Here is a 130,957-nt window from a genome sequence, read left to right as displayed (position 1 = left end):
TTTGTATATTGTGATTTTTTATGAATTCAGCTTTTAACCTTGAAGTTTGCTCATAGCTTTGCGAGTGATCTCTTTAAATCTAATTTGTAAAGACCATTAAAATCTAAATTTTTTCATGAATATATATTTGTAGTGTATTTTATTTTTTCAATAAATAAAATATTTTACCTCTTCTTAAAAAGCAAGAATATAGCATCAATTGTCAACGAGGGTTGGCTCAGTTGGTAAGGTCCCTTGCCTTGTGTGCCTCCCCTCCTTTGGCCCCCCTCCTAAAGGTTCGAGTTTGTTGTTGCAGCCCTCCTTGGTGCACGGTTTGTAAATTTCTACGTAAATTAATGTCAGTGACGGCTGGCAGATAGGTGTCATATGTAAACCCTTCCGATGGCGAGGTTGTGAATATGCCTTACGCTAGTGGTGAGAGTCACCAAACCCTCTAAACTTTCATTTATAAAAATAAAAATATAACATCAATTTTGAATTGGATTTTTTTTTTTTTTTTTTTGCACTTGTAATTTATGAAAAATTGCAAAGAAAAGAAATTGAGTGCAACTTACAATTATAAATGACATTGTAAAAGAAGCCATACTTTTTTACTTTTTAGTTAGAACTCGTTTGGAAATGTTTTTAAAATTACTAAAATTGTTTTTAGAGCAAATGGTGAAGCACTTGAAGTCGCTTTTATAAGAAATACAATTTATGTGTTTCTTCTAGTAAGCACTTTAAGTGTTTTTTCATGATTTACTTGCATTTAAACTAAAGATTGGTTCCAAAAATATTTACACTAAAAACGTTTTCTATCATTTTAAAAGTACTTTCAAACAAGCTCTTAATCTCGTTAGAATCAATCCATTGGTGATTTACTAATTTATATCCCACTTGTATATGTTGGCACAATGTTTTTTGCAATGATGAAATTTTCATCATAACTATATTCAAGGGGTTGAATTTAAGGTCATCATATTCGCGTCTATGATCCCATTTTTGAAGCCCTTTTATCGAGGGTATTTGGTTTTCAGTGCCTTTCAAGTTCTATGTATCTTGGTTAAGGCTCATTTGGCCTATTTTTATTGTACGAGCTGCTGGTTATTGGAAGGGATAATCTTCTATAATGTCTTGTTTACCTAACATAATTTGTTTTCAAGAGAGGAACAATCATAGACTGAAAAATTCTTATCAACTTGTTGCAGTGATTTTCAACTTAATTAAGTTCACTATTAGACTTCGGTTCATTAAAAATCATTCATTCTATCGCTAACGACTCTATTTCATGAGAGTAGAAAGCCCCCATTGGTAGTTAGTATGCTTGTTTCTTGCCCTCTTCTTGGGCTTGTTTTTGCCCTTTTTTTGTTGCGTTTATGTAATTGTGACAACATGTGCAACACCCTTAATTTATATGAATAAATTGTACAATGATATTTTTTAAATGTCAATAACAACATATGAAATGAAACTTTGTATTCGAATTAAAATTTCACACGCAAGATCCCAAAGATACCACCCATAACTTAATACCCTATGGTCGAGATCTTAAGCCCGGAAATCATGCACAAATGACTCAAATGTCAAACCTAGGACGTTGACCAAGTGTCAAAAATTTGACAATCCTACTCTCTTCTTTTTATTGCTAAAAACACTTTTAACATTATAGTTTATTGAATATTTACTTATTCTTTTACAGTTAATTATTCTTACATCACAGCAGAGATAGTTTTGAAAAAAAACACAATAATCCTAAATTTGTTGTGAATAATGTGGATGGCCCACATGAATAATTTGTTACTATTTATACACAGTATTTTCACTATTCATTTGTGAAAAATTTATAAAGTGAATAGTGTTCTATTTGCTTATAAAATGGATGAGAAATGAAGAAGAGGTTCACGAAAGAGATTGTGAAAGAAGAAAAAGGAAGAGAGAAAAGAGAAGAAGAGGAAGAGAGAAAAGAGAGGAAGAGGAGAGGAGATAATAGAGAGAGTTACTTTTGTACTCCTATTATTCTAATTTACAATGGAAGCACTACCGCTGTCACATCCTGGCTCGGGACGGATCACTTCCCGGGCCCTCTAGAGTTCCCAAAAACAAAACCGTGAGGGAATGGTAAGCCCAAAGCAGACAATATCGTGCTACGGTGGTGGAGCGGGCCCGGGAAGTGATCCGCCCCGGGCCGGGATGTGACAACCGCTGCCCCGAAGACATACTCCAGTCACACTGACTGTAGAGAAACCTCGTAAATTTTGTGTCTTATTTTATTTATTCTACTGCACACACTGTTGATTTTATAACAAAATTAATCCTTAATTATGTAATTTATCGTGACGTTTAACCAAACAGTATAATGAAATTTTAAATTTCGTTGTTGTTAGAAAATGGAATGAAATTGAACATTGATTATTTGACTAGTTTTCATTATCAATCAAACAATGGAATCGATTACTTTCCCATTCTCATTCAAATTTTTATTCCAACGACTAAACACACCACCTTTTATAGAATATGCCAGCTCATTGATGCATATATGGAGGTGCAACTATTCTCCTATATACCAAAAAAAGAAAAAGAAAAAAGCATCACTTTAAGTGTATATGTACGGGGCATAAAGTATCCCTCTACACGAGCATATAAACAACACGGATTATGATCTATAACATATGTTTAAGGAATTGAACAATGTTGCAGATCAACTAATCAAATAGAGCTATAAGTTGACCTTGGTTTGCATATTTTTGAGCTCCTTCCTCAATGACTTATGCAACATCTAACAAATGATCTTGTAAGTGCCCTTATGGGCTGCTCTATTGTTGTTAATGATATGACTTAGTTTGGTTTGGGGTGTCTTAGTTTGGTTTGGGGTGTCTTCACCTCCTCTGTTCACCAAAAATAATAATAAACACAAATTGGATGACGTATAACACATGTGGTTGTTGAGCTGGACCAATGTGCACTCTGATACCATAAAGAAGTTGAGATTCTACCATAAAACCAATTAGTAATATTGAAAGTGTTTCACCACCCATGTGAGACTTTGTCATTCACATTCTCCCAACGATTACATGCAACTCGCTTAAGCGTCTTGTATTGCGTGATTTTTCTACATAAATAACAACTTACCGGCTTTACAACAATATTTTTGTCTCTCTTGACATGGTCAAAGTCTTGAAAAAAATGCTATTAAGTTTCTCTCCTGTATCTTGCTGTCTTCATTGTCAAAGTGATTTGCACAAGACAAGCACACAACAAAATCCACATCCAATGAAACAAAAAGTGACTCAAATAATCCCTCACTGCCCACCACTTGATTAGACAGTCCACGAAAGAAGAGTCTAACTCTTCCGGCTGCGACGGTGATGGCAATGCCAAAATGTGGAATCTCAGAAAGACTTCACTTTACACAAATAACAAATGACACTTCAGAGTTCCGTATGTCAAATTCCCAACAAAAGTCATCTTGTTATTTCTTCGACAACCTAAGTGTTAAAGTTAATACCACGTTAAGAACTTGTTTAATTCTTTTTATATACTTATGCTGATCTAGATTGATCAATTTAAAAGCCATCATTGGAAGATCATCCTTTGAAGTTGGAAGGACGAACTTGTTATTTAACTGACCACATAAAAAGGAAATACAAAGGGGTCAAATTGATTAATGAATTCGATGAATTTTAAAAAGGATAGTGATATTCATACACCTATTTTTACCGTCCGTACATGCTTTTTAATTTTTTGTCATTGATCTTTTTCAATTCATTCGATTTCCACTGTTGAAAATTAAAAAGAGTGTGAGAAGTAATAAAGAGTGTGTGGATAACACTGCATATTTTTTTTGAACAAATGATATTATCTATACTGAGAGGTTGTGGGAGTCTGTTAAGCTTCACAAGGAGCTAGCAATAATGTGGTTCAAATTCGCATTTGGTGACAACTGCACCTAAAACATCTCACTTACAAATGTAGAAAATAACACTAAACCATAATACTAAATGACTACTATTTTTCATTTTTTATTCATATTTGCCGTCGGGCTAATAACACTTCGGTGTATTTCTCGTGCATGTCACACGATACAACCGATTATTAAATGTTGTGCAATGGACCAATTGGAGTAGATGAGCTATTTATACAAGAAAACTTTAATTTATTTCCTTCGTATTTTATTCTTCCCAAAGGTGGAAATTAAGGGAATGGAAAAATACTCTATATTTTAGCACAAATTAAAGAAAGAAACCACAACAACATTAAAATAAAATAAAAAAAATCCTTATCTAACTAAGTGTGATAGGTTATATGAATTCTAAAATATCAGCCGCTTGATATTGCGTCATGTCTTTTATTAGCTTCAAATATTTCATGTCTTATCTTAGAGTCTCTTTTTAAGTCTTCCTAAATTCTCCTCTACTCATTTTTCTCTGAAAGTTTGTCTTATGATCAAAACATAGGTTGATTTCAATTCACATATTTAAACCTTTTAACTAATTTTCTCCCGTATTATCTTGAATTATGACTATTCCTGCTTTAGCTCAAATATTTTAAGAAACCACTGAATTAAAATAGAAAGAAGGTGGATGAAGATTGAAGGTCAACAAATTCTTGCAAATGGGTCATTGTTGTGTACAATTGTCATGAATCTTTTTTAATTATTTAATTTTAATTAATTTATTATTAGCATTAATATTATTATCTGTTTTAATTTATTTAAAATTTATATGGCTGTGACTCTGTTGACAAAGCGTGCACCTACTTATGGTCCTCCGCTGTGCTCCATTTTTAGAATTGTATCTCTGCGTCAAAAGAATCTCCGGATCCGATTTCGCGAACTGGGTGTTTCCCGGAGCACCGAATAAATTGGAATAACAAATGGGTTCGTGTTGTTCGACGCAGACAAGCTTGGGGCAGAGGATTGACACGTTGGAGGAGCAGAGCAAAGTGGATTATGCAGACGACGCTTCTCCGAAGGCCAGAGGCGGCTCGAAACGGTGGAAGAGGAAGAAGCCGGGAGGTGAGCAAGTGGATTGCAGAGACTTGGGCGATCAGATTGATATTCCGGGCAGATTGATCGGCAATGGAAGCAGCAAAGTCGCCTGCTTGTATACCCAGCAGGGAAAGAAAGGGACCAATCAGGACGCCATGCTTGTCTGGGAGGTTGGTTTGCTCTTCACTTTCTCTCTCTAACTTTTACTGCTCTTTTGCTGCTTTACCATCAGCTGTGACCACATGTTTGACTGTGATCTGACCCCAATGTCAAAACCCATTTCTGCAAATTCACTGTATTTTTGCTGTTGGGTTTGGAAGATTGAGTAGAAAAATGGATGTTGTTGCTTCAATTGCACGGTTGCTAGGTCGCTTTTTTGTTGATGTCTATTTTATTCAGGAATTACTTGAATTGTGAGTTACATTAGTCTAATTTTTAACTTTGTTCACACAGCAAAGATTTTGCTAATCCAGTTGAGTTCATATACATTAGTATGGTTTTGGGGAATGTCGGCACGAACATGTAGGTGTGCCGTACTTAGTTGCCCGTTTTACGTTCTTTTTAGCTGGTTTTGGGGAAGGACCCTTCTTCAAGGTTTTATACCTGTGTGAGGCTAAGGAGACATTTTTATCGATGTAAAGATAAAGAACATACCTAATCTATATAGTTTTAATTACTTATAAGCAAGCCTTGTAATTTTTTCATTTACAACATAATGGTTCGTCAGCGTAAGGTTGATTTCCCTACGTCATTGAATTAGTAAGTCAAATTACCAAGATTTTTAGAAGGTTGTTAGTTTATATGAAATCGATTCCTTGCAATTTGTGCTGATTTCTTTATTATGTTCGTGCTATAGAATTTGGCCACAAGAAGTGATACAACATTTTGTGGGGTGTTTGACGGGCATGGTCCATTTGGTCATATGGTCGCCAAGAAAGTTCGAGATTCTCTTCCTCTTATACTATGCACTCAGTGGAAAGCTAATTCAAGTGGTGACCTGAGCAATCTCAATGAGGCTGAGAATGCGAATGGGAGCTCTAATTTTGAGGAACCTGTATCACCAAGCATTGATGATGAATGGTGCGAGTCGTTGGAGGTTAAGGAAAATGAAAAACTACCTGACATGTATCTACCACTAAAACAGTCATTCTTAAAAGCTTTCAAGTTAATGGATAAGGAACTAAAGTTGCATCCAACAATCGATTGCTTCTGCAGTGGGACGACTGCTGTTACATTGGTTAAGCAGGTGATTGCTCATGAAACATCCTCTAATGCTTTTCTGTCACACACATACCAATCAATATTTCTAGACGTGTGTGTTTGTATGTGTCATTGTGTGTGCTTGCATGCATGCATACACGAATATTTGATAGTAAAAGATTTTGAAGTGTTAAAAATAGTGTGAATCAATGGAGAACGTAATTCTTGTATGCTTATTCTGTGTTGATGATAATTAAAGACCCTCACGCCATCCCCTGCCAAAAAATGGGGAAAATGTGCAGAAAGCTAAGCTTTAAGAAGCTTATGTGCTGATGCTTTTTGTCATCAAGGGTAACGTCAAGAACTTCAGAAAGGCATTTAAAACTTGGTCTGTGAGTGTTGAAAAACCTAATTTGTTGATGTATGGTTTTTCAGGGTCAGAATCTTGTGATTGGAAATGTTGGGGATTCAAGGGCTGTGCTAGCAACGAGAGACAATGACAACGCTCTGATTGCTGTACAATTGACGGTAGACTTAAAGCCAGATCTTCCGGGTAACTCTCTCTCACAATTCTTTGTACAAAAACTGATAACTAACTGCAAAAAATAAAAAGTACATTATCCATTGATGAAAATTTATTTCGTCTGTACTTAGCGGAATCTGCGAGGATCCATCAATGCAAGGGAAGGGTATTTGCTTTGCAGGATGAGCCAGAGGTTGCTCGTGTATGGTTGCCGAATAATGATTCTCCTGGTTTGGCAATGGCTAGAGCCTTTGGAGATTTCTGTCTAAAGGATTTTGGTTTAATTTCCGTCCCTGATGTTTGCTATCGCCATCTTACTGAAAGAGATGAGTTCATAATTCTTGCCACCGATGGGGTATCTTTCTTCTTTCCTTTTTGTACTTTTGGTTTCTTGTGGCCTAAAAGTGCTCAATAAATTGCACATCATACAGGTCTGGGACGTCCTTTCAAACAAGGAGGCTGTTGAAATTGTAGCTTCTGCCCCCGGTCATACAACAGCAGCCAGGGCTCTGGTAGACTGTGCCGTTAGAGCCTGGAGGCTCAAATACCCTACTTCCAAGAACGATGATTGTGCTGTTGTGTGCCTTTTTCTAGATGACTTGTCTGCAGCTGATGAGGCTGCGACAGAGAATGATATGATGAAGATTAATGAAGAGACGAAGGTTAATGAAGAGCTGAAGATTAATGGCGAGACGAAGAGTGACCACGAGACGAGGATTAACGGAGAGGCAGTGGAAAGGATGGCAATCACAGATGTGAATATTGATGATTCAAAAACCGGTAGTTCTCATGCTGTTGTTCTTGAGCATTCGGGTACTGTACGAAGCTCCGAAGAGATTGTGCCCATATCTGATTCAACGGAACAAAAGCTTCCAACGAAGTTCGAGGGCCAGTCTAAAAGAAGTTTAGCAGAACGCATTTCAACAAAAGAGGACGAGGACTGGTCGGCCTTGGAAGGTGTTACCCGGGTCAATAGTCTGTTAAGCCTTCCCAGACTCTTATCTGGTGACAATTGGAGAAAAAAGTGGCTATGAATCATCTAAGGCCCCTCCTTCCATTTCATTCTCAGCACAAAGTGACGTTCCAATCCAATAATACATTGTCATGTGGAGAAACACTTGTTGGCAATGCATTATTGGATAAGAGATGCCACGTGGTTGTGAATCCCGTTCCACGTATCCAATCTATGTAAATTGAATTTTCCAGCTTCGAACACAATTCAATCCTTCTGCAAGTAATATAACTAAAATTCAAAGGGCTTGGATCAATTTGTAGGCAACCAAATATCCATCAGGGAACTTTTAGTCATCAATATGTATTGAACAAGAGCAAAATGACGGTGTTGGTTCCAAGTAACCTATTCACAATGAATTATTCATTTGTTTGATACATATATAGATAACTAAACCAATGAGTGAATTTTTGTAGATATAATTTTTTAGTGATTATTACGAAAATAAACGGTTTTAATTATGAAATTTATGCGGTGGATGTCAAAAAGGTTGGGTAGCCTTACGGGCCTTACAAATTCAACACCTGACGTCTCTAACATTTTTTGGGGTATACCAATTTGACGGAGTGGAGACTTTGCCAGAATGGTTGGATACCCGTACATCCCTTACACAGCTGAGGATTTGGTTTTGCAATAATCTGATGAATTCACCTAGCCCAAGCTATGCAACACCTCACCGAACTACACAAATGCTCAGGACTGGGATTCTCTGCCGATCCCTTCCATCTGGACCATTCAATTCTGAAGCTGGACAAAGACAGAGAGATGGAGAAGATAAAGGGAGAAGAGAGTCGGAGAGAGTGAAGAGAGGAAGAAGATGAACAGTGAAAAAGAAGTAGTAGATTAATTCTCGACCGTTAGATTTCGGTTGAACGGTCATGATGGAAGTGATGGGATGCAACTTTCAGGGGAATGGCTACACGGTTCTCCGAGATTATTTCTCTTCTAATTGATCAACACAATGTACTGTTTGACTTCAACTTACTATGTATGTTGTGTGTTTCCTGGTGGCATATTTATTTCTTTTGGGATGTTAGTGACATCTAACTTATAATGTTTTAAAAGCTGAAGTCGTTGGTGAGGCGTTTTAAGGATAGTTTGATCAGGCAAAAGCCTCAAGGAATGTTGTGACATCTATATTTTTTTTAACATGACATGACATCTGATTTACTATATATTAATATGGGACTTTGGACTCTATGAAATTCACCAAATGAGAAGGAAATGTTCTTGTTCTAACAATTTCATTACAAGAATTGATCACCGGAGCATAGTAGAATTTTCACAATTTAAAAAAGTTTTCTAGCATGCACTAGGCACCAGGATCTTTGACGATTCGATCTTTAGGTGTTGGATCTTCGGCTGCACATCCAACTCTACATTCATCAAGAACATGCTAAACCGAGCATAATAGAACTTTCGAACCAATTGATTGTACGTTTTCTTGGGTGATTTCAATAATGCACTTGGAGAGTATTGATTCTACTGAAGCACCCACCCTCCATACTTGCTGGGGGAAGAGGTGGTATTTTTAGCTGAAAGATTATTTGGTAAGGGAGGTTAAGTACTAGTTTGGTAATGAAGTTTTTTTTTTATAAAAAATGGATATAAAAAAAAGTTAAGCTAAAAAGGGTATTTGGTAAACACTTAAAAACAGCTTATTTTCACAATTTTGGGTGAAAAAAAGCTGAAAATGTGAAGCAGCAAAAATGAGCTTATTTTCACAGCACATCAGAAGCTGTTTTTCTTTTTTTCTTTTTCAATGCACAACAATACCAAACCAGTCCTAAATGTAAATTGTTGTTGCTATAACTCAAGTTATGGTTTGTTTCGGTTAGAGTCACGGTTGATGCACTTCATTACTGGGACCTGACTTCTCTGCCCTCCTAGTTCCCATACACTCCCATCCGCTTCTATTTGTGTGATCACGGTTAAGTCACGTCAACATTTTATATCACTATTACTTTTTGTTTTATTATCTCTATAAAAAATTCAATATAAAATATTGACGTGGTTTAACCGTGACTGCACAAAATAAGAGAGGATGAGAATGTATGAGAATTGAGAGGGCAGAGAAGCCGGGTCCTCGTTACTGACTACCCTTTTTTGTACTGGGGTAGTAAAGGCCTCTCAAAATTTTGTTTTGGTCAAATGTAAAGGCCTCTCGAATGAAGCAAAGGTGCTAGAATGGGTTTGGCCCAATGATGGGTTTTATTCCGTGGTGCATCCGCTTTAGGCTGAAGAACTCAATTTGCAATTTTGGGTCATACCCTGATGCAGTTGGCGTGGAGTAATTTAAATTTGAGAAATATATATAAATAAGATCGATTACGAACTTTCAATTGGGAACAGAACAAGATAAACAATTAAAAAGACAATAAATCGTATAGAAATTAGGGTTAATTTAATGTCCCATTGACGTCTTAGTGTACCTTACGTTCCATTTTCTGTTAAAGTTTGCAAACGGTTTCTTTGTGTATATTTCCGTATAAACTTAGACTAAAAACACATTTATATATAGCTTGGAAAAAACCCTTTGTGATTCGAAGGAAATAACAACAACAATAATTAACTTTATATGTGACACAAGCAATTTTTTGTTTTAAGCTAATAGACACTGCAAAATAAAGATTTCAAATTCATATGCAAAGAATAACACATTCATTCTAACAAATGTGGCTACGTTTACGTATGCAAATAACAATGATTAGTCATCAAGAAAAACCACAGGCAATGAGAGAGAGAGAGAGAGAGAGAGAGAGAGAGAGAGAGAGAGAGAGAGAGAGAGAGAGAGAGAGGTCTCTGTATACAGTTGATGATCCATATGTTGGTTTCTGTTATGTTTGCATATTTAAACCTTGATGCTCTTTTGTTTTTCACTGTTGCCACCTTCCTTTTATCCTTTGCTCATTACTGTTTCTAACAGTGCTCAAAAGTGTTAAGACGGAAGATTCCTCTGCAGGTAGGAGCATGATTTTGTGCTATATACTCAGTAATCATGGAAATGCATGCACTTGTAACAAAGCATACCCCCTGAAGCTTAAAGTTAGAAAACAAAAAATAAACTTGTATTAATTATAATTATCAGTCTCATTCTTTATAATCACTCACCTTTTAATTTGATATTAAAGATTGAGAATAAAAGGTAAGTGATCAAGCGTTTCTTGATCATTTGGTAATCAAGAAAACAAATCTGTATAATGCACTTTAATTAATAAACAAATTCTTGTGAAATCCAATAGAAAATGTGGATAAAAAGAGTTCTGTATTTGTGCTTTCTATATATATCTGGGAATGAAAGTTGGAGAGAAAAAAGGTTGCAAATTATGAAATATTTTCTCGTCTTGTGCGAGCAGGCAAAGGACCTTCAGGGACCTCTTAACTCATTTTTTTCACACTGATTTCTACATAGAGCTTAATAGTGCATACAGGGTTAGGAGCAAGTGTTTCTATATTTCCCCTGCATATTTAATACTATTGTTTGCTAGTTATTTGTTTCTAACCTAGATGTCTTTTCACCTCAGCTGGCATATCATGCATGCTGCAAAGTGAATAATGGTAAACTGGTGAAGCCATGAACGAAATATAATTTTTTGAGTTTTTATCACAAACGATCTCTGAAAGTGACCTACCACATCAAGATGGTCTCTAAAGTTGAAAATCGTTCAATGTCATCCTTGAATATGATGAGAGTTGCACAGTTGTCCGAATTTCATAAAAAAAAAAACTGTTAATGTGATAAAATGGAAAATTGTGAGGCCCCCAATTTCAATATTAGGATGCCATGTGAATTTCATTCTTAGGGTCTGTGAGAAATGTGGATTTCAATATTGGACTAAGTACTTCTCATATTTCAAATTAGTTTTATGGTGGAACCCCAACTTTCTTCATCGAATCAGAGCAGCTTGTCCCGAGTGTGAAACTCAACGGTCACATGTACTCCACGTCACCCAATTTGTATTGTTTACGTGCTAGGCTTGAAAATTTGCCACATGTGAGGGGACGTGTTGAGAGTATCAATCCCACATTGGGGAAAGGAGTGACATTGCATGCGCTTATAAGTAATTGAACTACTTTCCATAATACCTATTGGTTTTATGGTGGAACCTCAACTTTCTTCAAAGGAGAAGATGGTGGTGATGATGATGACTTGAATGAAAAAAAAAAAAATTTCCTATCCAATTAATATAAGGGTTATTAACTTTGCTTCTCTAATCCACATGGCATCATAATATTGGGGTGGTGTTCACAATGTGCCGTGTCAATGTACTAACAAATTTTTTAACAAAATTTAGATGAAATGACGACATTGATTTGCAAAACCCATCTTCAAGGACGACATCATTAATCAATTTTCAACTTGAAAGACCATCTTAATAAGGTGTGTCAATTTTAGAGACCATCTTTAGGGACGACATTAGATGTTTCTTTACAAGTGATAATGGGGAGTGAGAAATCAGAGGTATGATCTGAGGTGTGCATTTTTATCTAACCAACAAACCTCTTGATACAATCAGATGTTGAACAGTAATGTTAATTGTACGCGCATGTTCGGATGCAAAGTAATTGTGTAATTGTTTGATGTGTAGTTGGGACAACTATCTCTAAATCCATAAAATGGGTTTTAATAAACAAAAGGGCCTCTACGTAAGAAAATAAGCTAAGGTATACCGCTAGATTACTTTTACTTTCGTAGCTTATCATTCTTTCTAATTTTCTTTTATTTAGTTTGTTAACATGATTGAGCACTACTGCTATTGCATGCGCCGATTCTGATGATCCATCCAATCTAATGACAACTATCTTATTATGTTTAGCAGGGAGCTGCTTAATAATCTAAAAGAAAAACCAAAAACACAGGATAAACAGCCATATATACCCACACCTACGTGCTAGGGTTTGTAGTAGGACCACACAAGACACATTGAGACAGAAGAATTGTAGGGATTGCTTGTGTAGATCATTGATCATTTCTGATTCTGTTCCTCCCTGTACCTTTTGATACTGCTGACAGAAAATATATAGGTGCATACATGGGCTTCCATCTCCAGCAAGTAATTTGAGCATTGATTGCATCACCTGTAGGGATGGATTCGACAGAACTTTTTCGCTGTGTGGGGGTTTTCTCCTTTTGGCTTGGACAAACTTTGTGTTTTCCTTTTATCTGTTTCTTCAATTATTTTGGACGGTAAATTTTGAATGTTTCATTCAAATATTTCACTGTTTTCCGTTATAATGCTGATTCTTGCATAAACTTGCACCTGTTTTAGATTCACAATCTGTGTGTATGTGGGGTGTTTCTCCTTCTGGCATCTACAATCTTTGTGCTTTCCTTTTATCTTAAGCATGCATATAAAATAGTTCAAAGCAGACATCCCTACTCCAATGAGTAGTTGAGTCAGTGGGTGAGACTTTTAATTTTCTCTCTCAATGCCTGGTTAAATTTCATATAGCCGCTCGTTGGGGAGAAAGAGATAAGGAGCAGATTTATCACAGCTCGTGGTGTTTGGGGCTAGAAAGTTACGGTGATGCTGAATTCGTTTAATGAAAATCTCGCTTGTTAGGGCTGAAGTAGTCCTAGGGGCAACATTCATGTTGGCTACGGATATTAGCCTATCTGCATCTACATTTCTTCAATCGAAAAAGATGCATAAACTTACTAGTGCTGTTTAGTAAAATATTAAAATTTGAGAAATGTTATCTAGCTGGTTGTTTAGTAACGTAAGATGTTTATAGATGTTATCAAGGCTTTGACTATGAACACATTGATCAATTCCGATTCTCACCAAAATGTTAATATGATTTTAGTTTCATTTCTGACTTTATAAACATTCGTACGTGTACATAAATCCAAAAGAACATTGCCAAGTGCCAACTATACTTTGAGCCTTAAAATGCTTTAACCCTAACATTAAAACGAGGATGCCATTTCATTTTGTTGACTTTATCATGATCTTTTATCCACATATATACATATATACATATATATATATATATATATCATATGTGTGTGTGTGTGTGTGTGTGTGTGTGTGTGTAGTGTGTGTATATATATATATTTGCTATTTACCAAGTGAATAACATTGAAAAGTGAAAAGACAGCCACACCCGCATCCATCCACATGGGGAATGCATGATGATGCCAAAGACCCAGCGAATCCAACAAAGAGAGACAAACAAGGAAAACCCAGGTGTCAGCGTTGAGCGAAGATCAGGGTTTGGCCAACGCTGGTGACATGTGCAGCAAGAGCAAGCATGTAAAAGCAATAATATTATTCCACATTTAAGGCTTTGCGTGTAATCGTTGTTGTTGTTGAAAATTGAATACAGAAAGGAGATCGAAGCAGAAAAAAAAAAAAAAAGTAACAAATATACTGCTCCACCTCCATCCATTTATTTTGCCCTAAAATTCCTTTTCCCACCCCTCAGGTTCCTACCGATCTCATTTTTAAGAACTTACATGAAATAGATATGTTTCGTACTAATTATACAGTGTCATGTGTAAATTTTTTTTCAATAACATTGTATAATTAATTAACAAGAAACGTCACAATAATTGTATACTTGTGCCATGCAAGGTTCTCTCCTCCTCCCTCCTACTTCCTAATTCATTCATTACTGCTGGTTGATGCTTCTCTTATCTTCTTGTTTTTCTTTTGTTTCCTCTGCTGATTGAATTTCTAGCTCTTTCATATCACAATTGGCCTGCAGAACCGGTACACATTTATTATGCATTTGCACTATTGATTTCACATACAAGTGCAATTTTTATTTACTTGTAGCAGCAGGATCAACAGTCTTTCTCTTGTACTTGTGTACTTTTTTAGTTCTGTTTCAATTATTAAGTGGCATCCTGTAGTAACTTTGAAAGAAATATGTCCAGAAAACACCTTATTCTTTAATCTCCTGTGAAACACCTTGTTCTTTAATCTCCTGCATGAATTATTAGTAGTACCACCACAGGAATTATTCATATGGCTCATTTTAGAATAATGAGTAGTTAGTTGAACACCAATCAACGATTGTTTAACTTCTAATTTTACAACAACCGTAAAATATAGAATCTCTTGAGTACATAGATGGCCTAATTAGGTAATTAAATCTTGTACTTAGTAGATATTACCGTGTCCATCACACAATCACGTTATGCTTAATCTTCTTTTTATTATGACACGTGTACATGCTTATAAAAACTATAATTTAAGTTCGTATAACAACAATATCAAAGTACTAGGTAGTGTGAAAGACAAACCCTAATGTTCCAATTCTTAAGCCACAACACTTATAGAGTTCGATTTTTCAGTAAATGGAGGGTTAGAAGTAAGAGGTAAAGATATTTTCCAAGTCTTTCGTACAAACACACTGACATTTCTTGTGGCGGTGCGTGGGGCTCAACTAGCTACGTTACCTCTCATGAGTTTTGTAAAGAAAAAAGCATGGGGTAGCATTTTCTACTTTGACAGCACGGTGAAGCCTTCAACTGTTTTTCCAAAGAAATTAACACTTTGGGAAATATGCATAGATCTAATGTGGAAAACACACTTGATTGAAACCACTAAAAGTAAGAGGAATAGAAGGAGAGATCGGGAGAAGAGGCTTTGTTTTATGTGTCCCCTTGAATCCTGGTGAAGCCTTCTCCTGTTTCTGCTGCTATTGAAATTTTTATTATTTTTTCTCAAGATGCCAATCGTGCAATTGATCATGTATATATATAGCAGGGGTCCACCAAGTATTACCAGGTGAAAATGCACAAATAGAAATCCATTAAAAACACTTTGCTTATCCATATATGTAAAGAGGTATTAGGAGGTATCCTATATCAATGGGTTAGTCTATACTAATAACAATTAATATTATTATGTATTTTAACTGTAAGTATTATTATGTAACCTTGGGCAGTTAACTTCGACAATATATGTAACGTTACATTGCTTGTAAGTCAACCATTGAATGTTTACGTTATGTGTACACTATTAAAAATGAATATAGGGAGTTTAAAAATGAATGACGATGACGTCCTCCACCTTTAAAAATGCATAAACCGTATATAGATTTTTTAAATAAAAAGAATTCTTTAAATATGAGTTTCTTATTGCGTATATAATTCACAAACGGATGCATGACAACTAGCTGCTAGGAGGATAATTCGTCAAGATTCAAGACCTGAAAGAAAGCCATGCTCCTACTGACAGTCCTACTAGAAAGATATTATCTACCAAACCCTAGAAAGATTCTTCCCTGCACGGAAACTGATTAATTCATTATTGTTAATGAACAGTGAATACGGTTAATTACCAAACTTTATATAACGAGGTTTCAAATTTCCATATTTGCAATCCAATTATTTTCAGGGAGGAAGCAACTTTTATTTTCAGCTCCCCAAATCCCAAGCTTTGTGGAGTTTTCCAAACAAAGCAAATTGTGGTATGTGACTACAAAGCTAGGGTTTGAGTAGATGATAGGGGTTGAGATTAGAAACTCCATGTTCAATTTGTGTGTGCATCTTTATTAGGAAATTATTGCTAAGGAATCTATTTGTTCTTGGCCTTTTGGCTAAGATCAAGTGTAGTATATGTTCTTATTAGTTTAATATTTGATACGAGAGTCAATAGTTTACACAATATTAAATTAATTTCTTTAAGGAAAGAGTTTGTTACAGTAGCTTGTTGTTGGGGCTCTTGTGCGTTGCCTTTGCGTTGCACTACTGCATTGGCCTGGCGCACCCTCAAAAAAAAAAAAAGGAAAAAAAATAATCTTATTCCATGAATATTAACTGTGAATTAATTAACTAGATATGACCGACCCCTTTCAACATAATGATTTCAAAGAAATAAATTAGCGCCTCACTACTAATTACATTAACAATTATTTTTAATTTTTGTCTTACCACCTACTACTAATACATCAAGTACAAGATCTAATAACAAAAAGTCTCAATTTTATTAAGCGTTTAATCATTCTTTACCATGCGACAACAAAATAAAAAAAAAATATTTAATTATTTTGTCAATTTCTTACATGGAATTCTTTGTGCATTCTTCAACATAAACAATAGCTAGCTAGTTTAGCAGCTATACTTTGGAGCATGGGTGTTTATTTAATAATCCAACCGACTAAACTGACTTCCCAAGTCAACGATTGATTCCCCTTGACCCAGAATCAATTTGGACAATGTACGGTTTGAGAAACAGTATTTTCCTCCATTTCACATGCCCTTTAGGTATCGTTTGGTATGCAGACGGGACGGGACGGAACGGAATGGGACGGGACAGGACGGAACGGAACGGAGCGGGAACAAAGATGCCCTCGGATGGAAACAAGGAGGAAGAAGAATGAGACGGAGAGGTTATAATTTTGTGTTCCACGGATGTGGAACGAGTCGTTCCAGGGGGATGAGGTGGAACAAAAATTCACCCAAAACTCGTCCCGTGGAACAGCTCGTTCCACCCGTTTTAGGCGCACCAAACGTGGGACGGAACGCCTTGTCCCACTCTGTTCCGTCCCGTCCCACGTACCAAACGGTACCTTATGTATTAATACAGTACATATGTTCAAACATTTGAATCTTTGATTAATTATAGATAAACATAGTGTTACATTTTTTTTTAAAGGGATCAGCCGATGGCTTTGTCATGGTAGTCCACCATTCTAGAGGCCGAAAAAACTCATACAGATATTTTAGCCTCCTCCTAACTACTATCGTGTGAGTCACTAGCGCCAAATTGTTAATCTATTGGTGAATTTAATCAAATGAATTTTATTTTATGATTAAGCACCTTAACCCCCCTTACCTCTTAGTATCATTCCAAATTGATCTCAACCTTTTTAAATATTCCAAACAAGTGCCCAACCTATTGAAAATGTCACATCCATTAAGCTCATATTAATTTTTTGTTAAATTAACTAGGGCTTACTTTGTCTCCAACATCAATAGAAGGTCATGGAAGCATAGCTTTCACCAAGTAACGATCACCATCACCGCTTCAAGCCATCACCTCCAAACACAACGCAAGACCGCAAACTCCGCCTTACAATTCAAGCTGTCAACATTGAGAAAAATATCGTGGAAGTTATTGAAATGGTATGGATTGCCATGATGTGACCACCACCTTTGTTGCCTACAAAGACGAATTGGACGCTTTACTAGCCGAAAATTGGTGAATGAGGAAATCACATGAGCAAGAATAATCTCCTTGAAACCATATCTGAATTCTTAACCTTCTTCTTTGTTAGGAGATTTTGCAATCTTCATTTTTGTTTCCCCTTTTATTTGTGAAGTTGTTTACTTATTTTTATTTTTTCATCTTCATGTCTTTTTTTAAGTTATTTTTTTAGTGTCCAAGTAAGCAAATAAGTAGGACCCATTGTTGCCACATGTACATTTGATGAAAAAAAATTAACTGAGACTTAACGGATGTGACATTTTCAATAGTTAAGCACTTGTTTACAATATTTAAAAAAGTTAAGACCAATTTAGAATAACACTAAAATTGGACATACTGCCAAATATCTAGTAAAAAGAATCAAGCATCCTGTAATAATACTTTTAACTTTCTAAGTATATTGTGGATGTCCCACCATTGTTGGATGGTGTACTCAATGTGATCAACAATATTAATGTCATAGAGAGAGACATCTTGTAAATTGTTGTTGCAGAGAGAAACAGATTACTAACACACACACACACACACACACACACATATATTGTTGGACATATTACTCTATGTAGGCTGCAATATGGAGGTGTACAATTAAAATATCATAATAACTCACTGCAGGTATCTAATATATATTAGACTCAGCCGGAATTGATTTGTTAGGAACAAGAACATTGGGCTTGTTAGTAATATGCAAGTACTATATATATATCATACAGTTTTTATTAAACAATAAAAAAAGAAGAAGTTAAGAACAGAAAAATAAGTTTATGCAATAATTGTACGTAAGAGAGGGTAATGTAGTGTACAGTGACACTGTTACTGACTAATGCAAGCATTTCAGTTTCTGCTAGATAATCCTCCTCATGGAAGGCTGCTCCCAACAGCATAACACATGATGAGATCACATCTTATTAAAAACCCTTCCTAGATCAGTAGATCTGGTCATGATATATATCTCTTTCTCTTGCTTCTTACTTTTCATATTCATTTTTCATATCGATTGTGGAGCGAACTTGGACGAGTGGTTAACATCGTAATTGATCATGATAATCTCTCTTTTAACAATGATCAGAAATTGAAATGTTATATCTCTTGAAACCCTTGTGAGCTAGGCTCCAGGTTTCCAGAGGTTGTAATTAATTTCTTACATATCTGTTTAATAAATAAATTAAAAAAAAAATATATATATATATATATATATATATTAATTTGTGTGTCGGAGAGGAGAGGGAGAGGAGGGGGGAGAGACCAGTTTCCCCAAATATACCTGGTATCACAGTTTGCTGCTGCTACTTATTGCCACTGCTATATATGACTGCGCCAGCAGATCACAAGTTATTGAAGAAAGCAGCAGCTAGCTACCTAAGCTCAAAGCTCATCTGGTCAATCAGAATATATAATTGGTGATCATTTGTGTTGAAGATCTCATCACCAACGAGTGAATGCTCATGGGCTCATTCAATTCTTGCCATATCCAACAACAACAACAAGAAGATCATCTAAACCCAAACAACAACAACATCTCAGATCTACAACTATATCACCACCACCTCCACCACCATCACATTTCTGATCAGCCTACGTTGATTATGTCAACGTCACCAAGCATTTCACCAACCCACCTCCGCCACTTACTCATTACCTGCGCCGAGCTCATTTCCCACCTCGATTTCCCTTCAGCCCACCGCCTCATTTCTCTCTTATCCTCAAACTCCTCCCCCTTCGGAGACTCCACTGAAAGACTAACCCACCATTTTGTAAAAGCCCTCTGTTTCCGCCTCAATATAAACCCTAATTACTCTCCCACTACTATTGGCCCACTGACAGCTCTCACAAATGCGGCCAGTGCGTCCGCATCCTCCTCCTCCAACTACTTGTTTTTGCCAGTGTTACAGGAGGAGGAGGACAACAACGAGGAGGCACTCCACTCGTGTTACCTAACCCTAAACCAGATAACCCCATTCATCCGGTTTAGCCACTTGACGGCCAATCAAGCCATCCTCGAAGCCATAGACGCATCTCATCTCTCAATCCACATCCTCGACTTCGACATCATGCACGGCGTCCAGTGGCCCCCACTTATGCAGGCCCTTGTCGAGCGGTCCTACAACTCCCCACTCCACCCGCCCCCCACGCTTCGAATCACCGCCACCGGCCGCGACCTCACTCTCCTCCTCAGGACCGGCGAGCGTCTCTTGAGATTCGCTCAGTCACTCGGCCTCGCCTTCCAATTCCACCCCCTCGTCCTAAACAACACATCCCGGCCGTCGGACTTAATCTCCCCCTCAACCCTCGGCCTCCACCAAAACGAAGTCCTAGCCGTCAACTGCGTCCTCTACCTGCACACCCTAGTCACGGACGACTCATGTGACCTCTTCCTCTTCCTCCAGAAGATCAAGTCATTAAACCCAAAAGTTTTCACCATCGCCAATAAAGAAGCCAACCACAACAGCCATCTCTTCTTCAACCGGTTCGTGGAGGCTCTAGACCACTACGGCGCCGTCTTCGATTCCCTCGAGGCGACGCTGCCGCCCAACAGCCGGGAAAGGCTGGTGGTTGAGGAGTGGTTCGGGAGGGAGATTAAGGACGTTGTGGGAATCGAAGGAGAGAAGAGGAAGCAGCGGCATGAGAGTTACGAGACATTTTGGGAGGTGGTGCTGCGGAGGGCGGGTTTCGAGAATGTACCGTTGAGTCCATTTGCGCTTTCGCAGGCGAAGCTTCTGCTGCGGCTTCATTATCCTTCTGAGGGTTACCAGCTGAGGATTTTCAATGACTCTTTTTTCTTAGGTTGGCAGAATCGTCCCCTTTTCTCTGTTTCTTCTTGGCACTAATTACAAGTATATATATGTATCTAATTGACTCTTCAGCTCTATTGATAGCTAGGTTTGAGCTTTCATGTCTTGTTTCATCTCGTCTTATATATATATATATAGAGAAATATATGTATAAAAAGCTGCATTTAAGAAGCAAGAGCTGCCATTAAAGTGTTTTCAAGAACTCACTCAATTTCACTACTCATAGAGAAGAGTACTATTTCTTTCTCTGTTTTTCTTCTGCCATGTATCTCTCTAAACATTCCTAAGAATCCTACTAGTTACTCAGCTGATCAGTCTTAAGCATACATGCAATAAGTAGGGTGGATCTCTGTGGACGTTGCAAGTGAAATGAAGACACAGCTAGAGGGAGCTCCTGATCAACTAGCTTTTCCAATATCACAGTTTGTTCTTTCGTTAGAGACTGAAATTGATCTTGAATTATTGTGTTATATGAATCTCATAAATATTGGTTTTGTTTAATTTATTATTTGTTTTTGTGATTTTATCCCCTTATTAATTAAGATCCTATTTTTCTTATGTCTAATTATTTAATTAACTGTAATTCTGTAACCAATTCCTCTTCGACCATTAATTTGGAAGCAAACAAAGGCTTAACTGGAGCCTGTCTAATTCTTACCTTTTATTGACTTTTGTAATATGTTAATTAGTTTCAATATCTGAACTGCTTTAAGCATCATTTTCTTCTAGAGGGTTGCTTGTCTCCTTGTATATATACCTATATAGCTAATTTGTATATGCTACTTAGTTAGATGCTTTCTTATTACTGCTAATTAATTAATAGAAAAATGCTATGGAGATTACCTTTTCCTACTATATTTATGTATTATATTATTATGTGGCAAGGCCGTGCCAAAGCATAGATGTCACATAAATTAATCAATATATGTCGATGGATATTGGTTGCATACATCACTTATTACATTAGTGTGGTATAAAAATGTGATCTTTCTAACATTATTCTAATTAATTATGTGCTTCACTTTTGGATGAAATGACAAATACTTTGATTTAATTACTGATTAGTTATCTATCATGCACTTCCACCTGGACGAGAGATTTTTCAATGTGATCGTCACACGAGGTGGTACACCACGCGTCTCTATATAAATGGTGGGTTATGTGTGTTAAAAGGTTAATAACTTAAAAATTAAAATTTTTCACCACTTACATAAAAACACATGGTGTATCATCCGTGTTTCCGTCACAACTAAAAATTTCTCCACCTAGACCGGAAAATCTTCTCTCTTTTGTTAACAATAAATTATAAAATAAAAAAAGAGGGGCCTTGTTTGATTAACGTAGTAAAAATATTGCAAATAACCACTTCTTGTTCCCCAAAATTCCTTTGCTTCCCTTCCTCCAATGAATGTTGTTATGCTTTCACGAGATTGATTAAAGGGGGATGGAGGTGCATGAGCATATACATAGCACTAAGTGGCCGTACCGTATATACCTGTGGATGTCTTTTGATTTTCCACTATTTTTTACCCAAATTTATGCGGTCTGTCCCCTCAACAACACCATCAAAGTTCTCAAAACAGACCATTTCATGCTCTTCTTTGCCTCCTTCATCGCCATACATCCCAAAACCCACCTGCCTAGCTAGGGATCTCTCCTGTCCTCTCTTCGCTATTAAGGAGTAAGGACCACTTAATTAATCTCTCTAAAAAAAAAAAAAAAGGACACACACACACATACATCCCGAAATCCACCTGCCTAGCTTGGGATCTCTCCTCTCCTCTCTTCGCTATTAAGGACCACTTAATTAATCTCTCTCAAAAAAAAAAAAAAAAAAAAAGAGGACATATATATTAAGAATTTATGTAAATAATGGAAATGTTATAGACCTCCACTTAATTAAAAACTTGTATTTAATATTGTAACTCTGGTTACTAATATATAAGCTCTATATAGCTAGCGATGCTTTTTCCTTTTTTAAGAGGAAGAACGGATGACAAATTACAGTTATTCATTCTTTTCGGATCCAAAACAGATTAGTTGAGATTTGTATTATTTATGTGGTCACGATTAAGTAGATTCCTAATTTACAAACTATCGAGAACCTTCTATTTTTCTTTAAAAAGATGTTCGCACTTTTTCATTGAGTCATTTGTCTTGATTTGCTAGCTATGCTAATCATATTACGTAGAAGCGTTTTATGTCTAGTTTGGTTGGTTGCTTTCTGACATGAGTGATAAGATGGTTACAAGGCCTGGCGATAACGCAAAGAGCTGCTTACCTTAGGTTGGGCTTGCGTGTTGGGGCTTATATATATGACTGAGCGATGAGGGATCAGGTTCAGGTTCAGGTTCAGGGCTAGCTAGGGTTAGTGGCAACATGGCATTGACAGACATCCATCCATCTTTTCTTTAATTTCCATCTGATTCAGACGTAACCTGGTGTGTGTTTGTGCAAAACAAAACCTAACCCTTTTTTTAGCTATTGCTAGCTTTTGACACATTTGGAGTTGGCGCCCGACCCTCTTACATGTCTCTCAATTAAGCATCTCCACGCCATATCTATCCTGATGCAAATCAATAATAATGACGATGGCATGAAGATGAAGATATGGAATTTTCTTTCTCTAGAATATCAGATACTTTGAAATTATTACCTATTAGTTCTTCTATAACAATTACAAAAATTAAGATCTAACAGTTAAAAAGTATTTCGTACTTTACATTATCATAAATTTTTTGTGATAATATTATTTATTTTGGACCATCAAAATATTAATTATTTAAAAAAGGAATATGTTCTTTTTTTTTTCTTGGATTTTGTTGTAAATGCAATTTTTCGTTCAAAATGCCTTCGTGCTTATAACTGGAGGGGAAAATGATTTTCTCAAACGTCTTTTGTTTAGTTTCATGCAAACTCATGTTTATTTGTGTTTTTTTTTTCTTTTGATTTATTCAGTACAAAAAACATAAATAAAAAAAATGTACATATAGAAAAAAAAAAGTACAAAAATCATGACGTTCTTCACCTGTTTCCATAAGAATGGTATTGATTCCCTAATAACTAATCAAATAAATGAAAAGTTATTTTATGTTTTTCGTGAATAATTAGAATATTTAATTTTTATAGCTACTTATCTAATGATTACTTTTGTGTCGAAAGGAAATGCAAGGTTTGCTGACAGTAGTATTTCTACATGGAAAATTATTTTAATGCACCCTAAACTTACAATTCATGTAAATGCTAAATATTCCTACACAGTTAATTGTATTACTTTATGTTGACGTGTAATGCACATGATCAATTTTTAGAGGCATACACGTGAACATAATGCTACAATCACAAAAAAATTAATAAAGAGATGACATTTTAGTGTATTGGCATAATACCCCAGCTGTAATGGTGTGTAACGGTAATTGCATATTCCCAATTTTTATATACAAGTCTATGGTTAGTGAGTATCTTCTCTATAGAATACCCGCACTAAACGCTTTGCACAAATCGAAATTAAGCGTCCAATATTTGCCTCAAAATTGTATACCACTTATCCTATGCAAATGTTTTATTAGCAATTCTATGCATGTGTCTGTTAAGTGATTCGGAGAGAGAAAACTGATAGCGGAAGGAAAGGATAATTTCAACTTATTCCATGGATCGATTTGTTAAGAATTTGTTTTCAATTTCCGAGGAATGTTGACCTACTTCTTACATTATTAACTTGATGTAAAATAGTCAAATCGTCCCCAACTTCAGCATCCACTGATTATATAGTTGCTCTTGGGTATGGGGTGACACTTCCCACAGCATATTTCTGAGATTGTTTACCTGATTCTTATCCGCACAGCATGCACACCTTTTTTTTCCTTTTTTTTTTTAATGAAATAGATCTTGTTTTACAGAAATAATAAACACACTATCTTTAACCTTTATAATACGTTTTTGTTTAATTTTTTTCGTTTTTATTTAATTTAATAACTAAAATAAAATAAAAAGCTTTCGAGAAATTATAAATGGTATGTGAAAATCATCTTTCTTTTTTTATTCTTCTTTTGTATTGGGAAGGGTCGTACTGTTATGTGCATTGAAGAGATACACCATACAAATTTTAATTTTATATTATTTTCTCAAAAGACATATGGTACAATACAAGTTGTTGATCAGATATATCTCTGTGTGTGTGTGATGAATCAATTAAACGTTTTTTTTTTTTTTTTTGGGGTGGGGGGGGGGGGGGGATTGGTGGTGGAATGATGGTACTGAAAGTATATAAAAGGTATGACTACTGAAAGAGACGAGGATCAGCGAGAGGAACGTACGAAATTCTCCAGAAACCAGAATCGTGTTACATATATACCTAGTTTGCTTTAGGGTTTGTAGTACATACGTACAGAAACCGATTAATATTACTCATGTTGAGAATGAATGAGAGGAGGGACCTTGCATGGGCTTATAAATGAGTTGAGCTATTCCTTATATTGTCAATTGGTTTTATGGTGAAACCTCACCTTTCTTTATGGTATCATAGCAGGTTGTTTCACGCGTTAAGCCAAACGGTCACACGCTCTCTATGTCACCCCGTTGTGTTGTTCATGTGTTAGGCTTGAAAATTCACCACATATGAAGGGGCGTGTTGAGAATGAATCACACATTGATCAGATGAAGGACCTTGCATGAGCTTATAAGTAAGTTGGACTACTCCAAATATTACCAATTGGTTTTATAGTAAAACTTCAACTTTCTTCAACTACAAGTAAAGCTATCAAAATTATATATATAGTTTCTTTCAGGGTCGTATGCACACAAAGTAGCGGATTTAGGATTCGAACTTTGGAGAGTTCCAATGTCAAATACAAGGCTTTAGATAAAATCAAAGTGCGAAGCGCACAAAAATATTCAGTTTATTCATAGATGTATTTCGTTGAACATTTAGTGAACTTGTTGTCTTCAGGCAAACCAAGTTGCGCACAGCTATCGACATATGTCGAAACAATCTAATGATAAATCTAGAGAGAATTTGTAGAGTTCTGTAGATGCAACCTATCGAGATATGCCTAGCATACGTTACATCAAACACCTTGTTGTCACAAAAGGAACTTGTACCAAATATTCGGAGAATCCTCGAAAAGTTTTGACATGTATCTTTATTGAACTTTGGGTGGTCCTAGGACCACCTTGGTCTTTAAATCCATCTGCCCCTCATAGTATGTATAGAGGGTATAGATGGACTACAAATAAAAATTAATGGTGGCATGGGGATGGAGATTGTTAGTGCATATCGATTGTAATTGCCATTTTCCTAGCCTAAACCTTGGTGTGTAAATTGAGTTTTGGAAGGTCAAGCTCAACCGATGTTTGTTGTCTTATGGTAACTAAGTTACAATTTCAAGTTTAGAACGTAAGTGAGACTTATGAAGAAGTTGAGATTTCACCATAAAACTAATTGTCAATATATTGGGAATAACTCAACTTACTTATAAACCCATGTAAAGTCACTTCTCCCATCAAAGTGAGATTTATTCTTAACAAATTAGAGACCTACGTTCATTCTTAGGTGGTTTAAAAGCATAAAATGTTTTTTTTGTGTATGAAGGATTGAAGTGTCATTTTAATCCTATGGTGTCCGAAAACTAATTAGGTCTTATTTGAATTAAACTGATTAAGTTATTTTATATAATTATAAAGCTATCCTTTTATGACCTGAATTTTAGTTGTGGGATAATGGCTGGTCTTTATTTGTTTTATTTAAGGCTGTGGAATAAAGTCATTTGACTCGAAGTTTTGATGCTAGGGTTCACACATGAAATGTTATATATAGGCTAGCTTGTTGCCGTGAAAGAGGTACACAGAATAGAGAACTCAAATGAATTAGAGAAAAAAAATACTTTGTGCTCCTCGATATTTTTTTGTTTTGTAGTAAAAAAGAGAATAGATTCTCCATTTTATACCGCATTTAAACAGTTCTTCAATGAGTTCATATATATGCTATAACGTTTCTAAAAGATTTGTTCCACGTTTGAGATCTTTGTAGGGTTTCATCACAATTTCATATCTTGAGATTGTGCGTGGAAGATTCTGTGTAGAAGAGTCAAAAAGCGAGATTGTCATCAAGGCGAAAGACGACATAGCGAGGGTGTCCTTGCATGCTAGGCTAAGGTTGCGTCATGGTACTTGCGTAAGTCTATTAGGTGAATCTTGTAAAGTTAATTCTTCTCACAGTGGATTTGTTTCACTCACTGTGTGCCCGATGATGTTTCTCCATGTGTTGGAAGTTTTGCCTCGTTGAATCATTATGTTTTGTGATATAATTTTCTGCACTTTATTTACTGCATAACAGAATTACCATCGGCTTTCAATCCTCCTATCTGATTGCATTCGCTCATAGCACTTCTTGGTCACAACTTATTTTCTGTTCCGCCGCATACCTTATCAACGTGATTAATAAATCTATGAAAATTAAATTAAGCCTATTCACTCTCCCCTTAGAATTTGTGTTACAACCTATTGCGTTTGAAGAGGTAGACCGTAGGTGGGGTTAATTAGATAGGGGATATGCCAAAGGGTATAGGGATGGATTTTGTGCTTGGCCGTGCACAACAAGTTAAAGCAAGGGAAGAGAGCAGACACCCTCTGCGTTGAGTTATCAGTGCATGTGTGCGTGGTTGGTATCTACTTCTTTCTTTATTGAGCCATTATGTTTAATATGGCATAGAATTTTTCTCTCATCCAGTCAACTACATTTTTATACTCATACATGATTGATAGATTGTAGAGGTTTGGCTTAAAAATTATGATACGTTGTCGAAAATCTTGATTTTAGTGTAGTTAACTGCATTAGAGAAAGACGGAACTTGTTTGAGATTGTTTTTGAAATAACAAATAGAAACACTTCTTAAGTACGTTTGATAGAAAAACTTAACTGCAATTTTTTTTCTTCATAAAAGCGTTTTTTTGAAGAAAACCTGCTAGTGCTTTTGCAGAAAGTACTTAAAATTTTAAAATATTTCAACATATATTTATAATAATAACGGATCTAACATTAATGTCTTAAGCACATGTTTTTTCTACGAAAGCAGTCTCAAATAAATTTGTGAATTGCTGGTGCAGTGGTGCTGCCATGCACTTCTCTCCTCTCTTATTCATACTCGGATCCTCTTGCATTATCCAACACAAATGATTGATTTAGAGTGAGATATAGACCACTTTGGCATTGGGTTGGCTTTGGTTTCACCGCACACACAAAGGAGGAACAATGTATTGTGAATATCAAATAACAATTAGGACATGGACATGGACATGGCATGGCCAGTAAATTTTACAGAGAAATAATAATGGGACTTTTTGAAAAATGACTCTCGATAAACTTTTTGTCACTTCATGTATTTAGTATAATATTTTAAAGCGTTGGCATGAAATTTGATGTTAAACTGTGATATAATAGAGAATTCATAAAAAAATCTTACTTTTGAAGGAGTCGCTCGGCTTCAATTTTAAATTCCAGTCTATAGGCTTGTGTAGCCTTATAGGGGGAAGTCATGAAACATTGAATTATGTGTTATCTTATGACACTAGTAGAAAAACATGTTTGCGCGACGGAATCTTGCGCGACGGAGAAAATTTTGTCGCGCAAAGTCCGTTTGCGCGACGTATAACACAAAACGTCGCGCAAACAGACTTTGCGCGACGGCACTTTGCGCGACGACGAACGCGTTGCTCAAAACGCCTTTGCGCGACATAGGTGAACATACGTCGCGCAAAGCAGTTTTGCGCGACGCCGTCATTCGTCGCCAAACTTTTGGCGCCAAACGAAAAAGGATTTACCGCTTCTTTCGTTGACTTTGCGCGACGCAGGTGGGCATACGTCGCGCAAAGATGTTTTGCGCGACGCAGGTGGTCATACGTCGCGCAAAACATCTTTGCGCGACGTATGCCCACCTGCGTCGCGCAAAGTCAACGACTTTTTTTATTTAATTTGATTAGTTTGGGAGGCAGAAACTGCAAACCCAGTTGCAGCAGCTACCTCCGTCTTCCATCTCTCTCTTCAAAATCGTCTACCAGATCAGGTTTGAATTGATATTAATTCTTTATGTTTTTTCGATTGCAATCCTTCCCTTGTTCTTAAACATGATGTAAACTGAATTAATAATATGTAGATCCTTCATGTGATTCATTTACGAAATTGAAATTGTAAAATCAAGGGAGATAACTATCTTGTTGATTTTCTTTTTCTCTATACACCAGGTAGTTCCAACAATACTTTAACTAGTAAATGTGCTTTGAAAAATATTGTGTTACTAACGTTGTTTCTACTAGTGCTCTTAGCATATGAGTATTTCTAGGATCCTTTCCATGCTGTTAATACCAAAAATTAAGGAAATTATCTACCAGAAAGTAGTCATAGTATATGAGATAGACATTCTTTGATGCATATAAAAACTATGAACTTAATACAAATATTGTGTTCTTATATTAAATAAAAATGCTGAAAAAATGAATTTAAGGAGGAAACATGTAACATTATATATTATCAATCGTGTGTGGCTTAGAAGCTTCTTTAGCTTACATACAGAAAGTTGAGCTAAAACATTATCACCTAACTAACATTGTTGTTGATTTTTGCTATATATGTTGCTATTTGCAAGTGTTAGTGTTGTGGTGGGAAAAGATATGAGAGTTGATTGGACAAAACCAACGAATTTAAATTTGAGTCCTGTGTCAAGTCAATGCAATGTATCTGATCTGATGATTTTAGCTTCATTAGGTACATGTTTATCATATTCTGTTTATAGCTTCATTAGGTACATGTTTATAGTTTTATCATATTCTGTTTCACTTTCATAGAACCAAAGATCAAGATGATGTTTATAGTTTAAATTATGGGAAGAAAATTTAAATTTTGTGCACTGGAGAAGCACGCTACTTTTTCAGACGATACTTTGACAGATAGCTTGGTTTTGACGAGTGTCCCTTTGGTTTTGGAATTGCTTGCCATCCGTTTTCTTTTTCTTTTTCAGACGATACCTTGACTGCATAAGCAGCAACAACTTCACTGGTATTTTTCCTTGATGGTTTTTACCTTATTAAGTGTTCTGTGTCTGTGGTATAGAAATCTCACTGTTTTCGATCAGGATTTTGCTTACTTTCTTGCTTTTTATCTTCATAATTTCAGAAAAAAGACTAATTATTTGGAAAAATTAGAGGCGACCTCATACAACATTTTGATTCCTTTAATGATTTATTTGGAAAATTTTAAGAACTAAAATGTATAAACTTTTGGTTCAGGGCTGAAAAGTTTCTAACAATGTTCTAAAATCCAACTAAGACCAGCCATGTGATACCCTGGCTTTTCCTATATAAATGGAGTATCCACCTACATGCACAGGGTGACCTAATTTATTAAGTTTTGGTCAGTTATATAAAGTCAATAACATTTATAAGGAAATATGGCTAATAACGTAGCCATATCATAATAAGCCTCATGGTCAAAATTTTCTCCAATGTTTTGTAATGATATATATATATATATATATATATATATATATATATATATATATATATCTAGTTGTTCTGTATTTATGTAGTTGTGACAAGATTGGGACACACACATATATATATATATATATATATATATATATATATATATATATCTACCTGGTCAGGAGATTACTGAGCAGTTTCATGTAAGTATATGTAATTATTATTATTCTTATATGTATGAATCATTCAAATATTATTTATATTTTGTTATTAAACATTATATGTTTTTTCTTTATTATTATAGGCTACTATGGTGGAAAAGAGCACTTCTGTTCTCCAAGAAGCAACATCGCAGCTTCTCCCGGAGACCCCGATCGAGGACATCACGATACCTGAGGATGTAGGTTTTCAGATCATGACTGATGTCCTGGATCAGAACTTAGGTCGTCATCGTGGCAAGGTTGTTCGGTGTATGGGGAAAGCACAGATTCGTGAAACGGGTGCCTCTTCTTCCAGATCAAACGCAGAGGTAGATGCATTGAAGGAGGAAGTGACAACCCTAAAGGCCCAGGGCGAGCAGATGAAGGAGCAGCTGAGGGCCTAGGGCGAGGAGATGAGGTCATATGGCGGGGCGTGGAGAGACCTTGTACAAGCCATACAGATGTCCGGCCTTCAAATCTCACTACCAGCACTTCATCTTGGTCCACCTTCGACCTCAGAGCCACCTCGCCCTGCTGATACCTAATAGCTTGATGTATTAAACCTAGTTCACTTTTAGTTTTTTCTTTTTTGTTCGGATCTTTTATGTACATTTTCATATATTTTATAATTAAATACTTTTGCTTGGTTAATTAATTATTCTTTCGAATTTAATTACAATATTTATCAAGAATTAAAAAAAAAAAAAAAAAAAAGTTTGACCAAAACTACTCCCCACTTTGCACGACGCATGGCTTCGTCGCGCAAACCCACTTTGCGCGACGTACGCATGAGTCATGCAAAGTGGGTTTGCGTGACGCACAAAGTGGGTAGTGCAAAGTGGGTTTGCGCGACGTACTTCGTTAGGCACGCAAAGTGGGTTTGCGCGACGACCAACGAAGTGCGTCGTGCAAAGTGAGTTTGCGCGACGCACACCGTTAGTCACGCAAAGTTGGTTTGCGTGACGCACTCCGTTGGTCGCGCAAACCCACTTTGCGCGACGCACTCCGTGGCCGTCGCGCAAACCCACTTTGCGCGACGCACGCCCCGTGGGCCGTCGCGCAAACCCTAGCGTCTCAGACTTTGCGCGACGATTAATGCGCGACGAAGGTTGCGTCGCTCAAACCCTTAGGCAACGATTGTTTACTTTGCGCGACGAAAATACCTACGTCGCGCAAAGTGTTTTTTTTACTAGTGTGATTACAAGATACAAAAGTTAAAAGGAAGCTTTAATGAAAAGTTTCTGGTACTGTTCTATTTAACGAAAAATTATATTTTTACACTAAAAAGTCAATTATAGTACTATTTAATTTACTCTTTATTTATCCTTATTGTTAAAACTTAAAGTTTCTAAATATTTTTTATTAATTTTCCTAGGTTAAAATGGCATTTTGGGATTTACAAATTTGCTACAATCATTAGCTTCCCCCACATTATTTTGTTGCTGCTGCAGGAATCTTTTGGAATTTGTGGACAAGAAAATGCCATTTGGGTCCTTGATGGCTCAGTCACCTTTTAAGAATTCACATTGCCGATTTTAGCAAGCAAAGAAGGATGGAGATTTTCTATCCTCCTAATTTCTCTAATCTTCAATGTCTTCCTATTTGAACAGTTACGGTTAAACCACATCAATATTTTATATTGATTTTTTTATAGAGATAATAAGACAAAAAGCAATGTGTGAGAATAAGGGATGGAAGAAGATGAGAATAGGAGGGTAGAGAATCATCCTCCAGCAAAGATTGTTAAGCAGATGAATGTGCCCGTAGAATTCAAGAAAAATTTAACAGATGAATTTGTATAACTCCACTATTATATAACTTTGGGGTATGCAAATTTGAGATAAATTTATAAAAATAGAACAAGAAAATACATGATTTAGAACAAGGATATCCAATGTAAAATAGGACTGATCGCAATTGAAAATAAGATGAGAGACAATTGGTCAAGATGTTTGGCCATGTAACCGAAGACCTACAGATGCTCTGACTAGAACCATGGTTGGTCGGACGAAGCATTGTTGTCGGGGGTGTGGTATTTATAAGCCACTATCAACCATGATAGAATTCACACCAAAGTCGTAAGTTTTAATAGTAACCTTGTCTTTAGAAAAAGCGTTTCTCTGCCACGCTGCGGCGAGGGAAAAAATTCAAGTGCATTGGGTGCCGAAATGCATCGAACTCAGGGAGATATTATTAACACGGCCCTAAACACTTGAACTTAGGACGTTACTATTCACATGCCCCTAAACCCTAAACCTCATGGGCCTCCACTGCATCTTCTTCGCCTTGGGCCTTCTCGAGGGCATGAGTTCTCGGGATGAGTTTGGGCTTCGACATGAGTTTGGGGCATGTCTCCCTATGCCAAACCATTAATTTTGTTTATGTTATGATTTATTTCATGGGAATTGTTATTGGCACTCCAAAAATCTCATTTTGTACTCCAAACTTTCTATAATTAAAAAGAAAAATACACTTGTGAGGAGTGTAGAATGAGATTTGTGGAGTGCTAATAACAGTTCCCTACTTTATTAAATTTTCGTTTTTCTCATACCACAATAGCAAACTATCATCTTCATATTCTACAAGATGTATTCCCAGTGAAAATTTTCTTATAATCCATTCCTAAAAATTCGAAAACAACGATATAAACCTAAATCTAAAATCTAAAGGTATTTGAATCTAAATAAGTAACGTAGAAAGAGAAAAAATTCAAAGGAAAAAAAAATAGAAAAGGATAGGATCTAGACTTTGCTACCGATCCTTTAATAAGGCAGTCGTTAGCGCTCTAGCAACTAAAGTAAAGTCGCTAGCTTCGTACCGATCCCTCATTTTCAATTTTTTTTTGTAAATTTTTTTTATTTTTTTTTTTGTTTCCCTTACCATACCAACAAACTATCATATTCATGTTCTTTAAAATATATTTATCCATGTAAAATCTATTATAATTCATATTTAAACACTTGAAATCAATGATTTAAAACTTGAATTTAAAGATATTATTCTGTTTTCAAACTTTAAATCTCAATAAAAAATAGTTCCGGGACCTAATAAATGGTAGGATCAAGTCCAAATGTCTTGCAATATTTTCATAAAGCTAAAAATTTCAATTTTTTTTCAAAAAAACTATGAGTTATAACCAACAATATAAATCCATTCCTAAATTTTATTTTTCTTATAATCCACGCCTAAAAATTCGAAAACAACGATATAAATCTAAATCTAAAGGTATTTGAATCTAAATAAGTAATGTAGAAAGAGAAAAAATTCAATGGAAAAAAAAAATAGAAAAGGATACGATTTAGACTTTGCTACCGATCCTTTAACAAGGCAGTCATTAGCGATCTAGCAACTGAACTTGATTCAAGTCGCTAGCTTCATACCGATCCCTCCTTTTCAATTTTTTTTTTTTTTGTTTCCCTTACCATACCAACAAACTATCATATTCATGTTCTTTAAAATATATTTATCTGTGTAAAATCTATTATAATTCATACTTAAACACTAGAAATCAATGATTTAAAACTTAAATTTAAAGATATTTTTCTGTTTTCAAACTTTAAATCTCAATAAAAAATAGTTCCGGGACCTAATAAATGGTAGGATCAAGTCCAAAAGTCTTGCAATAGTTTCCTGAAATCCGACGCAAAATATTTCATAAAGCTAAAAATTTCAATTTTTTTCAAAAAAAACTGTGAGTTATAACCAACAATATAAATCCATTCCTAAATTTTTTTTTTCTTATAATCCATTCCTAAAAATTCGAAAACAACGATATAAATCTAAATCTAAAATCTAAAGGTATTTGAATCTAAATAAGTAACGTAGAAAGAGAAAAAATTCAATGAAAAAAAAAAGAAAAAAGAAAAGGATACGATCTAGACTTTTCTACCGATCCTTTATTAAGGCAGTCGTTAGCGCTTTAGCAACTGAAATGGATTATAGTCGCTAGCTACATACCGATCCCTCCTTTTCGTTTTTTTTTTTTTTTTCATTTTTTTTTGTTAATTTTTTTTTTTTGTTTCCCTTACCATAACAACAAACTATCATATTCGTGTTCTTTAAAATATATTTATCCATGTAAAATCTATTATAATTCATATTTAAACACTTGAAATCAATGATTTAAAACTTAAATTTAAAGATATTTTTCTGTTTTCAAACTTTAAATCTCCATAAAAAATAGTTTCGAGACCTAATAAATGGTAGGATCAAGTCCAAAGGTCTTGCAATATTTTTTTGAAATCCGACGCAAAATATTTCATAAAGCTAAAAATTTCAATTTTTTTTTTCAAAAAAAATTGTGAGTTATAACAAACAATATAAATCCATTCCTAATTTTTTTTTTCTTGTAATCCATTCCTAAAAAATCAAAAACAACGATATAAATCTAAATCTAAAATCTAAAGGTATTTGAATCTAGATAAGTAACGTAGAAAGAGAAAAAATTCAATGAAAAAAAAAAATAGAAAAGGATACGATCTAGACTTTGCTACCGATTCTTTAATAAGGCGGTCGTTGGCACTTTAGCAACTGAACTGGAGTAAAGTCGATAGCTTCATACCGATCCCTCCTTTTCAATTTTTTTTCTTGTTCATTTTTTTTTGTTTCCCTTCTCATACCAACAAACTATCATATTCATATTCTTTAAAATATATTTATCTGTGTAAAATTTATTATAATTCATATTTAAACACTTGAAATCAACGATTTAAAACTTAAATTTAAAGATATTTTTCTGTTTTCAAACTTTAAATCTCAATAAAAAATAGTTCCGGGACTTAATAAATGGTAGGATCAAGTCCAAAGGTCTTGTAATATTTTTCTGAAATCCAACGCAAAATATTTCATAATGCTAAAAGTTTCAATTTTTTTTTTCAAAAAAAACTGTGAGTTACAACCAACAATTTTTTTGATTGATTTTGAGAACTTTTACAACATTTGTTATAAACTAAAGTTAGAGTCATCATACACGCACCGCATGTTTCTTAAAATTAATTCAAGACATTCCTAAGATTTCAAACACCTACAAATCTTTTTTTTTGTGTGGTTGGGGGGGGGGGGGGGGGGAGGGGGGCACTATTACTTTTCATTATTTTTTCTATTTTCAACTTTAAAAATCAATGGAAAATAGTTTCTAGACCTAATAAAGGATACAATCACATACAAAGGTCTTGCAATATTTCCGTTAATTCTCGCGCAAAATATTTCCTAAAACTAAAAATTTCAATTTTTTCACAAAAACTGAGTTATAACCCACGTTTTTCCTAACATACCCCGACCCAGAATGTCCACCTGGACTACGAATCAAGCTGTGCTGGTCAACACCAGGAGGGTGATAAAGCCATAATGTATAGTGATGTGGAAAATGTGAGTAAATTTAAACCTAAAAGTGCCTAAGTATAAGAATGCGCTAGTGAGCAGGAATAAACCCATATCACACGTGCTGTTAGAGCATAAGTAAATTACAATGGAGTGGATTGAGAATTATACCATCGAAGCTAGTCTCCAATATCAGATTTGCCAAGAATCCTTGTCCATATGAAAACTCAGCTACTAAAACCTGGAGGGGCGAAAAACAAGGGTGACTGGGTCTAAAAATAAAGTTTTATAAAAACCTTTTAACTTTATAACCTCTCGCCGTAAAACAAGTATAGTTTCCAAAATATACACACTAGGTCTACTATGAAAATACTTACCATAGCCTGAAATATCTCAAGAATTCAATACGGCACAATATCTCGTAAATAAGCACATGACGTTCATAATCACATAATCTCGCATAAACCACATATCATATTGAGTGCTTATCGGCACATGCTAACACACGAGTTCATGCAGAGGTATTCTGACATGAACATGAATGGATGTAACAATGATATACGCTCTAGTACTACAATCACGTGAAGACTGGCGCTGTGCGCAGCAGATACGAGTTCTAATTGCCTATAGCAATCTAGGACATGACTGACACCTACAATGGATCCAAAGTGAGTGTACGGTGCGATGTGCACATACACGTGAAAGACTGGCCCTGGCCCGGGTAAGTACCAAGGTGGATTTAGTGATTTGAAGGGGGTGGGCCCATTTTTTTAAATTTAATTTTTGCCAAATTTTCTTTTTGAATGATTTATTTTATATATAATTTCTGAATGGCACAAGTGGACTGCCACGTCAGCGAATATATGGGCCCTTCATTTGCTAAATCATCACTTAACGACCAATTTGACAGAATCACTAACGGATGTATGACATTGCAATGAATTCATAAGTTGAGGTATGATATTGCAATGTTTAAAACATGAGGTATGAAAATATGGTGTGACCTATAATTGAGGTAGTTTTGTGTAATTTACCCAAAAATGAAAGCTATTGTAAGACTAAGACTCAAAACAAAAGGACATGAGCACCTAACAAGACAGAGAAAGAGACGCTATGGAAAAATATGAAATATTTAAAAGTTAACAGAAGACTTTGACCAAAACCGAGCTCAATAAAAAATTTTAAAATTTATACAGCCGACCTCACTTAGTAGAATAAGGCATTATAATATTTTATATAAAAGAGAAACTTGAAAAAGAAAAGATTCGAACACAGGACCTTCGTCTTCAAGGAATAACAGCTCTTAAAGAGGCGAAATTAGCAGGGTACTCTCAACTTTATACTGAAATATCTTAAAGATTTGACAAATCAAGAGCTCAAACAGTATGGCCAAAACAACTACAGCAGATATACATAAGAAACGTTACACATTGACGATTTATTTTCGAAGTGCTGAAACTTATTTCATTTCGATGAGTTCTTATTGGCCCCACTCGCTCTTCCGAGTTACGCCTCTGTCGGATAATGTTTACCAAAACCAGCAAACTTTGCCAAGGAGCACCAGAGGATGAACCATAAACGTGAATGTTCTCTACAATCACTGCATCAGCAGGAGCACCAGAGGCTGCATATTTTGGTTTTTCATCCGGCAACCTGAAATAAATTTATGTTCTATAATGGAAACTCTTTCTGGAGGACATCTAGATTCCGAGAATCGCAAGCTTCTAACATGTCATTCCTAGAAGCACAGCTGCAACAAAGACAAGAATACTTACGTAATTAGTAGGCATATCGAAGAGACAGGCGACAGATTTTTCCAACTTTGATATTAACTTACCTCAAAGAAATTCTTAAATATTGCCAACCGTTATCTGCCTTTGGATTCATGGTCAGTGCTCGGACATAGTAACGTATGGAATCCTCATACATACCCTAGTTGCAAAACAAAAGGGGAAAATAAGTAACGGGTCAGGCACTGTTGTGAATCGCAAATTTAAGACACTGGGAGACAATATCCTAAGAGTTCGAAATTCATGCCCACATGAATAATTAAAATCACAGACTGATAACGTGCTCTCTCAGCACCAAAGTTTCACACCAAAACATCATTCAAACTCAAAACAAGGCAGAAAAAAGTAAAATTCATTCCCCGTCTAAAATTTCAAAGCGATACTAAGCATGAATCAGTGGAGGGATAAACCTGGTTGGCATAACTGATGCCCATATTTGCCCATGCACGAACATAGTTAGGCTTCAAATCTAGTGCCTGTACACCCAGATAAAGAACCAAAAACAAAAGTTAGTCCAAAGTCGATAAGATAAAATATTCACGAAAGTCGATTAAACACAGAAATACAAATATGCACACTATAGTAATAAAATTGTATGATTTATCACGTAGTCTATATAATTGAAAGGCACCGAAGCCCATTGAAAGGAACAAAAGGAACATAAGTAATAATTATAAATAAAAAACATTGAATTGTTTACTTTATAAATAAGGAAAGATGTAAACAAAACTATTGTTACATTCTATCCTCAAGCAATGACAATAAGTGCTGCGGAAAAATTGTAAACTCGTCTTTGAACAATGTTGGAAAGCAGCTAGTTCAAGAAGCATATGAGTAACAATTTGCTTAACACTCACTAACAAAAGCTTATATTAGTATTATAAATGGCAGACAGTTTCGTATTGCCACAGTGACTAAGGTGACTATTTTGTCCTACATTCAGTCTTTCAAATGCAAGGATTCATCTGCCCTTTTCCATATAAGGTAGTTTAGGAAGACGAAACCCTGTAAGGGTTGATAACACAAATTACCTGTTGATAAGCCAGTATCGCATCAGCACTCTGAACACTGTTTGCTTGTGTTGCTCCAAGCTTGTTCCAAAGTGAGTAATCTTGCGGCTTTAGTTTCAAAGCTGTCCGGAATGACTCAATAGCTTTGTCAAATTCTCTTGACAAGTTGTAAAGCACACCAAGTACTATGTGCACATCAGCATCATCAGGTGACATCTGAGCAGCTTCATTGAATAATCTCGCTACCTGCACATTAAAGTTTTATTCATACCCTATATAGGCTTAGGGGTAACAGTAAGCAACTCAAACCTGAATCTAATATGCACTAACAACCAATTTCGGGAAAAGAAAATATCCTCTGCTGAATATATCTGGAATATTAGGACCCACAAAACTATAAAGATTCTAAAAGTGAACACTTACATCAGCATAGTACAAGGAATCAGACAGCTCTGGTTTGGCAAGCACCCCATACTTTTGGTGATGGCGCAACCATCCGTATAAATATTTCAAAGCAGCTGCCTGCTCCAGTTCTGCAATTTGAAGAGTCATATCAGTTCTTCAGTACTTTAAAGAAGTATTTTCTTGGGTTCCTAGAGTTTTGATTCTAAAGAAAAAGACCACATTTTTTGGCAAACAGAAAAAACCATATACATATATATATATATATATATATATATATATATATATGTATGTATATACAGATTTATGTATTTGAGGGGTGTCACTGACTCGATACATTGACCAATTCCTTAAAGAATGTTCAACCAATGATTACTCAAATGAGGTTCTGCTATTTTCTTATACATGCAGAAAGAACGACTGACCATTTGTATGACTCACTCCGAGAGCAAGAAGCACTTCGAGATTTGTCGGATCAGCCTCCTGTGCACGCATCATACCTGCTATAGCCTGCAAAGATTACAATTGAGGACATTAATTGTCATTCCATAAAAATAAACACACACTGAAACACATGTATGAGTCAGACACAGGGTTGAAATAAGGTGATTCTTTGACTTAAAGCATATAGTACGACTATACGGAGACCACCAATGCTATAGGGTTATAAACTTACATGGAATATACCACAAGTATACAATTTCTAAACACTAGATAGTAAATATCAAGATAGTAGGATTACCTGTTGATCATCATCATTTTCTGCATGCGCTATTCCAAGTAGCCTCCAACCTTCAGCATTGTCAGGGTTCTTGAGAACTTCAGCTTCTAATGCAAGCACTGCTTCACTCAGAAGACCCTTGTGGAACATTTCCTGGCCTACTTTTAGTGGGTTTGGGTGACCAACATATGGATTCATATCGGAAAATACGTAAACTCCCCTTGCAGCATCACTATGCTGTTTAGTAGCTACTTGCTCATTAACATACCTGTTTGTTGTGTAAGGAAGGTAAGTTGCTTTAAGGAACTAAATAATGAATACCATAAAAGGTGAGTAATAACACACCCCTTTGATGAATGAGGACTTGGAGCAACATTTATTACTCAAAATATCTCAAACAGACAGACATATAAGTTGACAAACCCATTAAGTATCCATACAAATCTTTTTTCTGTTTTTGATCTAAAATGATAGGATACAAAGTTGGTAACAATACAAGAAGAAACAAGAGAGCGGGGAATCTCACAAAGCCCATGCTCATGAACTGCAAAATCCACTCTTCATTACTCAAGTTTACCTCTTTTGCAATAAAGAAAGTTGAGTGACGCTTAAAAGGGACCAATATTTGAACATTTCATCACTTGAATTTCCAGTACTAAAGTCATTAGATACATTCGTTTCAGCAATAGGTGTCAATGTGCACACCAAAACCAACAACAGAAATGCATGATTCACTTAATTGAAATAACTGCAAACTTAAGGGACACGCTTAGTACCTAGGATTCGATTGAATAACTCATTAGATTCAAGGTATGGAAGGAAGAAATGGAGGCCAACTTCCACCTTTTGTCCAACTTGTCCCTTTCAATACCCCACAAAATGGTAGATATCAACACTGTATAACTAATTCAAATAATTATTTCACCTTGGAAAAAATTTAGAAATTCGCCTTCATTTCTTACTTCAACTAACATACCTGAATCTAGTATGTTATCTAATTTAATCCAATACTAGGCACCAAACGTGACCAAGGTTACTGTTGTGTACTTTACAAATATATGCCACAAATTCATTAGCTCTTTACAAATATATGCCACAAATTCATTAGCTATTGGATTATATATCATACCAACTTCTACAAAGTAGAATGTAAAGCTCATAAAGTAGAAAAACATTTTATTTTTTTTTAAAAAAGAACGATTTGACTTACTCATCGTATGCATTAACCCAGGTATCAGCTGAACTGTCCCCCAAGAGTCCTTCACCAACCTGATTTCCAAATTCCTCTGCCCAGTCATCAACATGCAACTTAGAAAACTGATTGACCCACTGATCATCAACTGACCCATGCTGCTCTTGTTCAGAAGTAAACTCATTTGCCCATTGATTGGGTCCATGAGATAGCTGGAAAACCATCATAATTAGACAGCCAAAATTGGAACTGGAGTGAACTCATTGCATAACAAATCAAGGTATTAAAAATAAAAGCTTATATATGAGTTTGCTACCTTATAGAAGGATCGTGTAAATCAGTATTATACTCCAATTGTGACACTAACTTACCAACAAAAAAGTTTATAAATGGTTTCATTTTCCTTCAAGTATGAATGTCTGGCCTTGTCGCATTACAATCAAATATTTTATTTTATTATTTTGTAAATATCCTTGGTTTTTTCCGCTTCAAAACAAGCTCAATCGCTCCAAGATATAGAAGCATATTCTTAATTCGTAGTATTGTGTATGTTAAACTTTGTTTATGTGCAAAAATTTAATTGCATTTGAAATACAATCATCTATTCAGTTACATTAGTTTTTGTATGTATAAGCTTTTTCATGTGAAATGATTTTCGGACACCCCTGTTTATTTTTGTAATTGATTCTCCTATGATTTATTCAATCCAAAGGCCCAAAATAAACAGGGTTGTGCAGGGGAGAAAAGGGTCTGAGAAAACCACTTCCCCTATTCTTTTATGTGTCATCCCGCACCATAAGTCATGCCACCCTTCTTCATATCATTCATAAGCCAGAACCATGAACACCTCACCTCAACACCCCAAAATAAGTAATTTGGTAGAATCACTTGTACAAATAGGAAAAATTATCTCAAAATGTGTTGGTATATTTCAGATACTGAAAGGGAATATAAAAGTAGGGAAACAATATTTTGCATTCAGACCAGATTCCTACCTCGCCACGTGCATATTCGTCAGCCCAACTAGGACCCGCATTATACTGCTGTTGATATTCTGATGCCCAGTCCCCAGACGATGTGGCCGGCTTGACTTGATTATCATCAATAATGAGTTCACCACGACTCATTTTTGACACAAACTGGAGAAACCTTGACTTCTACATGCCCCAAAAGTAAATATATGAATTATGATAGTAATAATTCCAAAATGCAATGTAAATAAATCATTAGTAATACCCTTCATATTTGGGAAAAATCACATGTAATTGGGGCCATCATAACGTTCTGACTAAATGTCATGATAGTTAACTGCCCCCAAGCTATTTAATGCCAAAACATCCAGGGATTAATTCATGTAAGCGTTTGCTTACAAAAACTGAAAGTTGACACAAGCTAACAAGGACATCTAAAAAGTGAATACAGTTAACAGAATTTGGAGCATTTCATGAGAATTTTTATGGGACTTTGCATGATGAATCATCCTCGGGAATTCTATGTGTTTTAAACTTAGAAGCACTAAAAGTAAAAAAATTGTGTAAAATTGACATATTACAAACATTAGTCATCATTTACAATGATCTTAAATTCTGTGACTATTGCAGTTCAATGGGTTCAGCAAAAAACGATAAGCCAATTACAAGGCTTGCAAAAGCTTGGAAAGAGTATGCTTGATTCCAAAACTAATTTGCTGATGTGGTATTCAGAAATAAAAAAAAGTTTAAAAATTCAGTCTTGGAAACTACAGAAGCACATGATTGAAGAACGTTTATAAACCTGAAACTTTGGGTCTTCATTCTGTGCCAGCGTATTTGCAAGCATACGAGTCTGCTCCATTGCAGCTAAGCTTGCCATATTTCCACCTCTCATATGATCTGCAGACATCAACTGGGACTGTTCCTGTAACCACGCGAAACAGAAAATTATGCATCAATATAGCTCTCATATAAATTTAAATTGATTATAGTTTTGAAATCCAAATCATGTTACAACGGGGTATCAAGCAGCATATAAACATAGTCTTACTCTTTCAGTTCAAGGTCAACCCACATACAATAGTGTGATGCACCCAAATTAAGGTGATAAGTCTAGCGTATTTAAGAGCCCAGAACTCGGACATTCTTCTACTTTTCTTTTCTTTTCTATTCCCCTTAGGTTAAATTTTTTTTGCTGCTTCTTTATATTACAAGCATACTCCACCATGTATCACGTGTTCGAAACCTCAAAAACATCTTTAGGGCTCTTTTATCTTCATCTCGAACAAGGCCCCTGGTTCCAGCCCAAACATTTTCCAACCCAAGAATACTGTAAATCACCCTAAAAAACCCTCAGATACATTGACACCTAAAACCCTCAAACCCCAGAATATTGTAACTTACCCTAAAAAACCTAACATATCGCCACCACCAATTTTAACTCAAGCACACATTTTCCAACCTCCTTGATTAGTAAATCGATTATAGCAAGAATTAGTTCCTAGTGTCGTTCTCCATCACATTATGAAGGTCAATGATTGATCAATAGAAAGTATAGAAACAATGAATATGATTGAAATACAAGTTACAATACTCCTTTACCTGCTCAAATTCAGAAGCCCAACCATTGGCACCATGTTGTCGCTCAAATGAGTGAGCCCATGAATTAGGATCACCATGGTCTACCCTATGTTGGCTAAATTCAGTGACCCACCCTTGCGCAGCGTGAGCACCAGGTTTTGTTATAGCTTGGGATTCATTCCAATAATCGTCTAGTTCCCGAAACCTTGAAGGCAGAGGTCCTTTACTATTGACATCACTGTCAATATCTAAAGAAGATAAAAGTGCATTTACCTGGAAAAATAAAAATAACAAAATTAACATAAACTGTTGGGACTATGAATCTCTTTGGAGAGAAGTGGAGCAACTCAAGATACAAAATTCTGAAACAAACCCCGAAGACAAGCAAAAAATGATTATGAGGCCGAAAAAATGTACAATTGAATGCTCATAAAACAAACCAAGCTGACATCTTCTACTAGAAAAAAAGATACATTTCAAATATAACATAGTAAATTTCACATATAACATAGGTAAGAGAAATTTCAAACCTGCCCATTAATAAACTCTTCACTTTTATCAGCAAAGAAGTGCCGTGCCATGATGCTGGTGCGATCACGTATACATTGTTTGTCACCAGCAGACAATCCTAACACTGGAAGTGGAGCAGGACGAAACGGCATTCCACCACGACTACTTTCAACAAATGAGTGCAAAAAGCTTGACAACACCCTTTGTGGTGGCCCTGCAACACATATTTAGAAGGGAAAGAAAATAAGATAAATCTCAAAATAAACTTTTTAATCCTTTATGCTGAAGATAGACACTACCCCTGGTTGTTTGATGATCAGAAGCAACAACCAGACGTTTAGGCTAAGCATAAAGTACTACTACTACCACAAAACGGGAAGATGATAAGCAACACACAACTCATCCAATAAGAGAAGTAACACAAAAAAGCTTCTCCTTTTTCTGGATGAACTATAAAATCTCAATAAAAATGCATATTGATCACTTTGAGGGCTCACTTGAGCCAACAAACTGTTTCGTATATTAACTGGCAACTGAAAAAATAAACTAAATACTCGGCCACAAGCATCTCTACTAATCTCCGAATGTTGATAAACAGAGAAACCATTATCCATTCTTGATCAAGCAATCTTGCCATTTATGTCGTTCGCTCATTACTTACTTATAAAAGCGAATAACATGTACGAAGTGAAAGTCCTAGCAAGTTGTGACTGAAGTGCAACAACCATGAGGTAAATACTACAAAGACAAGCACTTTGAGAAATTTACCATCCAAAGTCGGTTGAAGCTGAGGAGAAGCTCCCATATCATAAATGCGGTCGTGTTGAGGCATATGCATAGGCCCGGGCTGAGAACTCTGTATCTCGTCCCACGCATTGTCAAGCAGTCTGTTGCCATCAACGGAGTTGAAGTTCCGAAGAAAGTCCGAGCTCTGACACAAAACGAATGCTAAGTAAGTAAAGTCCAACGCTAAAACTAAAGCAGTGGAAAAAGATTGGAGCTTTGGAAGTAAAACCTGAGTGCCGGGCTGCATAAACGGCTGATCAAACTCGGAGCCGGGGAGCTGTTGCAGGTGTCCATGGCCGTCGGGATAAAACTGCGGCTCAGAAGCAGTCGGCGTCGACGAAGGTATCTCCTTCAACCTCTCCTGCTCAAAAAAGAAATCGAATTTCAACAAAACGACGCCGAATTGCTGATCGAAACGAACGAAATACAGAGAGATAGAAAGGAGGAAGAGAAGACGAACCTGCTGCTTGGAGGAGGAGCCGATGAGGGCGTTGGCGAGGGCGCCGAAAGGATTGGAGGAAGAAGATTGGCCTGGAACCGCACAAGCTGCTCCGCCGGTAACGAGGTCGCGCATCGCCATGGCGGCCGATGTATCTTCAATCCACACCAGAACTACAATACAACCGCCACCACCGTATAATATATCTCTCTGTATATCTTTTTTCTGCGAATTATTTACATATGATTTAAGAAAAATATGAAGAAATTATAAGTGGGGTTGTTGGGATTTGGATTGGGGGGATAACAGGAGAGAGAGAGAGAGAGAGAGAGAGAGAGAGAGATTTGATAGCTGTTTGAGTTCCTCCTCTTCTTCTTCTTCCCCTGATGGGCTAAAATTGTCTTGGTCTGTCAAACTTATCAGATGAATTTATTTTATTTATTTATTTTGGTTCGTCTTCCTCGTTGGATCGTGTGACGCTGCTGACGTGAGTAGAATTTAGGTGGGTGGTAAACGGTTAAAAGTTAAAAGTTAACAAGAAAACTAGTCTGGTTTCTTTTAACACGTGTCTCTTTTTTTTTTTTTTTTTTTTTTTTTTTTTTTGCTTTTTTTCTTTTTAGGACGAAGGGAGACGGGGAAAACAAAATCGGAAGATAGGATATAAAGATGGATATTCTTCACTGATTAAGCCATAATACTTATTATTATTATTTTAATTTTGGACTAAAACTTTCTCATTACAAAGTTTTAAAAGTTCTAATTTTGTCATCAAAACTATAGTTGGTGTGTTAATCAATTACTCGTTAGCCTTTAAAATGATGAAAGTGTTTTGGTGAAATTGTTTATGTATTTAAAGTGATTTTTCAGGATTTATTTAGATTTTTACTAATGATTGGTTTTAAAAATTATTTTCATAGAAAGTGATTTTAGTCATTTTAAAAACATATCCAAACGAATCCAAACAACAAAATTGTATGAGAGTTGGAGAAATTTTTCCTTGTGATCGGAATACAAGTCGGTACAATACATGAGTAGAAAACAATTTTGTGGAAAAAAATGCAAAAAATTGTACAAAAAAAGAAGTTGAAAATTTGAACTTCTAGGGGACAAATGTTTAATCAAATTCTTAAAATGAATAAATATTAATTTAAGAAATTAAAAAACAAGGTGCTTATATAAAAACGGCTTTTAAAATTATTTAAAAATAGTTTAATCAAAAGCGCTTTTAAACCACTAAAAGTTTTTGACTAATTTTAATAATAAAAAAAAATTTATGGATTAAAAAAATCATTTGCATTTTTAGTAAGGGAGTTTTAACTAAAAGTCCGCGGTACTCTTTATTTTAATGAAAAACAATATTATTACGTTAAAAAGTTAATCCTGATACTCTTCACTTTACCCTTTATTTTGTTTAAAATTCAAAGTTTTCAAACCTTTTTTTATTAGTTTTTTTATTTTATTAAACCTTGACGGAAGTGTTGAACATAAGCGCTTGGGTTAGTTGGGCTTATATTTATGGGCTTGCACAGATGCCGTAACATCGTTTCAAAGGCCACTAGATTTAGGCCCAACCCCTGCAACGAGCAGAGCGAGTCACTCGGAAATTAAAATACAATAAAATCACAATTAAAAAAAAAAAAAAGCAAAGAAGAGGGGAAAGAAGAGCAAAAACAAAACCCAAACCCAAACCGGAGCTCCGAGGAGCCAAAAACCAAAACCACCAAATCGCGAAATCGGAAAAAATGGCGGAATCCTCCAGCAGCGGGCTGACGTTCAAGCTCCATCCACTGGTGATCGTCAACATCTCCGATCACTACTCTAGGGTTAAGTCCCAGATGCACCCGCCGATCACCAATACTCCAACACCACCGCCCAACAACGGCGCCGAAGGAGCAGTAGAAGCAGCAGCAGCCTCCTCTTCTTCCTCCTCCTCCACCGCCTCCGCCTCGTCTCCGCGCGTCTTCGGCTGCGTTATCGGGGTTCAGAGAGGCCGCACGGTCGAGATCTTCAACAGCTTCGAGCTCCTCTACGATCCCGAGACTCACTCCCTCGACCGTGCCTTCCTCGAGAAGAAGCAAGAGCTCTGTGCGTTCTCGTTTCTCATGGCTTTTAGTTTTTTCTTAATTTTTTTTGTGTGGATTTAGGGTTTTAATCAGTGGTAGTATTTTGCTTTTGCAGATAAGAAGGTATTTCCACACTTTTACATACTAGGGTGGTACTCAACTGGAACAGATGCTCAGGAATCTGACATGAACATCCACAAAGCTGTAATTTTTTTTCCGCCCTTTTCTTATTTTACCCGCAATTTGTAATTTATATTATTCGAACCCGTAGATACTGCATTATGTGATAATGTACTGTTAGGGACCAAATCATGTCAACTATGAACCCGTTAATGATTCTTGAATTTGAAAATCTATGACCGAATTAAACTTGTATAGTTGTAACAGTTGTATTCTAGTTTTTCGGCGATATGGTTATGGTGCATTTGCTTTTCCCATGATAAGAATGTGTATTTCTATTGCCACAGTTGATGGATATCAATGAAAGCCCTGTTTATGTTCTTCTCAACCCCTTGATCAATGCTGCTCAAAAGGATCTCCCAATCACTATTTACGAAAGCGGTACGTGTGTATGTAAGATTTTGTGGGCAATTCCAGTTAATTGTAAACTTATGCTTTCCTATTCTGTGAATTTCTATGCTATCTGGTGCCTCCATGGCTGAAGCATGTATTTTTATCATGGCATATGCATGTAGTTATTTCTCTTTCTTGTATATACTATATACCATGATTGTTAAAGCTTATTTTGGTTTGAACTGGTTGGTTGGAGTTTGCTTGAGATACTGTGTTGGATTTCGGCCATTTTTCGTGTTTCTTTGGAAGCAATCCTTGACAAACTAAAAGGGCTCTAGTGCCGGTTCCAGTTCTTTCTTTGCTCTCTCATACATAAGTCTGTCTAATAAACTTATCTGTTATTCAGGGTTGGTCATTTTGAAATGAGCCGCATGCGGTTATTTAAGCTTCTTAACATGATGAGAATATCCATTTGACTAGTTTTCCGGAAAAAAAAAAAACCCACATTGATGGTGTTGTACCACAACATTATCTATTGCTTGCTGCCATTTTCTCATTTTTAATTAAGATTGGTAGTGTTTTTTTTTTTTTTGTTGCCTTCTGTTGTACAATTACTAGTTCTTGCAACACTTATTAGTCATATGAAATCGTGGTCCTAAGTGAAATCCATCATGCAATGATTTTTTATCGTATCAATATTTGTAAATGATGGGGCTTGCTTTTTATGTTTCTATTCGCCTAGATTCCTATCTTATGGAAAACTTGTGGGATTTAGACAGTTTCTTGGTTCCTATTAGAATCATTTAATGTAGTTATCATGTTATCTGTTTAACTATTTGTGGTCTTATGAATGTTAATATTACAACTGTAGAGATGCATGTCATTGACGGGATTCCACAGCTAATCTTCGTCAGTTCAAGCTATACTATTGAGGTTAGGCTTATTAATCATATCTACTATAAAAGCGTTTGTTATTATCAACTAGAGTTGACTGAATCATTTTTTTGTCTGTGCGCTTCATAGACTGTGGAAGCTGAGCGCATTTCAGTTGACCATGTTGCCCATCTTAAACCATCTGATGGAGGTTCAGCAGCAACTCAATGTGAGTCCTCAGTTGATCACGTTGCTTATCTCACAATGATTTTCCCCCCCAAAAGATAAGTGGATGTTTGCATCTATTTCTGATACAACTAATACAACCTGGGTTGTGTGCAGTGGCTGCTCATCTTACCGGAATTCACAGTGCCATCAAGATGCTAAATAGCAGAATTAGAGTGCTTCATCACTATCTTGTTGCTATGCAGAAAGGTATGCATATACTTTTCGTATAACTATAATTGCAAGTCTTTGCTTTTGTGTTGGCGATTTTGTATACATAATGCCGGGAGCCATGTTTTAGAAGGGTCCAGAAGTCAAACTAATTGCTCTTGTTTCTCTACCTGCAGGTGATATACCTTGTGAAAATTCACTTTTAAGACAAGTATCAAGTCTTCTGAGAAGGTTGCCTGCCATAGAATCAGGGAAATTTCAAGATGATTTTTTGATGGTGAGTGTTACTTGTTTGAATTGTGAATTCACTGGTAGAAGCATGCACTTAATTGTAATATTAGAGAAATAAGCATTAGTTAAAAATGTGAAGATGGCATAATAATTTTGGATGGTATTGGGCAAATGGTAAAAGATTTGGTCGTACTTCTACCTAGTTTGATGTGTTTCATCAGAATAAACTATTCGTAAGAGCTGTATTCAGTAGAGCTCCTTGTTTAAGCTTTATGGTTCAAAAAAGCTCTTTATTTATGATTCATAGTTCCAATAATCAATTTTATCTTCTTGTTTGTTTGAATTAAAAGATTGTCTAATCCATACCTGTGAATAAGGCCTCTTTGTCGAGATTTTTCCTCTCTCTCACGATTTACACAATGTATGATTGTGGATACTGGCTCCTGATTAAGCTGACATATTTATCCCGTGAATCACTCTTGTTGCTGACTCTTTTTTTATTTTTGGTAGGAATACAATGACACTTTGTTGATTACATATTTGGCTGTGCTGACCAACTGCTCAAGGTATGAGATGTTGCATTTCTAGCACTAATATGTTTTCCCTTGCATGTGATTCTTACGAACTGAATGAAACTTTTCAATGTCGATTATTTTATTACAATTGAAGTCATGTAAAAAAGTTGTTGCACCAAAAGGAAATATAAACATAGAATGTAACCATAAACTTTTTCTATGCCAATGACTTTGAAACGCGAGAGTACCTATCTAGCAATTGCTAGTACTTTCTGCCCTGAATGATTGTAGGGTTTGGCAATGGGTGCCGGTTTACAAGCTTTTGTCAACAAATGCTGACAGGAGGTGTCCTGAATTATATAAGATAAGTCTTTGATGTGCGGTCGCAAATATTGTTCTTACTCCTAGACTAAACTTGTTTATAATGCGGGTGTTGTCATAAGGTTGAATATATAATTACGTTCATAATTAGGATCTTAGTCGATACTAATGCAATTACCAAGTTTGCATTCCTACAGTAGCACTGTACCCTTCAGTACCTGAATATGGCATTGTAATTTCTTTTCAATGATCGTTTACTACAATATTTTGAGAAGTTCGCTCTTTTTTTTTTCCTCAGTACAACGAATGAGCTAGTCGACAAGTTCAACACTGCATATGATAGGCACAGTCGAAGAGGTGGACGGACTGCATATTTCTGAAAGCTGCTTTGCCATAATATATAGCAGTCTTTAGTTTCTTTGAGAGCTTTTTGGGTGCTGCTGGATTTGTTTGACTGCATAATGCATAGCACATGGAAGTGTAGAAATTGAAATATTACTCGGAACTTGATAATTCGGAAAGAAAATAAATTTCAGTCTCTCTATCTGTAGGGCGCCCTTTATTATTTTGTTTTAGGTTGTCGTTTTTAAAAAGTTATATATATATATATATATATATATATATATATATATATATATATATATATATATATATATATATATATATATATGTGTGTGTGTGTGTGTGTGTGTGTGTGTGTGTGTGTGTGTGTGTATAAAGGCTGTTTGATAACTATTTTCTTTCAACCAAAAAAAAAAAAAGAATGTCCTTCACTCCTCTGCATTCTTCTTTTCTTTCACACACCTTTACGTTATTTCACCTTATAAATGCTATAAGAAGAATGGTTTATTCTTTTTATTATCATCCAAATAAGGGAATACTAGCAATTGCTAGATAGGTACCCTCGATTGTCAGACTTTGCCTTTCTTAATGTTCGTGAGTGGGCGTGTAAGAATGTGAGTACACAGTCCCACCTCAGGACCCTAGTGTGCAATATTGCATATATTGTTGAGTCGTTCAGGAATTATTGGCCCTGTTGAGATTCTGTACCTGCTTCTAAATTACCCAAACGGGACCAAAATGTTTGTTGAAGACATGTATGAGTGCGATCGGAACTATCACTTGTTATACGACCGCATTACGGATCTTTACGTGGAGAATGTCTGATATTGAAGAGTTGTAAGTTAAAATGACCCCCCACAATGTTGCATGTTTGATTATGTCAGGTACCCTCGTGCCATTAGTGCCACATAAATATTTGAACGGTCACGATTAAACCACGTCAACATCTTAGATCTTTTCGTGGAGCATGTCTCATATTGAAGAGTTGTAAGTTAAAATGACACCCCACAATGTTGCATTTTCGATTATGTCAGGTACCCTCATGCCATCAATGCCACATGAATATATGAACGGTCACGATTAAGTCATGTCAACATCTTGGATAGAATTCTTTAGAGAGAGAGAGAGAGAGAGAGAGAGAGAGTGGAAAGTGTGAGAGGAATTAGTCACATAGAAGCAACATCTTCGACACAATTCCAAAATTGTTTAGTGAATTAAGAAACCTTGTATGGACTTCTAAGGAGTTGAACGACTTCCTTTATTGTCAATTAGTTTCCTTCGCCACATGCCTTGGATAACATTACTAAACTATCATTAATTTCAAACATGGGTTTTATTAACTGATTGTTGCAAGCCAAGAATGTAATTTGTACCTCTTCTGTTGAGCACGCTCTCTATTTTCAACTCGTGATAGCAGCTAGTGCAGATTAGGCCGCCATCTTTATCTCGTCAATGGCTTTGTTGCTCGGTACTTCGACAGAGAAATAACTTTCGATAAAAGGGGAGTTTCATAGAGGATATCTATTTCCCTCAATGGAATTGCCATCCATCATAACATCCCATTTCACAGCATTCCAGACATATCTTCAGCCATGGCTTTTGGTTACAAATATCACTCAGAGCTCCGTATCCTTTGCTAGACAGATAAGTATTCCCAATACCAAGCCAGTGTAGTCCGGCGAAGGAAGGCCTCTGCAGCAACACCAATGAATCAATAGACAAACCACTGCAACTTGTAAGGTCCAGCCTCCGAAGTGGTTTGCATTCGTCCCGGAACCTTTTCCTTGTAGCCAAAACTTCCAGGGAAGAATCAGTCACAGAGAGGCAATATCTTAAACACAACTCTGTAATCTCTGTACCGACCATGGCAATTGTAAGAACGGCTTTATCTGATATCTTCGGGACATATCCTAAATCCAGGGACGACAAAGTTTTACCAATTGTGCCTCCACCATCGAATAAAAGAGAAACTCCTTCGTCGGTCACCCTCGTACAGTATCTGAGACACAAATGAGTAATGGGTGGAGTCCCCTGGCCAAGAACAGACAAGCCGTAATCAGTGATATCAGCTCCTGTGAGATTCAGCGTGGTTAAGCTACGCAGACATGAGATGGAACTGAGGCAGGAATCTGCTATGCTCTTACAGCCACGGAGGTCAAGCACCTCCAAGGCGCTGGAACAGGTCAGCTGCTTCACAGCTTCACTGGTTATAAAACTACACGACAGCAATTTTACCTCAACAAGGGAACATGGGAACTCATTAACATTAAGAAAGGCCAAGTCTGACAATTGGAAGGCATTTCGAGCTTCAAATTTCTTCAAGTTCAGACATGATTGTAAGATCGATGTATAGCCTGCGTCACTGACTTTGGAGAACCCACAGAGTCTCACTGACTGTAGACGTTTGCAGCCCTCAGAAAGAAGAAACATGCCCACATCAGTTACTCTTTTGAACGAAATTTGGAAGTTTTGTCTCCTTCGTACAAGAGACAATCCAATCAAATGATGACAAGATGCCACATATTGAAGCCCGGTGTTTGTCAAGTCGAGGTTCGGAAGTGGTTCCATATGTGGTCTGTCTTCAAGATCTAGCTCTACCAAATGGGAAAGACTGCGGGCAATGGCAATGATTAGCTGATCAGATATAACATCTAAGACGAGGGACAAGCGCTGCAATGTCAATCCAGATGACAATGGAGAGATGGGAAAGCTGATATGAGCTCTTTGCACATTATTCCTGCCAGCACCAACTCTACTTTGATCAATTAGACGAATCGCGTCATGCTCAAGCACCGACTGCAACTTCATGCTTTTAAGAGTACTAGGTAGGACGAAATCAATGGACTGAAAAGCAGTTGAATCGAAATCTCTCCCTCGAATCTTAAGAGATAAAGACTCCAAGCACAAGCATCCATTAAGCATGCAGTCCAGGTAAAACTTAAGTTCTTTATCCGAGTCTACCAATTCTAGCATAAGCACCCTAACCACACAAACAAAAACTTCCCATTACAAAAAAAACATCAAGATGCGGTCTTTCATGATTATAACACGTGAATTAGTAACACCATGTAGTACGGTGACAAAAATAAAAAATTCGGGTACCTCAGATTAGGGCAGGCCTGTCCAATGGAAGCAAAGACTTGATAGGACAGCATAGAGCAGCTCAACAAATTCAGTTCTTGGATACGTGGCCCCAGAACATTTCTGATTGCCGAATTTTCGAGGCGGAGGCAGTTAACGGTGAGGCTGATGAGGCCTGTGCAGCCACCAACAATGCCACTCAAAGTCTGTGCATCCGGATAAAATGCCTGCAAATACAAAAATAATTTCAAATTTTCCATCTTTTCAACAAATTTCAGTTCCAAAAACAAAACCCAGATAATAATTTCAACCAAAATTCAGAAAGTGAGAGAATTGTACGGAGAGATCGAGAGAGGAGACAAAGGGAAGGGCCTGAGAGACTGAGAAGTTCATGGCTTTGCTGACGCAAGCAAGCGAGGAAAGAGATTCGATGTTCAGCTTGAGAAGAATCTCCTTTATTAATAGGCATCTGTGCAGTCTCTCCAAACCCATCTTCCTTTCTTCTTCTTCTTCGAGTCTCTTCTTCTTCTTCTGCTCCTTCTTCTCCGATCTCCTGTTGCTCGGTCGTTTCGAATTTTTTGTGAACGAAGGACGAGTTTTGGGAAATGCGTTCTCACGGTTGGGCTTTTCCGTGGCGCGACTGGCTTCTCAAAATTTGAGGAAACTCATCTTTAGAAGAGTCACGCCGTATTTACAGAATTTTATGTTTATAACATATATCATTACGTCTTTATAAAAAATTGAATTAAAATTAAGATTGTTTAGTTATCGAATTATATAAAAATAAATTGATGGATTTGGTAAATGCATTACAAGGTGTTTATTTATGTGTTACGATATATTGATTAAATGGTCTTAAATTTAATTATTTTTTTTTGTAGAGATGATTTTTACAGAATGATTTGTAATATAAGCAATATGAGCCTAAATTTCAAGTTCTGTGAATAGATGACAAAGTATTCTAAGGTGGAACTCCTCCTTAACCTCAAGAATTTCAATTAGAATTTTTGTCGTTAACCTTCAAACTGATCAATGCAGTACTTAAACTTTGGTATTCCAACTCAAGTTTTAGGTTGACGGTTTTATACTTTGTTGAGTTAGATATATAGATGTGGCTAACTTATTATGTAGTTTAACCTTAATTGCTAACCCTTAATATTGTTATTAAAAAAATTAATGGCAAATATTAGGCGTAAGTTCTTCCGGTTCGAGTTTGTGGATATGCCTTTGCGCTGATGGTAAGAATAACCAATCTCCCTCTAAATTTTTCATTACAAAAAATAAAAATAAAAAAATAAAAATTAATGGCAAGGGTAACTTGAACTTTGATAGAGTAACTAGTAGTGAAACAACAAATTCCAAGTAGAACTGAATTTGGGAACTCAATCCTCTCATTGGTAGGACAAGCTTAAAATGTGAAGCAACAATGCTGATTCAAACAGACAATTCAGATGTCGAAATAAGGACGCCATCGTTATCTGCATACAACCATTCGCCTTCACGAATCAAGGTTCCAGCAATGTTGATCGGAACATGCTTTTCTCCGACACCTTTTTTGTTCGATTTCATCGGATGAGATGCCAAAGCCCTCACCCCAATATCACACTCATTGATCTCATCTACATCTCTAATGCAGCCATTCACCACAATACCTGCCCATCCCATGTTTTGGGCCAACTGTCCCAAGTTCCCTCCAACCAAAGCACATCTCATGCTTCCTCCTCCGTCAATGACCAAAACTCTTCCCTCGCCTTTGGTTTCGAGAAGCTGTCTGACCAAGACATTGTCCTCGAACACCTTGAGTGTCGTAATGGGGCCTGAGAATGCTCGGGATTGTCCGTATACCTGGAAAATTGGTGGCAGCACACGCAAACCTCCGCTTCCCACAAGAGTTGTATTCGTATCACAAATTTCAGCAGTTGCTAAGGTGGCCATATTTCGCCTGCATATCATCAAAAAGTGGTAATGCACATAAAAACTACCTAAGAATAAGCTCAAGCAAAACAACTAACAATAACTTCTCGTCGCAGTTACAGATTCCTAGAATGCTACTACACTCGAGAAAATAGAGGGAAAGAACCGGAGTTTTAGATAAATATACGAGCAGCATTGTGCATATTACTGGTTTACTAGCTCGTAAATTCATCGACTGACCACCATAATTCCATTCCATATAACCATATAAGTGAGAAAACATATTACGACACACTTTGTTAGGACAATTTATCCCACAATCTGAAAAATAGTGTATCTTGGAGTGGTTTACGAGCTCCTGGACACCCTTCCTTTACAAGCCGGATTTTAGGGGCAAGTTCTACTCATGACCTGTTAACAATTGGTATCAGAGCCTGATTTCAGCGCGCAGCTAAGCCGCCTCAAACAAAAGGAAAGGACTACCACCGGGCCAGAGACAGAGAACTTTCTTTGTGCACAAATGTGTGCGCAATGTCACCAAAGAACACTCAGGTTTTAAGACATTCAGCAATTCTCAACCCATACATGCAAATTTGGATTCACGAGAGATACAGTGACCATCACAAACATCGGTGCCTAAAATTATTTCTTTTCCAAAGTATGGATCAATGATAGCACAGCACAAATTAAACTAATCGAAGGCGAAAACCCCGATCTTCATATGGAAATCTAGAGAAAGCTAATGAGGCCAAGCTTAAATCTTCCTACATGTTCCAAAAGTTGAAAGAGCAGCAGGAGATTAAACAGTCTTAATTAGCAAAAGGAAAGAGCAGCAAACAGGGATGAATAATTTCATCAAGTTAATAGCTAGAGGCATAAATTCACAAAATTTTAATAAAACATGAGGGTTTCATATAAAATATAACAGAGAAGCCACTAACATCTCTAATCCATAAGAACTCATCTAATTATACAACGAATTAATCAGTAGCAACTGAGAAGATGCTAAATGGTAGTTTTCCCCACTCCCAAGTTTCTCGTCTGCACTCCTCTCCTTCTCTTTGTCCATTGATTCTAGGGAGGAGTGTCGTAAAGAACCATTGATTCTAGGGAGGAGTGTCGTAAAGAAAATAAGAGTATGAAAATCACTTTTTAAATATAGATATAAACACAAACTTATTTATCAATACCTAATGCCACTTAAACTTATCTAAATTCAAGATGCAACGATAACGGTATTTCAAATCAATCACTTTTCGTAACATCTCATTTTCACACGCTCTCAACATGAAAATATTATCTTCACCAAACTCCGAACACAGACAAATTTACACAAGGAAAGCAGAAAACAGGATATTGAAGCTTACCCAGAAGAGAGAATGAGATGACAGTGTTTATTCCTCCTCTTTTTCTATGTTTGCTTACAACTCACAAGGTCAAGTCTTTCATTATCCTTTTATAAAAGTAATTATAAAAATAAAAATAGTTAAAAGAGAGTAAAAAATAGCTGCCATCAGCCCTGAAGAGGCTCATTGGTCGTTGCCAATTTGGCAGCAGATTATCCTGTTGAGTTCTGTGCCCCAGAAATTTCTTGGAAGTTGCAATACCCGCCAAAGTTAGTCAATTGGCCTTTCCCTTCCTCGATGAATTCTTGGGCTGGTCCAAGTCAGAAGGGTTGGGCTGATAATTTCCTGACGTTTCATGGGTCATGTTGTGGACTAATGCTAACTCGAACCGGATAATGTGGTTCTAATTGCTACACATAATTAGGTACATAGGCCGACCCAGCACTGTAAATGGATCGAGCCGAGTCGACTGACAATACAAGACCCGGTTTAGGTCGGTCTATCAGGCCATCCCTGATTTTCAGAGGATAATCGTTTGGTTTTTCAACGATGATTATGGGTCAGTCCAGCCCAATGCAGAAGTGAATCGTGATGTGATACGAAGAAACCAACACTCAGTCTAAACGAGGCTCGAACGGAAAGGGATCCGACAAATCCTCTTTATCAACTAATTCGGACTTCTGAAATTTGATCAAACGGTTAAAAATAAAGGTCAACTTTAAAAGTTATAATAACTTTAACCGTTGGATTAAATTTTCAAGGGCCCGAATTGTTTAATGGGAAGGATTTGGTGGAAGGAATCAGGAGGGAATCCCTTTCCGGCTCAAACTTAGGTATGGCCAAAAGCAATTGGCCTCTTCACTAGTTTGTTTGGCAGTGTGATGGACAAAAATTCTAATTCAGCCTCAACCGGTTTTGTAAAGTCTTATTTTGAGACACGATATGTTAGACTGTCGTCCGATTTAATAAGTAAGGTTCGTTTACTAAAAGATCACCAAATAGTAGCCAAATAGCACTCCAATTTATTGAAATAGTTGAATCCATACCAAACAACCAAATAGCCGTGTCACTCAAAATTATGATACCATGAAAGAAACAGAGATCAAATACAAAAGAGTGGAGGTTGAAAAACCAAACAGAAACTTTCAGTTTTTGATTTTGTGAACGTTTACATAGGTGAGTGATCATAGCACAACTCTTTCTGTTATCATTCAAATACCACGTAATGTCATTGTTAAACACAATACACAATAGTACAATACCACCTAATGGTCAAATGCAATAAACCGTTTTTTTTTGTTTTTTTGGAAAGATGCAATAAACCATTTTTTAACACCAACTTACTGCTGAATTTGGCTGCTAACGTTTGCAAGATTTACACATTCCCTCCAACTTCATTGATCTAAATTGAAAATGTCAGTTCCTGCCCCACATTTGCTTCTTACAGGCAGAGCAGCTGCAATTTTTACAGGGCAACATCTGCAGCAGCTTTTGTTGCCAAGAATATAGGAGCAGCTGCACCCTCTGTAGGCTTGTAGTAGATAAATACATATTGGTCTTTTTATTCTTTTTGTGGCATTACAAAAAAAAACGCAGGGGATTACCACCATATCCTTTGTTTTAAGAGAAATAATAACAAATAAGGCATATTTGAAATTGCTTTTGTAGGACGTACTTCTATTTAAAAGCGCTTTTACTAAATGACGCTTATAAATATGTTAAAAAATTTATTAAATTTTTTTAGTACTTCTTAGAATTGTGTTCTCAAGAAGCACATAGCAGACGCCTCTGCACAAACCATTCTTCAATATGTAAGTGTTTTTAAGTTTTTCCACAACCTAATATATAAGAATCAATTTTAAGGCGCATATATTTCTCTTTCTCGATTATTCAAATGTTCATAAAAAAAAATGAAAAAGCAGTTACATATCAATATCATGAAAGGTGGTGCTATCAACACACGTTATATTAATTTCCGTTATTTGATTTTCTTTAATTCATTCGATAACCGAAAAATAAAAAGAATGTGTGAAAGATGAAAAATGGTGCGTGAATATCACCACCAATCATGAATTTATATGATATGACAATACAGCCACACGAGCTTGGTTTATATGTAAGTTATAATGAATTCAAAATCACGAAAACGATCTGTAGTATAATCATGGCTAGCTATTGCTTTCACTTATAATTTGGTCGGCTCAAAATGTCAAAGCAAAAAGGTTATTAGGGGAAGAAAAGAAAATTTGAACAACATATGGGCTGGTAGGTCGGTCAGAAGAAGAAAATAAAGATTTAAGAAATAAACGTGGTACCCACGATTTGTAACTTTTGAAGAAAATTACCTTGCCAACCCATGATTATATTTCATGATTACAGGTAAGAAATATGGATCCCTTCAATCTTCCATAATCCATATCACTTAAAAGCATTTAGCTAGATATGAGCTATTTGATTTGATCTAGTCAATGAGTCCACAATGGTGAAAACAAGTTACTCAAATCGAATACCTTTAACATGGCTCAAAGGTTCCATATTTGATCCGAGGCTTATTTTGGTTGGGTTTATTTTTCAAAAAAGAGACTAGTTGGTGGTCTTATCATGGTAGTTCATTCTTTTGAAGGCTGACAAGACTTACAGAGACATTTCGACATTTTTTTAACCACCATCGGGTGATTCACCAACGTCAAGAATCGAACTCAAAACATGCTTATTTTAGTTGGTTAGAAACATATAATATGTTATTCTTAAAAGAATTGATAAGGATAGTGAATTTGAAAGATTTTAATAGTGTCGAGCATGTTCATGCTTGGATGAGTGAAAACTATTAAATAAAGTAAATTTTAGGGAGATGTTAGCAATCTTTCACTCGTACATTTTTATTTAATTTATTCATTTTTTTCACTATTTAAATATTACTGTGGAGAAAATAATCAACCAAATTAATTAGAAACCTTTTAACCGTTTAATTAATGTTTTTGAAATTTTTGTATTTTAACTGAGAAATATAGTTCGTTTATTTATTAAATGATGTATAAACGATTTATTTTTTATTTATTTTTATAGAAATGATTTTTAAAAGGTGAGCTAAATAGAAAGTAAACAATGCAGATATAATTGTGCAACATTTGCATGATGAAAAGCTAATAAGTTAAACGAGAAAATCCAAATAAGAAAGGTGTTGAAATTGCTGGTAAGTGGATTTGTGTTTATGTACTCAGCGATCCAACCGCCTTGCTTCCGGTTATACTTATTCTGTAATTGATCTCCGTATAATTCACAGCTTCGGCGCTTGTAATAAAGTTCGTCGCAGCCCAAAAACTGTAGAGGTTCTTTGGCATTCACCTCCTTTCGGTTGTATTAAAATTATACTGATGAATACTGATGGTGCCCTTAAGGGTTCCTCAGGTACGGTGTGCTGGTTATGGAGGGGTCTTTAGGGATTTTCAAGGTACAATGCTGGGTGCTTTTTGTGCTAATCTTGATATTCCCAGCTCTGTGGCACCAGAGGTTATGGCTGTTATCAAAGCCATAGAGCTAGCGTGGCTTCATGATCGGAAACATGTATGTATTGAGGTTGATTCCATGATGATTTTGAATTTTTTTTTGCTCGCCTAATCTGGTGCCCTGACGGTTTAAGGTGGAGTGGAGAAAAATTGTTTGTTTTGTTTGTCTCAAATGCAGTTTCGAATCTCTCATATCTTTCCTGAAGGTAACCAAGTTGCAGACGCTTTGGCTATTAGGGCTGGGTTCGGTTCTAATCGGTTCGGTTTTTTCTCAAAACCGAAACCGAACCGAAATTTCGGTTTGGTTCGGTTCGGTTCAAATTTTTTTCGGTTTTTTTCGGTTCGGTTTTTTTTCGGTTCGGTTTTTCTCGGTTCGGTTTCGGTTTTTTTTTTTTTTTTTTTTTTTCTCCCTCCAAAATTATTAAAAAAAAAAAAGGAAATATGAAAGTTCACATTCATATTAATAGGCCAGGCGGAATGAAAAATAAGGAGGAGGAGGGTTAGGGTTACAGTTAAGGGTTTTGTTAAAAAGATTAAAAAATTAAAAAAAATCTCAAAAATCCTGGAGGCATGAGGGTTCGAACCCATGCCTCTATGCTTGTAAAGTTTCACTGAAACCAACTTGGCAACAGGTTCTGTTTTGTTATGATTGTATGACTAAACTATTTATAAATATTCAAAAAAATTATATATATATATATCGGTTCGGTTCGGTTTCCGAGCCTCAAAAACCGAAACCGAACCGGTCAGATTCGGTTCGGTTCGGTTTGACAATTTCGGTTCGGTTTTTTTTTCGGTTCGGTTTTTTTCGGTCTCGGTCCGGTTCGCTTTTCGGTTTTTTTCGGTTTTCGGTTTTTTGAACCCACCCCTATTGGCTATCAATGATGTTTCTGTTTCGGATTTGGTCTGGTGCGATTTTCCTCCACTTTTTATTATGAACTTTTGCAATCGGGATTTTTTTGAGCTTGCCTAATTATCGTTAAAAGAAGAACGTAAACCCTACAAGGATTACATTCATCAATTAACGACTATTAACATAAACCCTACCAAGATAGTATCCATCAATTAACGAATATTAATGTAAGCCCTACAAAGATAACATCCATCAACGACTATCAACATACACGATCGCGACAATGCTCTAGATTTCAAATTACTTTTTAGAGAAATCAAAGTCGTGATTTTAATTAGGGATTTTGCGTGTGTACCACTTGACCTTGTAAGCATGTGCGATAATTCTTCATGAATTTTCAATTTTTACATTTTACCATTGGACTCTCTTAACTATTGAAATCTACCACCTACGTTACTTTCAATCAATTTTTCTTTTAAAATATGTCGCGTGCCCCTCATGTGTGGAGGGATATTTTTGACATTCAACGTTTACCATAATTTGGCGTTTGCCCAATAAATCTGAACTCATTATCGTCCATTCCTCTTCACTTAATGTCAAGGTCGATGTCAGCAATCAATTTTCACTTCAATTCTTCAACAACCCTTGCCAAAACCAAAATCAAAACCAAAACCAAAACCAAAACCAAAATCAACTTCTCTCTTTCTCTTCATGACCTATCTCCACTGCTACTACAAAAAAAAAGCCTTTTGCCTTTGTACAAATTGATTCTAGTGAGCGCTAGAAAGTGAATTGACAAAAATATTCCTCCACGTAAGGGGCACATGACATGTTTTAACGGTAAAATGGATGAAAGTAACATAGCTAGCAGATTCTATCAATTAAAAGAGTCAAGTGGTAAAAATTAAAAGTGCAAGCGGTATTGGCGCACATACTTACAAGTTCATGCGGTACTTATGCACAATCCCTTTTAATTATTTATATTTAATTCCTACTATTGTTATTATTTGCTCACTTGACTCACATCCAAAAAGTTTAAAACGCTTGATCTCCTCATCATAAAAGTGATCGACCTCGGTCCAACATTAGAAAAAGTATGAGCATGCAAAGCTTTTTTCCTTAGTATTAGAGACAAAAATCTCATAATATCAACATCTTTCGTAATCTTTTAAAAAGAAAAGCGAGAAAACTATTCGTGTCATCGAACTTTTTCCCTTCTCTTGTGAACAATATCACCCAATTAAGTAATGATATTATTGGGGAAGGGTGTATTTCACGAACTAAAGCGTTTTTGTTAACATTTCTTTCGTATTTCCTTTTAGGTTCTCATTAATTTGTCACATGTAGTTAATAGTACTTATCGTAAATAAATAGGTTTAATCATTTTTGTTGAGTAAAACAATGATTTTGTAGCTTGAGCAATATGCATGAGGTCTTATGTTCGATTCTCAAGTCTTAATATCGCTTGTATAGAAAAAGAAAGAGAATAGGATAACATCAATAGGACTTCTGTGCTGGTGTGGAAGAAGCAATCGAGACGTCTATTTACAAGCCAACCAATATTTCAACTAACCCTAGCTAGGGTCTCAAAGACACGTTCTAGAATTTAGAATTCCCCATGGAAAACGCAATGTACCAATTCACAACTAAAGTCAAATATTTCGGAGGGTTCTACCAGTTACCGACCGGTCTCCCCTTCTTCCTTAGACGTCCCTACATGGGGCAGACCACAGTCCCTGGCCACCGGAAGAGTCAGCACAATTTGTTGCTTTGGCTTTTGGCGCACTCCAAGCTCTTTATTCATTTGATAATTAATCTTAATCACATGTATATACCTAATCAGATTGTTTATTACATCCTTTGCGTAGGTGAGATTAAGTCATATATATTACTGGCTACATACATCTCTTGTATACGTAAATCTCCCTTATGAAAGGATTTCTAAATGTATAGGAGACGTGGTTCACAAGATGATGGTAAATAGAGTTCATATAGTTAAATCGTTTTCCTCTAAAGAGATATATAAAACAAGAAGAGAAATATTTTTTTTCCTTATGCTAAAAAATGATTTGGTTCTTATAGTTGGAGCGGAGTTTTAATTTATTTTTGTGATTTTAGGTATGTAATTTATTATGTGGCAATTCAAGAAGCTCGTTTGGAAGTGTTTTGCATGAAAATATTTTTGGAACTAATTCTCAATAAAAATGCAAGTAAATTCTGAAGAAAAAAGAACACTTAATTAGCACATAATTGGTACTTCTTGCAGAAAACATTTCAAGTGCTTTTAGAATATAAAAACATTTTTTCCAAAAAACGCTTTTAGTCATTTTAAAAGTACTTCCAAACGAGCCCTTAATTTTGTTAAAAAAATTACTATATGAGCGAAAAATGCGAGAGTAAATTGGACGAAGGTTCTTTAAGTCACTAAATTGTATTTTTTTATCGAATTTGTTTTAGTAAGGACATTCTTTTTGACCTCACATGTGCCCCCTATTGTGCTAATTCTATTAAAAGAATCGACAAATTAAATCGTTGTTCTTGATTTTCAATGTCTAATAATCTATAGGACTTAAGTGAAAAGTGAAACTATTGAAACCAAAGTGGACTTCGTCACATTACAGATCGATAATATAAAAAATATAATTTGGCCTTTTCTTTCATTGGAAAATATAATTTATTTCAGATCATAAAAAACAGTTATGATTAAAAGAATATGATTATGATGGATTTGTTACATTTTCTCATCTCCACTACATTTTAACTGATTTTTCACATTTTCTGATCTCCTCTACATTTGAAACATGTGAGCGGCTGACCTTGTATTGGCACATAATGAAGATAAGAGTAATGCCAGGTAGACAAACTTTTTAATTAGTACATTTGTAAATCATGTTATGTGATACAAATAGAAAATAAGTACATTAATCAACACTTAAGTAATAATTCAATCGACAATCACGTCATATAGTTTATACAATATAGTTTAAATAGATGATTTCCCTAGCATGGCTATCAAGATTTGATATCCACTACATTTGGTTGATTTGCTTTTACTAAATATGAATAAAAGAATATGAGAATACATGAGACAATTTATGTAAACATTTTTATTTTTATTCGTTCCTCTAAACTGTTGGTCTAAGTTTTGGGGGAACACGTCACAAAATTCTTACATAAATTATCATCAAACAAGCATGCGTAGATCACTACACAAAACAAATAGGAACTCAGAGAATATGACATAATACAATAGACCAATCACTCAATTTGAGAATTGAACAGAAGCATACAAGGACACTAACTAAAACCGCCTTCATACAAATATTGGAGTAAGTTATGTCCCAACGAATAAGGAAACAATATTATACGACAAAATACAATAGACCAATCACTCACTAAGAAGAATGAGCAAAAACAAAATCGCCAGCAAACAAGCAAAACATGTAACAATAACACCTACTAATCGAGTATTGTTATACGTAGCTTGTAACATCCCGTCCCGAAACTAAAGAAACGTACATTTAAATTTACGTTATTACCCCTAGTTCGTTCGTGTACGATTAGTTTTGTGTTGTGTGATGTGGTGGGACCACACACACTCATACACTCTCTTTTCTCCCGGGATTCTCTCCCTCATTCCCTCACTCTTTGTCTCTCTGTCTCTTCTCTCAGTCTCTCTCTCTCTCTTCCTCCCCGAGTTCACCTTCTTCTTCTTCCTCTACACACGGACACACATACAAACCTAATCAAATCTTCACCAAACAAGAAACCAAGACCACCATCGTGTTCGTGGAGCTGAGAGGAGTTCAAAGGTGCCATTTTCAGGTAAGGATATCGTTGTTTTCACGTCGTTTCAACGAGGTCCGATTATTGCACTGTTCATGCAAACCTAATCTAGCTTGTTTTAGGAGATTCTAAGCTTGTAGATGTGTTTGTGAGGTCCCAAGGAGCCTCGGAGTGGTTCGTTGGGTGAATTTGGACGTCGGGATCGTCCTGTACGAAGTTGGCCGATTCTTGAAGTTGAAGACAGGTATGATCTAGCAATTTTTAGGCCTTAAAACTAGTCTAACGTTGTTCTACTAGTCCTAGGCTTCATTTTGGTATAAAGAACGTGAAATTTGGTTGAAAAACGAAGGAGAAAACAAGGTTTGAAAATTACCCAGTTTTCCGGCGCCGTCGCCGGCGCCGGAGGTTCGCCGGAGAAGAAAGGGGAATATTCCGTTAAGTCTAACGGAATATTCCTAACGGCAGTGACAGAATCCGGTTAGATTTGACGGAATATTCCGTCAGTTAACGGAATATTCCTGACGGCGTCAACTGACGCCGTCAGTGTGCAGTGCACGTGGGCCGCGCGTGGGGGCGCGTAGGTCCGTGCGGGGTCAGGCGCGTGGGGGCGCGTGCGTGGTCCAAAATTTTTTCTAAAAATATGGGTGTGATCCTGAGGTTGTGTAGATCACATTGGTATATTCATTTGTCCAATTTGAGCAATGTATGAGAAGTTATTACGAGAAGTTGCTTAGGTGCTTTTAAATTAATGTTTTCGTAACTTTGTCGCGTATAGGTGATTCGTTTTCCGAGGACGAGCGTACACACTCGAGGCAGGGGGGCTACGACCCTTCTAATTATCAGTGAGTGGGCTTTTGTTTTCCGTATATACCTATATACATATTAATTCCCAGAAATTAAATAGAAAAGGTTATTGTTTTATGCCATGCATTATATGAATGTTGTTTACGCATCATTGCATGTATTATTGGTGACATACATACATATATACATGTGTATTTGGTGCTGTGGATGCACAGGTAAGTGCCAGGTAAGCGGTATTCAGGTGGTTATACATTCCTGTTTATTATGCAATAGTAGTTGAAATGCTTAGAGAGCTCATAATCTGCACCCCCGGTGTTAGTGCTCCCGTCCAGGGCCAGGGCACAGCCTTCACGTGTATGTTCACCAGCACCGCATGCTCGTCTTGGATCCAAGTTAGGTGCAAGCCTGTCGTAGAGATCACATTAGGTGGTTCCGACTTGTAGGTGACCCGCGATTTATCGCACAGCTTCACGTGATCGTAGCACTAGAGCATACATATATATTACACCCAGCTTGTCGTGCAGACCACGTTAGGTGGTTCCGACTCGTGTGCAGATTCAGTGATTGAGTTGAGCGTGGAGCTCTAGGTGCAGCGGTACATGTCACGTTAGGTGACTCCCGGCTGCCAGATTATATATTGTGATGTGATTTACGCTTGAGCATTTACATTTATTATGAGATTCTATGGTGGCATATTCTCAAGCATGAATGGCATATTGTGAGCATGAATGGCATATCATGGGACATGATTGACATATCTATACATACGTATATATGTTCATTTTCTGGGAAGTATACAGGTTTTACGGCGAGGGGTTAGAACGTATTTTGCTAAAGAGTTTTCAAAGAACTTTGTTTTTGCCCACTCACGCTTTTGTTTTGCGCCCCTCCAGGTTCTAGTGGTCTAGAAGGTTCGGTGGTTTTCCCCAGAGGGCGTCCCGGCAATTTCTGACAGACACTCACCATTGTAGGGTCACCTTCGGGTGTACATATGTCGTATCTTTTCCTTTTGGACTGTTGTAGACTTGCTCTGAATTGTGTCTCACATACACTACTACTTTGTATGTTATTAGGTTTTTTAATTATTCGTACTTTTATATTACCTTCTTAATTAGCTTCCGCACGCGCACATGGTTACGTCACCTTCGTGTGACGGCCAGCACGCCCTGATCTCGGTCGGGGTGTGTCAGCTTGGTATCAGAGCCTAGGTTTGGCAGTCCTGTGTCTTTGTGAGTATTCTAATAGTTGGTGTCTTCTGTCAGAATCATGCCGCCTCGTCGGGAACCACGTCGTTCAGATGAGTCTAGTTTTCCTGATCTTACTCAGTTGGGGGAAGTGATTGCCACAGCCCTTCAAACAGTGATGCGCCCTCCCCAGAGGACTCCTCTGGAGACTATGTATAACCTGAAGTTGGATAAGTTTAAAGGTAATGAGGGTCACGAAGGCGCAGAACGTTGGTTAGAACACATAGAGAAGACTTTTCGTGTGTTACATAACCAGGGGAACCTTCCTATGGATAGGTGGGTTGAGACAACCTCTTGGTTTCTGGAGATGGAGTCTGCAGCTTGGTGGGAGCAAGAACTTCGTAGGTTGACTCCAGCTCAGAGGACCGATTGGAATGTTTTCAAAGACGTGTTTCAAAGGAGATTTGTACCCCCTGAGTATATCGACCGTAAGAAACAGGAATTCACTTAATTGAAACAGCGAAAAATGACGGCTAACGAGTATTATCGTAAGTTCACTGATTTATCTCGTTACTATCCTGATGTCGCTGGTAATCCGGCGGAGATGCTTCGTCGTTTTCGCTTGGGCACTAGAAAGAGATGGCGTTCTATGGCCACTACTACTCACTGTGAGTCCTACCAGGAGTTCTATGAGATACTGTTGAGAATAGAGGACTCAGAGAATATGTCTAGTGACAGTGACGAAAAGAAAGATGAAAAGGGGAAAAGTCAAGTGTCGCTTGGGCCTCGCCAAACTCAGAACTTTAAAAGGGGTGGTGCCAGTTCGAGTTCGTCTAGTGGTGGTTTCAGTGCCTCTGGACAAGGACGTGGAGGTAGATTTTATGGAAGTGCTCGAGGCCAGAGACAAGGTGATGGTGGCCGAAACCGACCCCCATTTTGCCGTAGGTGTAATAACCGACACTTCGGCTAGTGCAGGCAGATCAGCGGTGCTTGTTTCACGTGTGGACGGTTGGGACATAGAGCGATGGATTGTCCCCAGGGTCAGCAGCAGAAGCCGCAGCAGACCTTTCTGCCGCCACCTGCACCGATTCGGCAAATCCAAGGTCCGAGTACTTATGGGCAAGCAGGTAGAGGTGGTGCCTATCACTATCAGGGTGATGTTGTTCCCTATGCTCCGGGACCGTATCAGTACCCCCAGGACCCGTATTCACAAGGTGGTTATCCCTCGTATCCCAGCAATTACATGCCGTATCCTCCAGCTCCAACGGGTGGTTCTCAATGGTACCAAGGAGGACAATATCAGCAGGGTGAGATTGCTACTAGTAGTGCCGGGTCTTCGAGACAAATGGGTCAGCCCAGTCAGGGGCGTGGAGCTCAAGGTCGCGGTGTTCAAGCGAGCAGAGGTCGTGGCGGACGACAGCAGGGCCAGGGGCGTATTCACAATATTTCCCTGCAGGATGCTCAGAACAACCCGGACTTGATAATGGGTACGTTAAACATTCTTGGTTATTTTGCTAGAGTCTTAATTGATTGTGGAGCTACACATTCCGTTATTTCTCATACATTTGCTCAAGTAACGCAACCTCGCCCCACACCTCTAGGGTACGATTTAGAGTTCGCTATGCCTAGAGGAGAGAGATGTGTTGTAGATTGTATGTACCCAGGATGTCCAGTGTTAGTAGGGGGTGTTGTTATGCCCGCTGATCTTATCCCGTTAGATATTGTCGATTTTGATGTGATTTTGGGCAACGATTGGTTGCACTTCTATCGTGCCAACATTGATTGTTACGGGAAAGTAGTTACGTTTCACCGTCCTAGATTACCTGAGGTTACTTTTGTGGGTGAGCAGAGTGGAGTAAGACATGGTGTTATTTCAGCTTTGCGAGCAAAGAAGTTATTGTCTAAAGGTTGTCAGGGGTATCTAGCTCATGTGGTGCTAGAAGAGACTGTTCCTAGTAGAATTGAGGATGTGAGAGTGGTCAGACACTTCCCTGATGTTTTTCCTGAGGATTTACCTGGTTTACCCCCGGATCGAGACGTGGATTTCAATGTTGAGTTGCTTCCAGGTACCAATCCTATTTCTTTAACTCCTTATCGTATGGCTCCTGCTGAGTTAAGGGAATTGAAAGTGCAGTTACAGGAATTAGTGGATAAGGGATTTATTCAGCCTAGTATTTCACCTTGGGGCGCTCCAGTGTTGTTTGTGAAAAAGAAAGATGGGACTTTGAGGCTGTGTATCGACTACAGACAATTGAATCGGGTGACGATTAAAAACCGTTATCCATTGCCTCGTATCGATGATTTGTTTGATCAGCTGAGAGGTGCTTGTGTATTTTCTAAGATAGACTTGAGGTCTGGGTACTATCAGCTGAAGATTAGTAGGGATGATGTTCCTAAGACGGCGTTCAGGACTCGTTACGGTCATTACGAGTTTTTGGTTATGCCGTTTGGGTTGACGAATGCACCAGCAGCTTTTATGGATTTAATGAACCGGGTATTTCAACCTTACCTGGATAGATTTGTCATTGTCTTCATTGACGATATTCTGGTGTATTCTAAGTCAAAAGCGGAGCATGTCCGACATCTTACTTTGGTGTTGAAGAGGTTGAGAGAACACCAATTGTATGCTAAGTTTAGCAAGTGCCAGTTCTGGTTAGATCAAGTCGCATTTTTGGGGCACATCATTTCTGCTCAAGGTATTCTTGTTGATCCTCAGAAGGTTGCAGCTGTAGAGAGTTGGGAGCAACCACGAACCGTCACTGAGGTGAGAAGTTTCATTGGTTTGGCGGGATATTATCGGAGATTCGTTAAGGATTTTTCGGTAATTGCCTTGCCACTGACGAGGTTAACAAGGAAAGATGTTAAGTTTGAGTGGAATGATAAGTGTGAGCAAAGTTTCCAGCAGTTGAAGCATTGTCTTACTAATGCACCTGTTTTGGCACTCCCAGACGATAGTGGTGATTTCGAGGTTTACAGCGATGCTTCCTTGAATGGTCTGGGATGTGTATTGATGCAGCATGGTAGGGTGATTGCTTATGCTTCGCGGCAGTTGAAAACCCATGAGATGAATTACCCTACACATGATTTGGAGTTGGCTGCTATTATCTTTGCATTGAAGTTGTGGAGACACTATCTTTACGGAGAGAAGTGCAGGATCTTCACAGATCACAAGAGTCTTCAGTATCTCTTCACCCAGAAGGAACTAAATCTTCGTCAACGGAGGTGGTTGGAGTTGCTCAGCGATTACGATTGCATGATTGATTATCACCCTGGTCGTGCGAACGTAGTAGCCGATGCACTTAGCAGGAAGTCACATGTTCGTATCAATGCGTTGTACGCTAGTCGTATTCCTCTTTTGGTGGACTTGCGTACTACGGGAGTAAGGTTAGAAGCAGAAGATCGAGAAGTGGCATTACTTGCTAATTTTCAAGTTAGGCCAATCTTAGTTGATCGGGTGCTTGAAGCTCACGTAGCTGATGAACATAATCAAGAACTAATCCGAGCTCGAGATCAAGGAAAGAGGCGAGATCTCAGAGTTCGTGATTATGATGGCATGTTGATGTTAGAAGGTAGAATGTTCGTGCCTAGTAATGTGGAGTTGAAAAAGGAAATTCTCGATGAAGCACATATCTCGGCTTATGCTATGCACCCAGGAGCAACTAAAATGTATCATACCATTCGACCATTTTACTATTGGCCGGGTATGAAAAGGGAGATAGCTGAGTATGTGAGCAGGTGTGCTGTTTGTCAACAGGTTAAAGCAGAAAGAAAGAAGCCATTTGGGCTATCGCAGCCGCTTCCCGTTCCAGAGTGGAAATGGGAAAATATCACTATGGATTTTGTATACAAGTTGCCGCGTACACATAATGGCTTTGATGGCATTTGGGTGATCGTTGATCGGCTCACTAAGTCGGCACATTTCATTCCAGTGAGAGAGAAGTACTCTTTGAGCCGGTTAGCAGAGCTGTTTATTTCAAAGGTTGTGAAGTACCATGGTGTCCCTGTAAGTATTGTCTCGGATCGTGATCCACGATTCACATCAAAGTTTTGGGTAGCCTTTCAGGAAGCTTTGGGTACGAGACTACTTTACAGTACGGCATATCATCCACAAACGGACGGACAGTCTGAGAGAACTATTCAGACCTTGGAAGATATGCTGCGAGCATCGGTGTTACAGTTTAGTGATGCTTGGCACCAGCGGTTAGATTTGATGGAATTTGCTTACAACAACAGTTTCCATTCGAGCATTGGCATGGCGCCATTCGAAGCTTTGTATGGTAGATCTTGTCGCACTCCGTTATGTTGGTCAGAAGTTGGCGAAAGAGTCTTGGTAGGTCCGGAGATTGTCGAGGAGACGACTCAAAATGTTCAGGTAATTAGGTCTAACCTGAAAGCAGCTCAGGACAGGCAGAAAAGTTTAGCAGATCGACATGCTACGAACAGAACGTATGAGGTCGGAGATTGGGTATTTCTGAAGCTTTCACCGTGGAGAGGTGTTGTGCGGTTTGGAAAGAAAGGGAAGTTGAGTCCCAGGTATATCGGACCGTACATAGTCACAGAAAAAGTTGGTGAGGTAGCTTATAGGTTGGAGTTGCCTCCGGAGTTGGCTAAAGTGCATAACGTTTTTCACGTGTCTATGCTCCGACATTACGTTGCTGATCCATTGCATGTGATACCTCCTCAACCGTTAGAGATAAATCCAGATTTGACGTACGACGAGGAACCGTTAACGATCTTAGATTGGAAAGAAAAGGTTCTGAGGAACAAGACGGTGAATTTGGTGAAAGTTTTGTGGAGGAGTCACTCGGTTGAAGAAGCTACATGGGAGACAGAAGAACGAATGAGGGATTTGTATCCTAGATTATTCTTTGACTATTAGGGGTGTATTGAGGTTGTTTTGAATTTCGGGACGAAATTCTATTAAGGAGGGTAGGTTGTAACATCCCGTCCCGAAACTAAAGAAACGTACATTTAAATTTACGTTATTACCCCTAGTTCGTTCGTGTACGATTAGTTTTGTGTTGTGTGATGTGGTGGGACCACACACACTCATACACTCTCTTTTCTCCCGGGATTCTCTCCCTCATTCCCTCACTCTTTGTCTCTCTGTCTCTTCTCTCAGTCTCTCTCTCTCTCTTCCTCCCCGAGTTCACCTTCTTCTTCTTCCTCTACACACGGACACACATACAAACCTAATCAAATCTTCACCAAACAAGAAACCAAGACCACCATCGTGTTCGTGGAGCTGAGAGGAGTTCAAAGGTGCCATTTTCAGGTAAGGATATCGTTGTTTTCACGTCGTTTCAACGAGGTCCGATTATTGCACTGTTCATGCAAACCTAATCTAGCTTGTTTTAGGAGATTCTAAGCTTGTAGATGTGTTTGTGAGGTCCCAAGGAGCCTCGGAGTGGTTCGTTGGGTGAATTTGGACGTCGGGATCGTCCTGTACGAAGTTGGCCGATTCTTGAAGTTGAAGACAGGTATGATCTAGCAATTTTTAGGCCTTAAAACTAGTCTAACGTTGTTCTACTAGTCCTAGGCTTCATTTTGGTATAAAGAACGTGAAATTTGGTTGAAAAACGAAGGAGAAAACAAGGTTTGAAAATTACCCAGTTTTCCGGCGCCGTCGCCGGCGCCGGAGGTTCGCCGGAGAAGAAAGGGGAATATTCCGTTAAGTCTAACGGAATATTCCTAACGGCAGTGACAGAATCCGGTTAGATTTGACGGAATATTCCGTCAGTTAACGGAATATTCCTGACGGCGTCAACTGACGCCGTCAGTGTGCAGTGCACGTGGGCCGCGCGTGGGGGCGCGTAGGTCCGTGCGGGGTCAGGCGCGTGGGGGCGCGTGCGTGGTCCAAAATTTTTTCTAAAAATATGGGTGTGATCCTGAGGTTGTGTAGATCACATTGGTATATTCATTTGTCCAATTTGAGCAATGTATGAGAAGTTATTACGAGAAGTTGCTTAGGTGCTTTTAAATTAATGTTTTCGTAACTTTGTCGCGTATAGGTGATTCGTTTTCCGAGGACGAGCGTACACACTCGAGGCAGGGGGGCTACGACCCTTCTAATTATCAGTGAGTGGGCTTTTGTTTTCCGTATATACCTATATACATATTAATTCCCAGAAATTAAATAGAAAAGGTTATTGTTTTATGCCATGCATTATATGAATGTTGTTTACGCATCATTGCATGTATTATTGGTGACATACATACATATATACATGTGTATTTGGTGCTGTGGATGCACAGGTAAGTGCCAGGTAAGCGGTATTCAGGTGGTTATACATTCCTGTTTATTATGCAATAGTAGTTGAAATGCTTAGAGAGCTCATAATCTGCACCCCCGGTGTTAGTGCTCCCGTCCAGGGCCAGGGCACAGCCTTCACGTGTATGTTCACCAGCACCGCATGCTCGTCTTGGATCCAAGTTAGGTGCAAGCCTGTCGTAGAGATCACATTAGGTGGTTCCGACTTGTAGGTGACCCGCGATTTATCGCACAGCTTCACGTGATCGTAGCACTAGAGCATACATATATATTACACCCAGCTTGTCGTGCAGACCACGTTAGGTGGTTCCGACTCGTGTGCAGATTCAGTGATTGAGTTGAGCGTGGAGCTCTAGGTGCAGCGGTACATGTCACGTTAGGTGACTCCCGGCTGCCAGATTATATATTGTGATGTGATTTACGCTTGAGCATTTACATTTATTATGAGATTCTATGGTGGCATATTCTCAAGCATGAATGGCATATTGTGAGCATGAATGGCATATCATGGGACATGATTGACATATCTATACATACGTATATATGTTCATTTTCTGGGAAGTATACAGGTTTTACGGCGAGGGGTTAGAACGTATTTTGCTAAAGAGTTTTCAAAGAACTTTGTTTTTGCCCACTCACGCTTTTGTTTTGCGCCCCTCCAGGTTCTAGTGGTCTAGAAGGTTCGGTGGTTTTCCCCAGAGGGCGTCCCGGCAATTTCTGACAGACACTCACCATTGTAGGGTCACCTTCGGGTGTACATATGTCGTATCTTTTCCTTTTGGACTGTTGTAGACTTGCTCTGAATTGTGTCTCACATACACTACTACTTTGTATGTTATTAGGTTTTTTAATTATTCGTACTTTTATATTACCTTCTTAATTAGCTTCCGCACGCGCACATGGTTACGTCACCTTCGTGTGACGGCCAGCACGCCCTGATCTCGGTCGGGGTGTGTCATAGCTTATTTGCTATCTGTATCTTTAACAAAAGTCAAACCTACTTGTATAAGTGCTACATAAATCTCGTCTTATATAAGATGTAATCAGCAATATAATTGATAAATATGATTCTAATAATCTCGTTATAATATTGCGATTATTAATCGCGTGAATGTGAAATTCACTTATATATTTAGATACCAACTTGTATGAGCTAGATATAGATCAACAACGAATAGTACAAAGAGTTTTAACATTTTCATACCAAGAGAGAAAGGAAAGAAACGACCTCTGCATGAACAATATATTTACATTGGCATTTATGCACCAATGAATACCTACCTAACAAATAATAAATCATATACATAGATGGACAAAAATAGTATAGAGAAGGAGTGAAGTTGAAGAACCCGTGAAGAGGGAAGAGGTGTATAACTAAAATAGCTTATTGTGAGTGTTTCAAATATCGATATATATATGTAAAAGTATCAATAGATATATTGATATTGATTGGTTGTCTTCAATGAAAATTATAGAAATTTGCAATGAATGGGTATATCAACACATTCAGAATTAGTTGAAATTAGAGAAAATTTTTACCAAAAAAAAAAAAAAAAGAAAAAAACCAAGATTCGAAATCTGCACTGGGTTCTGGTAAAATTTCTATAGTGAATCGATAAATATTGTCAATATTCATTGATTTACCTACATCTTGCCGATATAGTATGAAGTTTGAATTTCAACCCTCCTCTATATCTATCCTTGATTTTTCGGATATTCCACAAAAATATCGATAATTTTGTGAATATTTTAAATAAAACTGCCACGTGACGTCTTGCTCGTGCTAATAAAATAATGACATATGAACAAAAACATAAGTATATCCTTATTTTATTAGCACAATATACTTTTATAATTAATAAACTTTTATGGTAGTACTGTAATCTTACCCTACAAGTTTTATGGTAGTACTGTAATCTTGCCATTCTTTTATGGTAAAAACTTAAATATATCTTTATTTGATTTGCACAATATACTTTTATGAAAGTACTGTAATCTTACCATACAAGTTTTATTTAACAAAACTCCTCCTTAATTTATATGCCTTTTGGCATGGTGGAGTTGCCGCGGGGTAGTGTGGATTTTGGCACTTTATTCATTACCAACTTATTATATAAATAAATAAAAGGGACGGTCCATAAATCAGCCTGCTTTCTTTGCGAGGATTCCGCTGTTTTTAGCTTAAGCAAGAGCATTTTTGTTTTGGCTGCATATATAGCTGAACAGTAACATTTATTTAAATATTTTCTCAATCATACGTGTTATGACAATGTTGCCAATGATTTTATAAGGATTATTTCATATTTGCTTCCTAAGCTATTGGGATTTCCCACTTTAGTCCTCCACCTTTGTTGATCTTTAAACTTTTAAAAATGTGTCTAATGAGGATAGAATGTAACTTTCGTTGTAAAAGTTGACTGAATAACACATAACCCAATATTGAAGGACATTTTGATAACTTACCCACTTGCTCAAAATGTCTTCTATCGATTAGCACGCGACCACTTTGGTATAGAAGTAAGCATTTAAGCTAAGAAAACGGTCAAAACCAAGTCGACAAGTTTTGTTTGGAGATGCTTTTTAATCGTCACTAAAATTGACAAATTAGAAAAAATATTCCTCACCTTGAGAAAACCTATTATAAGGAAACTGTGTGGTTTGTTCTAACTAAAAACAAAATAAATTGCACTTGTTATTAATTTTGTCAACTTTTGTAACCGACGTCACTTTTTTCCTCATTTAATAGATTTTTAACAGTTTAGAGGCCAACTTCAAACAAAAACAAATTTAGATTAAAGTAGAACGATCATTAAAATTTGGGGACTAAATTTGTAATTGAACTCCTATGATAATATTCAAATAAAGATGACTAAAGATATTATACATGACAGTTTTAGTTACTTTATTATATTGTTTAATTGTTGTATTTATTTGCTGGATTAGGGTGCAAAGGGCGAATCTAGCGGGAACTGCTGATGGGGTTTTGGGCCTATATTTTTTTGCCCTAATTTTTGTTTAGAAATCGATGCACTCGTGTGCAAAGCATACTGACAAAATGCACCCTCACTCAGCTACAAGCTCACAACAATTACAAATATTTTGGCAGACTTGGAGTTTTAGGGTTTTGGAGTTTTTGAGTGAGAGACCCCCGATCGAGAGAGATCCCCAAACCCTATGTCCCGCGGGCCGCGCCTTCTCTCAGCTTTTCGAAAATTTCTATTTTTATACCATACCACCACCACCACCACCTTATTATTTTAGTGACTCAAAATGGCCGTACACGCACGAAACGCGTAAACAAAAAATGAGTTATCTATTCGCTTTGAAATGCTAAGGTAAATTATATATTTAAATTAAATGTTGTAAATCATTTTATGTGATTTTTAATGATTAGATTATTACTTAAATATTGATTGACTAAAATGGTTTGTTCAATTTAACGAAGGTTTTTCACGTAATAACTAAAATGGTTTAAGGTAAACAACTTAATGGACCACTTCTATCGATTTTTAATATCAAAGACCAAAATAAGGGGTTATAACAATCTCATAGACCATTTTAACTAAAAAGTCATACTAAAATATTGACACTTGCAAGAAAAATCCTAATTGGATGGCCTCTTGGAAAGCAAGAATTTAGTATTTAAACATACAATATGTATTTGGAGGAGCAGCTTATCGGGGACCAATACACTTACTCAATGACGAAATTCTTGTAATAATTATAGTATATATTAGTTGCTCCATTCTCTCATGCAATAGATAAATTTTTTAATGTGCTGAAAACACGACCTGATACATCAAATGTCATATATAATTGGTTATATATATATATATATTTTTTATTAAGTTTCAAACTAATTGTGTTATTATATTTAATATATCAGACCTTGTTTCTGTCACACCAAAAATATATACATGTAATGAACGTCCACCACTTTAAAGTCCTTGCTTGGTTTTTTATTAACTTTTTCAGTCTTACAAATATTTTTTTTAAGCCTGTTTTATTCAATGTTATGACGTATGAAACCTTGCTTAATTTCTTGTTCCTCTTTTTCTATGTAAATATATAGTGGAGTATTATTCAACATAACTTCTATATATATATATATATATATGATAGTCAATGTATGAAGAGGCCTTAGTAATCACGCAAGTCGAGTAAATAATGATATATTATGTTTTCAAGTGAAAGATGAAAGGTAGAAGTATTGATAAATATTTAAATACACTAGATTCGCATACATGTTCAAGACAAGATGGAAAAAACTTGTAATAAGTAATAACAATTGGAATATTTTTGCTTCTCCAGTGATGGTGATGCTGACACTCAGTACGGCGGTTTGGTGGTATTCATTTTCACTTGAAAGTGAGAGGTCTTGGGTTCGAATATCATGAATGGCGAATTTGTTACCAAATTAGGCTACACATTGTGTGGCTTAGTTGAACTTCCTCTCCCTTTAGTGTAAAAATATCGATGTACTAAAAAAAAAGTGATGGTGATGCTCATCACTTTATTTATTATCATTAGATGAGTTTAAATTTCTATTTATTATCATTAGATGAGTTTAAATTTCGAGATCTGTGTAGTGGATAGACACAAATCTCAAAAGGGTGGTGCTACCCACACACTCATTTTTTCTTCTCACACACTTCTTGTTAATTTTTGTCCTTTGTCTTCTTCAATTCACAACTGAAAATTGAGAGGGATGTGTGGGAGGTAAAAAGGGGTGTGTAGACCCCATTTCAAAATTTGAACTCATTCAACAATGATAAATATGATGGGGAGCGTTACCTCCATTTAAGGATGGTGAACAAAAATACACTCTTACAACAATTTAAAGAGAAGTACAAGAGACAAATTCTCTTTATCCAACATTGACTGATATATTTCAATGCCTTTTTATTTTGGTCATGTATAACCTTGTTGATATATATTGAGTCGATCTCAAACTTGTTTTTAATCTATTTGTGTTGGGATTTGAAATTGTGTTTCCAAAACTACCAAGGAATATATCCTACTTTGAATTTGGTATTTAATATGCTTGTATAGTACATACAAAAATGACAGTGATGAAAGCAAATAATCACATTATACATCACATTTCTTGTGGATAGAAGGGAGAATAATATAAGAAAATGACTCCTACATATAAAAAAATTATCCTGTAGAGATACTTAAATTGGACTAATGATCGATTTTTAGGTTTCGTCGTAACATTATTTCCAATTACGTAAACATGAATATATACTTAATAGTAGATGTGATATTACATTGGATGAACGCTTTGTACTCCTATCTTCTTTCTTCCAACGTAATTTGATCATGAAACATTGTAAAGTGTCCATTTTATAGGGTCCTTTTTAAAGTTCATTTAAGAAAGCAAATCAAACAACTCGAAAATCGTTTCGTCATCTAATTGTTATTAAATAAATAGGTAAACTCAATGTTTTTATTAATTACTAAGAAAATAAATCGACAAACTCAAAAATCATTTAATCATTTAATTGTTATTAAGTAAATATATCAACCCAAAAAAATCAACCAACTAAAAAGCGTTTAACTTATGTAGCTGTTATCAAATAAAAAGTGTGTTCATTATTTTGACCATTAACTATTGCAGTTATCACGACGTTAAACAAATGATTAAATACTTTCCAACGTTGTTGAATCTAATACTTTGTAGCGATAATCTTTAAATAATAACTTAGAAAAGTAAATATTTCCAACCATACTTCTGCCTTATTACAATATGAGAACGTGAACAAAACATACTTAAAAAAGGTAAAACAAAGAGAAAACTGGCTAACATTACTCTAACCCAAACATTTTTGGGCAATTAACAAAATTGTAAACATTAATAAAATTATTCAGATATTTTCACATAATTCTACAAGGGTATTAACAATCAAAACCCTATAATAAAGAAAGGAAGAAAATCACAATCACGTTTCAGAGACGTACGTGCGGGGTAATCCGTCCAAGTTTCCAACCAAATGCCCCGAAATTGCCAGAAATTGACACGCGAGAGAGAGAGAGAGAGAGAGAGAGAGAGAGAGAGAGAGAGAGAGAGAGAGAGAGAGAGAGAGAGGGAGCATATCCAAAGTTTGACTGGACCCAGAATTAGAGAAAAAAGATGGGGTGGCATCACTCCCCACAATTTACTCTCTCTCGACTTTATCTCTCCTCTGCCCCAAAAGCCCACCAACTTGTCTTGTATTATATTCTTGTTTTCTGTCTCACTTTACTTCCTCTAAAGCATCCTTCCCTCCCTCCCCTTCTTGTCCAAGGCCATTTTTTCTTTCTTTTTCTGTTCTTTTTTTCTCACCTTCCAAACAGAACCATTCATCATATGACACTTCTGAGTGTCACATTCACAGGAAATATTTTTGGGGTTTCTGCTTCTTCTTCTGGGTTCTAAAAATTCATCACTCAAACACCAAAGAAAAAAGAAAAAACAGAAGAAATATTATTAAGGTTGTATCATGTGAAATGCTATATAGTATGTACTACTACTGTACTTTGGTTTGATGTTTACCAGAGACCCGACAGTTCTGAACATCGTATCCAGAGACTCTGTCAGCTCCGAGGTCTCTCTCTCCCCCTCCTTTCTTTTTCTTCACCATCTCTGACTGCCCATTATTTCTGAGCACTTGCCCCTTAAGTTGAAGCCCTACTTTTTCTTTTTTCCATTAATATCATCATCTTTCTCTATCATTATTCATTCATGTTATAATTTTTCATGGTATTTTCTAGCTCTTAAGTCTTAAATGTTGTGTTTTTGATGGGTTTCTTTCAAAGTTTGATGCTTTCATAAATTTTTGATGCTTGACAGTGATTTCCACCGCCAATCCCACCAACCCTTTTGTTTATTTTAATTTTCTTTTTCTGAATTTTAATTGGGTTTTTTAAATTTTCAATTTTGCAGCTTCCAAGCAAGCCCCACTTGATGAAATGTGTGGAAGAAATGATATGGAGGTTCAGACTTTTAGCTCAGATCTGGAATGAAGAAAACTGGTTGAGTTTTAGGTGAACGAAAATTGTATAGTTTTTATATTTTTCTTCATTTTCAGAAATCTGCAAAAAAACAAAAAGATACCTTTCTTTCATGGAATTCTGAAAGGTTGATGATGTTGAAGAGAGATTAGAAGTTCAGATCACAACAAAGGATGATGGGATTTTTTTCCTTTCTGCTTTTGTTTGTTTTTCACTTCAACCTGCTCCTAAGTTTGACCTCAGGCGCCAGAATTTTGTCTTCAAGCAGCGGTGGCGGTGGCGGTGGTGATGTGGTGGAGATGTTGTATGCATTCAAACAATCTTCTGTTGTATCTGATCCCCACGGCATCTTATCTGATTGGAAACCTGATTCCACCACTCCTCTCTGCTCATGGAAAGGCATCACCTGCTCCTCCGACGGTGCAGTCACCTCCCTCAACCTCTCTAACGCCGGTCTCATTGGCGGCCTCCACCTTCCGCCTCTGGCCACCCTGCCGAGCCTCCAGCAACTTTACCTGCAGGGCAATTATTTCTCTGCTGCTGATCTCTCTGTGTCCAATGTAGCATCATGCAGACTTGAAACCGTTGACTTGTCCTCCAACAACATCTCCCAAGCGCTTCCAATCCGATCGTTTCTTCAGGGCTGCGACCGCCTTGTTTTCGCTAACCTGTCTCGAAATTTAATCCCCGGAGGCGATCTAGGGTTTGGTGCTTCTCTGCTTCAGCTGGACCTCTCTCACAATCTGATTTCGAATGCGGATTCGTTGACTTGCAACAGTCTGAACTTGCTCAATATTTCACACAACAAGCTCACCGGAAAGCTGAGTGATTCTTTCTTGTCCTGCAAGAATGTATCAACCCTTGACCTTTCATACAATAGCTTTTCCGGGGAATTACCGAACAGCTTCATTGCGAAGGCTTCAGCTTCTCTCAAGTATTTGGATCTCTCAAGCAACAATTTTTCGGGGACGTTCTCCGCCCTTGATTTCGGGCAGTGCAGCAGCCTCACTTTGCTTAGGCTATCACACAATGCACTCTCCGGGGATCAGTTTCCTCCAAGTTTCGAAAACTGTCAGGCTCTGGAGACGCTAGACCTCTCGAATAATAAGCTTGAGAACGAAATCCCGGGTGTTTTGTTGGGAAATCTCAAGAAATTGAGGCAACTATTTCTTGGTCATAATCTTTTTTCGGGTGCAATTCCAGCCGAACTAGGAAAAGCTTGTGGGACTCTTCAGGAACTTGATATTTCAGGTAACATTCTCTCTGGAGAGTTCCCTTCGAGTTTTTTGTCCTGCACTTCATTGGTTAGCCTCAATCTCGGACACAATCAGCTCTCGGGGAATTTCCTCAATACCGTTGTAAGCAGTCTTCCGAGCTTGAGATATCTCTATGTACCATTCAACAACATAACTGGTTCTGTGCCGCTGTCTCTTACCAATGGCACACAGCTTCAAGTGCTCGATCTCAGTTCGAACACCTTCACTGGGAACATTCCTTCAGGGTTTTGCTCCTCCAATGCTGCATCAGTTTTAGAAAAGGTGCTTCTAGCTAACAATTTTCTGTCCGGGAATGTGCCCTCGGAGCTTGGAAACTGCAAGAACCTGAATTCCATTGATCTGAGCTTCAACCACTTGAGTGGTCCAATTCCTTCAGAAATTTGGAGATTGCCGAAGCTCTCTGACTTGGTTATGTGGGCAAACAACCTCACCGGTGAAATCCCAGAAGGCATTTGCATCGATGGAGGAAACCTGGAAACTCTGATTCTCAACAACAATCTCATCACTGGAACCATTCCGCGGTCTATTGTCAACTGCACCAATATGATTTGGGTGTCACTATCTGGTAACCACCTTAGCGGAGATATCCCATCTGGCATTGGGAATCTACATAAGCTTGCTATACTCCAGTTGGGCAACAATTCGCTCTCGGGACAGATTCCAGCTGAGCTTGGCAAGTGTGAGAACCTCATTTGGCTTGATTTGAACAGCAATGACCTAAGTGGTTCTATCCCACCAGAGCTTTCCAACCAAGCCGGCCTAGTCCTTCCTGGGATTGTTTCCGGGAAGCAGTTTGCATTTGTAAGAAATGAGGGTGGGACATCTTGCAGGGGTGCAGGAGGACTAGTTGAGTTTGAGGGAATCCGAGCAGAAACACTAGAAAAGTTTCCTATGGTTCACTCGTGCTCGTCGACTAGAATTTACTCTGGATGGACAGTTTACACATTCACCAGCAATGGCAGCATGATCTTCCTTGATCTATCCTACAACTCCTTGACTGGAACCATTCCTGAAAATTTAGGTACGCTGTCCTACGTACAAGTCCTTAACCTAGGACACAACAAGCTATTCGGAAACATTCCTGATAGCTTTGGAGGATTGAAAGCAGTTGGAGTCCTTGATCTCTCTCATAACAACCTTCAGGGTTTTGTCCCAGGATCGTTGGGGACTCTCTCTTTTCTGAATGACCTTGATGTGTCTAACAACAACCTCACTGGTCCCATCCCTTCCGGAGGTCAGCTGACCACTTTCCCAGCATCTAGATATGAGAACAACTCCGGCCTTTGCGGGGTACCCTTGGTGGCATGTAGCTCTCAAAGGCACTCAACAGATTCCAAAGTTGGAGGGAGAAATAATTCTTTGACTTCAGGAATGGTAATTGGCGTCACGTTCTTTTTCTTCTGTATCCTTATACTTACGTTAATGCTTTATCGGGTGAAGAAGTACCAGCAGAAGGAGGAAAAGAGAGAGAAATATATCGAAAGCCTTCCAACTTCCGGTGGCAGCAGCTGGAAACTTTCCAGTGTTCCCGAGCCTCTGAGCATCAATGTAGCCACATTTGAGAAGCCTTTGAGGAAACTGACCTTCGCCCATCTGCTCGAAGCCACCAATGGTTTCAGTGCAGACAGCTTGATAGGCACTGGAGGATTTGGCGAGGTCTACAAGGCACAACTGGGAGATGGCTCTGTTGTTGCAATTAAAAAGCTAATCCAAGTCACAGGCCAAGGTGACAGGGAGTTTATGGCGGAAATGGAAACTATTGGGAAAATCAAGCACCGAAACCTGGTTCCTTTGTTAGGGTACTGTAAGATTGGCGAGGAGAGACTTCTTGTGTATGAGTACATGAAATGGGGAAGTCTGGAGGCTGTTCTTCATGACAAATCTAAGGCAGGGGTTTCAAGGCTTGATTGGGCAGCAAGAAAGAAGATTGCTATAGGTTCCGCGAGAGGTCTAGCTTTCCTTCACCATAGTTGCATACCTCATATTATCCACCGCGACATGAAGTCTAGCAATGTTCTTCTGGATGAAAATTTTGAGGCCAGAGTATCTGATTTTGGCATGGCAAGATTGGTCAATGCCCTTGATACTCATCTCAGCGTGAGCACCCTTGCAGGCACTCCGGGTTATGTTCCCCCCGAGTACTACCAGAGTTTTCGATGCACAACAAAAGGGGATGTCTACAGCTACGGTGTTATTCTGCTAGAGCTTCTCTCGGGAAAAAGGCCTATAGACCCGTCAGCATTTGGTGATGACAACAACCTGGTTGGTTGGGCAAAGCAGCTTCAGAGAGAGAAGAGATGGAATGAGATACTGGACGCTGAGCTGTTGACGCAGATATCTGGTGAGGATGAACTATACCAGTATCTGAGGATTGCCTTTGAGTGCCTTGATGACAGGCCATTCCGAAGACCAAACATGATTCAAGTTATGGCAATGTTTAAAGAGCTTCAGGTTGGTTCAGAAAATGACGTCCTCGATGGCTTTTCGCTGAAAGAGACTGTTGTTGAGGAACCATAAAAGAAAGACTTAGTTCATAGCACATGTCAACCGGAGGTGGTTCCAATGATCAAAGAAGTTTCTGAAATTGAAGACGGGAGGTCCTATCCTTCGCAGTGTGCGGGCTGTATATAATAGAACCGTGAATCGGAGAGAGATGTAGAAGAAAACGCATAGGGAGAACAAGGTAAATGATGAAGTCTCTTGTTAGCTCAAAGTTGGGGTGAAATGTATATTCGTTTATTCGAAAAATCGTGTGTATAACCAAGACTTCGAAAAGGACTTTGTTTCTTTCTATTTGGCGTGAATTCCTTCCTCTCTCACAGTTTTGCTAACTAGTTTCACCATTGTCCATCACACTTGGTTTATGTTCATAGAAAGCTGATATGTGATTTTGTAAAATTGTAATAGCAGTCCTTGAGTAATTGGAATCTTTTGCAGTTTGCTTAATATCTTTCTGTGATTGTTTTCATACATTGTTCATCATTTATCGTTCTGCTTTGGTGCTAAACTTCCGCCCTGCACCAGATTGTTAGCTCCGAAACTCCAACCTTTTCCCTTGAGCTCACTACAGAAGACAAGAAAGGGTTCTTGATATTGTACTAGTGAAGTCATCCTCTCATCCTTTGCCTTTGTGGTATTGTAATTCTAGAAAAAAAAGGAAAAAACCTGAAAGTCTTATGCCTCGCCTTGCAAAACCCCAAGTGCCTCGTTCTATGCCTTCGCCTCTGAAGACACCGGTAACCCAACTAAAAAATTCATATTTTTCAGTTACACTTAGAAATTATTCATCTCCAAATCCTCCTTACCAAATTTGTTTAACATGTTTGTTCATAATCTCAATGTGAATGCACTAGTTCTTAAATTTATTTTACCTTTAGGGCTAGCTATTCCTGTTTCAATTTTACCTTGAATTTGAAAGATATGCATGGTTTTATGTGAACAAATATGACTCAACTTTATCACATATTTTCTAGTAAAAACTAAAAAGCTCTATAGAACTTAAAGTGAGCACTTCCTTCACCTTGTTCGATGTCTTCTGTTGCTGTTTAGTTGTTGAGGGTACAAGGCCCACTGCAGCATGACCTCGGATGCGGTTGCAGCAGCACATTCACATCCACTCTTTGTGTGAGTGTGCCGCCGTATATAGCAACCGTAGAATATAGTTTTCCGTCTAATTAAATTTTCAATAAAAATGTTAGTTGAGCAAGTGGGCAGACTAAAACAAACTAGGTAAAATTAAAATTACCATTGACCAAAAAAAATAAAGAACCAGGTAATATTAAAGCTTTTTGTCACATGTTTTGAGGTTTAATTGGTGATTAGTCCTGAAAAGTTAAGGTGATATATATGGTGCATTTGAGAGGCAAGCAGTTCATGATGACATTCCGAGGCCTACCATAGACTTCATTCTAATGTTTTAAAATTTTTGTAGCAAATTTACCGCTATCAAAATTCAAATAATTTTCTTCAATATCCTCCATTCAAATTAGATGTACAGCAGTCGTATCACGTGTTAATGTGACTAGCCACATAACTCGAAACCCCACTGCATTTTCTCGACATCTCTGCCCATCCATAGCCCCACCCCATAAGAATTTGTATCCGTCCGGTCGCACACAAGGCCACCCCACGAGGATAGATTATCAACTGATTAGCTGACCATTATTGTTGTAGGTCGAACTTAGTCAGCAAACTTAAGTAGGAACCTAATTTCGAGTTTAAATCTTCTGTATTCATTTTACGTGTGATTTTTTTTGTAGTCTTCACCGTTTATTAACACGTGTCCATAATTTTAACCCCACTTAATTATGTTTTCATAAATTTAACACGTATCAATTAATCAATAATATAAACTACCGAGAGACTACACTCAAAATTAATACACAAGATTTGAACTCATTAATCTCAAGGTTTTGAAGTTTGAGTAGTAAGTTGTCTTCAATGATGATGACAAAGCATGTGGATTCGTTTTTCTCTGTTGGAATTATGAGCCCATATCATTAATTAGTCTCTAATCACAGGGCTAAGTTTAGATTACTTTATGGAGCTTTATGCATTACCTCCATAATATCTGCATTTTCTTTCGGTAATGTTGGGTAATCTTGAGGACTTTGTGCAGATTTTCTTGTCGGTACTGCCCATTAAAAAATGAATAAGTTGAAACTTCTTTTGGTTTTTTGTGGTGACTTCTTCTTTAACCAATATCTAAATTGTGATTATATTCTAATTACTCATATGCTTATATGTTTATCAAATCAATCTTTTTCAGATACTGGTTTACAGCCTGATACTTCAAATTTGGTCTTGACTAATCAAACCCCTTTCCGATTGTGATCTAAACATGTCAGGAAGTGGAGAGCTATGTTATATCGGAAAGTTAAAAGAACCTTCTATAAGCTTATACGAAGTTGTTAAGTTGGTCTACTCTCTGGATTAGTTTTGACGTGGAGTTTGAAATTTCTTTATGGTATTGGATGTGGAGAGTCGCCCCACGTCAAAGAGCTATGTTTTGTCGGAAACTTAAAGAACTTTGCACAAGCTTATATGAAGTAGTTAAGTTGGTCTACTCCTCCGATTAGTTTTGAGGTAGAATCTGAACTTTCTTCATAGTATTAGACGTGGAGAGTCGCTACACATGAAAAAAGTGAAAGACACTTAAACATTTTTCCTATTGACACATTGGGCATGTTTTGAATTTCTTCTGCAAGGTATTTGAGTCAATGAATGGTTATCCGTCTCATGAATTCAACCATATAAGTGGCTCTTTATCAATTAGTCCAAGTAGATTTTCTCATAGTTAGTACATAAGTAATTAATTTTATAAACACATGCCTTTCAGCATGGGCTCACGCTTAGGTTTGTTAATTTTTTGCGCGATCCGTTAATCCGATACGAGAATAACCAGTTTTGGATCAACCCATTAACAAGTTGTTGCTATTGGGTCACCTGTCAAGAACCCGTCACGAGATCTAGACATTAGGCATGTTAATTCTTGTATGACCTGTTAACCCAACACGTAACGACACGACCTGTTAACGAATCGGGCTGTTATCTGCTCACATGTTAAGAACTCGTTAAGATAATTGGTTTGACACGACACCACACGTTAAGATAACATGTATGACATGAAAATGACACAAACAAGACAAACACAACCCGTTTGTCAGGCCTAGCTCACACGTATGCCAAATGACCCGTTTGCCAGGCCTAGCTCACACGTATGCCAAATGACTTTGTCTATCTTTGTTGTAATTCTATTCTTTTTATTTTTGAAGAGTAACAACTATTTTATTTTATTATTATTATTATTATTATTATTTTGAAGTGAGAGTGACAACTATTTAGGAACAAGAGAAATATGGACTTGTAAACACAAACTTTTAGTCACGAGATTATGCAATTTTTTCTTCAATAGTGAAAATAAACTTTGAGAAATGAATGTTGAAAATTGTTTAAAAAGTCAAACTACTGAATAGACTAGACTACTAAAGACAAACCCGAGATTATGATTCTCTTGTTTTTCTTTCAACAACTAGTCCGATTGTGTTGTATATGATTCCATGCTTTATCTTCAGGAACCTTGAGCCTTTAATTGTTATTGAGATTTTTCTTCTAGTGGGGTAAGCTCTCCAAGTACTTTTTGTGTCCTTTAAGACGAACAAAACAAGCTTCAAAGATCCTGATGGCCAACAGAAAATCACATACACTGTTAGGGGATTCTAGCGCTAGTTATAGGGGTTACCCGAATTCAAGACTCGGAGACTAATTATCTATCATCATCGATTGTATATAACTATGTAATGACAAAGCCACAATGCAGTTAGTGCAGTCATTTGACTCAAACAATTTGTATTTTCTTTCAATAATCTTGAGTTGAGATATATAATTTGGCCGCAACATTTGACTTTTTCTTTAACGTGAGAAACAAAATATTTGACGAAATATATCTCATAAAGTTTTTCTTTGTTAAAAAACCCCTTTACACTCCCCCAATCACCACAAATTCACGAGCCCACCACTTTTAACCATATGCATGGTTCTTTGCTCACATTACTTACGCGAATTCGAACCACTTTATTGCTAGCTCATTGTGAGGCTAAGCTCACCCCTCCCCTTTAGTTTATATAATATCATTTGTTCAAAAATAAACCGGACATCCATTTGGTCACCAATGTTAAGTATTGAAGTGAGATAGATATCATTACAGCATATATGACTCCCATACGATAATAGGACCAAGTATTTGTAAGTACTGTATTCAAATCCAAGATTTTGAGATAGATTTCTTTATTCGTAGGACTGTTTCAAACTCGAGACCCCTTTCAACAAAATGAAGAAAAACCACTTTCAAGAAAAGGGTTATTTATGTAGAATCAACCGTTGCGCATCGATGATTTGTATTTCATGTTTTCGAACCATTCTGCTTGCATTATGATTTTCATTTATAAGGTTAGATCATATGAATTGTGCTTTCCATGTACAATGAACAAATTGGTAGGTTACATAAAAGAATATGTGGTATCAAAAAACCCCGTACGAATTCTCATGCCTCAGATGAAGGACCTGGAAATATACACTTCATTTCGAAGCCAAACTCCACAAAAGCATAGAAAAAACCAGTCTGACAGATCAACTTCCGTCCTCCCTCACTTTGCTTGGAGCTTGGAGCTTCTCTTTCGCGTTGGCAGTCTCACATTCAGGCCTGGCAACGGCTCTGTTGCTAAAAGCTAATGGCCATTGTTAATCTCGTCGAGATTCTCTATTCTATGTTGATGAACTGTTTTCCTGTGATTTATCTCCTCTCTGCATAAACACGATATCATCCGATGAGACACATTATGGCATCAAAATTTCTTCAAGTGCAAGCATAAATTATCACGAAAGGAAAAAGTGACTAGAATCTACAGTAAATTTCCCAAGCATAAACAGCAGCATGATTTGTAACTAATGAACGGGCAATTTCACATTTTTGTTTAAACCAAAGCGGACATAAAGGAAAAAAAGGAGAAGAGGGATTCAAAGTACATCCTTTAAGGTCCATATTTTGCAGTTTGGCCGAAAGTGTTGAAAGTAAAAGAGAACGATCAGATTAAAATATATGAGGTTAAGGGCAAGGTTATTAGTGCCGGTGTAGTTTAAGAACAGGCAGCAAATATAGGAGAGGAAACAAGGTATCATATCGTATAACCATAAAGTGAGAATGTATTGAAAACCTGAGACAGTTCAAGATTGAATCATAATGAAGAATAGCAACGATTCTGCGCTTTATTTCTTTTGGTGGTTCTCTGACACGCTTAACCACAGGCAACTGCCTTATATCCTTGGCCTCCATTAGCTCCTTGGCCATTGCTAAATCTGTGTCCGGATAACAGGTAAATAAACCACGCGCTCGTCCACTATAGAGAGCTCGTCGAGTGCAAACAGATGAAACAAGACATGTATTTGCCTGCAAAGATTCCAAGTTCGGATATAATTAGAAGACTACAAACTTTTATAGTAGAAATAACACCAAACACATTATGAAATAAAGAAACTAGGGATTAACTAAGAACAAAACTTATGGAAGACATAACACGTGCACGTCATCACATACATCCAAAAATCTAGTATCGCTCTTTGATGTATCACTAGAATTCTTCGATTGAAATCGTCTAACATCACCGTATGTTAATACTCCCTCCAGAAAATCTTCATCATCAACCACCAACACACAATTCTGATGACTCTCGTGCATGCATTTTATTGCCTCTTTCAGAGTCAAGCTCACAGGAACCTTCACATATTTCTTTGACATGGCTTGAGAAACCTGATATAAGGGATAAACAAGTGAGCAAGTCCGGTATAATGAAAGTAAAAAATGAATATAGATGCTGCAGTTGCAAAAGAAAGTGAAACAAAATCAAATTAATTGATAACAACTTGAATTACACATTGAGGGTTGATTTATGTGTGAGTGAGTGAGACAAATAGCTCTAGATAAACAATTTTAAAGAAGAAATGTGAAACCTTTAGATCTTCCAGAAGCAATTCTTCAATAACTAATTCGGAGTCAGAATTGTTTCCAATAACAGTGAGTTCCAAGTCATCTCCATCATCACGTTGTCTCCAACTAACTTCGTCTTTTTCTTCATCAGCTGAAACGTAAGAATAAACTCTTGCTGAATTCTGTGTTTCAGATGGTTCAGTCTCCTTTGCCTGGTTTACCACAGTGGGCACCCATATTGCCAATCCAACAGCCCCCTAATTGCACGAAACAAATATTAACACCAAGCAATAAAAACTTGTGCACCAATTACAAGAATTAAAAAGTATATAAGCATAAGAATACCATGAGAGGGAGCAATATCCGGTAGTCTTTTGTGAGCTCAAACAGAAGCAGAACTGACGTCAATGGTACTGAACAAACTGAAGCTAGCGTAGCAGCCATTCCAACCTGCCGAAGTTTTATTTCAGTCATATCATATGGACTAAAGTATGTATTTACCATTGCAGAAATCAAAATGAGCCACTTATAATAAGCTGTACCAGTGCATAAGCCTGTGGCTGGGCAACAGCAGCATTTCCTGGAATTGCTGAGTTTATCAGTTCTGCAGCTGAACCCCCAAATACAGCACCAACAGCAGCACCAATCATCAAGCTTGGTGCGTATAGGCCACCTACCAGCCCAGAACCCTTGCATAAAGCTGTTGCCACAACTTTAGCTGCTGATAACTGAGTTAACAGCCAGATTCCAGGAGCTGAAGCAGTCCTCCCAGTGTGCAAAATTTCTTCAACATTTGTAAATCCCCAATACAGAATTCCAGGATACTTAAGAGCGATAATCCCAGCTCCTAAACCACCTAAAGCTGGGCAGGCAACATCAGGAAGACCAAATCTTTCCTTGATAAAATCAAAGAACTTTGTGAACCAAGCAACCAATCGAGTCAAGGCTACACTTACAGCACCACATAGCATTCCCAATATCAGGTATAGAGGAAGTTCTACAAGGCAACATCAAAACATATAAAAAGGAATCTCAGAACAGATGCACTGAAATCATTTATCTTAAAATTGAAAAATGCAAGCAAGACAGAAATTCAGCAGTGTACATGTCCTAGGAAATTTTCACACCAAGTTGCATTTTAAACAATTCATTAATAGAAAAAAGGAACTGATGGAATCAAAATGTGGTACAAATCATATGCAAAGTGACTGCTCCACACCATCAAGTCAGTAACAGATCAAAAGCACTCCAACAAAAATCTCACTAAACACTCAAGCACAAAACTTTTGCCATAGTTGTTTGAGGAACATCACACAAGCGCACATAAATCAGATAATGTATATGCGTGTATGCCTAAATAAATTGAAAACATTACCTATATGCCTGAAAACATAGCAAACACATACATACACACATAAAATAAATTAACATTATGAATTAATTTTATTGAAGAAAAGGAAAAAATAAATTATAAATGAGAAAAAGAAAGAAAGAGAGGAGAATATCAAGTACCAGCAGCAGATTTTAAATCATATGTAGGCACTGTAAATGCTGACTGAGTCCCTTGTAAAACATTAGATACAGTGGATGATATAACAGAAGCCAAAATAATCATTGCAGTTGTAAATGGAGGTGAGTTTTCTGCTCGAAGAGGCCTTAACACCGTTTCAATAGCGAAGAAACAACCAGCAACTGCCGCGTTGAAACCTGAAGAGAAAACATCCTAAAAATTTACTACCAAACTTGTTCACTGGTAAAAACAGTTCATAAAGATTCTCACTGTTCTAGGAGTACAAAACTAAATTTGTTCATATTTGTGATTAAGGCACACAAATGAACATAATACGAAAGAGAAAAAGGTGAGTGTATCTCATATCGAAGATAAAGTTACTCAAACATGTTACTCTAATTTAGAAACAAATTCCAAGATTAACATCAATAAATAGCACACTTGTTATCTACATAATTTGTATTTCATGATCTCAAAGACAGCTGGATGTTGCAAAACTAAAGAAATGAATCAACTGTACACCACATAATTACATTCAAATGAAGTTTCAATCTCCCACAGTTGTTAGTCATAAAGAATAGATTATTTTCTTCTTTTGAAAATAATATATAATAATTGTTCAAGTCAATACTAAATTAGGGTGTTTCCTATAAAATATTGTATCAGTGAAAACAAATTGAGCACAAGAAAGTCTAGGTAGTACCTGAAGAAATTCCAGCTGCTGCACCTGCTGCAACAAGGGCAATCTTCCTTTCTCTGTTGTTCTCCATCATTAATGAGATTCCATTGGCACAAGATTTTCCAATATCTACACTAGGGCCTTCAGGACCCAAAGAACAACCAGTACCTAAAGTGACAGCTGCTTGGACAGCCTTTATTGAGGGAAAGACTGCAGCAAGTAAATCAAATCCTTGTCTTTGAGAGGAACCGGACTGCCTTATCTGGCCTAATATTTCGAGTAAACCATGCATCATGCCAACAATAACCCCACCCGTGACTGGTATTAAGAGAATTCGATGCCAAGTATCGCCCAGTCTCTGCAGACGAAGCCATGCAGCACCATCACTTGGAGTACCAGCCCAGGCCCATTCATGTATAACATGTACCTAGATGAGCACTAGGGCGTCAATCAATGTTAATAGAATGAACAAAAGAAAAACATACTGTTATATAGACTGTACAAGCTAAACAGCCGTACCAGGAAGCACCATCTTTTATTTGTTATTGATATCATTTCAAAATGTAGACCATTTTGGATCACACCAAGTCATACAGACACTGGCATAGAAACAAGCAACAAGTTCCCACATTCTTTTTTCTTAACTTAGGAACACTGTAAGTTTTATCACAATATGCAGATTTTAGAAGCTAAACAATCGAATTAACTAAAAATGACACATACTTTTACAGAGGATAAAAGCCAAAAACGATGCAGAGAAGCACAATATTTTTATCTCTTATTGCTAACAACAAGAACCATGCCCATCAAAACAACTGACATTATTTCCAAATACAAACAACTTTCGATCTAACGCAATACATGCTAACAGAGAAACTGAGGTTGGAAATGTGCAGAATCAGCATCCTAAGAACCGCAACAAGTGTCAAACACAAAAACCAGTGCTGTAAACCTAAGCAGCAAGTTCATACCTTTTCATAAATTTACAAACGTCAGAAGTTTTTTCATGATGGGTAACAATTGGATATCCGAAACATCAATGGGTTCAAGCATTGGAGGTATTAAAGCATTCTAAGAAACTTAACATATATCGAACACAAAATACAGTGCTGAAAAGCTAACCAACAAGTTCCCATCTTTTGCATAAATTTACAAAAATTACAAAGTATTTTTCATGATGGGTAACAACTGGATCTCCCAAAACATTACTGGGATTAAACATCGGAGGTTTTGAAGCATTCTGAGAACCGTAGCTAGTATCAAAAACCTAAGCAACAAGTTCACATCTTTTGCATAACTTTATAAAATTTACAAGTTTTCTCATGATGGGCAACAATTGGATCATCAAATCATTAATGGTATTACACAACTGCAGGCTCCGAAAGATCGAAAACTTACCCCTTTGTTAAATGCGGCAACAAGGAGACCAGTGGCGAGGCCGAGAAGGCAACCAAGGAGAAGCAAAGCCCATTCGGGCGGCGCACTATCGGCAAGGTCATCATTACCGTCTATTCCGGCCGAAGACTCATGATGCTGCTGATTATGATGGTGGTGGTGATCTACAGGGGGCCGTTGCTGGTCTCTAATCTCTCTACCGCCATGATTTGGGGAATTATCTCGGCCGCGCTTGACATTGAGACGGCGGCCGGAAAGCCCACCTCCGCCGTCCAAATGCTTGATCAGCAGATCCTTGAAGCCTCCGACTCCGCCTCGTCTACTGGTAGGACTAATACTGCTTTTCCTGCTACTTATTAATCCCTCCTGAGCTTCCAAGTCGTTGTCTTTCTCTGCCGAAACGCCGGCGTTTTCGTCGTTGGTAACGTCGTTGGAGGATCGCAGCAGATGATTCTCATCGCTGTATTCCTCTCCTGACATCTTCCCCAACACCACCACCAAACCCTAGAACCCCAATTCCCTCTCCCCTCTCTCTCTCTCTCTCTCTCTCTCTCTCTCTCTCTAGAATTCTGTACAATCAACAATCTTCTGTTGCATCTCGATCTTCCTCTTGTTGTAATTCACTGTGCAATCACACGCATTCCTTGTGTGCTTCGAAAGCTTGCAATGTCGTTTTTGTCTTTCAAATCTATCAGTTTTGTTTTTGGGGTTTCCATCCTGTCACTATGTGTTGGTAGCTACGCCTTTTTACTTTATTTGGGTCAAACCGTTCGAGTCACCAAAACACCTCTTAGGTTATGCATTACCAGTTGCGGGTTGGAACGGTAAATTTGATTTCGATAAAGTATACGATTATGTACGATGATGCAGATTCATTTTTACTGTTTTTATTTAATAACTAACTATTTAACTTATTAATGTTCTTTTTTTACCAAAAAAACAAAGAATTATGCTTTTTCTTAATTGAAATTCTTAGGCCCATAAGTTAGGGTGAAGTTTTCGACTGCGCTAATAAAATTTCTAAATTCAAATCTGAAATTTCAAATTGGAATATTTTCTGAAAAATTGGAATGAAAATTGAAACACATTTAGAGATTTCCAAAACTTCTAAATTCCTGCTCTGGATTTTTTTTTCAAAGTGTTTCAAACTTGTTATAAAAATAAAAAAAAAACTTCCAGTTGTTTATAGTTATGCATTCAAATTATATACTTGTAAGCAACTTTTGTATTTATCGTTAACTTTAAATTCATTTTTTTCATTATTTTTATTGAACATACACTTATATATTAAAAAGGGTAAGCATACTACTATACTATAAAATTAATTAAATTTATACATAGGCATATAAGAATTTTTTCTTTTTTTTTGGAGTATAGGCATATACCAAATATTAAGAAAGAACAATAAACTGTATGTATGAAAAAGTTAGAGAACATTAAAACGCTATAAAATATATGAGTTTCCGAATTATGTTCTAAAATTTTCGAGATTACTCTGATGACTAATCTTAATCGGAATAGAAATACAAAACTGAATTTTAATTATGGGATACTTTGGTATTTACTAAATATTAAGGAATTAAAAAGTTGGTTCTCACGCAAATTTTTGAACTCTAAAATTTGAAAAAATTGGATTCCTTACATTTAGATGGTAATCCACTTTTTGTACCTATTATACCCTCACATGATCTCTAAATCCCACACTTGCCCTTCACTTTAACCCTATAGCGGTTTCCGCGTTCTTTCTTCCTCCTCTGCGCGTTCTCCGAACAACTGTCGCCGTCCACCACTAGCAACCCCCTCAGTTGTACCTTCCCCCACCACATGCAATTAGAAGATTCTCAACATGCAGAACTTCTAGAGGAGCCAAAATACTATTAACTATTACGATTTTTTTACAAAAGTCCTGACTACTAGGGAGTTCGAAAAAAGAACTTAAATAAGACAACGGGTAAGTGGTTGAATTACGGTCCCGCCTCTTTCATGCAGCCATCCCATCTTCACAGCCAAAGCTCGTCGTCGTTATTCAATCTGTCCTGGATTCGAACGTCGAGAGTTTCATAGGCATGCTCTCCCCTTCGATATCCAGTGTGCATTCAACGTGAGGGAGCACCGGAGTAGGTGGTGATGGTGGTTGGCTGTGCATCTGCGGGAGAGGTTTTTAGAAGATTCTCAATATTCAGAACTTCTAAAGGAGGCAAAATATACTGTCAACTACACGGGTTGATAGATGGATTACAAGACCTTTTGAATAAGAGCAAATTAAGGTCAAAGTTTAAACTCCGATGTAACTCGTGCTGATATTATGAAGTACTATCTGCCTGGGAAAAATCATCAAGCTTCGAGGTCTACTAATCTTTCTGGCATTGATCTCTCTGGATTGAATCTATGGAAAGTAGACTTCAGCAATTCATGCATGAAAAATGTCACATCCTAGACCGGCTCCGCCGTAGCATGATATTGTCCGTTTTGGGTCACACCCTCACGGTTTTGTTCTTGGGTTTGGGCACCAGAACCTCCTAGTGGGTCACCCATCCTAGGACTGCTCTCGACCAAACTCACTAACTACGGAGTTCTCATGGGATCCTAACCAGTGAGTCCCCAAAAGGCCTCATGTTATATGGAGGTGGGCATGTACATATAAGACATATCACCCTCTCTCCATTGATCGATGTGAGATGTTATAAGAAATGTTCTACAACGTGGATGCTGAAGGTGCTATTTTTGTCTATGCAAATTTGTTTAATTCCAGTTTTGCTGGGCCAAATCTACGAGGAGCTTCTTTTGTGGGTGCTAAAGGTTACAACCTTGCTCATGCATCATGTGTGAAAGATTGTAGGAAAATGAGGATTATGATGGATTTGCTCATAGGAAGTTAGATGAATCAATGTTCTATTTATTTTATTGGTGGAGTTTATTTTTTGCTGAGTAAAAGATTTTACTTTTCGCATTTATTTGTTTGTAAAATGATGTGTTTTAAAAGTTTTTATTCACTGTATAGTGCACGAATTGTATTTGGTCAGAAAAATTTGTTCCCCAAATATGAGAGCCAAGTGATAGAATACAACCCTAATTAGGATTCCTTTTTTCACGACTAATTTAAATAATTGTATTGTAATTATATTTCCTTCCCACTTAGGAATCCTAATTCTTATACACCAAGGCTTGTGAATTGTATATAAAGGGGTTTAACCTACGAATGAAATTGTCCCATTCAATTTACTATTTTTACATGGTGTCGGAGCCTAGGGTAGGGCAAATAGTATTTTCCGGCAGAGCCGTCTAGGTTAAGGCTTGCATATTGGCATATTGCCAACTCACTCATCAGTTTCTCTCTCTCAAAGTTTCGAAGCCATGGCAGACGGCTATGACTCTTCATCCTTGGTTCACCTCAATGTTGGAGGAAGAAAGTTTTCGACCACTGTTGGTACTCTAACTCAGCGCGAGCCTGATTCGATGCTAGCTGCAATGTTTAGTGGCCGTCACACTTTACGCCAAGATAAGAAGGGATATGTTTTTATCGATAGGGATGGTAAGCTTTTTCGGCACGTCCTTAATTGGTTAAGAGACGGTGATATTCCTAAACTGGAAGTTACCCAATATGCAGAACTTCTTAAGGTGGCAAAATACTATCAACTAGTTGGGTTGACAGATGAATTACAAGCTGAACTTCTGCATACGGACAAAGGTGAAAGTCCAAACTCAGATGTAACGCGCGCTGATATCATGAAGTACTATGTACGCGGGAAACACATCAATCTTCGAGGTGTTAATCTTTCTGGCATTGATCTCTCTGGATTGAATTTATCGAAAGTCGACTTCAGCTATTCGTGCATGAGATATGTTCGTTTCTCAAATGCAGATATTCGGGATGCTAAGTTCAATTATGTAGATGCTGAGGGTGCTACTTTTGACAATGCAGATTTGTGGGATTCTACTTTTTATGGAGCAAATCTACGAGCAGCTTCTTTTGTGGGGAGTAAAGGGTACAGACTCTTTGGGGCATCTTGCGTGGAAGATTGTAGCTGCTGAAAGTCACCCTTGACAATGTTGGTTGTTAGAAATCCTTCAAGGAAGCTAGATATTAATCATTTTTATATTTCCTTTGATTTATACTTAATTGCAATGGGATCATCTCTGTGTATTTTATGTGTGGAATTTACGTACTGATTTATCAGTAGATTAAATTTTGTAGAGTAAATTAAATACTTTATTTTGGGTTTGTTTATAAGTGATTTTAAAATAACTGATTTTTTTATATATTTTTTTATTTTTTGTAAAAGTGTTTTTGGAACCAATTTTTAGTAAAAATTTAAGTGAGTTCTAGAATAACACTCGTAAGAAGTACCAGTTAGCACTTAAAGGGCTTTAAAAAGTTCAGAAACAATTTTACCAAAAACGCTTTCAGTCATTTAAAATCACTTCCAAACGAGTCCTTGTTTTTACTTAGAGCATCGGTATTTTGCAAGTTCGTTATTATAGATAGTTCTTTGAAATGATCTTATTAACGACATATACGAGAATTGAATTCTCCGATATAAGTGCTACATAGTTGGTTCTCATTCTTCACAAACCATAAGTGTATAGAAGCATCTGTCAACGAAATGGGAAAAAGATCCTCTCTGGATTCACTTTGTAGGGATCCTCACATCCTAGCCGTTCATCATACATCATGCGGCCAGTTTTCATCAGATACTATTTGTGTTTATTTTTAAATAAAAAAAGTCAAATGATTTTTGACCACACGATACACGATAAATGGCTAAGATGTGGGAATCCCTAGGATCCCCACCAAGTGGATCCGGATGGGATCAAATTCCACAAAATGATCACCCTAAGGGCGTACGTGTTTACTAACCCGAAATCGGAATGAAAATAAAGAGTTCAATTCCGATTACGAATTATACTTGTGTTTACTAAAATTGGGAGGAATCAATAGTGCGTGGGTCCCACACAAAAAGTGGAAGTCAATTCCTGAAATTGGAGGAATTGGACTCCCTCTATCGATGTGGTAATTGAATTCTAGGAAGGTGAGGGAATTGGGAATCCATTTGCTCTTTCTATTATGCCCTTTTATCAACTTGCCGTTTAACCCAACAAATTAATCTCGTGAGCTTGAATTTCGGTAGGGTGAGGGTTAAAAATCTAATAGGTTCAGGAGATCTGCGGTTCGCATATGAGATCTTGTCCCCGAACACCAAATCACTGTCGTTCATGAGGCAATGGTCCAGTCGCTTCGACACCGCCGAAACGCACGCTTGGACGTAGCTCCGGACGATGACGTCAACATCAGTATCTCACGGACGTGCTTATCGCTCACCGGCTCATCCTCCTGCGACATCACTTTGACAATCGCGATCTTGAGGTCTAGGGCCAAATTGCTCATGTTTCTAGGTTTTTTCTTCTGCAGGGAGGGAAGATGAATGCGGCTGGATTCTTTCTTTGGCCTTTAGAGCAACTCCACCCCTATCCACTTTGCGCCAGCACCCAGCCCATTTATCCACTTAATTGAACAGTAATAGACTCAATGAACAGTAATAGGCCAAAGCATCTCCACCCCAAAAAAAATGTGCTGGCACCTAGTCTAAAAATGCGCTGGCACAAACGATCTCCACCCCTACAAAATGTGCTGGCACCCAGTCCATTTAAAATATTAAATAATTTTTTTATAAAATAATAAATAAAAAAATAGTTTTAATTTCGGATAGGATTTTTAACCAATCTCGTTACGCCACATGTCATTATCCGAACGTACTATTTTTTGAATAGATTTCCGCTAAGATTTTCAACCAATCCCGACAACCCACGTGTCACTTCCTGTTTACAATAATTTAGGCAAGATTTCGATAAGATTTTTAACCAATCTCGTCACGCCACGTGTCATTATCCGAACGTACTATTTTTTGAATAGATTTCCGCTAAGATTTTCAACCAATCACGTAGTGTCATTAACCAACCTCATCTTTTTTTTTTTTGTCCATATAAACCCTACATCCCTACATCCATCCTCACACTAAACTCAATCCTTTTTTTTAGCTCAGAATTCTTCTTTATCGTTTTCAAATCTTGAGTTCTTACAATGTCTTCTTCAAGGAAAGCGTATAAACAGTTGCAAGAGCAGCAGAAAAGGTTGTTGGCACAACAGGAAGAATTGGTCAATCTTGACCAAGGTGGAGGTGGAGATGAGGCCTTCGCAATGGAGGAGGATGAGGATGATCACCATAGAAGGCGGAGGGTCTCACATTCCCGCCGTATCATGGAAGCTATGGGTCAGATAGCCAAACCCGGACGTGCGGCAAACATCGATAGAAGAAGGGAAAGACGAGGTAAAGATCTCTTGGAAGATTATTTTATTCCCAACAGCGTTTACCCTGATCATGTTTTTAGACGTCGTTTTAGAATGCGACGAAGTTTGTTCGCTAAAATCATGAATGATGTTTGCAACAATAGTGGACATTTAATTCTTTAATTTAACTAAATAAGTAAAAATAACTAGTTAAAATGTTTTTAAAAATAAATAGAATAAAATAAAAGAAAATAGGGTATTTTAGTGATCATATTAATTCTTATTCTGATTTAGCTGAATTAGTAAACAACTTCTACGAACTCAATTTCATTTTTATTTTGATTCCTAAACATTTAAGTAAACAGCTTCAACAGAAATCCGATTCTGATTCCTCTTCATTTCAATTTCTCCTCAATTCAATTCCTCCACAATCCAATTCCTCCAACTTTGATTACGGTTACGTAAACGAGTCATTAATCGGATTTTGGGTCCGATTAATTGGGTATGGGCTTGAAGCCCTGGATGACCCAATACTGAAGTGTTGGGTAGTACAACTGGACCTGAAAGCCCAAAGTCAGCAATTTTCTTCCTCCATTGTTTTTTAACCAAACTCAAGATTTTATAAAATTTCGAGTTGAAAATTAGTTAAAATACGCCATTACGGATTTTATATAATTTAATTTTCATCTTTTAATTTTAAGAAAAATTAATGAAAAAATCTTGAAAATTTTGAGTTTTAATGATAATGACAAAATAAAGGGTAAAGTGAATAGTACCAGGATTGACTTTTTAATGTAAAAATATAACTTTTCGTTAAAATGAGTAATATCGTGGATTTTTCGTTAAAACTCTGTTAATTTTATTCCTCTTCTTCCCAAAAAGTAAATACCTAAAAAAATCAAAATTTCTGAGTTTCCAAAAAAAAAAAAAAAAATGCTGCTGATCACAAAAAATTGACTGATAAACAAGCTCGGGTACCATTTCTTGGAAAAAGGGGGAGAAAAAATGGAGGGAGCCAGGGTTCTGAGATTGTGAGTGGGAATTTGACGCAGATCCGCTCTTGAATACTCCGATGACACAAATTGGGAGCTGGGTTTGAATGAATCGAATTCGAAATTCCCAAATTCCAGAAAGTAAAGGTCGGAATTTCAGCGGTTATTCTCCATAAAGACCGAATCTGTTCTTGGAAGCTTTGAATCTTTGAATCTTGGGTATGAAAATTTGCGAGGATCAGAACAAAGGGTTGTGATTTTTCGGTGTTTCGATTTGTACGAACAGCTGGTGGTTGGTGGGTAACCGCCATTTGAGCTCAATTCTGTGAATTTGCAAGGTATCTGAAATCTGAAATCCCCAAGAACCCTAATTTCAGCGATGCGCTGAATCTCTGAGGATAATTTGTAGAAATAACTTGTATTTGATTTGTGTAGACACAATAAAAATATGCATGCCCGGAATCGGAATCCCGGAAATGGGTACAGGTCCAATTCCATGGGCATGGGGATGGGCATGGCTCCCAACTCTCGGATCTCCCCGGAGGGTTCTATGAGGGGGCATGGCTTTTACAGCACCGAACACCGCAATTTCAATCGGGGTTTTGGCCGCCCGAAGTCTTTCCAACCGCCTCCAGCTCCACCACCGCCTCCACCTCCTCCACCCCGGAAAGGCGATATCTTTACGGAGGCGGGGCGCCTTGCGGCGGAGTATTTGGTAGCTCAGGGACTGCTGCCTCCAAATGTGCTGTCTGCCAAATGGCAGAACTCCAAGAAGCAAGTGGGGGAGTTTCAGGAAGCTGAACAGTTGCAAATTACAGCAGAGGGCCGAACTTCAGCTCTTGCCCGGTTGGGGAATTCGGTTTCGGATGGAGGTTCTAGAAGGGGAAGGTTTGGTGTTGATGAATTCAGCAACAATGCAAGGAATCAGTTCAAGGGAAGGAGGAGAAATGCGGCTGGATCGAATAGGGGCGCTTATGGTTCCGACTGGGGCCAAGAGTATGGGAGGGGTGGTTCGTTCACTGATAGGCACAGTAGGGCTTCCTCTGATATGGAGGGGGATGAAGGTTCTGTATCTGGACAGCATGAGGAGCAGAAGCTCAGTAAAGATGGTTGTAATAATGGGTTGCAACAGAACTCCAGTCCAAGTGATTGGGGACCGAAGAGCGAGGATGCAGTGGATTCAGAATCTAAATTAGACAAGAGTCAAAACCACGATGAGGATATGAGCTCAAAGCTAAGTTCTTCTGGTGCTTGGAAAGATGGTCCAATTGAAACCGATGAAGTTGGTGAGGAACCCTCCAAGGTATCTGATATAGAGATGAAGGATCAAGATTCTGCCACCAGTTATGAAACCGAGAAACATAACGTATTGGAGAACTTACCGATTCAGCTTAGGGTTCCGGAGGCTGAGGTTGAGGGTGATTCCTCAGGAAAGAATGGTACTGATTTGCTGACACTCTCCAAATTTGCCAAGGTGCCCACCAGAATCCGCTCGTCGTTGACTTCTAGGGGTCCAAAGGTTGATCCAGTTACAAATATCCAGGTGGGGAGCACCTCCGACGTTGCTGTCCAACCAGAAGAGTCTCAAGTTTTAGTTGAAAGCGGTTCTCTTGATATTTCCACAGGTGCCACTCTTTCAGATAAAACTCCTCATGAGAATGATCTCAACCCCGAATCTTCTAAACCTCAGTCCAGTCAGTCGGCTGAAATTTTAGTAGAATTAGATCCTGAATATGGTATGGAGCAAAACAAACATGGAAGATCCCAGTCTTTGCCAGGTAGAGCTTTTGTTCGTGAAGACGAGCAAGACTCAAGTCAGGGACCAGTAGGGTTTAGGAGTTCCAGCTTTGTAGTTAAAGAAAGAGTTGAGAAAAGGGCTTTAGAATTACACGATAACCTGGGGGGAGCTAAAAAACCGAGACAATGGCTTCCTTACATGGTTGCAGACACAGATGAGTGTTTCCAACTTCCTAACTTGGGTGAAAAGAAAGAAAGTTCACAGGAAGAAAACGCTTCTGCTGATGAGCAGGTAATTATAGCTAATGATCATGAGAGCTCGGTAATGAATGATTCCCTTTTCCAAAAAAATGGAAGTGAAGCCTGTATGGAGTATGTGCAAGAAAAGCAGCTTTTTCCAAATTCATTCAAGATCTGCGACCTTAATCTCATGGATGCACATGAGAATCGTGATAGTGATCATGCAATAGATTATCCAACTGTTTCTGGAATAAAGAAAGAAGCAGAAACTGTTGATATTGATTTGTCAATGAGTAATTCCAACTTGTCTGGTGAAAACAGTAGACGAACCATCGATGTTAAAGAGATTGAGATCATAGATTTAGAAAATGACTCCATCCAAGAAGATAAGACCTTCAACAATACCGAAAGAAAGTAAGTTTTTCCTAGCTGCATTCCGGTTCATGATTATTGATTTAGTTCTCCCTTCAGTTTAAGTTTTTTCTGGGGGTGTCAAGTAAAGCTGGTAGTAGTTTGTACTTTTATATTTCTTTCTTAGTTTCTTTTACATGTATTTATGTTTGTGTTTTCATGTTGTTCAATATACAGGACAGATGCTGAATTTACTCCTCTAGATGGCTTTACCAACCATGCGCAGAATCCTAACGATATCCCTGATGTTCAAGATGGTTATGGGCTTATGATTTCAGAGTTGCTGGGAACTGATTTCCCAAGTTGTTCAACGGTACCAGGGGATCTTAATCCAGTGCATAATGAAATTGACCTTCATAACGGACAGGTACTAACATCTGTTGCTAGATTAAGTTGTTAGTTTTGCAGATATGAAAGTTATTTATGAATCCATTGTCCTGGTGGTTATTTGGTCTCAATAACATATAAATGGATTACTTGAACTTATACAACTGCACATGTGCTTCTATTGCATAATTGCCCATGTGATCTTTTGTCCTTGGCTGCTTAATGGAAAAGCACTGCTAAGTAATTTAGCATACAGTCACAACTGATATTTCTGTTATTTTACTTATTGTTTCAGCCGGCTCTTGCTGACGATGATTCGATATACATGGCGCTGGGAGAAATACCATTAAGTATGCCACCTTTTTAATCACTGGTTTGTTTTCTAATGAATCTCAAATACCTGTCAAGTTCTGCTGGGATGGTGTTGGATTTTTATCGTGTGTGTTAGAACAGAACATGTATAAGGTTATGTGCTTTTAATTGTTACATGCCTTGTACCAACTACATACAAGTTGGGACACAAATGTCCCGATATTTAATCAATTCTGACAGCGTTTGGTCTGTTGAATCTTACAACGAGTCGAATAAGTAGTTTCTTTTTACACTTTTAAAACTGTTTCAGTACGGCGATGGTGGGTGAAAGTCTTGACGGAGATTTTTCCTTTCCCTTCAACTGCTTATTCGTTTGAATGTGTTGCATGCACACTTGAGATAGGAATTGTAAATTGGTGATACTTGATGTAAGAACATGTTTCTCTCCAAGAAAAAACTGAATTAAAAAGCAAAAGGCTAGGGTGAGTTTTATTCTTTGCTTGAGGTAACTAATAGTCAGTAACATACGTTTGCTTTCATAGTCTTGTCTTCCACTTTGCAACATTCTGGAAGAGAACGGAATCTGATTGATTAGTCCAGGAAACTTCTTTAACTGTATTGTTATGAGTCTTGTGACAACAACGTGCCAGCAGTTTTTTATTTTATAGGTCAAAACTTTGTTCCTCTTTTAAAAATGGTTCTCGCCATTCGTTTAATTTTCATATCTAATACTTCTAAAATTACCTGTGCAGCCTTTTTGAGGCCCTGGGAGCAGCCAACCCCACAGGAGTATGAGAAGCCCTTTTGATCCAGCCATTCATAATATTGCTGGGATGTACAATTCGGTAATGCTTAGATCATTGGGGGTTCTTTTGTCCCATTTGCTTCATTTAAGTGGCAATCTTTGCTTTGATTGATTTTTATTTTTTCAGTTTGTTAAGGGTGCAAGTCTCTTCCTCTGGTAGGAAGTTTAAGGATGTTAAATACTTTTAATTTTCTGTTACACCTTGTTTTTAACATGAAAAATTTTAATCGTGTTGATTCGCATTTGGCGGTAATGGTTGAAGACGCCATTTGTTATTCCCCATTGACTTGACGTATAGACTGTTACACCTTGTTCTTAGATGGAAAATGTTAATAATGTCGATCGACAGAAACGGTAGAACTCATTCGCAACTTTCCTTGCTCGTTAAACATCTATCGACACTATATGTATTAGATATTAATACGCAGTAATAACGTATGAAATATTGAAGATCGATGATCTATGCTTGTGATGATATATCGTATCGGTGTTTGATAAACGTTTAGAAGATGCATATTCTATGATTATGAACATATTGTAGCATGGAATTTTGACCCTTTTTTGTTTAACTGTTTGCATAACATTTTTGCTTGTGGTAGCAGTAAGGAAAAGTGTTGCCTTACACTTTCATTTCCTCTGGTTGTTCCAAGAACCCAAATCTCATTGAAAAATATGCAGAAATCGAACCAAAATTGGGGAACCAATCGGACAATAAGCTGTATATGAATCACGGTTGAATGAATCTTTGTTTTCTAGCCTGTTTCGTGTCCGTTTAGTTCTATTTTTGTATCAAAAGTTTGTCCATCGAATTCATTTTGTTTTTCAGAGAAATTACAGACCTCAAACCTGTTCAACCGAACATGCTGTGTCACGTCCTTGAGCGGACAGATTCCCACTTCTTCATTGGAGAAACGGTTCTCTGTGTCATCTTGATATGGAATATATGCATTTCAATTTGAGATTTTTACTTCCAATAGAATATTATGTCACGCCAAAGAAACTTACGTGCAACTGGACGAAAAATTAACAATATTCCAATTGTCATGCACCAGTAAGTTTCACTTGCCTAAATGGCATCGCCTGACGGACTTTGGATGCCACCATTTTGACGTCCTCGATGCAGGTAAAGTTTTTGTCGGATTGGACCTTAAATGTAAAAAGGGATCTATTTCCTTGGCATTATTTGTAATACTTGATACTATTAGAATGCGAGCTTCCATATTGTTTAGTCATCGTATTTGGTGTTTGATACTTGAAGAAGGAGATTGGTCCCTTCTTCCAGCAACGTGCATGGCATTGGCTTTTGCATTGCACTTTCCAATAAGCTTAGGAAAATGTAGAAAGTATCTCTCATAATTTGTTTGCTGCACGTGGTTGGCTGCTATGTTCCAGATTATTTAACCCAAAAATGAAAGAGAACTTTAACAAAAAAACTTCTGGTACTGTTCACTTTAACGAAAAACTACATTTTTACACTAAAAAGTCAATCCTGGTACTATTCATTTTATCTTTTATTTTGTCCTTACTGTTAAAACTCAAAGTTTTCAAACCATTTTCATTAGTTTTACTAAAATTAAATACCAAAATTAAACTTTGGCACTCTATTCATTTGTATTTACTATTTATACCTAAGGAGTCATTTTTATTTATAAAAGAAAATTTTATGTGTATGTTTTCGATTGTAATTTGTTTGTAACAATTAATAAGTTATCATATGCAAGTAGTTACGTGTTTTCTTGCAATCAATTCAAAGAACCTGAAATAAAATTGGCAAAACTAAGAAGCATTCGATAAGCTTTTACCTCTTACATTACATTTAGTTGAGAGAAATAAACTTGAAATTTAAACAAAAGTGAGAAAATTGACATGCACTAATTTTCTTGTTTCGATTCATAAATATAGAATTTTATAATTTCCGCGAGGAAAAAAAAAAAACTATAAATAGGTGTCGTTTTCAAATTTCAATGAGTGAACATTTAAAAAAAAAAACATAAAAAAACTCAATCGTGAGTGGCCACCACGACCTCATGTCACCACCACCTACCATTTCCCACTATCATCGTCACCAACACGACTGCCTCTACCACCACATGTCGTTGTGGCCCCTGCTGCTGCCATTGCCACCACCCACCGTCATCGCAACAATTATTGTCACCACCCCACCTTCATCACCGTCGTCACCCGCCACCACTACTAGCACATTTCATAACCACTATCTTTTATTTATATATTAATAACTGAACATTAAATTTCGTATTCAAAGTTCATTGTTTTTTAGGTTAATCAAATAAGGAAATTTACAAATTCTAGAAAATAAAATTCATCATTTCTATTTTCATCATTTTGAAATTCTTCAGCAATTTTAAATTTCTTCATCCAAACACAATTTTAATCTCACTGAAGTGATAAGAAAAGTATGTGACAAATAATTTGATATTGCATAAGTATATTTTTTAGAATCATTATTTCTTTCTTGGATTGGTAATTACCATGTGGGAAGTTGACACGAGTAAAGAAAGCCATGCTGTGAGACATCATCCTAAGACATTTTGGACTAAGCGCAGTAAAATTCAAAAAAAAAAAAAAAAAACACACGAAAAATTCTACAACGATTAACCGCCAATAGCATGAACCAAGTGAATGAATGGCTGAATATACAGTCAAATATGACTAAGATTCATGACATATACTATACTGGGATCCATGCTAGAAAAAAAAAAAAACCCAAAAACAAGTTATGGTGCTGTGAAGTTGTGAACAGCTATCACGTTTAAGGACATGAACTCTCTGTAGCAGTACTTCGGTCGCACAACTAGGAACCCTAAAAAGGAAAAATGTTCCTCACAGCTGCAGATGACATCTATCTTTATATCTTGGCATACAGCGGCTGTACAAGAGTTTTGGTAAAATCCTCACAGTCACAGTAATTATATTTTATCGACTAATTTAGCACGAAAAGGACTCAGAAGCTTTTTAAACAAGCTAGTTTTAGAAAGTTTTTTCATTTAATACAAACAATGTCGTTAAACTGGAGGGTTAAACTTTAAGACCAAACATAAATGTTCTTAACCACTTGAATTGTAATTTTTTTCCATCTAACTTTCGAACGTTGTCTATAAATATTAGCCACTTTTACCAACCTTGAATGTTTTAAACATACAAAATGCAGCAAAATTTGATTTGTTCTACCATCAATTTCATAGAGAGCACAAAAAATATTTAGCAAAACCTATCAAGTTTCCCCTTTATACCCATCCAAATGTCTTCCTCTTGAAGGATTTTGCTTTATATATACTAACCTCAAGGAATCAAGGAGGAATTATATTCAAAACGTAAGATACTTGGACGCGCCGCGGAAAGAAGGAAGGAACTAGGTGTGTCTAAAGCAAAGGATCAACAAGGAAGAGCAAAATTCAAAATGTAAAAAATAAAAAAAATTAGTGACATAAAAAATAAAATTTTCCATCACTTATATAATAACACGTGATGTACCATTTGTGTTATAAGCACAAGGAAAAATTTCTCCTAGATTTGAGCTTCATTGCTGGTTTGAGCCCGTATCATCGCTATTTCAATTTTATTTTTCATTTCTATTTGTTTCATGTCTCTCTTAACTTATTGTACTTATTTTTTTTATCAATATATTCACAACGATGCCTTTTTATGATATAAATGCCAAAGTGGGATTGACATTGTTGTTTGATTAAAAAAAGTTATTTACCTTATTCTGGCATCTTGTACTCTTAATCCATGTAAATTTTACTAATAGATAGAAAAATATTGCCTTGAATTGTCAACAGGCCGCAAAAGAAAGGAATTTCCCACTAATCCAAATGATGTATCTTTAAATAAATAAAGTTCGTAAATGAAAATAAAAAGCATGATTTCTTGTTCAAGGTTATTTGAGGAAAAGGAGCTAAAGTGCAAAGCATTACGTGACATCAACGAGACATAAGGGCCAATATGTATAGTAAAGGCGATGAGAAAAAGAAGTTAGAATTTGAAAGCAATTTAGCAATTGATAAAATTTCTAAAAGTATTAAAGAAGAAAAGAACAAGTAAACGAGAAAGTAGACACATATCTAAACCAAAGAAGAATATATCAATTATATTAAGAATCAAATATATCCTTGGAAGCATTACCAAACAAATATTTCCTTGCAAGCACCACGGTAGGAAGGAAATAGAAGTGTCTAAAGCAAAGGATCGAACGTATCCTTCAATTAAATTCAAAACGTACGTAAGATAGTTAGCGCACTAAGGAAGGAAGGAACTAGTCGTGTCTAAAGGAAAGGATCAAATATATCCTTCAATGATTGAATACACCACCTTTTCACGTTATAAAAAGTTAGACCTACCGACGTCTCTTGTCTATCATATCATCCTCCATTGCACTTGCATTGCATCCAAGACAGAAATTAAACACTGTGATTAGCTGAGTTGCAGGAAATTGAAGGAATGGCGGCTGAAGCTGTGCTTACTTTTGCTACCGAGGGAATACTGAAGAAGGTGCTTTCACTTGCTGCTCAACAATTCAGTCTTGCATGGGGTTTCAAAGCTGAGCTCGGAAAGCTTCAAGAGTCATTCACAAACATTGAACTTTTGTTGAATGATGTTGCCGACAAACCACAAGGTAGTATATATTTTTGAATTGTCTTGTAATCTCTCACACACATGCTACAATTACAAGGTATTTAACTTCTTTTCATTCTCTAACAGGTGGGCCAATAGAGGCATGGGTGAAGAAACTCAAAGACGTAGCTCATGTGTTGGAGAACAATTCAGAAATAAACAAATATAACAGAAATAAACAGAACTTTAAATTCTAATATTTTATTTACCAAATATACTTGATGTGCAGAATGAAATTATACAATAAATACATAAACTAATATAATAATATCAATGATACTAACTTGATCACAGAAGGTAGAGGCTAGCGTAAAAGCTATGTCCTTCGAACAGTATTTTCGTCCCACCCTTGTGCTTGTGGTTCTACAATGTCTGCTCGACCAGGATACAACTACCAAATTCTACAACCCGCACCGGATTATAGAACTCTAGCGAATTGCTTTGTGTGTTTACTCTCTGGAAATTTTGTACGGAAGATAAGGAGGAAGAAAAGATGATTCTCACTTGGATACTGTGATTACAAATATATAGGCTGTTTCACACCCTTTCAAATACCTGTTCAGTGTATTTGAAAGCACACAACTCTTTCTAATAGCTGTATCTTTTAATCAAAAAGTACAACTCTTTCTAACAGCTGTGTCTTTTAATCAAAACGTTTTTTAATTAATAAATTAATTAAAAAACTTAATCCGAAAATTAAAATTAATGAATCTGATTAATTAATATTAATTGTATTTAGGCTATATTATATTCAAGCCTAATTCACACAACCATAAGACCCAAGCCTTCAATCCATTTCCAAATGGTCCAAGTTCTAATTACTAAGAAAAGGGAATAAGCCTATATAAAGGTTTATGAAAAAATACTATTGACCAATGTGGGACAAGAGGGTCTCAAACTCCAACAGGTGGGCCAATAGAGGCATGGGTGAAGAAACTCAAAGACGTAGCTCATGATGCTGAGGATGTCTTGGATGAACTCGAGTACGAAGGTTATCGGCGTAAAGTCGAAATCCAAAACCATATGAAGAAAAAGGTTCTTAACTTCTTTTCACTCTCCAATCCACTTGCATTTCGTCTTCAAATGGCGCATAAAATTCAGAAGATCAATGCATCCTTGGTGGATCTCGAGAGGAAAGCTTCTCTTATTGGACTAGCTTCCAAGAATAAAGTTGCAACCACTCAGGGGATTAGATGGGACAGACAAACCAACGCATTCATTGGCAAAGACGAAATAACTGTTGGAAGGAAAGATGATGTGTCAAAAATAGTCACAACCTTGACCGACTCCAAATACGATCAAGAAAATCTTGCGGTTATGGCCATCGTGGGAATGGGAGGCCTCGGAAAAACAACATTGGCCAAGTCAGTTTACAATGAGGATTCGATACACAAGTTTTTTTGAAAAAAAGATTTGGATTTGTGTATCCGACACTTTTGACGTCAATTTCATCCTACATCAAATGTTAGAACAACTTAATCGGGGAAAAGCTCATTCTAAAGATAACCAGAATACTCTGCTTTTGTCTCTTAACGAAGAGTTGAAAGATAAAAAATACTTACTCGTACTTGATGACGTTTGGAACGAAGATTCCAAATTATGGGAGAGTTTCATGGAATGTTTGTCAAAGCTTAGTTCTGCTAAAGGATCCAAAATTATGGTCACCACTCGCAAAGAGAAAGTTGCATTAACCTCAGAAAGGCTACTTCCACGACATGTATTGGGAAAACTTTCAGGGGATGAATGTTGGTCCATCATGAAAAATAGAGCTTTCACCAATAGCAGTGATCCTGAGTTTGATACAATTGGAAGGGAGATTGCTGAAAATTGCGGTGGTGTTCCGTTGGTGGCAAAGGTGCGTACTATTATTATGTATCATAACATGAAATCTGCACCTTTTTTATATTTATTTGTTTACACAGTTTTCATTTATAAATCAGGAAATTTGGGTATTAGGGTTTAAACAAGATGATTTTTAAATTATAGCATGAATGGTTTTATAATTCTGAATTAGATCCTTCTTTTAAAACCACTTTGACACATCATCTACAATGATATCCATACGTTTTGCTATTATTTACAAGCTTGCCATTTTTTCTTACCTATTGCCAGTCATGCAAGATAATTGTATCCCATACAGGGCAATTTTAATTATTACGTTAATGCTAAGTCAGTTCTCAAATAGAAAAGAAATTTAACTATTTACGAAACTTTAGGTCCATTAATTTAGGTGCAACTATTTTGATTAGGTACCTTAGTCATTAGTTTCATTTGTATCAAATGAAAAAAAGGTACGATATTTTATGTCCGTTGACTTAAGTGCAAATATTTTGTTCGATACATCATATTTTTATGATTGAAAATATATGATTACATGTGACCTAATAATAAATAAATAAAAATTACAAAATTGATTAATTAGAAAATTTATGGAAGGCATATATGGTTGGTCCTCAAATATGTTAGTTCAATTCAAACGAGGTAAGAAAATAAGCCAAAATGGCTCCTAAAAAATGCACAACACAATAGAAACATTTCCCTTAATTACACAAGGGTATTATAGTAAAAAACAAATAGTTAATCTAGAAGGAAAAAATAATAAATATGATGTGGAATACAACTGTTGACCTAAATACTAAGTCAATAAACTATTTTCAAATGTATAATCTTACACCAGACATTTGTCTAAAAGTGAAATTATATAAGGATTAAAGTTAGATTTTCTCTTTATAAATTAGGACAATATTTGCCTCCACCCCATTGGGTGCACCACCTTATAAATTAGGACAAGGTCTTGTGAAAAACGTATTTTGACAGTATAAATTTCAGAATCAAAACCATTCATGTTTGTAATCATCATTGGAATATCATCATTACAAAAGGGGTTATTTAGAGATAGGTCATTGCAACTCTTATTTTCTATACAAAAAACCATCTAGTGTTAAACATCCAAATAAAACTGAAATTTGAAAGTATGTCATATATGCAAATAAATAACCTGTTATTATAATTTATAAATATTTGCAACATATGCCACAAAGATATTATTACTCACCCTTTTTTTTTTTTTTTTTTTTCATAAATGTTATTCCTCAACCTAAATGTGTCTTCCACATATACCAAAAAAATAATATTTTCTATAAATAATATATATAGGTAGATTAATTTATATAAAAATAATATATAGAGCTATATTAATCTATCTTGTTTAAATTTCAAGGGATAGGTAAATTTAGTAAATTATTTGTATTGCAATATATATAGCCATAATGTGCTAGATGAAAAATAATTTAATATAAAATTTTGGGTACATTATATAGCTATAATGTGATAAATAAATTATTTTTACAATTAATACTCTTATTCTAAGTAGGTACACTAACATATAGATAGGTACATCAAATTCTATGAAAAAAGGAAAATAGATACATTATTTTGTCTATGTTTCATACCAAAAACAACATAATATATCTATCTATTTATATTTTAGCTAGGTAAAATAGCATGCTAATAGGTAAATTACTTTTACCGTAAAAACAATTTTGAACCCTAAAACAAAATTGTGGTGGTCGTTGATAAAAAGAAAAACATTTTTGAGAAAAAAATCCTGATCAAATAATAAATTATAACATTAATGCTTTTTTTGGGGGGGGTTGTTGTGGGAAATCAATAATCCCCCCCCCCCCCCCCCCCCGCCCCCCAACAATTTTCAATCTGCATAAGATTAATTGTATATGTCAAAATGTAATTAGAGGTATTTTAGGCATTAAAAAAATATGTGAAGTTAAATATAATTAATGAATTTACTTATGTACAACCTATTTTTTACATTATTTTAGGACACCTTTGAACTCACTAATCCAATTAACAGGTTTTGGGAGGCATTTTGCACACTAAAAAAAGTGTTGAAGAATGGTCATCGTTTAAAAACAGTAAAATATGGGACAACCTATTAAAAGAAGAAGATAGAATTATGCCAGTCCTGAGGTTGAGTTTTGACAATTTAGAATCACCATCATTGAAGCAATATTTTGCATATTGCTCAATGTTTGAGAAAGATGTTGAAATTCAAAGAGACAACCTGATTCAACTTTGGATGGCTCAATGACTACTCCGCGCTTCGCATGACGAAAGTAAAGATATGGAGGACATAGGCAATGAATATTTTGATATTCTATTGCAAAGCTCCTTATTTCAAGATGCTACGATGAGTGACGATGGCATTGTTAGCAAATGCAAGATGCATGATCTTGTGCATGATCTTACAGAACATGTATCCAAATCCAAAAGCTTGATGAGAGATTTAGGTGGCATAGATAATACATTAGAGATTCGACATGCTGCTTGGGTTTTTACTTTTGATTTAGGACAAATTCCAAAAAGAAGTGATGGGAAATTGCGGTCACTGTTTTTCGACTACGATGAAGTTCCTATTAACATTCTTCCACGATTCAAAGCTTTACGCTTCTTAGATTTAAGTAATGCTTATATTGAAGAATTTCCAGTTTCAGTTGGTAGGCTGAAACACTTAAGGTATCTTGACATTTCCAATACAACCTTCAAAGCACTCCCCAAATCTATAGGCAAGCTCTATAACCTTCAGACATTAAGAGCAACAAATTGTGCCTTTAAGGAGTTTCCAAAAGAAATGCAAAACTTGATCAACCTGAGACATATTTATTTTGATGTGGATATCAAATTCCCAAAGGGGATAAGCCGGTTGAATTGCCTTCGAACATTACCTTACTTTTTGGTGGGTAATGAGATTGGTCATCAGATTGAAGAGTTGGCTGGCTTGAAACAATTGAAAGGTCAATTAATTGTTTGTAATCTGGAGCATGTAAAGAATGGAGAAGAAGCAAAGAAAGCTAAATTAGAGGATAAGACGAAAGTATGTCATTTGGAATTCAAATGGACAGCAGATAGGTTAACAACTGATAACAATGAGGAGGAGGATGTCCTAGAAGGCCTCCGACCATATCCTGAGTTGAAGAGCTTAAGTATTGAAAACTTCATGGGCGTTAAGTTTCCATCGTGGATGATGAGTGGGTCATTACCGCTCAACAACTTGAAGAAGATTCAATTACTTGGATGCCGCAAATGTGAAGTAGTCCCACCGCTCGGTCATCTACCCAATCTTACAGAGCTTGAGATTAGAGGAATGGCTAACTTGAAATGTATTGGAGCAGAGTTCTACGGTTATGGTCTTGTCCACAATGTAGCCACAAGAAGTAAGGAAACAATTACTTTATTTCCAGCGTTAAAAGTATTACATATTTTTTATTGTGGTGATCTAATTGAATGGAAAGAAGCACCGATTATTCCAATTGCACAGAGCATGGCATCTTTACAGAAATTAGAGATTGAAGATTGTGGACGATTGTCACACCTACCGAGTGGGTTAAAGTACTGCACCGCTCTCCAACAATTGAGTATACGAAGTTGCGATGGATTATCAGGTCCATTGAGTTTATGGGCCTCTCTCGTGAAAGTGAGTGTAACGGAATGCAATGGACTATCAGGCCCATTGAGTGTATGGGCCTCTCTCGTGGAATTGCAAATTAGGAATTGCAATGATCTGACATCAATTGAAATGAAAGGCGGCGTGTCCCTCACAGTCGCCTCTCTTGAGAAATTGACAATCATGTGTTGCAGTGAATTAGCAAGCTTACCTGCTCTTCCACAACAGTGTCCCTCTCTTCAGGAATTGGAGATATGGGAATGCCCAAAGCTATCATGGTTTGGTGTCAAAAGTGGGAGAGTTGAGGAGGAGGATTGCAATAGTCTTGGACAACTGTGGATATGGAGTTGCCCAAAGATAGCGTCCTTTTGTGCCCAAAGTAGCAGAATTGACGAGGAGGAGTGCATTAGTCTACAATCTACTTCAGACTTGCGCACCATGACCTCCCTTCGAGATCTGACCATTGGATATTGTGAAAGATTAGAAAGTTGGGTGAGCAGCCTACAATTCCCACTCTTTCTTGAGACGCTGGAAATACGTGGTATGCCTAATTTACACATTCTTCCAAGTTTAGACCACCTCCATTCTCTCCGTACTTTGTCGATTGTAAATTGGCGAAACCTAAAATATTTGCCAACGGGGCTACAGTGGCCCACTGGCTTGGAGACATTGACTGTCGGTGGGTTCTGGGAGGAGCTCGATTCCTTCCCTGATTTTGAAGTTGGATCATTAATGCATCTTACAAGCTTAAGGTTGTTTGGTTGGCCTAAGCTCAAGTCTCTGCCTCAACAAATTCAACACCTCACTTCTCTAACATCTTTGTGGATAGAGTCATTTGAGGGAGTGGAGACTTTGCCATAATGGTTGGGTAGCCTTACATCCCTTGCATTTCTGTTTATTAAAAAATGCGAGAATCTGAAGAATTTACCAAGTGTCCAAGCTATGCAACGCCTCACCAAATTACAAAAACTAGGGATTTATGGATGCCATCCCCTTCTAGAGGAAAGATGCAGGAGGAACAGCGGCACAGATTGGCCTAAGATTTCTCACATTCCAGAGATCACAAGTAAGTTTTAAATTATTGAAATCAAATTATAGAGCTAACGTTTCTTCTTTTATTTCGTGTCTCCAATAGTACTACACTCAAATTTAAACTATTATAACATAATTTGTTTATCCTTCTCCCTCTTCTTTTAATGATCAGTATACTTGGATTGAAGCTACGCAACTGGAACGATGTAGTGCAGTAGGTGCAAGCAGAGTACAGGTACTGAAGCACAAGATATGTTTTTTTACAGAAATGTGGTGTTTGTTGCTTTAGATATTATTTCATCCTTTCATCCCTTGCATGCTAATGACTTTTTATCCCGATCACAATGGCAGTGGTAGATTTACCACATTTGTTGCTTCCATCTCTTGCAGGTTGCTTATTCCATTGGCTCCTGCACAATGAGGAAATTTGTTTATATTATCCCCAGACTTGTTTTCAGGTTAACGATGTTAATATAATACATAGAACTCCTGTAATTGCTTTCTTGTGAAGATTTTGGACTCATAGTTTTGGGGCTACTTATAATATGCGCAGTGATTTGAATACTATTGATTTTGTGTCAGTAATTGATATCGCTCGAGTAACTTGATGAACTGTTGAGTGCCTGTATTATTGCTGAAATTATCGAGAGAGAGATTATCATGAGAGTAGCCATATGAAATGTTCATTTTGTAGCAAGTTCACTTGACCTTGATATCACTCATGAGAGTCTTCGAGGGCTTGTTCATTTATGGAACTCACTATGACTCAGCGGTGGCAGGGTATTCTGTTGAGGATGTAAAATTCTATGGGATAGGAAACGAAAATGCTAGAGGAGAGGTATTCCTGCTGCCAAAATTGCAACTTAAACAGTATGCAAGCTTTTCTGCTATGGTCATATCAGGCTATCTGTTTTACTAATACTACACATAATTAGTTTGAAAGTTAAAACTTATAGTGATTTCTTTCTTGCAGCTTTTTACTTGCTGTTGGCACTAAGTTGGGGCATGTAATTTCTCAAATGTCTTACTTTTTTGTGGACGTGAACACTGCCAAAACACTCTTTATGTATCAGCTTACGACATTGTTTCTTCCTGGGTCAGTTATCAACTGACTTTTTCTAAATTCATCTATTTGCATTAGGCGGCTTTCTCAATTGAGAATTCATTTTGATCCACTGTGCTGCTTACTCTTATGCATTCACCCCTTCTTTAGTTTGTGGCACTTCCCTGAAGCGGGTGGAAGCTTCTACGGGCTATCGTGTGTACATAAGAAGAAAATGTCCAATCAGAGATATTGACAAGGTAACATTATTCCCAGTTTTCTTATTTATTAAGCTCAAGTCTCTGCCTCAACAAATTCAACACCTCACTTCTCTAACATTTTTGTGGATAGAGTCATTTGAGGGAGTGGAGACTTTGCCAGAATGGTTGGGTAGCCTTACATCCCTTAAGGAGCTGAGGATTCTTTCTTGCAATAATCTAAAGAGCTTACCTAGTGTCCAAGCTATGCAACGCCTCACCAACTTACAAACTCTATATATTTCTGGATGTCATCCCCATCTAAAGGAAAGATGCACCGAGGACAGTGCCACGGATTGACCTAAGATTTCTCACATTCCAAATATCGCTAGTGAGTTTTTAAATTCTTGAAATCATATTACAGAGCTCATGTTGCATGTTTTTCATTTTTGTTCTTTTATTCTGTCTCCTCTACTACTACACAAAAATTTAAACTAGTTAACAAGGTTTGTTTTTTCCTTCTCCCTCTTCTTTTAAATCAGTTGAGGTCGTGTATGAAGCTATGCAAGCCTTGCGAAACTACAACAAATGCATTGCGGAAAAACCAAAGTATGTATACAGTTTGATATTCAGGGGATGGAACTTTAAGGGGAATGGCTACACAGTTCTCCAAGAGTACTTGTATTCCATATTTTATGTACAAACAAATCCAAATGGCTCGAACTTTTTGCATTGAAATTAAGTCATGTAAGCTTTTCAAACCACACCTGCTCTTCTCTTCTAATTGATCAGTACACTCTACAGTTGACTTCTGACTTACCATATATGTTGTGTGTTTCCCACTGGCATCTATATTTCTTTTGGCATGCTGTGGCCGTTTTCAGGATACTCAATGAGTGGAAACTGAGTCCAAGTGCTGATGTACAAGGTATTAAATTTCCGTTCACGGTATTCAAATCTTGTTATAAACTTGGAAGAGCAATGCCAAGACTTGCAATCATGTAAAATTATGTTCAGATAATATAAACATAGATTTACTGCAATTGCTTTCTGTTGGTTATTATTCTTACAAAGTTTTTTGGGTGAAATTTTTAAGGTTACTTGTGATTTCTGAACAGTTTTTTTTAATCGCATGATGAACAATGGTTTGGATTCAGTTGATTATTTAATTGCTATTTCATATCCCTTGAGTAACTTGATGAACTGTTAAATGCTTGCATTATTGCAGAAATTAGGTAAAGAATCATCAGTTGCAATGCTAAGTTAGGGATTTTATAATTTGGCAAATTTAAGAAATCCGTGGAAAGGTCTACAAACCCGAAATTGATAAAATTCACCATTGGCAGGTTCGGGGAGGAGCTCAATTCCATTCCTGATGTTCAAGGTTGATCATTGCAGCTTGAATTATTACATTTTAAAGGGTGGCCAAAGCTCAAGTCTCTGCCTCATCAAATTCAACACTTTTCTTTAACTGGTTTATATATCAACTACTTGAGGGACTGGACTTGAGGGACTGGAGACTTTACCAGACTTGTTGGGTAACCTTACATCCCTTATAGAGCTGGGGATTAGGAATTACAAGAATTTGATGAATCTACCCTTTGCCAAAGCTATGCAATGCGTCCCCACTTTACTGTCGGAGTGAATTAAGCAACGTAAGTTTTTCAAACTCCACCTCATTTCCTCTTCTAGTAATTGAGTCAACTTGCTATATATGTCGTGTTTCCAATAGGCATATATAACTCTTCTAGCATCCTTTGGCATTTTTCATGACGCTCTTACTCAACTGGAACGATGTAGTGCAGTAGGTACAAACAGAGTCCAAGTAGTGTAACACAAGATATGTTTTTCCATAAAAGTGGTGATTGTTGTTTTAGATATTGTTTCATCCTTCTTTCAGCCATTGCATGCTAAATTTCTCATTCTACCTTGTTCGGTAATATACTTGCCTTACAGTCCTTTTCAAGCTAGGATGTAATTTCCAAATTGGGTCATGACGTTGTTGTTGAGAAATACATTGAAATCGAACCGGATTTGGTTGTTCAGCCATAAGTCAATCACAATTAGTCACAGTGCTAGACTAGTTCTGATTCTGATCCACATTGTTTTGTTCCAAAACTTTTTAAGTGGAATTTTGCTTCTGGCGGCTAATGATTTTTTATCCTGATCACAATGGTAGTGGTACAGTTATCACATTTGTTGCTTCGATCTCTTGCAGTTTACTTACTCCATTGGTTCCTGCACAATAAGGAATTTTGTTTATATTATCCCGATACTTGTTTTCAGGTTAACGACGTTAATATAATTTATGGAACTCCTGTAATTGATTTCTTATGAAGATTTTAGACTCATAGTGTTGGGGCTACTTGTAATTTCTGAATCATATGCACAGTGATTTGAATTCTGTTGATTTTGTTTGTAATTGATATCGCTCGAGTAACTTGGTGAACTGTTGAGTGATATTATTGTGAGAGTACCAATATGAAATGTTCATTTTGCAGCAAGCTCATTGGACCATGGTATCACTCATGAGAGTCTTCGAGGGGTTTTTTACTTTCATGGAACTCACTATGCCTCAGCGGTGGCAGGTTATGCTGTTGAAGAAGTAAAATTGCAACATATAAAGTAAGCGAGTTTTTCTGCTGCGGTCATATCAGGCTATATGTTTTAAGGACAAGGATTATCTGCCCTTCCGCTTTCGGTGCACTCCCATGCCCTCCTGTTCGTGTGGTCGGTTAAGCCACGTTAACATTTTATATTACTATTTATTTTTGTCTAATTATCTCTATAAAAAAAAATTTAAAATGTTGACGTAGTTTAACTATGACCACACAAAACAGGAGGGCACCGGAAGTGGAAGGGCAGACAATCCTTGTCCATGTTTTAATATACAGAATTAGTATGAAAATTAATACTCATGGTAATTTCTTTCCTGCAGCTTTGACTTGCTGTTGGTGACTTGGTCATATACGATGCGAGGTGACTTAGTTGTTCATTCTTCAGCGGATTACCTTCGGCTCTACAGGCCCAGACTTGTTCTCCAATTCTTCTCAACTGGCATTTTCTTGTTTCTTCACCAAATTCTTTTCAAGTGGAATGTTTCTTCAAGATGGCATGTGGTTCAATATTCTGGTGGATAGGATGTTAGATTTCTATCCATGCATTCCGAATTCGAAACTCTCCATTTCTGTAAATTATTGTAGTAGTTTCGAATTCCCCCCTCCCCCTCCCTAATAATCGTCAATTTTCTTTCTTTCTTTTCAAATGTTTCTTCAAGAACATTGGGTAAATTAAATTTTACCACCTTGGAGAAGAACGTAACGTATGTCAGGAGGGTTCTCCTTCCACCAACTCAGAATCTTAGAGAAGAACTTTTCATCTTTAGTTTCATTTGTGTTCCATTCTAAATCCATTTCTTTACGTTCCTTTGTCTTTAACAAAAAATATGAATCCTAAAAACTAAAATAAATTCGTTAGCAAACGGGTTTTAGATTGATATTTTTATGAACTCAAAAAGATTATGCCAAAAGAATGCAAATGATTCGAGTCCGACGCAACAACTAATTTGATATTGCATCAGTATTTCTTCAGAATCCGATACATTTATTTTCTTTCTTGGATTGGTAATTACCATGTGGGAAGTTGATACGAGTAAAGAAAGCTATGTAATTAAGGCATTTTAGACTAAGCCAGGTAACAAAAAAAGGAAAAATTCTATAACGGTTAATTGACTGTATCACGAACCAAGTGAATGAACAACGTAGTCAAATATAACTAAGAATCACAATATATACTATATTCCTACCCATACTAGAAACTAATATAATCGACTAGCAATCTAAATTTGACATCCCGTGGATTAAAGGTCTTAAGAGGAGTGTAATGTCAGTTATATAAAAGGTTTTTCGCACGTGGATAATAATGTGATTAAAATAGTTGTCAAATGATTGTTTTTTTTTTAACAAACGATATTATCTACACTAAGGGGGAGGGGATGCGCTTAGCCTCCCAATGGACTAGCAATAATGTGATTCAATCAGTTATTTATTAAATATTATTTTCTCTATTCTTAATGTAAATTCTATAGACCGATTTTATTATGTGGATTTAGTTGATTTAATTGGTTTATAAGAGGTTTATTCTAACATGATCTAACATTATTTATTTACTTCAAATATTTAACTTTCTTTTTGTCAATTTACGCATATAAATACATTTAAAATGTGGAAGTCGCACATAGCATGCCGTGATTTAAAAAATATTTTCTGCACGTATGTAAGCACGTGCATGAAGGCTAATATGTATAAATGCATCTATATAAACCGATATTATTACATTTCAATTCATTCCTGATACCTCCAAAATAAAACTCCAAATTGTATCTTAAATCGACGGAAAACCAAAAACAAGTTAGGGTGGTGTGAACAGCTACTATGTTCAAGGAAATGAAGTCTGTGTGGGAGTCAAACATTATACGGACAATTTGGTAGACAGTGCATGTTGTTCTGTAATTCACCGTTATGATCAGATGGTATGGTCTTCAATTTGGAGTAGGATTTTCTCTTTTCTTATTACCATTCTCTTCCATCCCCTCCTCTCCTCTCACACTTTTCTTTTTGTCTTATTCCTTATATAAAAAAATTCAAAACAAGATGTAGACGTGGCGTAATTGCAACCGTTTAAATAGGAGGAGATGGAAGGAGAGAGAGATTAGGAGAGGAGAGAATCCTACTCCCTTCAATTCTCCATGGCTTTGAGAGAGAGATTTTGACTGAAACACAGTATGATACATCATGTATTATTATACAGATGATGAAATACGTGCGTTAAAAAGCTAGTAACTTAAAAAATAAAATTTTTCTATCACCTATATAAAAATACATAATGTATTATTCGAATTCTAATTACAAAGAAAAATTTCTCTATAATTTCATTCATGAATGCGTGACGACGTAATACTCAAAAGGGTGTACACAGTAATAAATTTGGACATATTTCTCCATTAGGTGCACTGCACTTGGGTCACAACCAGGAACCCTAGAAAGTTAAAATGTTCCTCACAGCTCCACATCTATCTTTATATCTTGGAATTATAGCGGCTGTAACTAGATCTTTACGAGCGGTGCTATTCAATATTTTTTACTTTTTACATACTGCTATCAATTTTTAGTCGTCAGATCAAATAAATAATAAATGTGTGAATAACATTATTTATTCTTACTTTGTAATGGGTAAAATACTTGGAATAATTGTATTTTATCTATAAATTTACCATCTACAGGAATCGAAAGCTTTTCAAACTAGCTACCAGCTTTAGAAAGCTTTTTCAGTTGATAAAAGACAATATCATTATACTAGGGCGGTTAGACCTCAAGACCAAGCATAAATGTTTTTAACCACTTGAATCGTAAGTTTTCTACACCGAATTTTCGAATATTATCCTATAAATATTGCCACTTTTATTAACCTTGAATACTTTAAACATGACTTACTTGTTTTAGTTGGTTTGTCATAGCACTGAGCTTATAAAATTTGAATCAAAATAGTCACGTAACATGGTTAACCAGGCTATCGAAGATGCTCTAGTGATGTGGACTAACCCAATTATCACAAGTAAGAATATTGGTATGTGGTGACATTTTAGATGTTGTAAATTTGTTGTCACTTTCTCATAATTCATTTTAGAATTATCCCAATCATAAGAGGGCAGAGTGGTATAGCCGTATAGGTTATTTTTTGTGGTGTTGGAGATGGATAAGATCATAAGAGGGCAACTGTGCATGTCCTTGTCAAACTTTGCAATGCCAGGCGTGGCTTCAACAGTTCCTTGTCATGGACTGGAGAAAATTTTGCATCACTACGTTAAGAGACCATTTTTGCTAGTGACGAATTATTATTAATAATTATCCCATATATGAAAAAAAAAAATTTCGTAAATAGTTTTTCTTCCGGTGGATGCTTTGGTTTACTCATGAGCAGTGTGTTTTAAAAGACCCCATCTAGACGCTAGATAGTTAACTACGGCCACGATTAACCCTTAAGTAGTTAATGAATAGAGTAATTCTCATTTAATTACTCTGAATTATTGTGATTTTCAAACTTTCATATATTAAGTTTTTTTTTTTTTAAATTTGCATCTCAAACTCATACCTAAAGTTTGAATTTTGTGTCACTTTAATATTTTCCATCAACAACTCAGTTAACTGATGACATGGCATGCCATTGGACTATGACTGTGCAGAAACGTGACACTGCCCCTGCAACTCTTGGATCCACTTCCAGCAACTCGAGGAGGGTGAAATCCGTTGTGCCCTAGATTCCACCCTTGTCAAGCCCGTCTGCACCTTCAAATCCCACAACGACGCCTATCGATTCTCCACCATCTGCACCTTGATCCACTGTATAACTGATCGGAAACTCGCCCTTTTAGCATCCCGAGGTTGGAAAATTCGCTCAGCCTCCAGAAGCCCCATAAAAATATATTGAAATGGGTATGTTATTCAAGTTTGTTGGCCCATGTAGAGCTATACCGGCGAGTTTAACTTTTGAGATTTGTGCAGTAAATAAATACAATTTTCAATATTTAAACTTATATAACGATAATAAATAGGATGAAGATAGCATGAAAAATACACCCAAATATAATTAGATCTCTTCTGCGTGTGTTGCATTCTTGTGGGATCCACTTGATTAGATTCACACCAGACATCTAAACCGTTCCATCGCTTTCGCGGTTTTATTTTGATTTCGTAAGTCTACTCCCTTTTCATTTGTTGTTTTAGTGTAAACCAGTAAATATGTAATGGGGTGAGATTGTATCTGAGACCCTTCAGTGGCAATGGGTCGGACCGGGTCAAGTCGGTCAAGTCGACGTATTGATCGGGACAAACTGGTAAATCCAACGCGACCGCTTTATTAAATTAATACCCTGACACGACTGGCGTAACCCGTTTATTGAATAAATTGGGTTGAATTGTTAATTAGGTTAACTTGTTAAACACATTTAACCTGTTTAAACCATTTAGCATACTCAAACTCTGTTACCCTAGCCTCTTTAATCATGTATTCAATTGATTACATTTTCATATTTACCAGCAGGTCGCGTTAGCAAGTTGAGTAGATATCTTACGATGAGACTGAAAATAGTACACTTACAAAGTCTAGCATGTTTGACACGATTCATTTATTAAAACAGGTTGAGTAAGGATTAAACACATTCGTAAATTGTCCTAAATTCACCCGTTTATTAATCGTGTCTGGGTTGGTTGACCCATTTTTACCTGCATAAGTTTTGTGTGCTCGGAATTCGAGTTTATGAGTCGTGTTTGAATTTGTCATCCTTACAATTATAACTGCAAATCTAACTTCAAGCGCACTAATATCTATATCTATACAATTATTTGAGACGATTATCGTTGCTAACCTCGGTATAAATACAATTTTAACTAGGTCATTCACTCTTTTTAACGCTTTTAGCTAGTAAATTTAACAGCTACGAATATAGCATGGTAATTGTAAGGAAATATGTTAAATCAACTAATTTCACACGTCTCACTTCCTTTCTACATATTATTTTTTAATGTGTGCGCATGCATAACATATGACATCCTATCATTTAAAATTACGGTTTAGTAGTATTCCTCTTCATTTATAAATGAGATCTCTTAGGTTCAATTCTCACTAAAGGCGAATTTAAACCACATTATTATTTGTCACTGTGAGACTTATCCCACTCTTCCATCTCCTTAGTGTAGATAATATCATTTGTTTCAAAAAAAAACATGTGACATCTTTTAAGTATCTATTAACAGAGAAACAAGGATAAAGAGATCCAAATAATATAATCGCTCTTGTAAGCACCTATTTTTGAGAGCCTATAATCTTCTACAATCATTTTATAAGTCGTCCTTACCAACCGTATATAATCAATTTTTCCATGTTGGATTGTTTAACATGTTATATAATCAACCATCAGCACGTGATTTAGTAATTGGGGACGAATTTTAGATCAGTATTTTACATGGTATGTCCTGAGTTTGACTTCTGACACTAGTAAATCACACGATAGTAGTAAAGGAGGTTGAAATGTCTTTGGAAATCCTTTCCGCCTCCCAAAAAAGTAAACTACAGTGACGAAGCCACCCACTGATTCCTTTTAAGGAAAATAACATGTTATATAATAAGTTCTCGACCACAGATCAACTACTAAATAGAATGATCATGTTTAAAATGATATAGTACTCAGTAAATATTAATATCACTAATTATTTTCATCTCCATCTATAATTTAAATTTAATCATGCAAAAACAGGTTTATAAAGTTATAATATATATATATATAGCATTGCCATTCCCATTGGTAGGGTAGAGAAACATCTAATTGGGCAGACCTAATATTATATTAAATAGTTGCGTCTTATTCCTTTCTAAAATCTATCATGATTTCCATGTTGTGCTGCAGCTTCTAACCAATCGTAGCATGTATGAGGGTTTGAAATATTGATATAAAATTGCCTTTATATTAATTGGAAATGATTGTACACACTATGTTGCCTTTATATTAATTGGAAATGATTGTACACACTATGTTTGTTTTCTTTCGTTAATTTTTATTCAACGGTAAAAATAATTATACGGTGTGGATCTTGCTAATTTATTTCTTCGTAATTCTTACATCTTCCATTCTTGCCAAAATCAACGAAATGGATTACGAGGCCGGCCGACCAGGGCCGGCCCAGGCTCAGTCTGGCAGGTTGACCTTCCAGGACCTAAACTAATTAGGGGTACCAAAATTATTAGGGTAGTATATTTATATATGTTTTCATAAGAGTATAAATTTATAAAATTTGGTTCAATGACAAAGAAATTTAACTAGAACCGGTGATTTTGTTGTTTGAAATTAATAAGGAGGTCTTAGGTTCAAAACACCATGTGTGTTTATTTATTTTTCAATTTTTACAAATTTCTTTTCATAAGAGTATAAATATATAAAATTTGGCTAAATGATTAAGAAGTTTAATTAGAATCAATGGTTTTTGTTGTTTAAAATTAACGAGAGGTCCTAAATTCGAAATGTTAAGTGCATGTTTATTCTTTTCAATTTTTACGAATTTTTGTGTGGTTGTTAATTTATTTTTAATTAGTAGCTAGTAGCTATATGGGTTGTTATTTTTAAACATTTGTTCCAATTCAAATCTAATCTTCAACGAAGAGTAATGTGTTGACCAAATTTTTAGACCAAATTTGCAAATCATATGACGTGTCATAAAAAAGTTTAATTTAGTAACCATTTATTACTTATACATATCAATTAAAGACTCAAAAACATCATTATTTTTTTAGTACCATATTGACAAGATTAGTAAATAAGAAAAAAAAAACCTCACGATTTATACAAAAACACTTCAAAAGTTCAGATGTAAAACAAAACTCATATCTATCTACTTGTAAACCCGGAGTTTTTTTGTTTCCTTTTCATGATACAAAATAAATTAGTTTTTCTGTGTTTCTAAATTATTAAGTTTGAAGTGCTTTTCTAAGTATATTTTTATCAATGTCTTACGTGTGAAAACAAATATTTTTCTTATATAAAATGAGGGCACATTTTTGGACATTGCCTAGACCTCAAAAATCTCTAGACCGGCCCTGCGGCCGACCTAACTATGACTTTGCGAACTTGGTTAGCAACCAATTCTGTCGACAACAAATGCCAACCTATAGCTTAGCTATAAAGTATAATGCATACTATATATGGAAAAATATTGTACCAAGTTTTCAGGTGCAAATCTGATGAAGCAAAAATGCCTTCAATTATATAGGACAACAAATCTACTGTGAATCGGTGGGAAAATATTTGAAGCATTTTAAATATAACTATATATATGATATGGTTGTCAATAATTGAATTATTACTTGAGTATTGATTAACATACTTATTTCCTATCAGTTACATATCATATGATTTGCAAATTTTTTGTCTAAAAAGTTGGTTTACTTAGCATTACTCTTTGTCAAATATTGAACAAGTTGAATCTACCCTCGATCTACCCTATCAAAGATGAATTGAAATCTATCCCTTGTGATTGTTATTTGCAAAACTCAAAAGCAAAGCTGTATTATATTTTAATTAACTTATAAATCTCCAGAATCAAGCTTCAAATGTCCGCAGCTTATCAACTTGATGAACAATATAACTGGCTAAATCTAAATAAATAAAGAGAGATTTTAGCAAATTTTTTTAACTTAAACTATATTATTAAAGCTAACTTCACATTTGCATTCTCTCGGTTTTAATTAAGCCGATAATTAAACCCCTAAACCGTTAATCATGCGTCTCTGCAATTTGACTTCCTCCATCACTTATCCGACCCGAAGCCACCTGCTCTGAGTTTCCCCCATCCTCGTTCTGCTGCTGAATTAGGGCTTGATTTTAAGAAATAATAAGAAGGTAGATTCAACTAATTTTAATTAACCCTCAATCTTAAAGGAATAATAAGAAGGTAAATGTGAAAACGAAGAAAAACTTGCATGCATGGATCATTGGCAATATGTGTTGCACATTTAAGCCATTTGCTACTCATATGATGTTGTAATACACTACGCAGATCACATGCAAGAAATGCCTGTAAATTTTCTCCTAGAAGTGATGTTTCGTGCAACTTGATGTGTAAAAAAGTTATTGACAAAGAACCTTTTCCTTTGAAGTGAAATTAAAAGCATAACAAAGACAAAGCTTAACAACCATCTGACCTAAATATTTGGCTCAGCCTCAAAAACCACTCAGCTCGACTTTTTGCATGACTCACCGTATCGCCATTTTCTAGCATAATTGCTTTACCTATTGGGGAAAAAAGCCTTCGAGCAATTGGGTAGGAGGAGCTAGCCAGCTTTAGCGAACAAGATTACTCTATTTCACAAAGTCTGGGTGAAATCACCGAATACAAGGCCAAACATTGAAAGGAACAGATATCTAAACAAAGTAATAATTAAATGAGTTGGTCTTTAATTATGGTCCTATTTAGTTGCAATTCCTCTTCCACCTAACTTGATGCAAACGCTTGTGTGTGCAACAAATTAATTGAAAACAAAGACGCTTTTTGGGTCAAGTAAATAGAGTTTTTATAAGTCGTAGGCTCCTAGAATCCTCTGGTTTGTATTTTCACATATTGTTTGAATAGTATTTAACTAACTATGGATGTGCTTCAGTATCCTACTAAATTGGATTTCCACCAATGCGTATAACCCCTCTTCTCCTAAATTATTGTAATAATTTTAAAGTCTCCCTGTCCACTTAACGATAATAAATTTATATAAAAATCTAAGTTCTACTATTTATCTTTAGCGAATATAAAAAGTGAGTAACCTAGGCAACCATTTGTGATTTGTAGTTGATAGATCACGGACATGCAAGATTTATAAGTTGGATTCTAATGCTTATTATTTTTGGATTGTGGTTGTGATCCAAATTTCTAACAAATAGAGTGTTGGGTTTTCACCTGTTCATTCTAGATTCGAAACTCCTCACTCTAACTTCTAAATTATTGTAATAATTTTGAACCTTCATCTCCAGCTCCCCTTAATAATAATAGATATAAACAAAGAAAATTTTTTAGATTGGGGTTGCGAAGGAGTGTTCTTTTTCTTTGGGTACGTAAAATGTCGAGGAGTATTTTGACTTTAGAGTTACTAAAAACAAGTTATATGAATATTTTTATAACAAATAATAAAGAAATTTAATTACACGCATAACTAACATGTGGGCAATGATTAGTTTGTATGAAATTTGTATTTATCACGGTGTTTTTTCAAATTTTCTACAAACGTGGGTGCAACCATGCAAAAAATGCATGAAAGCAACACGACACCGGCGGCGATACTTAGCTCGATCGAAGGATAGTGCTTACCAGAGTTTCAGCTGCAAAATAAGGGTTCGTTTAGATGTATTTTTAAAATAATTAAAAACGCTTTTAGATAAAATATTTTTGGGTTTCAAAAGTATTTAAAGTGTTTTCTGCCAGAAGTACCAATTATGTACTTCTTCCAGGAAGCACTTTAAGTGTTTTTTTCAGGATTTGCTTGCATCTTTACTAAAGATTGACTCTAAAAACATTTTCATTAAAAGTACTTTCGGTCATTTTACATGAACATCCAAACAAGTTATAACTCTTTGTACTAACGGGAAGATCATTCAAGAAAATTATTTGTTAACTTTTCCATTAATTTCTGGCCCACGTCGGGTACAACGTGATTCATGGAATATCGTCGTCGATACAAATATTGAAATGTTCTTTAATTTGATGTCCACGATATAAACGTTTACAAGTCGATACAAATATACCACTAATTTTTAGAAAACAAAAAGTTAAAGACGATGAGGGAAACATGTTTAATGTGCTACAATACTAAGAAAATTATGTTTTTAGATAATATTTTGTACACTACAAAATATGGTTAGATTTTTTTACTTTAATAATGTAAAACAGAAATCCAACCATCAATTATCAACTATATATCAACCATCAAGTTATATAATCAATAAAATATGGTTCAACGAGAGATTTTTTAGTGTACCAAATGATCCATTATATCAAGTGACATAATATAAATAATTAGTATATATCTAACCAGTTGTATTATAACATTTGATGTACCGAACCGTGTCTGATACTAAATTTTTTTTTCCACTTAAACAATCTCTCTAGCATCGTCCCCTAATTAATATCATCCATGGAGTGACATAACACTCCATACAAATTGTGCGGCATGACTGTTCATTTTTGTCATACACATGGGATTTTGAAGGGCTACATTATAAACATTGAAAGAGAATGCATCTGACAGTGATGTAATAGTGGTAAAAGTTAATAACTAGGTCTTTGTCTGCATTTTTTAATCACCATTCTAAACTTACTTTAAACAATTTAAAAGCTTGAGATTGCTGTTTGTGGAGCCAAAAATAATCACAAGGTGACACGTGGATTTTTAGGTAAAAAAGATAAAATTATCCTCGAGGCACATCGAGATTTCTACGTGCGAGCAGTGGGCAATCATTCCTCAATCAAGTCAAAAATGCCCAAAATAGGTAATAATTCAAAACCTATTTCATTCATCCTCATCAAATCCTCTCCACAAGGTAACTCCCAAATCATTCCTCTTTTATTATATTAATTAGCTAATCAATTAGGAAATTATTCTATTAATTAGCTAATTAATTAATTAATTATTCAATTATCCCTAATTAGCTACAAATCATGAACCTCATCCAAAATACCAACCAAGTGGCCAGTCCTCCTCTTCCTAAAGGGGCCGACCACACCCCTATAAATACTACCTCATCTTCTCCAAAACTCAATTCCAACTCTCTTGCAAAATTCTCTAAATTCTCCAAACACTTTTCTCTCTAAATTCTAACTTTGACATTGGAGGTTCTTCGGCCAAAAGCCCCCCTCCCACATTCGTCGTGGGAGTGTGAGGCTCTTGGCCTTAACCTAAGGTGTTAATTGTTTTGTAGGTGCAATTTTGTCCAAGAAGGAGAATGCGGAAATTTGCATCCACAAATTGGTGCTTTCATTGAGAGTTGAGTCACACACTCATAGAAGACTCTCGCATTTAAGGTTTTTCGTTTTCTTGTTCATATGTACGTTCTTATTCTTAGAATTTTTATTTCTAAAAATTCTTTGGTAAAACGTAAAAGAAAAGTACAATGGCAAAGGATTTAGAAACCTCGACGAACTAAACTTCCTATGTTCAAAGATCTGGATCGAATGATGGAGGACGAGATGTAGCTCTACCACGACGATCCACAAGGCTTAACACGATGGCAAGAGGAGCAACTTTACCACAAAAGAGCACCACTACCATGGCAGCCACAGGGACTATTGTGGCAATGGTGAGTGGACCAGCTCCATGGTAGCGAGACCATAGTGAACAGGGGGCAGCGAGGCAGCCACTAGCTTAGGCCCACACCATTTTGCAGCAGCAAGCCCAAGCGCTAGAAGCAGCCCAAGCCGCTGCCCTAACAACGCAAGCCTTATCCTTGTACCCATGTGCGCCACACACCTAGCAGCCTACTCTGGTGGCCCAGCCTACTCCCGT

At 36.7% G+C, this 130,957-nt stretch overlaps 10 protein-coding genes, 3 long non-coding RNA genes, 1 other non-coding gene and 1 pseudogene across 19 annotated transcripts; 11 read left to right on the top strand and 4 right to left on the bottom strand.

Moving 5' to 3' along the window:
- The first annotated feature begins 4,698 nt into the window (after positions 1-4,698).
- On the top strand, positions 4,699-7,957 carry LOC137742194 (putative protein phosphatase 2C 6). Its single transcript, XM_068481985.2, has 5 exons — positions 4,699-5,136; positions 5,823-6,212; positions 6,602-6,719; positions 6,821-7,044; positions 7,121-7,957. The coding sequence occupies exons 1-5, from the start codon at positions 4,852-4,854 to the stop codon at positions 7,721-7,723; spliced, it is 1,620 nt and encodes a 539-aa protein (XP_068338086.2). The 5' UTR covers positions 4,699-4,851; the 3' UTR covers positions 7,724-7,957.
- Positions 7,958-16,234: 8,277 nt separating this feature from the next.
- On the top strand, positions 16,235-16,429 carry LOC137743941 (U2 spliceosomal RNA). Its single transcript, XR_011069551.2, has one exon. It is a non-coding gene; the product is annotated as a U2 spliceosomal RNA (small nuclear RNA).
- A 2,657-nt stretch (positions 16,430-19,086) lies between these two features.
- On the top strand, positions 19,087-20,751 carry LOC137741629 (scarecrow-like protein 18). The gene has a single exon (XM_068481325.2). The coding sequence runs from the start codon at positions 19,304-19,306 to the stop codon at positions 20,690-20,692; it is 1,389 nt and encodes a 462-aa protein (XP_068337426.2). The 5' UTR covers positions 19,087-19,303; the 3' UTR covers positions 20,693-20,751.
- Positions 20,752-29,361: 8,610 nt separating this feature from the next.
- LOC148692682 (uncharacterized) lies at positions 29,362-30,981 on the top strand. The gene is made up of 2 exons (XR_015953117.1): positions 29,362-29,705; positions 30,435-30,981. It is a non-coding gene; the product is annotated as an uncharacterized LOC148692682 (long non-coding RNA).
- A 5,985-nt stretch (positions 30,982-36,966) lies between these two features.
- On the bottom strand, positions 36,967-45,503 carry LOC137742331 (peroxisome biogenesis protein 5). Its single transcript, XM_068482172.2, has 15 exons — positions 45,073-45,503; positions 44,842-44,973; positions 44,595-44,757; positions 43,847-44,040; positions 43,338-43,589; positions 42,538-42,660; positions 41,760-41,921; positions 40,783-40,976; positions 39,594-39,840; positions 39,277-39,361; positions 38,873-38,982; positions 38,471-38,695; positions 37,850-37,915; positions 37,487-37,581; positions 36,967-37,399 (listed from the first exon to the last, which is right to left on the bottom strand). The coding sequence occupies exons 1-15, from the start codon at positions 45,190-45,192 to the stop codon at positions 37,321-37,323; spliced, it is 2,247 nt and encodes a 748-aa protein (XP_068338273.2). The 5' UTR covers positions 45,193-45,503; the 3' UTR covers positions 36,967-37,320.
- Positions 45,504-46,682: 1,179 nt separating this feature from the next.
- Positions 46,683-50,507, top strand: LOC137742234 (COP9 signalosome complex subunit 6a). Its single transcript, XM_068482047.2, has 9 exons — positions 46,683-47,136; positions 47,230-47,318; positions 47,582-47,675; positions 48,499-48,560; positions 48,651-48,729; positions 48,843-48,935; positions 49,073-49,173; positions 49,638-49,693; positions 50,262-50,507. Exons 1-9 carry the CDS (start codon positions 46,794-46,796, stop codon positions 50,341-50,343), a joined length of 999 nt encoding a protein of 332 aa, XP_068338148.2. The 5' UTR covers positions 46,683-46,793; the 3' UTR covers positions 50,344-50,507.
- A 949-nt stretch (positions 50,508-51,456) lies between these two features.
- LOC137743497 (RNI-like superfamily protein) lies at positions 51,457-54,075 on the bottom strand. The gene is made up of 3 exons (XM_068483400.2): positions 53,726-54,075; positions 53,408-53,613; positions 51,457-53,285 (listed from the first exon to the last, which is right to left on the bottom strand). The coding sequence occupies exons 1-3, from the start codon at positions 53,876-53,878 to the stop codon at positions 51,836-51,838; spliced, it is 1,809 nt and encodes a 602-aa protein (XP_068339501.2). The 5' UTR covers positions 53,879-54,075; the 3' UTR covers positions 51,457-51,835.
- Positions 54,076-54,687: 612 nt separating this feature from the next.
- Positions 54,688-56,807, bottom strand: LOC137742447 (Ribonuclease E inhibitor RraA/Dimethylmenaquinone methyltransferase). The gene is made up of 2 exons (XM_068482312.2): positions 56,668-56,807; positions 54,688-55,328 (listed from the first exon to the last, which is right to left on the bottom strand). Exon 2 carries the CDS (start codon positions 55,319-55,321, stop codon positions 54,821-54,823), a length of 501 nt encoding a protein of 166 aa, XP_068338413.1. The 5' UTR covers positions 55,322-55,328; positions 56,668-56,807; the 3' UTR covers positions 54,688-54,820.
- Positions 56,808-64,662: 7,855 nt separating this feature from the next.
- Positions 64,663-66,455, top strand: LOC148692681 (uncharacterized). The gene is made up of 3 exons (XR_015953716.1): positions 64,663-64,830; positions 64,914-65,035; positions 65,567-66,455. It is a non-coding gene; the product is annotated as an uncharacterized LOC148692681 (long non-coding RNA).
- Positions 66,456-71,847: 5,392 nt separating this feature from the next.
- LOC148692680 (uncharacterized) lies at positions 71,848-73,679 on the top strand. Its single transcript, XR_015953665.1, has 3 exons — positions 71,848-72,054; positions 72,138-72,259; positions 72,791-73,679. It is a non-coding gene; the product is annotated as an uncharacterized LOC148692680 (long non-coding RNA).
- A 5,489-nt stretch (positions 73,680-79,168) lies between these two features.
- On the top strand, positions 79,169-84,269 carry LOC137742727 (receptor-like protein kinase BRI1-like 3). 2 transcript variants are annotated; one of them, XM_088679892.1, is made up of 2 exons: positions 79,169-79,640; positions 79,979-84,269. In XM_088679892.1, the coding sequence occupies exon 2, from the start codon at positions 80,220-80,222 to the stop codon at positions 83,838-83,840; it is 3,621 nt and encodes a 1,206-aa protein (XP_088536018.1). In that variant the 5' UTR covers positions 79,169-79,640; positions 79,979-80,219; the 3' UTR covers positions 83,841-84,269. The 2 variants fall into 2 exon arrangements, with proteins under 2 accessions (XP_088536018.1, XP_088536019.1); XM_088679893.1 differs by lacking the exon at positions 79,169-79,640 and adding an exon at positions 79,648-79,795.
- A 3,960-nt stretch (positions 84,270-88,229) lies between these two features.
- LOC137742185 (chloride channel protein CLC-f) lies at positions 88,230-94,161 on the bottom strand. The gene is made up of 9 exons (XM_068481974.2): positions 93,393-94,161; positions 92,019-92,421; positions 91,318-91,512; positions 90,348-90,802; positions 90,151-90,255; positions 89,829-90,062; positions 89,416-89,628; positions 89,036-89,268; positions 88,230-88,625 (listed from the first exon to the last, which is right to left on the bottom strand). Exons 1-9 carry the CDS (start codon positions 93,867-93,869, stop codon positions 88,550-88,552), a joined length of 2,391 nt encoding a protein of 796 aa, XP_068338075.2. The 5' UTR covers positions 93,870-94,161; the 3' UTR covers positions 88,230-88,549.
- Positions 94,162-96,743: 2,582 nt separating this feature from the next.
- On the top strand, positions 96,744-97,603 carry LOC137743209 (FH protein interacting protein FIP2). The gene has a single exon (XM_068483092.2). The coding sequence runs from the start codon at positions 96,744-96,746 to the stop codon at positions 97,419-97,421; it is 678 nt and encodes a 225-aa protein (XP_068339193.2). The 3' UTR covers positions 97,422-97,603.
- Positions 97,604-100,546: 2,943 nt separating this feature from the next.
- LOC137742692 (uncharacterized protein At4g26450) lies at positions 100,547-104,777 on the top strand. Of its 4 annotated transcripts, none has more exons than XM_088679421.1 (5): positions 100,617-101,005; positions 101,103-103,058; positions 103,233-103,422; positions 103,678-103,755; positions 104,447-104,777. In XM_088679421.1, exons 2-4 carry the CDS (start codon positions 101,116-101,118, stop codon positions 103,747-103,749), a joined length of 2,205 nt encoding a protein of 734 aa, XP_088535547.1. In that variant the 5' UTR covers positions 100,617-101,005; positions 101,103-101,115; the 3' UTR covers positions 103,750-103,755; positions 104,447-104,777. The 4 variants fall into 4 exon arrangements, with proteins under 4 accessions (XP_068338725.2, XP_068338727.2, XP_088535547.1 ...); XM_068482625.2 differs by having other exon boundaries at positions 100,621-101,005; positions 103,678-103,732; XM_068482624.2 differs by having other exon boundaries at positions 100,547-103,058; positions 103,678-103,732.
- A 4,096-nt stretch (positions 104,778-108,873) lies between these two features.
- LOC137743663 (putative disease resistance protein RGA3) lies at positions 108,874-120,247 on the top strand (annotated as a pseudogene). The gene is made up of 12 exons (XR_015953267.1): positions 108,874-109,132; positions 110,039-110,986; positions 113,003-115,658; positions 115,797-115,859; positions 116,015-116,462; positions 116,598-116,720; positions 116,838-116,926; positions 117,048-117,254; positions 117,406-117,791; positions 118,210-118,518; positions 119,365-119,488; positions 119,802-120,247. The product of XR_015953267.1 is annotated as a putative disease resistance protein RGA3 (transcript).
- Positions 120,248-130,957: the final 10,710 nt, after the last annotated feature.

Source organism: Pyrus communis, chromosome 11 (assembly GCF_041283825.1).
Source record: "Pyrus communis isolate YQ-2024b chromosome 11, ASM4128382v1, whole genome shotgun sequence".
Lineage (NCBI taxonomy): Eukaryota > Viridiplantae > Streptophyta > Magnoliopsida > Rosales > Rosaceae > Pyrus > Pyrus communis.
This window is presented reverse-complemented; position numbering and strand designations above follow the sequence as displayed.

Excerpts from the sequence above, each read along its gene's own strand:
- LOC137742447 (XM_068482312.2), bottom strand. The coding sequence starts at position 55,321 with ATGGCCACCTTAGCAACTGCTGAAATTTGTGATACGAATACAACTCTT.
- LOC137742727 (XM_088679892.1), top strand. The coding sequence starts at position 80,220 with ATGATGGGATTTTTTTCCTTTCTGCTTTTGTTTGTTTTTCACTTCAAC.
- LOC137742692 (XM_068482624.2), top strand. The coding sequence starts at position 101,116 with ATGCATGCCCGGAATCGGAATCCCGGAAATGGGTACAGGTCCAATTCC. Across the intron at positions 103,423-103,677 it reads TTGACCTTCATAACGGACAG|CCGGCTCTTGCTGACGATGA; the intron begins GTACTAACATCT and ends TTATTGTTTCAG. Across the intron at positions 103,733-104,446 it reads GCTGGGAGAAATACCATTAA|CCTTTTTGAGGCCCTGGGAG; the intron begins GTATGCCACCTT and ends TTACCTGTGCAG.
- LOC137742331 (XM_068482172.2), bottom strand. The coding sequence starts at position 45,192 with ATGGCGATGCGCGACCTCGTTACCGGCGGAGCAGCTTGTGCGGTTCCA. Across the intron at positions 44,758-44,841 it reads TTATGCAGCCCGGCACTCAG|AGCTCGGACTTTCTTCGGAA; the intron begins GTTTTACTTCCA and ends GTTTTGTGTCAG. Across the intron at positions 39,362-39,593 it reads AAAATGATGATGATCAACAG|GCTATAGCAGGTATGATGCG; the intron begins GTAATCCTACTA and ends TAATCTTTGCAG.
- LOC137741629 (XM_068481325.2), top strand. The coding sequence starts at position 19,304 with ATGCTCATGGGCTCATTCAATTCTTGCCATATCCAACAACAACAACAA.
- LOC137742234 (XM_068482047.2), top strand. The coding sequence starts at position 46,794 with ATGGCGGAATCCTCCAGCAGCGGGCTGACGTTCAAGCTCCATCCACTG. Across the intron at positions 48,936-49,072 it reads TCTTGTTGCTATGCAGAAAG|GTGATATACCTTGTGAAAAT; the intron begins GTATGCATATAC and ends CTCTACCTGCAG. Across the intron at positions 49,174-49,637 it reads TTCAAGATGATTTTTTGATG|GAATACAATGACACTTTGTT; the intron begins GTGAGTGTTACT and ends TATTTTTGGTAG.
- LOC137743497 (XM_068483400.2), bottom strand. The coding sequence starts at position 53,878 with ATGGGTTTGGAGAGACTGCACAGATGCCTATTAATAAAGGAGATTCTT. Across the intron at positions 53,614-53,725 it reads TCTCCTCTCTCGATCTCTCC|GCATTTTATCCGGATGCACA; the intron begins GTACAATTCTCT and ends TTGTATTTGCAG. Across the intron at positions 53,286-53,407 it reads CAGGCCTGCCCTAATCTGAG|GGTGCTTATGCTAGAATTGG; the intron begins GTACCCGAATTT and ends TTGTGTGGTTAG.
- LOC137742185 (XM_068481974.2), bottom strand. The coding sequence starts at position 93,869 with ATGTCAGGAGAGGAATACAGCGATGAGAATCATCTGCTGCGATCCTCC. Across the intron at positions 90,803-91,317 it reads TGATTTAAAATCTGCTGCTG|AACTTCCTCTATACCTGATA; the intron begins GTACTTGATATT and ends GTTGCCTTGTAG. Across the intron at positions 89,629-89,828 it reads TGCTTCTGGAAGATCTAAAG|GTTTCTCAAGCCATGTCAAA; the intron begins GTTTCACATTTC and ends CCCTTATATCAG.
- LOC137743209 (XM_068483092.2), top strand. The coding sequence starts at position 96,744 with ATGGCAGACGGCTATGACTCTTCATCCTTGGTTCACCTCAATGTTGGA.
- LOC137742194 (XM_068481985.2), top strand. The coding sequence starts at position 4,852 with ATGGGTTCGTGTTGTTCGACGCAGACAAGCTTGGGGCAGAGGATTGAC. Across the intron at positions 6,213-6,601 it reads CTGTTACATTGGTTAAGCAG|GGTCAGAATCTTGTGATTGG; the intron begins GTGATTGCTCAT and ends ATGGTTTTTCAG. Across the intron at positions 7,045-7,120 it reads TAATTCTTGCCACCGATGGG|GTCTGGGACGTCCTTTCAAA; the intron begins GTATCTTTCTTC and ends CACATCATACAG.